At 42.6% G+C, this 144179-nt stretch overlaps 2 protein-coding genes, 1 long non-coding RNA gene and 2 pseudogenes across 4 annotated transcripts; 2 read left to right on the plus strand and 3 right to left on the minus strand.

Moving 5' to 3' along the window:
* Positions 1–17045: 17045 nt before the first annotated feature.
* On the minus strand, positions 17046–18812 carry LOC132234754 (vasculin-like). The gene has a single exon (XM_059696057.1). It carries the CDS (start codon positions 18779–18781, stop codon positions 17360–17362), a length of 1422 nt encoding a protein of 473 aa, XP_059552040.1. The 5' UTR covers positions 18782–18812; the 3' UTR covers positions 17046–17359.
* A 12749-nt stretch (positions 18813–31561) lies between these two features.
* LOC132234485 (keratin, type I cytoskeletal 18-like) lies at positions 31562–55087 on the minus strand (annotated as a pseudogene).
* A 21476-nt stretch (positions 55088–76563) lies between these two features.
* Positions 76564–77332, plus strand: LOC132234486 (keratin, type I cytoskeletal 18-like; annotated as a pseudogene).
* Positions 77333–83004: 5672 nt separating this feature from the next.
* Positions 83005–107729, minus strand: LPL (lipoprotein lipase). Its single transcript, XM_059696058.1, has 10 exons — positions 107433–107729; positions 100599–100759; positions 96378–96557; positions 94773–94884; positions 93828–94061; positions 92227–92469; positions 89984–90104; positions 89094–89276; positions 87542–87646; positions 83005–84920 (listed from the first exon to the last, which is right to left on the minus strand). Coding segments are annotated over exons 1-10 (1425 nt in total). The 5' UTR covers positions 107518–107729; the 3' UTR covers positions 83005–84919.
* Positions 101927–117658, plus strand: LOC132234756 (uncharacterized). Of its 2 annotated transcripts, XR_009452927.1 has the most exons (3): positions 102171–102711; positions 115207–115319; positions 117360–117658. It is a non-coding gene; the product is annotated as an uncharacterized LOC132234756 (long non-coding RNA). The 2 variants fall into 2 exon arrangements; XR_009452928.1 differs by lacking the exons at positions 115207–115319; positions 117360–117658 and adding an exon at positions 104179–106447 and having other exon boundaries at positions 101927–102711.
* The last annotated feature ends 26521 nt before the right edge of the window (positions 117659–144179 follow it).

Raw genomic sequence — 144179 nt, forward strand, 5'->3', positions numbered from 1 at the left:
GATCTTGCCATTCATATTTAAATTCTAAAACTCTTGATTTTTGAGCGTGACATGAGTGGAGGGGCTCAGTTGTATTTTTCTCTGATTAATGTAATCAATGTATTAAGTAGTAACCTGTCCTACTTGATCCATACTGTTGTTCTACCATATAACAAATGCCCTTAGTGTATGTGTCTGTTTTGGTGTTTGATATTCTATGACATGAACCTGTTTGCCTGTTTCCTGGGCTGATACCACATCACCTATAATTAATTTTTGATATGCCAAGTCATGTTACTTTATTCTTCTTTTTCAGAAGTATCTTGTCTCTTCCATAAAAAAATTAAAATCAGCTTCCCAGGAAACACTGTGTTGGGATTTTGATTGAAATTACATTTATTCTGTTTTTTAATGATATGTCTTCTGTTTCATAAATCTCTATGTATCTCCATGTATTTCAATTTTCTTTGGTGCTTTTCAGAAGTCTTATTACTTTCCACATGAAGAGCATTTTTTGTTGTTGTTAGATTGGCTTCTTCTGAACAGCTGCTTTCCTTTGGGTGCCTGGAATTTTGGCATGTGCCAGGCAGATGGTGCCGATACCACTGGCCCCCAATAAAACTTTGGACACTGAGGCTCTAATGAGCTTCCCTATTGGATAAAATTTTATGCATCTTCCCACAGCTTTCAGTTGCTGACAAAATTAAGCATGCCCGTGTGATTCCTTGTGTGATGCTTGGAAACTTGTACCTGATTTTCTGTTTTGTATCCATTCACTACAATAAATCATAGCTATAAATATGAAAAAATAAATAAAAATAAATAAATAAAATAAACGGTGGTTTCACATCTGTCAAAAACGGGTCCTGTTTTTACATGTGTGTGCAGGTTCTGATGTACAAGAAAGGGCCATGTGCTTAGTTCGTCCATGCAAAGCTCACAGGTACATCACTAAATACTTTAAAAATAGAATGATCTCCTTTTGAACCAATCTGTTTAGATTCAGGATTAGTAAAACAGTATGAAACTAATGAAATACACTGAGAGGAATTAGAAAGTGTGACACTGATGGTTCTGGGCATGTGAAGGGTGAGGGACAGAAGGGTACACACGGTCTTCCCTTCAGTTCTGCTGGAGAGATGAGCTCTGAGGGCCCAAGCTGCTCCATGCCCAGAGGAGGTGGGTGTGGTCAGTGGCACTGTTTCAGAACTTCTTGCCAAGCAGAGAGCTTACCCAACCCACAGGAACCTTTTTACTCCAGAAAACAGAAACAGCCAGTTCCCAACGGGCATGGGAAAGCCAGTGTCCCCTCCTGTGCATGGCGTCCTGATGAGGTGACGGGGGAGGTGGGCGAGGGGAGCAGTGCAGAGTTGTTACGCAGCTGGAGTGGGAGTGGAATGCCATGAAATGTCCACAGTCCTGGCTGTGCCCACAGCCTGGGCGACTCCTCCAGGCACTGGCTGAGGGATTAGGGCTGATTCTCTCAGGAAGGGAATATTCCATGGGTGGAAGATTTACAGGCTCAGGGTGGGCCGTGTGTTAGTTTGGGGCAAATCCCTCAGCATTCCTGCTGCCAAGCCCTCAAAGGAATGAGGCAGAGGCACCCCTCACCCCCAAGACCCCTTTGTGGCCATTTTAGCATCTACGTGATTTTTAATCCCTTCAGGGAGACTTTCTATCCTGCAGTCCCATCCCATCCCATCCCTCTGTTGCTGTGTGTCTGCCAGCTGGGTCGAGCATCAAGAGGAAGGGGAGTTTATACTTACTGAAAGACTACTATCCTACCGGGAAACTAACCTGTTTACTGTGCTGTTGTAAATATCATACCCTTTATATCCTGTATATTGGCTTCTTTTAAATAAAGTGAAATGTCTTAGAAAAAAAAAAGGCTAGACAGGGCAGGACCCAGAAGACCCATATGGGGAGTGCCACTGAGCCAGAAGCTGGCTCATGGCTGGCCAGCACAGTGGTGGTGGCAGCACTAAGAATGTCCAACTAATGGTTTAGACCTGATCCCTTGGGGGCCTAAGCCTTTAGTTGGACATCCCTTGAGGGTTCCCTGGCTGCCAGAAGGATGTCTGACTGCAAGGTTAGACCTGATCCCCAGGGGAGTGGGCCTAAGTCTACAGGTGGACATCCCCCAAGGGGTCCTGGACTGTGACTGTGCACAGGCCAGGCTGAGGGACACCCCCCCCCAGTGCACAAATTTTTGTGCACCGGGCCTCTAGTCTACACGAATAAAAAAGAAAGATGCAAATTGACCGTACCTTCACAACGCCCACCAGCCAATCAGGCGTGGATATGCAAATTAACCCAACAAAGATGGTGGGCTGATTTGCATATGCAGGTGCCGAGTGGCCGGGGGCAGGGAGCTTGCATCATCACCATGGCGACAATGCAGGCCTTCCACACCACTCCTGGTCTCTGGGCTGTGTGGGAAGGCAGAAAGGCAGCTCTGGCCAGAGAGAAGGCAGTGCTGGCAGCCAGGGGAAGGCCCATTCTTGCACGAATCTTTGTGCATCGGGCCTCTAGTATAATATGATATATATATGACTTAACTCCCTGGAACACTGACAGATAGCTTTATGGGAAAACAATACTAGTGGAAGTCATCTCTGAAGATAGATTCCAGGCATACTAAAGCTTCAAATCTTCCTAAAGTGCAACCCTGGAAAACACATTAATACCTCCACAGGACATTTTCCCCTGCCTTTAGAACCCTTTGAGGTCTGGCAAATGGACTTTACTCATTTGCCCCTTTCTCAAGTATAAGTCTATCTTAATGACAATTTGTATGTTTTCTTCACTGTATGGAAGCATTTTCATGCCACAGGGTCAGCCTCAACATTAAGTAAAATTCTCCTAGAAAAGCCACTGGGGAACTCATTTCATAGAGCAAACAATACAACCTGTTTGTAAGATCTGGCCAATTTTGCAACATTTCCTTTGTGCTTGTTATCCCCAGTCCTCCTGTGCTGTAGAACTGACCAACAGGGTAATCAAAACTCAATTGACAAAACTCACGTCTTTTAACCTGCCTTGGCCTAAGGATCTTCCCTTGGTATTGCCCAACCTAAGATCTACTCTCTTTGGCAAACATCAACTGTCTCCATGAGGTTAGATCAAGGAATGTATAAATCTAACTGAAAGGCGACTCTGGATTTACTGTCAAGAACTTATAAGGGCCCCTAAGGCTAATTCACAGTTACCAGAGCAATCTCCCCAGAAGATAAAGATCTAAATCTTCATAAAGATGTCCTTCAACCCTGAAGGAAAGAGCCATATCAGGTATTAATAACTAACCCTCGTGCTACTAAACTTAAGAATATATATTTTTAAATTTTTATTGTTGACATTATTACAGATGTCCCCCATTTTATACCTTTTGCCCACCTCCACACAGACTCACTCCTCCCCTTCCTCTGGCCCTCATCACACTGTTGTCTGTGTCCATGGGCTATGCATTCATACTCTTTGGCTATTCTCTTCATCTTCTTTCATCCCGTCCACCCCAACCACCTCTTCTCTAACATCTGTCTAACATCTGTGCCATGTATCCATGCTTTTGGTTCTATTTTGTTCATCAGTTTACTTTGTTCATTAGATTCCAAATGAAAGTGAGATTCCATGGTATTTGTCTATCTCTGACTGGCTTATTTCACTTAGCATAATAATCTCCAGGTCTATCCATACTGTTGCAAAAGGTAAGAATTTCTTCCTTTTTACAGCCACATAGTATTCCATTGCGTAAATGTACCACAGCTTTTTATCCACTCACCTGCCAATGGGCACATGGATTGTTTCCAGATCTTGGATATTGTAAACAATGCTGCTATAAACATAGGGGTGCTAATCGGTGTTCCAGGATCCTGAGGATATATTCCTAGAAGTGGGATCACTGGGCCAAAAGGCAGTTCCATTTTTAATTTTTTGAGAAAACTCCATACTGTTTTCCACAGTGGCTGTACCCGTCTGCATTCCCACAAACAATGCACTAGGATTCCCTTTTCTCCACATCCTCTCTAGCACTTGTTTTTTAATTTATTGATGGTAACCATTTTGGCAGGTGTGAAGTGATATCTCATTGTACAGTGGGGCCTTGACTTACCAGTGTCCCGACTAACGAGTTTTTTGAGATACGAGCCATCTCTCAGCCAATTTTTTGCTTTGAGTTGTGAGCTAAAATTCGGGTTACGAGCCAGCTTCAGATACCCCACTGCTAGTTGGCGCAGCGAACGTCACAGTGAAAGCCACAACATCAGCCCAGCATCACGTGTCTCACTCGTTCACTTTTGATTTGACATACGAGTAATTTGAGTTACGAACTCTGTCATGGAACGAATTAAACTCGTAAGTCAAGGCCCCACTGTAGTTTTAATTTGATGATTAGTGATGTTGAACATTGCCCCAGCCAGGTGACTCCATTGGTTGGAACATCATCTGGTACATCAAAAGGTTGCAGGTTCAATTCCCGGTCTGGGCACATACCTAGGTTGCAGGTTTGATTCCCGGTCTCCAGTCAGGGCAGGTACGATTTCTCTCTTCTCTCTCTCTCTCTCTCTCTCTCTCTCTCTCTCTCTCTCTCTCCCCCCCACCTCCCTTCCTCTCTCTCTAAAATCCATAAACATATCCTTGAGTGAGAATATTTTAAAGATTATTTTTAAATTAAATTTATTTGGATAACCTTGGTTAATAACATTATATAAATTTCAGGTGTACAACTTTATTATATGACATCTATGTACTCTATTGTGTGCTCACCACCCTAAATCTAGTCTCCTTCCACCTCCATATATTTTACCTACTTTGCCTTCTTTTGCTTCCCCTTTGCCCCCTTCCTCTCTGGTAATACCATTCTGGTATCTACAAGGTTGGTTGCTTGCTGGCTTGCTTTTTGTTTTATACCCTATATATGAGTGCAACCTTGCTCTCAAGTCCTTCTCCTTTTCTGTCGAACTTATTTCACTTAACAAAATACTTTCAAGATTCATTTATGTTTCACAAATGGCAATATTTCATCTTTTTCATGGCTAATATTTCATTAATATATGTACCACATCTTATCCAATTATCCATCGAAGGTCACTTAAGTTGTTTCCATGTCTTGGCTATTGTAAATAATGCTGCAATGAACATAGAGGTACATATGTCTCTATGAATAAGTATTTTCAAATTTTGTAGGTAGATAACCCAAATTAAGACCATTGGGTCATATGATAGTTTTATACTTAAATTTTTTAGGAACCTCCATACTATTTTCCATAGTGCTGTACCAGTTTACATTCCCACTAGCAGTGTATGAGGGTTCCTTTTTCTCTATAAACTTTCCAACACTTACTTGTTTTATTGATAATAGCCATTCTAACAGATGTGAGGTTGTACCTCACTGTGGTTTTGATTTGCATTTTTCCTCATAACTATTGAAGCTGGGCATCTTTTCATATATCTGTTGGCCATTTGTATGTCTTCTTGGGAAAAGTGTCTGTTCAGATCCTCTGTCCATTTTTTAAATTAAATTATTTGTTGTTGTTTTTGTTGAGTTGTAGGAGTTTTTTTTAATATTTTGGATACTGGTCCCTTATTGGGGGTATAATTTGCAAATATATTTCTTCCATTTGGTTGGTTACCTTTTTGCTTCGTTGATGGTTTCTTTTGCTGTGCAGAAGCTGCAAACTACAAGACATCGATGAAAGAAATTGAAGAAGAGATAAAGAAGTGGAAAGATAGTCCTAGTTCATGGACTGGAAGAATTAGCATTGTTAAAATGGCCTAAAGCAATATATAGATCTAATCTAATACCTATGAAAATCCCAATAGTATTTTTCACAGAAATAGAATGAAAGTCCTCAAAATTGTATGAAACCACAAAAGACCCTGAATTGACAAAGGAATCTTGAGGGGGCGTAAAAACAAGCTATAGGGATCATGGTCTCTGACATTAAAATATACTACAAAGCTACAGTAATTGAAACAGTATGATATTGACAAAAAACAACACAAATAAAACAAAACAAAACAGACACATAAACCAATGGAACAAAATTGAGAACCTGGAAATAATTCCACATATTTTTGACTAATTTTTGACAAAGGAGCAGAAAACATACAATGCAGAAAGGAAAGTTTATTCAATAAGTACTGTTGGGAAAACTGAAAAGCCACTGAAACTAGACTGCTGACACTATACACAAAAGTGAACTGAAAATAAAGACTTAAATATAAGAACTGAAACAATAAAATACATGGAAGAAACTAGGCACTACACTTATGGACTTTGGTCTCAGAGGGATTTTTGTGAACTTGACCCCAGTGGCAAGGGGGAAAAAGCAAAAATAAATGAACGGGACTACATCCAACTTAAGGGTATCGACTCACAGATTCATGTTTCTCATTTAAAAGGGTCACCCATACCTGAGTGGTCAACTCAGTCTGTTGGAGATTTTAAGTTGAAAATGATTAGTGATGTTGAACATTGCCCCAGCTAGGTGGCTCAATTGGTTGGAGCATCATTCCATACACCAAAAGGTTGCAGGTTTGATTCCCAGTCAGGGCACAACCCAAGACCACTAGTAGAATTCTCATTCCAGGATTAAAGTAGATGGCATCTGATGTAAGTGGCTCTCCCAAGACCCCAGACCAGGCCAGTCATACATCATTCTACCTAGTAACCCCTTTACTTAGTCATCCAGTTCACACCCTTTGTTTCATTTACTAATTATATTGCTATTATAATGTCTTTTTTTTTTCCTAAACAAAACTCTTGACAGGATAATCTTTCAATTCTAACCCAAACATATAGAAACATTAGATGCTCTTTTAATCATACTCATGATAAATCACATGATGACCTTAATATCTTCTGTGTTGATGATTATTATGATCATACAGAGAATATGAAGTACCTGCCTTGTAGAAGAGTCAGCTGGCTGTGGTGAGCTTGGGTCCTTGTGTTTGTTCCATTGGTCTATGTGTCTATGTTTTGGCCAATATCATACTGTTTTAATTACTGTAGCTTTGTAGTATAATTTAATCTCAGAAATTATGATACCTCCAGCTTGGTTTATTCCCCCCTCAAGATTGCTTTGCCTATTCAGGGTTCAGACTCTCTTGAAGGCTCTTAGGGGGAGGTCTGAGCACACTCAGGGAGAGACTGAGTTGTGTGGCTCTAGGGCAGCAGTTCTCACCTGTGGGTCAAAACCCCTTTGGGGGTCGAACGACCCTTTCACAGGAGTCGCCTAAGACCATCGGAAAACACATATATAATACATATTGTTTTTGTGATTAATCACTATGCTTTAATTATGTTCAATTTGTAACAATGAAATTGGGGGTCACCACAACATGAGGAACTGTATTAAAGGGTTGCAGCATTAGGAAGGTTGAGAACCACTGCTCTAGGGCAAGGGCAGTTCCCCCCCACACACACACACCCAACTGATGCTATTGTTCCTGTGCAGAACCCTCCCTTCACACAGCCAAATCTTGGTCTGTTTGGGCCTGATGAATTCTTCTGGCCTCACCCTGACAACTCCCTGAGACCTCTTCCCACCACAAAGGTCTGTGGGCATCTGGCAGGTAGCAACTGGCACTGGTACCCTGAAACTTCAGCTGAGTGGCTCAGACCCAGCACAGTCACCAAGTTTGAATCTGTATCAATTTGGTAAACACCACTCACTTCTACCTGGTGGTGACTCACTGTGAACATACCTCATGCAACTCCAGTACCACCAGAGGCTCTTTCAGTGACTGAGCCTAGTAGGCAGCCAGCAGGCAGAGGCAGATCTCAGGGTACCTTGAGCCTTTTGTTGACCTGCTCCTGGGTTCAGTGCTGGTAAAAATCAGATTTGCTACTTGGGCCCTTCCATGTACATCCACGCCCAGCAGAGGCAGCTATAAAATGAGGATCTCTTTGTAGCTCCAAACAGTATCCCAAAGCTAGTCACAGGCAGCACCTGACATTAAGTCCCTCTCAAGAAGCCCAGAACCAACACACCTGGTGGCGAGTTGCAGACCATATTTGCCGGGAGCCGGTCCATCCTTGCTGTTTCAAGGGACCTGGCATATATGGCATACTGTTCTTAATATGTTTGCTCACCTTCTTGGCACTATGTGTTTTAACCAAGGTCACCTCTCTGAGAAAGGTTGTTTCCCCAGGTAGGGATTTTCCCCTGAAGTTAGGGAGGGAATAAAACCCCTTAACTAAGTGCCAGGCGGGTAATTAATCACTTTAACTACAAACAATCATGCTTAAGCTACATAATCTTTACTCCCTGGAATGGAGATAAGAAACGCCCTAACCTTTGGAATAGAGATTGATAGGATTGGAATCAACTGGTATAAATACAGATGCAACAAGACAACGAGAGACAGAACTTAGAAGACAGAACCTAGACACAGAACCTAGAGACAGAAGAACTTCGCTGGAGAGAACATGGCAAAAGATCCTGGACAGAAACTGGAGACAGAACCTAGCGAGAGAACATGGCAAAAGATCCTGGACAGAAACTGGACACAGAACCTAGAGACAGAACCTGGCTACAGAACCTGGATAGAACATGGCAAGAGAACCTGACTAGAACCTAGACAGAACCTGGACAGAACCTGGCTGGAGAACCTAGTGAGGGAACATGGCTACAGAACCTGGCTGGGGATCCTAACCAGAATTTCGCTGGAGATCCTGAACAGAACTTGGCTGGAGATCCTGCCTAGAGATCCTGGCTAGGCTGCTGATCAACTGAACGCTGTCTCCGTGTCATTCCTTCTTCGCCGACTCTGTCCACACCTTTGGGGACCCCTGGACCTGCTGGGGCTGGACCCCGGCATAGAGCAAGATCCAATCAGCTCCACAAGTGGTACACCCAAAGGGAGATCTCAGCAGGCACCCTCCTGGGGAGAATTCCACTCATGGTGTCAGCTCCTGCATAGCAGTTCATACACAGTGGTCGGGGTCAATTCTCATAGTCAGCCAGCCTAAAGATCAATGCCACTCAAAGATGGGCCAAAGGAATTAAGACTCAACTATCAGAGGAGGGCTCACATAATCCATAGAAGGGACATTTCTGGACAACCTAACTCAGGTAAACAGGGAGCCTGAGCACCACCAGACACCTACTACATAAGGCCAACTTACCAAGACTGGAAGGCATAGCAGATCTACCTGATACAGAGTAACAAATACAGAGAGGCAGCTAAAATGGAGAGACAAAGGAACATGCCCAATGAAAGAGCAGGAGAAATCTCAAAAAAAAAGAACTAAATGAAAGGGAGGCAAGCAATCTACCAGATATAGAGTTCAAAACCAAATATTATAACCAAATATTTCATTGGTTATAAGGATGGATGCTTAAGAAACTTAGGGCAAGAATGGATTAACTCAGTGAGAACTAAAGAGATAGTAAGCATAAAAACAGAATATACAAACCATAAAAAAATAACCAGTCAGAAATGAAGAATATAATATCTGAAATGAAGAATACACTACAAAAATCAAAAGCAATTAGGTGAAGCAGAGGATCGAATCACCAATTTAGAAGGTAAGTTAGCGAAAAACACCCAATCAGAGTAGTAAAAAGATAAAAGAAGTTTAAAAATTGAGGGGAGGTGAAGGGACCTCTGGGGCAGCATAGAGGTACCAGAAGAAGAAGAAAGAGAGCAAGGAATTAAGAACCTATTTGAAAAAATAATGACTAAAAACTTCCCTAACCTGGTAAAGGAAAAAGACATACAAGCCCAGGTTACCTACCAGGTAGCTCCCATAAGACTGCCACATGATTTCTTAACAAAACATCTCAGGCCAAAAGGTTGGATCTTGCTTTGTTTGTTTGTTTGCTTGCTTGCTTGCTTGCTTTCTCTCCTTTATTCTGGATTAAAACGTTCAAAGAAATTAAATGGCATCTGACTGGATTCTCCATCTCTTTCTTCATCAGGCTCTAAAGCCACTGTATCAAAGTCAGGCTAATGAAAAGCCAGAAGTTCAGGACACATACTTCCATGAGGTAATTGGCATTTGCCTCGACTCCTAGCCCTTGCTGCTGGGAGACCAGGCCACTGGAGGGCTGCTTTGCTCAAAAGGCACCAGAGCTACAGCGCTTGGAGACTAAGGCTTGAGACCTACACAATATATTATTGGCTTCAAAATATGCTGAGAAAGCTACAAAATCAAAATGGGAAAATATCTAATTAAATGTTCACAAATACATGTTACCTTCATTAAGTGCTGAAGTTAGTACTTATATAAAAATTCCATTACATTGAAACACAATTTCAAGTTAGATTTTTTCAATTTACAAGAATTCCTTAGAATGCATGAGTGCCAAAACATCAGCTCATCATAATTTAAATTACTCACACAAAAACTCAAAAGTAAAAATATACTTTAAGTTTTAAATAAAAGATTATATTTAATATGGATTAGGGTACTACGTACATGATAATATTTTCATGATGTAGGGTAGGAGTTCCACAAATAGGAGTTCAAAGTCTCTACTAGGTCCTAACATGGTCTTGGGAACTCGCCAGTTTGCTTTAAAAACAGCCTGGGTTCATTTTTAAATTTTATTTTTAATTACAATGAACATGCAATGTTATGTCCATTTCAGGTGTGCAACATAGTGAATAGACATCTATATACCTTACTAAGTCATCACCACAATAAGTCTAGTACCCACCTGGCACCATAGGTAGTTATTCTAATATTATTGACTTTTTTCCCTATGTTGTACTTTATGTCCCCATGACTTGTTCTATAACCGGCAGTTTGTACTACTTAATCCCCTTCACCTTTTCAGTCCGTCCCTCTAACCCCCTCTCATCTGGCTACTATCAGTTTGTTCTTGTATCTATGAGTTTGTTTTGTTTTGTTTGTTCCTTTGTTTTTTAGGTTCCACATAAGTGGAATCATACAGTATTAGTTTTTCTCTATGACATTCCACTTAGCATAATACCCTCTAGGTCAGTGGTTCTCAACCTTCCTAATGCCGTGACCCTTTAATACAGTTCCTCATGTTGTGGTGACCCCCAATTTCACTGTTACAAATTGAGCATAATTAAAGCATAGTGATTAATCACAAAAACAATATGTATTATATATGTGTTTTCCGTTGGTCTTAGGTGACCCCTGTGAAAGGGTCGTTCGACCCTCAAAGGGGTCGTGACCCACAGGTTGAGAAACCGCTGCTCTAGGTGAATCCATGTTGCTGCAAATGGCAAGATTTCGTTATTTTCTATGGCTGAGTAATATCCTATTGAATATATGTGCATTTTCTTTATTCTATTGCTGCCATATCTTGTCTAGTGTGTATAATGTTGTAGTGAACATAGGGGTGCACATATGTATTCAAATGAGTGTGTGTATGGTTTTTTTCAGATAAATGCCCAGAATTGTGGTTGCTGGATTATATGGTAGTTCTATTTTTGAATTTTTGGAGGGAATCTTCATATGTTGGTGTAGTGGCTGCACCAATTTACAATCAGGTCCATTTTCTATATACGGTCATTCCCCTTCCAGCCTGCTTAATTTGTCCTTAGCTGTAATTCCCCTTTTCACTACTCTTGCAGAATTAAATCCTAAATGATCCTACAGAGATTTGCCCCTACCCTGAGGCAGTTAGTATATTATTGCCAGTTTAGAAATAAGTCACAGACAAATGAAACGAATTACCCAAAGGTTCACAGCTAGTAAATAGAAGAGAGGCCAAGACTGGAACCCATGTTTCCTGACGCCAACATTCTTACATGTTTTTATTGGCAGCAAGTCTAATACCTACCCCAGAACACTCCCCCTAGCATCTGAAATTGGGTACAAACCTTAATCAGTTTCCTCCCAGAAGACTTTTGGGCTCCATTAGTGCCAGTGTCTAACCAGTTGCTCAAGCCAAAAACAATATCTGGGAGTCATTCTTAATTCCTCTTTATCCTTTATTCACTACCATGCATCTAACCCATCAGCAAGTCCTAATAACTCTACCTCTAAAATATTATCTTAAAGTTTTTATTCACTCTTCCCCATCACCACCATCACCAAGACACTACCCAGCCCTTGCCTGTACAACTGCAATGGCCTATAAGTTTCCTACTTTAACTCTTGCTTATATAAAATTCATTTTCCATGTAGCAGCCAAAATTATATATTTTTAAAGCTCCTTGTAACATTCATTTCACTCATGTGCTAAAAACCGTTGTTGGTGGCAGGACAAGTACATCATGTAATTGTCCCATTCTGTTGGAACATGGTTCTACACCAGTTGGCCAAGGAATCATTCTGAGAACTGGGCTTTTGGGGCAGGGGGTTGGGGAGATGGAGAATAAGAAAGGCTGCTCAGGGAAGGGAAGAAAAAAATATTTTTGAGTGAAGAAACACAAATGACAACAAAACCCCAAAACCAAAACTACTTCCTAATGTTGTCTTGGGCCAGCTCTCCTGCTAACAGCGTCCTCCATGGAGTTCGGGTCAGAGGCTGGAGCGTAGGAGCCAGAGCCATTTTCCATGATTGATCCTGGGAGTCAAGCAGGACAGAAGATGAGAGACAGGCTTGATTGTCTTTGGGAAAGTTGTGTTTTTTCTCAAATCCAGTTCCCAGAAAAGGATCTGCTCTTGGTCACTTACACAATCCAAGTCAGTAAATGACCTCCCAGAGGGGACGGTTGCATTTCAGCTGTCTTCTGTTTGCTACAAGACACAGAACGGAATATTGGCTCACTTTTACTAATCATTAGGACTCCATGTTGTGTCTTTCTGTTTACTCCCACTCTCCTGCTTTCATATTGAGGTTTGGCCTTAATGTTTCATTCCACTGGATTATTTATTGTAAAAACATTTACATTTTAAGGTATGTCAGAACCTTTTTGTTGCTAGACAGCGTAAAACTTAATCAAGTTGAGAAATAACTATGTCCCCAGCAACGGAGAAATGCTTATTTTCCTAAAGCACCTCCACCTCTTCAATCACACCAGTTAGGTATATAGTCCTGGCCCGTTCCACTGACGAAGGGCACTGTCTTGCGCTCACCACTGCCCCACAGAGGCAGCAGAAGCCCCTCGCTCGTGGGAAGTCTTTTCTGGAGCTCTCAGCAAGGGACAAAACACGCAGTGCTTGGAACCTTAGAGAAAATCAAGCCAACAAGCAGGGGAGTAAGAAACAAGCCCCTCAAAGAATTTAAAGGTAAACAAAAAAGTTCTCTCCTTTTCAGTATCTTGACAGGGAAAACTGAACCAATCCCAAAAGTCAAGAAGTTGATTTACTTTGCCTTCATGTTAATTCCCTGATGGTTCTGCCAACGGTCCCTTCCCTGGGTCCCCTGGTGAGGGGCTCCCCTAGCCCATCCGGTTCCAGTGCTGGGTCCATCTCTCCAACATCCTGCAGGAGAGACTCTCTATCCACCGCAAGCGTAGCAAGAGCAGCTTCCCAAGCTCAACCGTGTGACTCTGCCTTGAGCCCTTCATTCGGAGGCCACTGTGGCTGGATCTGAAGTGCTGAGTCCCACCCAGCCAGGAGAGCAGGCCTGCGATTCCTGCGGTCCTGCAGCAGTGGGCGAGTCTCCCCCTCTTCCACTGCCCACCCAGCTCTCCTGTGTCGGGCAGTAATCAGAGCTGTCAGGGGAACAATCGCTTGTGTGTTTGGTGAAGATGATACTCAGATAGGATCATGGAGACCATTAAGCAACTTTCCTAGAAGAGCACGGTCCAGTGACCTAGTTTAGGAGCTCAGACTCAGAGCCTGGAGCTCTTCAAAGGTCTTATTTTTTGTAACTCCAGTCCCTTTGGCATTATTTCCTCCTTGCAGCAGGCTCAGCAGAGATTAAACACAGCTGGTTGTCATTATTTCCTCCACCAGCACTCTTTCCGTAATTGAAAACAACCACTTCGGACTTCCCTGCCTCAGATGAAATAATGCCAAATCCATAAATATTTCCTCCATGCGCTATGTTCCAACTCTCATCGTTTTCAATGGGGACTTGACTTAAAAAGCAATGTCTTTCTTCAGGGACAAATATTCAAATTAGGTAATGTTATTATTTTTATCAAATAATATATGCATATGTACAAACTATAAAAGGTGTACAAGGGAACACAGTGCAAAGACTACCTCTGTCCCTCAGCAACCCAGCTCCCTGACCTGGAACCAGTTGCTGTTACTGGTTTTTGAGGGTCCTTGCAGAAATGGCCAATGCATTTAAAAACATATATGATTCTATATATTTCACACACATGGGTGATAGCCAACACATACTGTTCTGTAACTATTTCACTTAACTAATTTTTGGGAGATTTTCCCAAGTTGTACCTATGAAACTATTTTTTTGAAATGACAGCACACAGCAATATGGTGATACAAAATAATGTATTTAACTCTTCACTATATTTAATTATCTTAAATACTTTGTTATTACAAACAATGCTATAATTAATATCTGTGCATTTATCATTTCACACATGTAAGAATTTACATATAGGATAAAAACTTAGTATTCTGGGCCAAAGTGTATATTAATTTTTAATTGTGAAAGATACACCATATTGCCCAATATATCCCCCACCTGCAGTCTAAGGCATCACTCTCCTTGGCACTGCTTTTAGTAAATTTTTTAAATCACCTCAAAGTTTTAGTTTGTCTTTCTATTATTATGACTGGGTCTGAGGATAAATACCTTTTCACAAATTTTGAAACCATTTACATTTCTTAACTGTGACTATCTAGTCATATCTTTGCCCACTTTTCTAATAATTCACTGGACTCTCCCATATTGATTTGTGGTGCTAAGGAAATTAATTTGGTGGTTTTTGTCCTGGTGTTTTCTTACCACAAAGAAATGTTTAAATCCAATGTGGTTGCATTTCTTAAACTTTTTTATTATTATTATTGGCTTCTGAATTCTGTAGGCATTACTCAGAAATGCCTTACCAACTCCAAGAATATTTAAAGAAAAACTCTCTCATATTTTACCATTTTTATGGTTTAATTTTTTATGTTTAAACTAGAGGCCCGATGCACGAAATTCATGCAAGGATAGGCCTTTGCAGAACCAGCTGCCTCAGCCCTCGCAGCCCCGGCTTCGTCCAGTCATCCCGCTGTTTGGCCATTTGGTCGATTTGCATATTATGCTTTTATTATTACAGATTTTCAAACCATATGGAATTTATTTTGGTATAAGATGTAAAATAGTAATCAATTTATTTTCTTAGATGGTTACTCAGTTGTTTCAATACCATTGGTTAAATAATCTAATTCTTTTCCAAGAATTGGAAATTTTGAAATGTTAACTTGCCATATATGTACATATACATATTAAGTGTATATATATCCTATCTAATAAAAGACAAAAAGGGTAATTAACCGTACCTCCGCTACACTTCCCATTAGCTAATCAGCAAGATATGCAAATTAATTGCCAACAAAGATGGCGGCCAGCAGCCACGAAGCTGAAGCAAGCAGGAGGTTTGCTTGCTCCAGTGATGGAGGAAGCCAAGGTTCCCCGCCTGCCACGGCCTGGCTCTGAGCCCGAAAGCAACAGCTCCAAAAGCAACAAAGTTTCAATTATAGAAGCGAAACAAACCTCAGATACCTGCTTTCAGCCAGCCGCGGCCTCAGAGCTGGAGTGAGCAGGACGGCAACAAAGTTTCAATTATAGAAGGTAAATAAATCCCAGAATAAAAAAAAGAAAAAAGGAGAGGCTTGGAGCTTCAGTCACAGGCCACCCTAAAAACGGCCCTCAGCCCCTCACCCAGACTGGCCAGGCACCCTGAAGGGGGTGTGACCAGCTGCAAACAGCCATCAGCCCCTCACCCAGGCTGTCCAGGCACTCAAGTGGGACCCCCACCCTGATCCGGGACACCCTTCAGGGCAAACCAGCTGGCCCCCACCCATGCACCAGGCCTCTATCCTATATAGTAAAAGGGTAATATGCAAACCGACCCTAACAACAGAAAGACTGGGAATGACTGGTCACTATGACACACACTGACCACCAGGGGGCAGATGCTCAATGCAGGAGCTGCCCCCTGGTGGTCAGTGTGCTCCCACTGGGGGAGCTCTGCTCAGCCACAAGCCAGGCTGATGGCTGCCAGTACAGCGGTGGTGGTGGGAACCTCTCCTGCCTCCTCAGCAGCGCTAAGGATGTCCGACTGCAGCTTAGGTCTGCTCCCCGCTGGCAAGTGGACATCCCCCGAGGGCTGCCAGGCTGCCAGAGGGATGTCTGATTGCCAGCTTAGGTTCAACCCCCTGGGGAGCAGGCCTAAGCCAGCAGGTGGTCATCCCCCGAGGGGTCCCAGACTGCGAGGGGGCACAGGCCGGGCTGAGGAACCTGCCCCCCCCCAAGTCTTTTTGTTCCCATTGATCTGACTTCTCATGTATCAGACAACACTATTTTAATTACTCTTAGCTCTATCATATATTTTAATATCTGGCACAGTTTTTTCTTAGACAGAGACATCGACTTGCTGCTCTATCCACCTATGCATTCACTGGTCAATTCTTGTAAGTACCCTGACTGGGGATCGAACCCACAACCTTGGCATATCGGGACAACTCTCTAACCAAACATGATTTCTATTATTTTTCAGAATCTTTCTTCTTATTCTTACTTGTTTGTTTTCCATGTGATTTTTAGAAATGTGATTTTTTTTTCCTGAAAATCAGGTTTATTTCCATGTTGGGGACAGATCCAGTCAGTGATCAGTTTTTCTGCTCATGTAATAATTTATCAAAATAAGTTTTCCCACAACAACTCTTTCCATCAACTCTGAAAATCCTGGTCTGACAACATCCCCAACTAAAGCTCTTGAAAACCACGTCTTAAAATTTGGAAGAAAGTGTGGCGAGTCTTTCCTGTAAGTTAGGGAATGACACATGGCTAAAGAGCAGCGTATGCTTTAGAAGGTGATAGTACGACAGCGGAGCTCGGGGGTGAATGTCTGAGTGCACTTTGCTCCAGTTTAGCCGACATGCTACGTTGTCTTTTGGGGTGGGGCGCACAAAGTGGGTTGAGGATTTCCATTGTACGAAGAGAGAGGCTCTGCAAGCAGTGTAAGCTGCCTTTTTTCTTAAGACCCAGACATTTTAAGATAGAAGCTTTGAAAAACATTACACAATTTTTATTATTAAATGAGAACATCTCATCTGTTACATCGTCACATTACTAGTCAGAGAAATGCTGTGGTGATGCAGAGTCCACGCTGGTCCACCACAGGCCTCATTTCTCCAACATCCATGTACAAAGAAAGTATGTTCAACACAGCTCAACACAGCATTCTTGGTTTTCTTCATACTGAAGTCCCCCCAAAACTCCTCTAATGGGGCGTTTACTACATAAATTATAGTTCTTCACTTGACACTCCCCCGGCTGCACAAGGACGGGCCGCACGAGACCTCGGAGGTGCTGGGACCTCACAGGTCATCGTCATCGGACGTGTCGCTGCTGCTCGTCTCCGTGTCGTCGTTCTCAATCGTGGGGTGGAAAATGCTGCTTTTCCAGGGTCCAAACTTGAAGTCACAGATCAGGCCATTTTTCAAAATACCATTTTTCCTCAGACCATTCTTCTGCAACTGTTCACTAATAACTTGGAATTCTCTCATTTCATCCTCAGTTAAGGGAGCACACGTTTCATCGTTTTCACTGTCTTCTTGCCAGCCCATCTCCTTCAACAATCTGTGTTCTGCCTCAAGGGAACTTGAAAGAACATCCGTCGGTGGGAAGGTTGAGGACCGAATGATCTGCTGGGAAATAACCGAGGCATTGCCATTCTCTTGTGGAATTTCATTTTCATCAAAGTTCCGGTTTATATCTCTGTCTTGGTGAGTATTATTGCTGTTACGCAAATTAAATGAGTCTTCATCCTTCTCGGAGCCAGCATGGCTTTCATCCTCATGCTCCTCCTCCACTCTGTCCCGTTTTAACGCCTTCAGAAACTCGCTCTTCTTATCAGTGCGCATTCGTGTCAGCTTGGTTAGACGAGGCTGCTGATTAAGTTTGTCAACAGGTGAAGAGGAATTTGAGCGATTACACTCTTTCACTGTCGTTGTTGATGGACTAAAATTCTTGGCTGTTGATTTACAAGAATTGAAGTTGCCAACACCATATGTAGACTCATGAGAGAAAGAAGTCCCAACTTTATTTTCTTTAGTTTGGCTTTTCCATTGTGTAGGTTTTATGGGCAGAGCAGCAGGCTTAGGGACCAGGCCTTTATAAACACTGGGGCCAGTCCCGTTCTTCACTGGCTGGGACAGGGGAGCCCCTCCGGCGGGGCACCCGGACAGCTGCAAGCCCTTGGCCGTGCCTTTCTTAATGACCAGCATCTTGGGAGCTCCAGATGTGGGGTTCCAAGGGTACTCCCATACGCCAGCAGCTAAAGACCTATTTTGATTTGGTTCTCTCTCATGTTCAGGATTTAAAGACGGAAAATCCTCAGCCTCAAACTGTCTGCGTTCTCTCCTGTCTTCCTTCCTCCCTGGCTCACTGTCAGGGGTGTTGTTGTCGTGCAGTCCTTGGCCTTTTCCAGAATGGAAAATGCTGCTCCGAGAACGGGCACTCCCGCCATGGTATGCCCCGCAATGACTTATGTTTTCAGTGCCATTTCTCCCATGCGTACGCCATCCATTTTTTTCTTTCCTTCCAAAGTTACCTCCACTGGGACATCCAATACCAGAGTCAAAGCTGTCTGAAGAGTTGTGTCGTCGACAACTCACATTATAACGATTTTTTGTCCATGGAAAGTGTTCAGAATGCTTCTTAAAATTCAATGAGGACTTTGTTGATGATGGCGGAGTGGGAAAATTAAGCCAGGCTGGAGCAAAGTCATACTGTGCCATTTAGGTCCAGTCTCTCCAACTCAATGAAACTGTTGGGGTCCAACCCCAGCAGGTCCAGGGGTTCCCAAAGGTGTGGACGGAGTCAGAATGACACGGAGACAGTGTTCAGTTGATCAGCAGCCTAGCCAGGTTCTCTAGCCAGGATCTCCAGCCAAGTTCTGTGTCTATTGTCCTGTTACATCTGTATTTATACCAGTTGATTTTAATCCTATCCATTCTATTCCAAAGGTTAAGGCGTTTCTTATCTCCATTCCAAGGTTACTCTATTGTTCTATTAAGCTATAAGGAAGTAATTGAAGGAGATTATCCTAAGTAAAGATTATGTAGCTTAAGCTCGATTGTTCGTAGTTAAAGTGATCAATTACCCGCCTGGCACTTAGTTAAGGGGTTTTATTCCCTCCCTAACTCCAGGGAAAAATCCCCACCTGGGAAACAACCTTTCTCGGAGAGGTGACCTTGGTTAAAACACATAGCGCTAAGAAGGGGAACAAATATATTAAGAACAGTATGCCCTATATGCCAGGTCCCTTGAAACATATGCTGTGCAAATGTTTCTTCCCTGCAGCAACTGTGTCAAGCAGCAAGGATGGACCAGCTTCCAGCATGAAACAAGGCTTCAACACCTCATGGCAAGTCCAAATTCCAACAGGACCACACAAGGCGTTGGGCTTTTCTCTGTGCAAAAACACACAAGAAAACAAACCAGCAGCTGAAACCCCGGAACGGGTTTTATAATCCGCTGGAGCCACAGAGTGAGGAAGCTGGGTGCGTCTCAGCAGCGCGTGGAGCTGTTCGCTTCAGAGACGATTCTCGCCCATTCAGTAAACTTCTGGGGCAGAATTACCTGAAAGCACTGGAATTCCAAAATGACCACTTGGAATACCGGGGCCCCACACACCCCTAGGAGAGGCTCTTCATACCTGAGCAACTGCAATCACCTTTGGCCACCACAGGTGACCGGCCTGGGGTGCGGGCGCTGGATCTGGGACGAGGCTCTCGGTACTTTTCTGTGATTTTTTTTTTCTTGTTAAAAAATCTTATTGGTATGTTTATTGGCTTCACATAAAATCCATTGATTAATTTGGGGATAAAATATATTTTTATGATCTCAAATCAACATTCCTAATCAAGAGCGTGGTATGTCGTTCCATTTGTTCATCTGCATTTGTGTCCAAAATAATAACTTTAAAATCTATTCTTATTCCTTGTTGAACTAATACCTAGATATTTGAACATTTTTCTTGCTTGTTGTAAACAGAGTGGTTTATTTTAAAATCCAACTTGTGTTTGTACATATGAAAGCTATAGACTTTTGGTTTTATTAAATTTACCCCCAGCCACCATACTGAATTTTTTATTGAATAAAATAAAATATCAGTTGATTACATTAGGGTTTTCAGATACATAATTTATCTTCATGTAATCATAATTTTGTCTTCCTTTTTATTTATTTATTTTTTTAATTAAATCTTTATTGTTCAGATTATTACATTTGTTCCTCTTTTTCCCCCCCATAACTCCCCTCCTCCCAGTTCCCACCCCACCCTCCGCCCTCACTCCCCACCCACTGTCCTCATCCATAGGTGCACGATTTTTGTCCAGTCTCTTCCCGCATCTCCCACACCCCTTTCCCCCCCCAAGAATAGTCAGTCCATTCCCTTTCTATGTCCCTGATTCTATTATAATCACCAGTTCATTCTGTTCATCAGATTATTTATTCACTTGATTCTTAGATTCACTTGTTGATAGATGCATATTTGTTGTTCATAATTTGTATCTTTACCTTCTTCTTCCTCTTCCTCTTCTTAAAGGATACCTTTCAGCATTTCATATAATCCTGGTTTGGTGGTGATGAACTCCTTTAGCTTTTCCTTATCTGTGAAGCTCTTTATCTGACCTTCAATTCTGAATGATAGCTTTGCTGGATAAAGTAATCTTGGTTGTAGGTTCTTGGTATTCATCACTTTGAATATTTCTTGCCACTCCCTTCTGGCCTGCAAAGTTTCTGTTGAGAAGTCAGCTGACAGTCGTATGGGTATTCCCTTGTAGGTAACTGAGTTTCTTTCTCTTGCTGCTTTTAAGATTCTCTCTTTATCTTTTGCTCTTGGCATTTTAATTATGATGTGTCTTGGTGTGGTCCTCTTTGGATTCCTTTTGTTTGGGGTTCTCCGCGCTTCTTGGACCTGTAAGTCCATTTCTTTCACCAGGTGGGGGAAGTTTTTTGTCATTATTTCTTCAAATAGGTTTTCAATATCTTGCTCTCTCTCATCTTCTGGCACCCCTATAATTCGGATGTTGGTACGCTTGAAGCTGTCCCAGAGGCTCCTTACACTATCCTCGCATTTTTGGATTCTTTTTTCATTTTGCTTTTCCGATTGGGTGTTTTTTGCTTCCTCGCATTTCAAATCATTAACTTGATTCTTGCGCTCCTCTGGTCTGCTGTCGGGAGTCTCTATAATATTCGTTATTTCAGTCCATGTATGCTTAATTTCTAGTTGGTTCCCCAATATAACATCGAGGGTCTCATTAGTTTTCTTGTAGATCTCATTAAGTTTATCGGCGGCTTCTAAACAGTTCTTGAGAGACCTTAAAAGTGTGGTTCTGAACTCTATATCTTCCATTGACAATTTTGTCCTGTTTCTTTGTCTCCGCATTTTGTTATGCTTCCTTGGTGCACCCCCTAGTGGTCTTTGTTCGCAGTCTTATAGTTAAACCTTGATTGTTGTAGCTAATACCAGGGAGGGTTTGACCTCCAGGCCAAGTGGCTATGAGAATCAGCTGTGTCAGTAGTGAGAGAACTTCTGTCCTCTAGGGAGGTGCTAATCTAGCCTTTGCCTGAGGCTATCCGGCAAATGCCTCTGTGCAGGGCTTGGGCGGGGCGGGTCGCACAGGATCAACAGGGTGGGCCAGAGAGAGCAGTTATGGCGGCTCTCAGTCCTGTCCCAAGGGGCTCTGCCTCTCTGAGTCCCAGCACTCGCTGCAAAGCTCGGAGAGAAAGCTGCACTCGCTCTGACCGAAGCCAAACAGTCCAGCTTCTCCCGTTTGAGTCTGGGTCCCTAAAGACTCGCCCGGATCTGGAGCTCAGAGTCTGCGACTCCCTCCCGATTGAAAACGCCAACCACGCCCTTCACCGCCAGCCCGCTCCGCGCACTCCGCACCTCAGAATTTGACTTCAGCACTGCGCCTCCTCTGAGTGTCCGTATGCGTTTCTCTTTCCTCCTAGTTGTAGGACTTCCACTCAGCCAGTGTTCCTGTGGTTCTGGGTGATGTCCGTTCCGTCTTTTAGTTTCACTTTTGAAGTAGTTGTTCAAAGCAGCAAACTCCGGCGTTAACCTATGCCGCCATCTTGGTTCCTTGTCTTCCTTTTTAATCTGAGAGGAGCACCCTGAGGTTATAGTAAAGGGGCAGAAGAAATATGAATGATATGATGAAAGTGGCATTAATGGAACTTACTTAGATGTGGATGAAGGGTTGGGCTTTGCTACCATTCACTGAAATAGCAAACACAGGAGGAATTGCAGAAAAATATTTCAAGAGAAGATAAAGTGTGCTGAGGTTTTTTTCATGTTTAGTTTTATATACCTGTGGGACATCCAGTGTACAATTGTATGGGCTTATGTACACATGCACATACAAATACACACACACACACACACACGTGTACGTGCACTTACACATATATCCCTACAGCTCAGGAAAGGTCACTGGACTCTATAGATAGGGACATCTGTTGAAATTAGCATGTATGCATTAGGCAAAGATGTGAGAGCTGCCCTAGCCAGTTTGGCTCAGTGGATAGAATGTCAGCCTGTGGACTGAAGGGTCCCTAGCTCAATCCCAGTCAAATGCACATACCTCAGTTGCAGGCTCCTCCCCTGCCCAGGCCTGGTCAGGTCCCACACAGGAGGCAACCAATTAATGTGTCACATCAATATTTCTCTCTTTCCGTCTCTCTCCCACTAAAAATCAATGGAAAAATATCCTCAGGTGAGGATTAAAAAAAAAAAAAAAGATGTGAGAGTTGACAAGATTACCTGGGGACTGCATAAAAATAAGAAAAGTAAAGGACCAAGAACAGATTCCTGAAATCACTAGCACATAGTAGGTACCTGATCCATTTATTTTCATTAATGAATTTTAATCTTTATGATTTACTTGACCAATTTGGAGTATAAACACAATCATTTTTTTCTCCAATTCATTCTTGAGTTTTAAATGCCCTTATTAGCAGCAAGTCTAATACCTACCCCAGAACACTCCCCCTAGCATCTAAAATTGGGTACAAATCTTTTTTAAAAATATATATATTTTATTGATTTTTTACAGAGAGGAAGGGAGAGAGATAGAGAGTTAGAAACATTGATGAGAGAGAAACATCGATCAGCTGCCTCCTGCACATCTCCCACTGGGGATGTGCCCACAACCCAGGTACATGCCTTTGACCAGAATCGAACCTGGGACCTTTCAGTCCGCAGGCCGACGCTCTATCCACCGAGCCAAACCGGTTTCGGCATAAAATTGGGTACAAATCTTAATCAGTTTCCTCCCAGAAGACTTTTGGGTTCCACTAGTACCAGTATCTAACCAGTTGCTCAAGCCAAAAACAATATCTAGAAGTCATTCTTCATTCCTCTTTATCCTTTATTCACTACCATGCATCTAACCCATCAGCAAGTCCTAGTAACTCTACCTCTAAAATATATCTTAAAAGTTTTTATTCACTCTTCCCCGTCACCACCATTACCAAGACACTATCAGCCCCTGTACAATTGCAATGGCCTATAAGTTTCCTACTTTTACTCTTGCTTATATAAAATTCATTTTCCATGTAGCAGCCAAAGTTATATATTTTTAAAGGTAAATCAGATCATGTCATTCCCCTGCTTAAATGCCTCCAGTGCTTCTCATTGTACTTGGAATAAAATATGATGTTCTTACCACGTCTACAAGGCCTTCATGATCATTCTTCAGTTTACTTCTCTTTCCCAACCTCCTGCCTCCTATGACCGTTGAACTGTGTGCTAACCCCACTCTACTCCCCAGCTCCAGACTTCTGGAAAACATCATTCTTACTCCTACGTTAGGATATTTGCACTGGCTGCCCCCACGCCCTGCCTAGACCGCTCTTCTTCTCACTCTGTCCATGGCTTGCTCTCTGCTGTTATTTACATCTTAGTTTATTTTTTTTTATTGCTTAAAGTATTACAAAGAGTATTACATATGTTTCTTCCCCCACCCCTCCTTGACATTCCCCCGGCTCCCCCTACCCCCCAGTGTCTTGTGTCCATTGGTTATGCTTATATGCATGCATACAAGTCCTTTGGTTGATCTCTTACCACCCCCTCCTGCCCCCCAACCCTCCCCGGCCTTCCCGCTGTAGTTTGACAGTCTGTTCGATGCTGCTCTGCCTCTGTATCTATTTTTGTTCATCAGTTTATAATGGTCTTTATTATCCAGAAATGAGTGAGATCATGTGGTATTTTTCTTTCATTGACTGGCTTATTTCACTTAGCATAATGCTCTCCAGTTCCATCCATGCTGTTGCAAATGGTAAGAATTCCTTCTTTTTTACTGCAGCATAGTATTCCGCTGTGTAGATGTACCACAGTTTTCTAACCCATTCATCTGCTGATGGGCACTTAGGCTGTTTCCAGATCTTCACTATGGTAAATTGTGCTGCTATGAACATAGGGGTGCATATATCCTTACTGATTGGTGTTTCTTGTTTCTTGGGATATATTCCTAGAAGTGGGATCACTGGGTCAAATGGGAGTTCCATTTTTAGCTTTTTGAAGAAACTCCATACTGTCTTCCATAGTGGCTGTGCCAGTCTGCATTCCCACCAGCAGTGCACGAGTGTTCCCTTTTCTCCACATCCCCTCCAGCACTTGTCGTTTGTTGATTTGTTGATGATAGCCATTCTGACAGGTGTGAGATGATACCTCATTGTTGTTTTAATTTGCATCTCTCGAATGATTAGCGACTTGGAGCATGTTTTCATATGTCTCTGGGCTTTCTGAATGTCCTCTTTTGAAAACTGTCTATTTAGGTCCTTTGTACATCTTAGTTTAAATGTCACCTCCTCACAGAGGCCTTCCTTGACTACCTAAACTAAAATAGTACCATGTACCATTTCATCAGAGCACTTAGCACTCCATGCTATTATCTATCTATGGTTGAAGACAAACTACACCAGAGATATGAGATTATTTTATTCAGTCTATTAGAATAGAAAAAAAATGTTCATTAATGAGGACTGTCCCAAGGGAAAAGAAGGGGTCTGGAGTTTTAAAGGGATAGGTAAACAAGGAGTCCACAGCAAGTTTTGAGGGAGTCAAGAAAAAGAATAGAGAGAATATGAGAGAACAAGGTGGGCCTTTATGACTGGCCTTAAGTAAAGTTCAGTTCTCTCTCTCTCTCTCTCTCTCTCTTTTTAATAAAACAATTTATAGATATTTGAAATAAAACATTTAATAGTTTCAGTAGGATTAGATTAGATGCTCAAGAGGTCACTTTTCTGGCTTAAAAGTCAATTTTTAAAATACCATATTGAGCATCTTCTTATCTACTTGCAGTTATGTCTTACCTACATATTATAGGTCTTTGGGTTAATATGTAAACCTGAAAAGAATCAAAGATATATCCAAAGTTTAATTGAACTCTGAATTTTGAAGGAAATAGTGGAGACTAAAGTCGAAAAGACAAGCCTTCAAAGATTGCAGATATGATAGGAAGTCAGATTTCTGACACAACACAGAGTATTAGAACTGCTGGAGACCTCAACTATTCCAAACCTCTCATTTTACAAATGAGGAAACTGAGGCCCAGAGGAAATGAAGTAACTTGTCTGAGAACACAGGATTGAGGGAGTGTTGAGGGGAGTCTCCTGATTTCCAGCCCAGTGTTTGTTTTTACAATATATTATCTTTCCATTTAATTAAACATAGAAAAATAAAGTCAAAAAAATTGTTATGAGTTGTTTATTTCTTCTCAAAAAAATGAAATCAAATTATAGTCATTTCAAGGCAAAACAAGTAAGAGGGGTGAATTCTGACTCTTCTTACCTACTTTTTTTTAAATGCATACAGATGTAGACAAGGTTGTTCAAATAAAGTTCCTTTAAACTTTATTAATGGAACGGGGAAGTTCCATTACTAATTTGTAGACTCTTCATGCCCATTGCAAGTTCCTGCTTGGACAAATCAGTCTGAGAACCCATGACCCTGATCAAGTTTTTGCCTTGATGACACCTTTATTTTAATACGTTTGGGGTTTTTTTTTTATTGATTTCAGAGTAAGGAAGGGAGAGGGAGAGAGGGATAGAAACATCAATGATGAGAGAATCATTGATCAGCTGCCTCCTGCACACCTCGTGCTGAGGTTCAGGCCAGCAACCCGGGCATGTGTCCTGACCAGGGAATCTGGGAACCGAACCATGACCTCCTGGTTCATGGGTCGATGCTCAACCACTGAGCCACACTGTCCGGGCTGACATCTCTATTTTAAATAGGCAAGAGTCCTGCTTTCCAAAAATCCTTAAAGACTTAAGTTAGTGAATAAAGAAGAATGCTTTAAATTAGTGCATCAGTTCAGTTTTGGAAAATCAACCTGAAGAAGTTATAAGTATCGTACTTCAAAATAGTTTAAACAACTTCCTTGGGATGTTAAAGTTCTTTTAAAAAGTCTTTATATATTTAAATCATGGACTTCAATCCATGCCACACCAGCCTGTTGAGTCACAAAATCTTAAAAGTAGGGGGTTTTTAAATCAATGAGCTTTTATAGTCTTTTCAATATGTGGTCTATAACATCCCTGGTCTTGTTAAAGAAACAAAATCTAATATGCCAAGTATTACATGTACTGTTGGCATTTAATAAATATCAAAGAGAATAAGATCCTTTGTCACTAAAAGAATAATTTGGATTTTATAGGATTGCTCTCTTCCCAAAATGAACTCTTAAAAGTCCAAGATCCTGTAGGAGAACTCATTCTTAAAACTCTTTAACAAAACAAGAAATTCAAATTTTAGTTTATACAGTTGTATACTTTAAACTCTGTATCATAATATATATCTTTTTAAAAACATAGTCCAAACAGTTAGTGTCTCTTGAGCATTGACTATCTACAAAGCACTGTCTTAGGCTAGGCAGAGAGGGAAGCTTGAAGTCCACTAGAAGAGCTAAGACACATAAAGAAATATCTTTAGTGCATAGCAATGGTGATGTGTCAAAGGCCAGGCAAAAACACAAGAATACGACGTTTCAGAAATAGATAACGGGAATGCAGAAGCAAACAAGATCAAATTCCTATCTTTAAGGAGATTGCGTTGTTGCAGCAGACCAAAGAAAACCAAGGGACGCTTTAAAGAAGTGGAGGGACGCTATTTTAATTACACCAGCGGACTCCGAGAATCATTTCCAAATCAGAGGGAAGATACTGCAGAGAGCCTGTCTATATATATCCCGATGGAGTCTTTGTCTTGCAGATACGCCCCCGCCCCCTTCGTGGCCCTGCAGGAAGGCCCCCAGGTGTTGATGATCCGTTCTGGGGCCAGAGATAACGACCTTCCCCCTCCCCACTCCCCGCACCCCAGGGCACTTCATTGTTCAGTTTCTATGGCCTGACACGCCTTGCAAGACCAGGTTCTGGGAAGGAGGCAATGATCTAATTATAGGCCATCAAGAATGCACACCGAGCTTGCTGGCATGAATTCCAACTGCTAGCCCCCAAAATATCAGGGTTACATTTGAATTAGCCCTTTTTAGCCTCCTCAGTGTTTTATTGGGAGAGATGAGTTTTATATAAATAAACAATCTACTCCGCATCTACGTTCATATGTATCTATGTGTCATTCCTGGAAGTCCCTCCTAGGACGATGATGTCAGGTGCAGAGTGAGAAGAGAGAGAGAGTGACACTATTCTATTTTATTTTTTAAAATATATTTTTATTGATTTCAGAGAGGAAGGGAGAGGGAGAGAGAGAGAGAGACAGAAACATCAATGATGAGAGAGAATCATTGATCGGCTGCCTGGCAGCCCCATACTGGGGGTCGAGCCTGCAACCTGGGCATGTGCCATTGACCGGACTTGAACCAAACCTCTAGGGCAGAGTGACACTACTTTAGATAGGGTGTTCTGAGATGGCCTCTTCCGATACTGTGATGTTTGAAACTTGATAGAGGTAAGGAAATGAGCCAAGAGGCATATATCTAGGAGAAGACCATTCAGGCAGGCGGGAAACAAGTTCCAGGAACAGTTCAGTGTGGCTAGAACTCCGTGTTCGTGTTGGGGAGGGGGATAGACGTGGGGGGGGGGGCATTGGCAGGGGTCACAAGAAGGTTGGTTAAAAGATGTGGCTGGAGCCCTAACTGGTTTGGCTCGGTGGATAGAGCGTCGGCCTGCGGACTGAAGGGTCCCAGGTTCGATTCTGGTCAGACATGTATCTTGGTTGTGGGCACATCTCCGGTGGAGTGTGTGCAGGAGGCAGCTGATCGATGTTTCTCTCTCATCGATGTTTCTCTCTATCCCTCTCCCTTCCTCTCTATAAAAAATCAATAAAAATGTATTAAAAAAAAAAAGATGTGGCTAGAAAGGTAAAGGGTCCGATCATCACTCTCCAATGCCAAGGATTTTGAAGGTCCTTGAAAGTGAGGCAAGATAGGAAAGTAGCTAGGAAAATTCCTGGCAAGTGGAATGGAGAAACTGAGACAAGATAATCAAACAAGGCCAAACAATTTGACCAATTTACAGATAATCAGGGTTATATGAGGCCTTCCATCCCTTCTCTAACCTCACACAACCCTGATTATCTATTCTCAAGTGAACGTTTATGTAATTAGTTACATTCTCTGCAGAAAGTCCTTAGCCCAAGCCTCTGACCAATTTATCAACTCCCTGCAGAGAGCACGCTGCATTTCCTGCCTTTGCATTCAGCAAAAATAAAAACCGTTCACATCCTGTGGCTATAATCCCTCCACAATTGGATTGAGCAAGTGTTGATTGGTTGTCTGAATCACTCAAACCAGCCTAGAAAACTAGGGATCTTGGGCTTGTAGCCAGGAGGGGGGGCCTGTCTGCCGCTCATAAATACGTAGCTGTGTCTGATAATATGATTCCAGTTGCAATCTGTGCTGCAGGACCTGTCCCTCACTGTGGCTGCTTTGAGTGGGGGAAGAAGCCCATTCCATCAGGAGCCTATGATTGTGATTCAGTGTCACCATTCCTGGAAGTCCCTCTTAGGACGATGGTTCTCAGACTTGGTTGCACAGAGGAATCACCTGGGAGATTCTAACAAATACGGATGCCGGGGTCCCGTCCTTAGAGACTTTCATTTAGTTTATATGGGGTGTGGCGGGGCACTTGCAGCTGTCAAATATCCCCAGATGATTCTCATATGCAGAGAAGTTCGAGAAGCATTGTCTTTGTAGCGGCTTCAGCTGATATCAATTACTGATTTCGGTGGGGCCTTCTGTCTCTTTGCACTTGTGTGTGTGAAAACAACAGCCAGTAAATGAGATAATTCTACAGGGAAGTTCCCAAAGCCAAACCCACATGTTGCTTCAGAGCTGGCTGTTGTCACATGTAAATCACAGTCAGTCAGGGATTATGAGAAGGAATTTGCCCTAAAGTAACCTTCCCTGCTCACCCCACCCCCCAACTTGGGATTTTACTGTTTTAACACTATTCCTCATGCTTAGTCTACAACAAGGGACTGTTTTCAAGAGAGACAGCCAATGCAGGCACAGCAATATTTTCCCTTCACAAACCTTAGAGCAGTGGTTCTCAACCTTCCTAATGCCGCGACCCTTGAATACAGTTCCTCATGGTGTGGTGACCCCCAATTTCATTGTTACAAATTGAATATAAATTAATCACAAAAACAATATGTAATTATATATGTGTTTTCCGATGGTCTTAGGCGACCCCTGTGAAAGGGTTGTTCGACCCCCAAAGGGGTCGCGACCCACAGGTTGAGAACCTCTGCAGAGTTCTTTTTTATTAATGTGTTTGTTAGATCAGGGAATAGCTGGCTCTTCTGACCATGGTCATTTCTATTTCTCTTCAAACACTTAATTGTAGTGGTTTCCCATGGTGCACTAGGAAGTTGGTGCTTTAGCACAACTTCAGACCTTGTTGGGGGGAATGAAAGGAGGGAGGGGAGAGTCTGGCCTGAGTCTACCTGGGGAATCTTGAGATCCAGAAGCAGTGTGTGGGGGCTAACATTGGGGCTTCAAGGCTTCAAGATTCCCGGGGATGAAAAACAATCCTATCAGCTGCTGCTTTCTGTTCATAATTCTATTTAGATACAAATACATACAAATTAACTAAGTGAGATATACTTTAGTGATTTTAAATTGCTCTGTACAATTTTAATTACTCAAGAAATCATTCAGCACCCATTTCCAGTCTCTCCCTCCTTCTCTCTCTCTCTCTCCATCTCCCCCTGTCTCCTCTCTCTTTCTCCTCTCCCCACATCCTCTCCCCTTCCATCCCCTACTTTCTTCTCCTCCTGTTATTGCTAGGGAGCTCTCCATGTCCCAACCTGTTGCTGATAGAAGTGGGGTTCTTGTGATGTCACAGGAAAAGGAAGTTTCTTGTTTGTGTGAAATTACATTCCTAAGTTTCCAAGGTCCCATTTCCCTTCATTCCTCCAAGAAAGAGGTGCATCTGTGTCTTCAGCAGGGCTAAGAGTCCAGCTGTTGCCCAGAGTTTCCATTCCATATTTGTATAGACTAACCCAGCATCAGGCTAGCTTAGCTTGTGTTCCCAGCTGTAGTCCATCAGTCCATTGTGGGTGGGGTCTGCATGGCCCTGGGCCATGCAGCTTCTAGGAAAAGGCGAATGCAAGGAAACAGGAGCAAAACCAGAGGAACAAGAGAGCCAAAGAGAGAATTCCTTTGTCTGGGACTCTGTATTCCCAAATCTTCATAGGCTTGCACTGACTCCATCCCCTCTAGCCAGTGATCTCTGTTCTTGGTTAGACTGATAGGCACCTTCTCTATGTCACCCTGACTTTACCGCACATGTGCCCATCTCCCCTTTCTTGGACCCCTTTCCCCAGTGATCTGTGTGGGGAATGGGCCAGTGGTTCCCTGGGTAGTGTAAAATTGCAGCTTTTCTGGTGAAGCTGCCCAGAGGGCCATGCTTATAGTGTCTGGCCTTTCCTTTGCTCCTTTCCTATCCTATATAATAAAAGCCTAATATGCTAAGTGTCCGGTCGTCTGGTCAGCTATTCAAACAATCAAAGCATAATATGCTAATGATAAGCTAAGGCCCCTCATCCGCTCACTATAACATGCACTGACCACCAGGAGGCAGGCAGTCAACCAGTTGCTATGATGTGCACTGACCACCAGAGGGCAAATGCTCCAACTAGTAGGTTAGCTTGCTGCTGGAGTCCAACCCAGAAGGGCCAGACATGCCTTGGAGCCCTCCTGCAGTCCCTCTCCAGCTGGCCAACCTCCTGTGTCCCTCCCTGGCCCCAATTGTGCACAGGTGGGGTCCCTCGGCCTGGCCTGCACCCTCTTGCAATCCGGGCTGAGGGAAACCGCCCCCCCCCAGTGCACGAATTTTGTGCACCAAGCCTCTAGTTATTAATAATAGCTAATTACAACGATATCAATCCCCCTTAAGAGAAATACAAGCTTCTTTTATTCTTACAAAGGGTAAATGGATAAAGGTCTCCATCTTCTTATAACTGCTTCATGCTATCAGAGGGGCATAGTCCTGCCTATCCCAAGGCTCAGAAGAGGGAGAAGGAGCAAAAGGGAAGGGGGTCTTCATGCAGGGAAGAGGGATTTTTCAACATCCAGGTCAATCTGATGTCCTTGGGAGGGGGCATAGGCATTGTCCAGAGGATGCAAGCTGGCATCCTGCTTGTTTTCTAGAAATGACAAACTTGATAAGAAGGTAAAAAAGACATAATTCAAAAGTGAGGAGACTTATAGCAACCAAAGGTCTACTGAGAGGTTAAAAACCCATGTGATAAAGGGAAGGACTAACTTTATCATGTTACTAGAGGCCCGGTGCACGGATTTGTGCACTGCTGGTGACCCTCAGCCTGGCCTGCGGGATCAGGCCGAAACCGGCTCTCCAACATCCCCTGAGGGGTCCTGGATTGTGAGAGGGCTCAGGCCAGGCCAAGGGACTCCACCGGTGCATGATCAGGGCTGGGGAGGGACCACAGGAGGGCTCCAAGGTATGTTCGGCCCATCTCACCCAGTCCTGATTGGCCAGACCCCAGCAGCAAGCTAACCTACCGGTGGGAGCATCTTCCCCCTGGTGGTCAGTGTGCATCATAGCGACTGGTCGAATGGTTGAATGAACGGCAGGACACTTAGCATATTAGGCTTTTATTATATAAGATAGATTAGGGTAGGGAATGGCTACCCTGGAGGCAAGTGTTTCACACCTGTATGAAGCCCTCCTGTCACCATGCTTAACTCAAAAATGAGGTCTATACTGTGTGAACACGCAATCTGGTAAATAAGGACATAGGCATATAAAAACAGAAGGAAGAACATAAAACACAAAGGTTAATGCACACAGCAAATCATAAACCAGCTGAGAAGACTTCCAGGCTTTTGCTGGAATGAAAGCAAGCAGTGACAATCTGATGGGTCTGCTGAACTGATAGTCTTACAGACCCTTTGTGTCTGCAGTCAGAACATCTCTGGTGATGTCCTCTGGTGCAGAAGTCTGTAGGGCATGCACAGACATAATCTTAAAAACAAAATTCTTTGAAGACAGTTAACTGTACTAGAATCCAATATGCACAATTGGGCATTGTGATTTTCATTGAAACACAATTTTTCTCCCTAAGATTTCCCTTATTTTCAAAGAGATTGCAATAAGTCCAGTTTGAATTTGCCTGATTATTTGCATAAATATAACAAGAATAAAATTTAATCAAATAGATCACACAGGCTTTTTCAAATTTGCTTTGCTGGAATTTTCACAAGGAATCTTCAGACTGAGCTACGGTAAGCCCTCAGGGCAAAGAAGCCAAGCCACAGTTCCCATCAGGCATTGCCTGTAATACCTGTAGGTATTGGTCAATTTCTCAAGTCTTTGAGGTCCCCAGGATGTCTTGAGGTTCCTTCTTTGCCATCTTTCAGGAAAGCAACCTTGTTCTTTGCCTGGAAAGACTGCTATGAATCATGTGACCAAGCAAAATATTAGAGCATATCTGCAGTGGACTTGGATTGGTTTGGGAAGTCAACCTTAGTTCCTCAAGGCTTTCTGGTGAATACACAATCCAGGCATGTCTTTCTTAGACACGGCAATCCAGTCAAAGTCTTAATTAATAAGACCGCAAGTGAAGACTAGTCTTATTAAATTTATGCAAAGAAACATATGGCCATTGACTTGCTTATTAAGAACTGACAAATTCTGGAGGGATCCTGTAGGGAGAAAAAGCTAAAAGTAAGCAATTAGCACTTCCCAAAATTGGCAAAACACATTCCATAACTTTTAGAAACATGGGCTCTTACTGGCAAATACACTTATACTTTAAGAGACATACTTCCATGAGACAACTATACGGCAAAACCCATTGATAATTCAGTCATAAGTGAACTAAGTTGAACTCATTGGCTCAGGTAGCTTAGGCTCAGATAAGATCTATTTTTCAGACTATGCATTCCAACAGATGGCTCAGATAACAGTTCTTGGAGACCAGGAATTGGCACTTTAGAAACAGTTCTTTCCCAGAGTTAAATTCCTTGCCAGAGTATGTACTTTTTTTTTTAAAATATGTTTTTATTGATATTAGAGAGAGAGGAGGGGAGAGGGATAGAGAGAAACATCAGTTGCCTGCCTCCTGCACGCCCCCTACTGGGGATCGAGCCCACAACCCGGGCATGTGCCCTGACCAGGTATGGAACCAGTGACCTTCTTAGTTCATGGGTCGACATTCAACCACTGCTCAGTGGCTGGGCCAGAGCATGTACTTCAAAAGAGTCCCTTGCGGCACTGTGAATTGAGACTTACTTGCCTATTGACTTCAGGGAGAAAAACGTCCATCCTCATAAGAGAGGGGGGAACCTTTCATCCTCTTGAGAGGGAGATTTGGTAGCTGAGCGAGGCATGAATGTCTTCTATGCTCCCAGCTCCGCTGTCACAGACCAAAATCCGGAATGGCCTGTGACCTCTTGTCGGTCATGGCGTCCCATGGCCCATCCTGCCTAAGCCGGCTGGGGGATTGCCCCTCCTCCCGAAGTCTCCTCCCACCCCGGAGCCAAAGATTCTTCCCAAAGTGGCTAAAAGCAGCAACACAATTGTCCAGGTGTGGAGCCTTGAACTCCACATGAGAGATTCTGATGGCCTCTGATCTTACTGGAGGTTTCCACCCTTTGCTGTCCTGGGTAAAAAAAAAAAAAAAAATCTGGCTTTTACTGGCCTCTAACAGCTGGGCTAGCAATCTGTTGCCGTCTCTTACATTCCTAACATCTCAGGCTTGGCTGAGTGAGACAGCCTCCACTAAGAAGGGAGGGAGAACTCCCTATTAATCTGGCTGGACAGACGCTTAACACCAGACCATGGGGGCAAATTCTGTTAGTAGTCAGTCTCCAAGGTTAGTTAACAAAAGCCTTTCATTTCTCTGAGGCTTTTTTTTCTATCAGCTCTACATGTGGACTCAGCCTCACCCCAGCTCTCCCAGCTGTGGCCTGTCCTCTGGGTCTCAGCTTTGTCTAATACTGGCCTTTTCTGTGATCAAGAGACCACACCACTATGTCTATTAGAGATCAGAATATGCCACCCCAAAATGTGCTGAAAGCCATAGATGCTGGAAAAATTCTCCGCTCTCCCCTTACCCACCTAAAAAGTATGTAACCACAGGACCAACCCCAAATGGTCCTATCTAGTTTCTAACAAGATATTGAATTGCCTTTCAGAGTCAACAGACCAAAACTGCAAGTCATGCAGCCAAAGCACACACAGAGGAGAGAACTTTGACTTCCAGCTGCTTGAGGAACCAAAGTTTTACCCACTCATGGAACTGAAAGACCAGGACATGACCGGGACATGAACTCCAGCACTCTTTCAGGAGTGACGGGTCCACTGTGCAGGAAGATCCGGTGCTGAAGTCCCTTGTCACCTCTTACCATAAACGGCCAAGTTCCAAAGCTCTCCAATCAAAACCAACCCTGCCAGCACTTCCACATGCCAGCTTTTCTCCCTAACTCCCAATCCCCAATCTTTGCCCTAACAACCCTTGATTAAAAGCCATGGGGGAATCCAGGTTTTAAGTGATAGTTTTTCATTCTCTTAAAGATGTTTATTGATTTCAGAGATGAAGGGAGAGAGAGAGAGAGAGAGAGAGAGAGAGAGAGAGAGAGAGAGAGAGAGAGAGACATCGATGATGAGAGAGAATCATTCTCCTTGCTTGGCACCCTGAAAAATAGATGGCTTTCATTTCTCCATTGCAAATCTTGATGTTCAGTGCCTGGCTCAGCTGCTCATCACGGAGGAACATGCCCAACTTCCCCACGCCAGGGAAAGAGGAGCAACTTGTCATCAAAGATGGAGAATTGATACCGAGATAAGTTTGCATGAACAGATCCTGCTAAAATAGCCCTTATCTTCCATTAGTTACTCTTTATATTTTCTAGTCATTTGCCCACATGTATCATCCCTTGAAGCCCAGACTCTCTTTACCTTGTCAAAAGGGTATTAGACCCCCAGTCTAATGCTTCTTTGGGTTTGACTTCCTTTTGTGAACTCCCATACACATCAATATCAATTTAAAAAAATTGTGTAGCATTTGTCCTATTAATCACCTTTTGTTAATTTCATTCATCAGCCCCCTGCTACGAAATCTAAGAGTACAGTGGAAAAGTTTTCCTCACCAACACTGTTCTGTATTAGACATCCTTTTTTTAAAATATATTTTATTGATTTTTTACAGAGAGGAAGGGAGAGAGATAGAGAGTTAGAAACATCAATGAGAGAGAAACATTGATCAGCTGCCTCCTGCACATCCCTACTGGGGATGTGCCCGCAACCAAGGTACATGCCCCTGACCGGAATCGAACCTGGGACCTTTCAGTCCACAGGCCGACGCTCTATCCACTGAGCCAAACCGGTTTTGGCTGTATTAGACATCTTATGTTGATACAAGGGCCGCCTACATGGTCATCTCCCAGGATTCCTAACAGGAATTGGGGCACAAGTTTCCTTGTTTTTGACTTCAGTCTCAACCAATCTGGACATAATTCTGAAGTTCTTGTGTCCCAACCACCATCCCAGATCAAAGCCCAGGCCAAAGGGGCTGGGTCACTTTCAATTACCTATCTTTTCTCTTTAAAAGGGATTTCAATTCTCCTTTCTAACCTGCTTCTTTTTCACCCGCAGTGAAGGGAAGCAGAGTTTGCCACCCCAAAATGTGCCTTTTGGGACATTGATTATTTTAAGCTGGTTATTTTTTTAAATATATTTTTATTGATTTTAGAGAGGAAGGGAGAGGGAAAGACAGAAACATCAATGATGAGAGAGAATCATCGATTGGCTGCCTCCTGCATGCCCCCTCCTGGGGATCAAGCCCACAACCCGGGCATGTGCCCTCGACTGGGAATGGGACTCTGACCTCCTGGTTCATAGGTTGACTCTCAACCACAGAGCCACACCCCCCGGGCTCAACCTGCTTATTTTTAAGAAACAAGACTCTGGAAAACTCTTTGACCTTCCTCCTAACTGCCTAAAAGGTATTTCGATAGAGGACTTGCTCCAGGAAGGGAGATAGCATCGCAGATAACTATCATTTAATATAAACTACTGACAGAGAGGAACCTAGCAAGGCCCATTGTTCAAAGTCCTCTCGGTGTCGCATTGTTAAAGGTGGCCCAGCAAACATTTGCTTTTCTATCTCCATGTGAATTGCCCTTTGAAGTCCCACACCACACACCCCTTCTCCTTAGCTCCAGAATTGCATCTAAGCCTCAACTGCCCAGTGTGTGTTTGGTTCTCTCATGGCACCACGGAATGTACACTGGTAATAAATTTTGGACATTTTCTCCTGTTAACCTGTCTCACGTTAATGTGATTATTGGCCCACATCACTTGTTGTGCCGCCCAACCCTCCAGTAGTATTCACCTTCCTCCCTGAGAGCAATTCCCCTTACAATGTAAACCTAATGGCAGAAAGGCAGCTCTGCATTAGAAAATATAGGAAATATGTTGAATATTCCTTGTACATGTATGTTCTTTATTTTAATATATTTTATTGATTTTTTTATAGAGAGGAAGGGAGAGGGGTAGAGAGTTAGAAACATCGATAAGAGAGAAACATCGATCAGCTGCCTCCTGCACACCCCCTACTGGGGATGTGCCCGCAACCAAGGTACATGCCTTTGACCAGAATCGAACCTGGGACCCTTCAGTCTGCAGGCCGATGTCCTATCCACTGAGCCAAACCGGTTAGGGTATACGTGTATGTTCTTTAGCACTAGGATATGAATGAAGTCATTCAGTGGTGTGGGATTTCATCAAGGAGGATAGTATATCCACACACTTGAAAATAAGAAGCAGAAGTGTCTTTGGGAATTCTAGGACAATGGCAGCAGTGATGAAAGCATATGTTCCGGATATTTCAGAATACCAACAAAAAATAGAGCAAATAGATAGCAAAACCAAAAATCCATGGGCAATATTTGCAACAAAAGTATGTGAAGAGTGTTCTACCTAAACCCCTCAAAAGCAAGTGAATAGGGGCACACTACCAAAACTTATACAACATGGCATTGGTACCTGTGTAAAAAAAAAAAAAAAAAAAATCAGAGAAAGCAATGGGAAACTCAAGAGCTTTGGAATAGGAAGATCCTCCAATAACCAACACTATTCACTGGCAAGTGATGCTGGTGGATTTGAGAAGAGCAGCTAAACCAGGCAGAGACGTTGCCCTCTTCAATAGAAGTAAGGGTAAGAAGTCCATGGTAAGGTCTTCAAGGCTGGAGCAGCGTAGTCCCATGAATTTTTGAAACAGATAAGCAAGGCTATCTTCCAAAATAGGAACACAATGAGGAAAAACTGCTGAATTAAATATAATAGGAAATATACACTGAGTGGCCAGATTATTATGACCACCTGACGTTTGTAGGCAAATTAGCCGTACACTGCATCGTATGGGATATGGAATCCAAAGGCCTGTTCGAACACCTTTGCTGTCTGCAGTTACCAAGATAAAACGTCTCCAATTCGTACAGGAACACAAGGATTGAACAGTCAAGTATTGGAAAAAAGTCATGTGGTCTGATGAATCACGTTTCCAGTTGCATCATGTAGATGGCAGCGTGAGAATTTGGCGGAAACAGCATGAAAGCATGCACCTCACATGCATGAGTACAACCCTTCAAGCTGGTGGGGGCAGTGTTATGGTTTGGGGATGTTTTCCTGCCATGATTTGGGCCCTTTAATTCGTGTGGAACAACATCTGAATAGCACAACATACCTAAGTATCGTTGCTGATCAGGTTCATCCTATCATGTTGTGGCATATCCCAATGGAGATGGCTTCTTCCAATAAGAGCCCAGCTGCCATGCCACGGTGCTTGTATTGTGCAGGAGTGGTTTCAAGAACATGAGGGAGATTTTACCTTGCTTAGGTGGCCCCCACAATCACCAGATCTCAATCCAGTTGAGCATTTGTGGAACGAAGTTAAAAGAGCCATCAGGCAGCTGGTTCCACAGCCATCAAATCTCACAGAACTGGACAGTGCTATTCATCAGGCATGGTGCCAGATTCCTTGCATCACCTTTCAACGTCTCTGTGGAGTCAATGCCAAGAAGAATCGCTGCAGTACTGAAGGCAAAAGGTGGCCCAGCGAAGTACTGATGGGGTGGTCATAATAATCTGGCCTCTCTCTCTCTCTCTCTCTCTCTCTCTCTCTCTCTCTCTCTATATATATATATATATATATATATATATATATATATATATATATATCCCACTTTCAAAGGCTGTTAAATCATGTTGTTTACACATATCTTCAGAAAAAATCACTTCTACTGTCGTGGTATACAACCTATTTCCCTATTTATAATGGTCTGGCTCTCTAGCAACTTCAGCGCGAAATTATAGCTAATTTGCCTACAAACCTCAGGTGGTCATAATAATCTGGCCACTCAGTGTATACGGAAATGAGAACATCCAAGAAAAATGGGGAAGAAAAACAGACCCAAAAAATCTTGGAAATAAACAGCCCAATTTTGTGTGATTTTTAAATTAAAAATGTTATTGAGATCATTGTAGATTCACATGCAATTTTAAAACATAACTCAGAGGAATCCTTTGTATACTTTACACAGTTTCCTCCAATGGCAACATGTTGCAAAAATATAATATCGGTAACGTGTTGCAAAATATAATATCAGAACCAAGATGTTTTAGGCCAGTGGTTCTCAACCTGTGGGTCGCGACCCCTTTGGCGGTCAAACAACCCTTTCACAGGGGTCGCCTAAGACCATCCTGCATATCAGATATTTACATTATGATTCATAACAGTAGCAACATTACAGTTATGAAGTAGCAACGAAAATAATTTTATGGTTGGGTCACAACATGAGGAACTGTATTTAAAGGTCCAGAAGGTTGAGAACCACTGTTTTAGGCGATGCAATCTACCAATCTAATTTAGATTTTCCCAGTTTCACTTATATGCATTTGTGTGCATATTTAGTTCTTCATAATTTTATCACATGTGTAGGTTAATGTACCCACCACCCCACTCAATGATACTGAGCAGTTTCTAAACCGCAAGGATCTTTCAAGTTGCCTTTTCATAACCAATCTGCCTACCTCCCCTCTCTCTACACCTCCAACCCTCCTTGCAACCACAGATCTGCTTTTCATCTCTCTGATGTGACCATGTTCAGATCATTATATAAACGAAATCTTTATATAAACGGAATCATACAGTCACTTTTTATGATTGGATTTTTTTCACTCGGCATAATTTCTTGTACATTCAGCTAGGTTGTTATGTGTGTTAAAGATCCTTCCCTTTTATTACTGAGTAGTATTTCATGGTATGGATACCACATTTTGTGTAACCGCTTACCTGTTTAAGGATATCTGGGCTGTTTACAGTTATTACAAATAAAGACGCTATAAACATTCATGTGCAAGTTTTTGTCTTTAGTTCTCTGGGATAAAATCCCCAGAGTGTAATTCCTGGATTGTATTATAGTTGCATGTTTAGTTAGTTAAGGAACTGCCACGCTATTATCCAGATGGGCTGTACCATTTTATATTCCCACCACCAGTGTATCAGTGGTATAGTTTCTCTACATCCTTGCCAGCATTTGGTGTTGTCCCAAATGCTTTTAAACTAGGCAAACAACAGAAAAAGAAGCTCTGTGAATTTAGCCTCCTTTTAAGTATTTTTTCTCTAAAAGAAAACTAATCTCATGTAAACCACAAAAACTAATTTCACATGAAAAATGGCAAAAGAACAACTTCAAAGTTAAATTTTGTACAACACTATTATAAGACTAAAAGAGAATGGGAAACTGCATAGCTTTCTTACAAACAGCAAAAGCACCCCAGGCAGTGCCAATAAAACAGATCAAAACTAATCTATTTTTAAACTAAGTAAAAGTCTTCAAGAAGATGATAAAAGACATGAGAAAACAAAAATAAATAGAACTGGAAAACTCAGAAATAACGTGACTAGAATTCAAAGAAAAAATAGAAAAACAAGAAACATCTTTTAAAATAAATAACTAAAAGGAACGCAAGTTCTGTTTACTGGAAAAGCTTTATGGTTATACCACTGCTGTGGTGGCCCCCAATAAACACCTCCCTGCTTTTGTTCCCTCCCACACCGCCTCTGGGCTAGGCACTGTGACCAGTCAATACAACATGAGCGAATGACATACAAGCAGAGGCCTAATAAATACTTGTACAGTGAGACTTGCACTCTGGGAATGCTAACTCTTAGAATACTTCCTGTTAGAACCCAGCTGCGACTCTGTGAGCAGCTCTATCTTACCATGTGGAGAAGCCATGCAGGGAGCAAGCCAAGGCCTTGGCTGAAACCCCAGCTGAGCTACCAGATGACAGCCCTGGTGGAGATGGTCCAGCTGACACCATGTGGAACAGACATTCATAGTCCACACAAGCCTGGTCCAAATTACAGAAGTGTAAGAAAATAAAAGATTATTCTTGCTTTATGCCATTAGATTTTGGGATAATTTGCAATGCAGCAACCAATGTAACTAATCTAGAAATAGTGACAACTCAGTAACCATTAGCACCCATATTGTTGTCTTGAAATATTGTTTCCCACCAAAAGAAACCAAGGCTTCTTGGAGAAATTCCAAGTGTGGGCATGAAATGTCAAGATGCATGTGGGGCATCTTATATACCAGAGAGCAGTGGGCTGGAAACTTGCACTAGGCCAGTGTTGACTCAGAAAACATGAGTAAATCTACAGTATTAGCCAGGCCTTTTCTTTCTTACGTTGTGTCCTCCGCAGAACACAGAAGAGAGCAGGAAAATATGACCCACAAAAAGAACAGATAACCAGTCAGAACAGAACCAGCTAGAGGAAGTATTTAACATGTTAAGTAGAGATATACCATATTTAGAAAAAACTCAAATTGAAATTAAAGAAATAAAAACTCTACTATATGGAATTTGAAAACACTGGATGAGTTTAACTACAATCAGACATTGCAGAAGATGAAGGCATTAGAAACTACCCAAAATAACAGAGGAAAAATACTGGGGGGGGGGGGGGCGGGGGGGCGGGGAGTGAACAGCATATTAGGGATTTGTAGGACAAATCCAAGCTGTGTAATTAGAATTCCAAAAAAAGAGAGAGCGAAAGGGGGACAGAAAATAATGACTAATGTTTGACCAAATTTGATGAATATAGTAAACCCACAAATCCCAAGCACAAGAAACATGAAGAAGACTCCATCAAGGTCCATCACAATCCAATTGCTCAAAACCAATGCTGAAACATACATTGCATATGGAGGAACAAATATAATGATGGCAATAAATTTATTGTTAGAAACAATGCAAAATAAAACAATCAAGCAATATCTTTAAAATAATGAAAGGAAATATCTGTCAAACTAGAATTACTTACACTATGAAAACAAACTTTCAAAAACAAAGGTGAAATAAGGACATTTTCTGACTTACATATGCAAGAAGAATTTATCAGCACATCAAGAAATGTTAAAGGAGCCCTGGCCAGTTTGGCTTAGTGAATAGAGCGCTGGCCTGCAGACTGAAGGGTCTGGGGTCCAATTCTGGTCAAGGGCACATGTCCGGGTTTCAGGTTCAATCCCCAGTAGGGGGCATGCAGGAGGCAGCCAATCAATGATTCTCTCTCTCTCTCTCCCTCTCTCTTCCTCTCTGAAATCAATAACAATAAAAAATTTAAAAAAGAAAAAAGAAATGTTAAAGGAAACCCTTCAGGCAAAAGGAAAATGACACTAAATAGAAACCTGGATCTCCACAAACAAATGAAAAAACACCAGAAATGATAACTACTTAGCTAAATAGAAATATCCTATCTAATAAAAGAGAAACATGGTAATTAGCCGTACATCTGCTACCCTTCCCATTGGCTAATCAGGGCAATATGCAAATTAACTGCCAGTCAAGATGGCAGCCAGCAACCAGGCAGCTTGAAGCAAACATGAGGCTTGCTTGCTTCAGTGATGGAGGACTCCAACATTCCCCGCCTGCCGCTGCTGGCCTCTGAGCTTGCAGTTTGAAACATTGTTACAAATATAGAAGCTAAAGAAAACCCCAGAAACCTGCTTTCAGCCAGCCGGGATCTCAGAGCTGGAGTTGATACAGTGTTTCGATTATAGAACCCAAACAAACCAGATACCTGCTTTCAGCAGCCTCAGAGCTAAAGCTGGCTCAGAATAAAAAAGAAAAAAGAAAAAAAGGAGCAGTTGGGAGCTTCAGTCACCCGCCAGCCTGAAAACAGACCTCAGCCCCTCACCCAGACTGACCAGGCACCCCAGTGGGGACCCCCACCTTAAAGGGTATGTGACCAGCTGCAAACAGCCATCATCCGCTCATCCAGGCTGGCCAGGCACCCCAGTGGGGACCCTCACCCTGATCCAGGACACCCTTCAGGGCAAACCAGCCGGCCCCCACCCGTGTACCAGGCCTCTATCCTATATAGTAAAAGGGTAATATGCCTCCCAGCACCAGGATCAGCGGAGCCGCGAAGCCTCCCGGCACCGGGATCAGCGTGACAGGGGGCAGCGCCCAAACCCCCTGATGGCCCTGCGGCTCTGTGTGTGACAGGGGGCGGGGCCACAACCTCCCTATCTGCCCTGCTCTGTTCATGACAGGGGACGGCGCCCCAACCCCCTGATCAGCCCTGCTCTGTGCCTGATAGGGGGGAGCTCCCCAACCCCCTGATCGCCCTGCAGCTCTGTGTGTGACAGGCTGCGGTGCCCCAACCCCTCCCCCCCACCACGGGCCCTGCTCTGTGTGTGATGGGGTAGAGCCATAGCCTCTCCATCGGCCCTGCCCTGAGTGTGACAGTGGCGGCGCCCCAAACCCCTGTTCCACCCTGCTCTGTGCGTGACAGGGGGGAGCTCCCCAACCCCCTGATGGGCCCTGCTCTGTGCGTGACAGCGGGGAGCTCCCCAACCCCCTGATTGACCCTGCTCTGTGCGTGACGGGGGCAGCGCCCCAACCCCTTCATTGGCCCTGCTCTGTGCGTGACAGGGGGTGGTGCCGTAACCTCCCCATCGACCCTGCCTTGAGTGTGACAGGGGGCGGTGCCCCAAACCCCCAATTGGCCCTACCCTGAGCATGACTGAGGGTGGCATCTCAACCTCCCGATCCGCCCTGCTCTGTGCATGACAGGGGGTGGCGCCCCAACTCCCCAATCGGCCCTGCTCTGAGCCCGACCAGGGGCTGCACCTAGGGATTGGGCCTGCCCTCTGCCACCCGGGAGCAGGCCTAAGCCAGCAGGGCATTATATCCTGAGCGGTCCCAGACTGCGAGAGGGCACAGGCCGGGCTGAGGGACCCCCTCTCCCCCCTGAGTGAACAAATTTTTGTGCACCGGGCCTCTACAAAATATATATACATAATATGTATGATAGAAATATATAATATTTTGACACATTTTATGTTAAATATCTTTAAATCATTCTGATTTCAAAGAGTACAACCAGCACCCATATCTTGGTTTCTAAATACCTCCAAAAACAGAAATGAGGGTTCCCAGGAAAATGGCTTATTCTAGAGTTGGGGCAGAAAGTATATAAAGTGAGCCATGCCATGACCAGGTGGCTCAGTTGGTTAGAGCATCATTCTGTACAACAAAACATTGTGCCTTCGATTCCTGGTCAGGGCACATACCTAGGTTGTGGGTTTAATCTCCAGTTGGGATGCATATGGGAGGGAACTGATCAATGTTTCTTTCCTTTTACTTTTTAATTTTATTTTTTCATTACAGTTTACATTAAATATTGTTTTATCCTAGTTTCAGGTGTACAGCGTAGTGGCCAGACAATCATACACTTCACAAAGTGCTTCCCCCTATATTTCCAGCTTATCGCCATTTTTTAAAAACATACCTTTTGGGTATATCAGTCCATTTGAAGGAGTAGATGTGATCAAGAAAAGAGATTTCAACAGTCTGTCAGCCAACATTATTGTGTAACAGTTTAGATAATAATGCACTTGGATAATTTGGTCTTAGGTGGCTATAGCACTTTTTAATTTTCCTTCTAACTATTCAAATAATACTTTGAAAAAGAGAACTTGAAACAAATATATTTGCTATTGATTAAAAACCTTTATAGAAAAGGCAAGAAAGGAAAAAAAGGCACTTTTTACTATAAGAACTCTTTTCTTTCTTTTTTGGAAAACACTTCTGTGTTTGTGCCTAGCTGTGTTTCCTGTTTGCAAACCCTAAGATCCTTGAATAAAACTTTATCACTTTTTTATAGCCAAAGCCTCCAGAATCTTTATTTTTAAACACATTTTTATTGATTTTCAGAGAGGAAGGGAGAGGGAGAGAGAGAGATAGAAACATCGATGATGACAGAGCATGATTGATCGGCTGCCTCCTGCACACCCCATACTGGGGATCGAGCCCACAACCCATGCACATGCCCTTGACCGGAATCGAACCTGGGACCCTTCAATCCACAGGCTGACGCTCTATCCATTAAGCCAAACCAGCTAGGGCCAGGATCTTTTTTAGTTTGTGTGACATTACTTAAGAAAATGAGCATACTTTTTTTTATCTGAAGAGAAATAGCTGAATAAACCTGAAGCAACTTCACTTACATTTGCATCAATTAAGCAACTTGTATTTTTTTTCTTTTTGAACACCTGTAATTCAATATGAGGGGGACTCCCAAGAAGTGTCAGACCTCTCTCTCCCTTAGCGTTGGTGTCTGAGCAAACAAGATGCCCAAGCAAATCTTATGAAACAAGACAAAACAGTTATGCAAGGGCCAAATGAGAGGAGGAACATCTATCTGAGTTTAGGAAAAGCAAGAATTTGGCCTCGGTCAGCCTGAGAAAGGAAATGTGCCTAAGCGAGGTCTTACATGCTGGATGGAATTTGTTTGGCTGGAGAAGCTGAGAAAGACACATTCATACTGAGGGGAGGTTTGGAATCTGGAATTGACTAGCCGGCCAAACAGAATTTTGTGTTTGGGAATAATGTTTTGGGTATTCAAGTTACTGGAAAAATACTTTCTTTTTTTTTTTAATAGCATTGTTAACAAATACAGAAAGAGAGAGAGGGGTGCCATTTCAAGATATTTAGCCTGTTTCTTAGCCATATTCTCACTGAACATATACGTTTTTGTCCAGAAGTAAAAGGAAGTCATGGCATTTATTTGTTCATCTACAAACTCCTTCCAGTACATTCTGGAGACCTAATAATAAGAACACAAACACTTAGGTCAATTTTACCTCAATTCAATGCAGCCTCACCTTCAAAAAGGAGCAGATATCATCTTTGCTACTGTACGTTCCTCCTCTGTGCACTACTTGGCAGACTCCAATTTTAAGAGAAAATAACTGTTTTTAACCTCTTTCACTTCTCTTTCCACTTGTGGCAGCTAGCATAGCCTTTGCCAGGCCTCGCCGCTGTTTTCCAAAAGTGAAGACAGTTAACAGGGGCTCGGTGCTGTCAGTTCAGAAGAAAATCAAGCTCAGATTTAAGCAAGCAGGGGCCACTTTGCCCACAAGAAAAGTCAGATATGGAGCAAGCAAATACCTTTTGACTAAGTGTTTGTTTTCAGTGATCTTGAGACTATTAAGTGCTTTGTACTAATTATGGATAAGGTGTAGATTTCTGAGAAGAAAGAACAAAATCCAAAGTTGATTTTTTGTTCAGCTCTTTCCACTTACCTCCTCTATCTCTTTCCATTCCCCACACGTTTCCAAGACTGTAGATTTGGTGGAAAATCCCTTACTGTTGGACATTTGCAAAACTATTTAGTGGCTTCCCTTGATCTTTGGATAAAGTCTAAATGGTACCCAAGTTCTTGCATGGCTTTGCCCCTGCCATGTGCACCACTCTCTTCTGTGCTTCTTGGGTTCCCGAAACAATGGCTTTCTCTTTGTTCTTCATTCTCCCAACTCCTTTTTGTCTTAGACCTTTGAGCATGCTGTGCCCACCACATAGATGCTCTCTTGCCTTTTCTTAGTCTACTTTTCGCCTGAATTACTTCTATTTATCTTTCAAGACTCAATTTAAACCAGCTTTCCTCTGGGAAGTCTTCCCTAATCCCCACACAAGGCTGGCACCCTTGTTAAACACTGTAATCCTCTCATCCTTGGCACTATTGTCATTACGCCAACCCCAGCACCCAGCATAGACCTTGGCTCATAGTAGGCATTGAAATACCTGTTAACTAATGACTCAATAAACAATTGAGAGACTAAAGCTTGATGTGCATGTCAGACAGAAATACAAATAGCTATTTCTTTTTATAATTTATTTTTAAATTATAGTCAATGTGTAATATCATATTAATTTCAGGTGTATAACATAGTGATTAGACATTTACATAATTTATGAAGTGATCATCCAATCAGTCTAGTATCCGATGCCATACAGTTATTACAATATTATTGACTATACTAGAGGCCCGGTGCACAAAAATTTGTGCACTCGTGGGGGGGGTGTTCCTCAGCCCGGCCTGTGCCCTCTCACAGTCTGGGACCCCTCGGGAGATAACGACCTGCTGGCTTAGGCCTGCTCCCGGGTGGCAGAGGGCAGACCTAATCCCTAGGTGCAGCCCCTGGTCGGGCTCAGAGCAGGGCCGATTGGGGAGTTGGGGCGCCGCCCCCTGTCATGCACAGAGCAGGGCAGATTGGGAGGTTGCAATGCCACCCTCAGTCATGATCAGGGTAGGGCCGATTGGGGGGTTGGGGCATCGCCCCCTGTCACACTCAAGGCAGGGTTGATGGGGAGGTTGCGGCGCCACCCCCTGTCACGCACAGAGCAGGGCCCATCAGGGGGGGTTGGGGAGCTCCCCCCTGTCACGCACAGAGCAGGGTCCATCAGGGGGTTGGGGAGCTCCCCCCTGTCATGCACAGAGCAGTGTTGATCAGGGGGTTGGGGAGCTCCCCCCTGTCATGCACAGAGCAGGGCCCATCAGGGGGTTGAGGAGCTCCCCCCTGTCACTCACAGGGTAGGGCCGATAGGGGAGTTGGGGCACCGCCCCCTGTCACACACAGAGCAGGGCGGATCAGGGGGTTGGGGCGCCACCACTGTCACACTCAGGGCAGGGCCGATGGGGAGGTTATGGCTCTACCCCATCACACACAGAGCAGGGCCCGTGGGGGTTGGGGGGGGGGGTTGGGGCGCCGCACCCTGTCACACACAGAGCCGCAGGGTGATCAGGGGGTTCGGGAGCTCCCCCCTATCAGGCACAGAGCAGGGCTGATCAGAAGGTTGGGGCGCCTTCCGCTGTCAGGAACAGAGCAGGGCGGATAGGGAGGTTGTGGCCCCACCCCCTGTCACACACAGAGCTGCAGGGCGATCAGGGGGTTTGGGCGCTGCCCCCTGTCACGCTGATCCTGGTGCTGGGAGGCATATTACCCTTTTACTATATAGGATAGAGGCCTGGTGCATGGGTGGGGCTGGCTGGTTTGCCCTGAAGGGTGTTCTGGACCAGGGTGGGGGTCCCCACTGGGGTGCCTGGCCAGCCTGGATGAGGGGATGATGGCTGTTTGCAGCTGGTCACACACCCTTCAGGGTGGGGGTCCCCACTGCGGTGCCTGGCCAGTCTGGGTGAGGGGCTGAGGGCTGTTTTCAGGCTCGCGGGTGACTGAAGCTCCCAACTGCTCCTTTTTTTCTTTTTTTTTTTTTTTATTCTGGGTCAGCTTTAGCTCTGGTTCCAGCTCTGAGGCCTCTGCTGGGTTCTATAATTGAGACACTGGATCAACTCCAGCTCTGAGATCCCGGCTCACTGAAAGCTGGTTTCTGGGGTTTTGTTTATCTTCTATATTTGTTACAATGTTTCAGACTGCAGGCTCAGAGGCCAGCAAGGCATGCGGGGAACGTGGGAGTCCTCCATCACTGAAGTAAGCAAGCCTCATGTTAGTTTCAAGCTGCCTGGCTGCTGGCCGCCATCTTGGCTGACACTTAATTTGCATATCTCGCTGATTAGCCAATGGGAAGGGTAGCAGTCATACGCCAATTACCATGTTTCTCTTTTATTAGTGTAGATTCCCTGTGCTGTACTCTATATCCCCATGACAAATAGCTATTTCTTTTAACTAAAGGCTGAGAAGGTGCAATAAAACAGTTGCTTTCCTAGCCACACTTTCAATTCTTTACCACTTAATAGTGTCTTTCAGATTTTAAAAGAAGTTTTAGTGGTTGGTGTTCAGAAATGGCATGTAGTACTGCTAAGTCAAATAATAAACTAAGTCCTGGATTTGGGGATTCTAGACTTTTCTAAGGTGAGTTACCTCGTGAATTAACTGGCCTCATATTTCACAAGACTTTCTTGATAAAGTCTTGATAAGCAGATTTTTGTTTGGTAGTCTGTTTGCTCATGTGAACAGACTCTTATCTTCAATAAATTTATCTGTAGGCATTTCCCAAAACAATTGGAATTATTTTTTGTTTTACAGTTTTATTTCTCTCTGGAAGTTCTTCAGGAGCAAAGAACTATGTCATGCTGACATAGGTGGTCTACTGACTTATCTAAGTCATGTGGACACAGATGGTTTCAGTTCTCACCCACTAAGTCAAGTCCTTCTAAGATGTTTCCTGCCTGAGTCACTGGTAACACCCACCACCCTGCTACTCCCCCAGGGGAAAGAACTTGGTGTAATTTTTACTTCCCTGTTCTCTAAGGCAATCTCTCACCCTCAACTCTCATACTTTGCGATTGCTTCCCAAATGCTTTTTCAGCATCTCTTCTGCCTCCACACTTTCTTTCTTGTGGTCTTATTTCTGAAAGAAAGAAATAAATCACTTCTCCCCTAAATTAGTTTCACAATGATTACACACAGCGTGGGGCAAAAGTAGGCTTACAGTTGTGAGTATGCAAAACACGGCTTATTCTTGTATTATTACTTATTACTTATTGTACTATTTTCCATCTGAACAATTATAAACCTACTTTTGCCCCACCTTGTATATTAAACTCTTATATGCACACCCTAAATATATACATTTTTTATTTGTCAACTATTCCTCAATTAACCTTTTGGAAAAAAAGTTTTCCAATGCTAAAAAATAAAACCTGAACTTAATAGCAGTGACTCCAAGACCCTCCCTGAGTTGGTCCCAACCTCTTAATTTACTTCACACTACATATATTTTATTATTTATTTAAACTAAAAAATTAAAAAAAAAACAGTTTACCCATTTCTCTTCATTACTTAATATAGACATTCACAGCTAAAAATGTTCATCTAACCACTGCTTAGCTGCATCTCATGAGTTTTGGTATGTTGTTTCTTCATTTTCATTCATCTCACAGTATTTTCTAAAATCCCTTTTGATGTCTTCATTGATCCTTTGGTTATTTATGAATATGTTGTTTAATCTCCACATATTTGTGAGTGTCCCAATTTTTTCCTGCTATTGATTTTCTTTAAATATATTTTTATTAATTTCAGAGAAGAAGGGAGGAGAGAAAGATAGGACCATCAAGGATGAGAGAAAATCATGATTTTTAATTTCATTCCACTGTAGTTGGAGAACGTGCTTTGCATCATTTATAAGCTTGTAATCTTATTGAAGTGTTTTATGACCTAGCATATTTTCTATCCTGGACAATGTTCCATGCGCACTTGAGAAGAATGTATATCCTCTTGCTGTTGATTGCAATATACTCTAGATATCTGTTAGGTCTAGTCTACTTTTTGATCTTCTGTCTCATTTTTGTATTCATTATTGAAAGTGGGGTATAGACATCTCCAACTATTGTTGTTTAATTGTTTAGTTTTTGTGTCGGACAGTTTTTCTTCATGTATTTTGGTGTTCTGTAATTAGTTGTATATATGTTTATAATTGTAATATTTTCCTGATAGATTGGCAATTTCATTATTAGAAAATGTACCTCTCTGACTTTAGTAACATTTTGTGTTTTAAAGTCTATTTTGCCTGGGGTAGCCACATCAACTTTCTTATGATTATTGTTTGCATAATATATATTTTTTCTTTACTTTCAATCTATTCATAGTTTTAATTGCCCATTTAAAAACTTTAATTACATGTAAGTTTAAAAATATTTTACATGTTGGGTTGTTTATTTTATTGATATTGAGTTGTGATGGTTCTTCATACATTTTGAATACAAGTTCTTAATCAGATATTTGTTTTGCAAATATTTTTCCTAGTCTGGCTTATCTTTTTATTTTCTTTCTTTTTTTGCCTTTTCTGTAACTGAGAATTATTTCTATTTTATGCCCCCACTTTGCTGCAGTAACAGTAATCTTATCAATGGAGGCTCACCCCCTCCCTCAGTGCTGTGTCCAGATTCAGGAATTTCTGAAGTGCCAACATGAAGAGAAGTGGACACTAGATCTTTGCATCACTGGTCCCCACCAGGATTCTAGGATGCTCTTTGTCCACTCTGGTGTTGGTTTTCAGTCTGGCCCTTCAATTATGGTGACTGCCTGGCTTGAGGGTCGGGGACATCTGTGGCTTCCTTGCCCTGTGATGTGGCAGAAATCTCTGTGAGATGGCCCTGCTGCCTGCCACAAAACATTTTTGCTGATGAAGAGCTTGAGGTTTCAGGTTAGGTGCTTGGTCCAGAAAAACCACAGGGAGGAAGAACATAGCAAGGACCTGGCACATAATAAATGCTTAATAAACATTTAGCAGTTGTCACCAATGTTCTGTCGATCATTTTCTTACGTGAGCAGGTTAGTTTGGGAGTATTTTCTCAGCGAACAAATACTTCAGTGCCTGCTTCATTCAAGGCACTTGGAATTAATATCCTGGTCTTACACCACATTAAAGGAAACATTTTTTTTTAACAGGGCTTCTTTTAAACCGGTTAAAAGAAGAAAACCTACAGTTTCACACATGAAAAGAGCGATTTTGGGGGTAACATCTTGTCTTTTATTTTCTTTCTCATTGAATTTAATAAAATTATATAGGTTTCAGGTGTATGACTCTATAATACATCCTCTGTATACTGTATTCTGTGTCCACCACCCAAGTCAAGTCTCTTTCCATCCCCACTTATCCTCCCTTAACTTTCTCCTACCTCTCCCCACCCCCTTTCCCTCTGGTAATCACCATTCTTTTATCTGTGTATGAGTTTTATTTTTGTTTATTTTGCTTAATCCCTTTACATTTTTCACCCAGCCCTTAAATCCCTTCCACTTTGACAACTGGTAGTCTGTTCTCTGTATCTATGATTGTTTCTATTTTGTTTGTTAGTTTATTTTGTGTGTTAGATTCCACATATAAGTGAAATCATATGGTATTTTTCTTTCTCTGACTGGCTTATTTCACTTAGCACAATACTCTCCAGGTCCACCATGATGTCACAAAAGGTAAGATTTTCTTCTTCTTTACAATTGAGTAGTTTTTCATTCTGCATATGTACCACAGCTATTTTATCCAAGCATCCACTGATGGGCACTTGAGCTGCTTCCAAATCTTGGCTATCTATATATATAAAGGCCTAAGCAACCTAACGACCGAACAACCAGTTGCTATGATGCACACTGACCACCAGGGGGCAGATGCTCAACACAGGTCAGTGCACTCCCACAACCAATTTCCCACAGCAGGCCAACCCCCCACAGTCCCTCCCCCAAGCTGGCTGGGTGGTCAGTGCACTCCCACAGCCAACCTCCTGTGGTCGACTAACCTCCACAGCCCCTCCCCCCGGCCAGCCAACCTCCTACAGCCCACCCCCTCTGTCAGCCCACCTCCATGGCCCTGATCGGGGTGGGCCAGCTGGCCAACCTCACGTGGTCCCTCCCTGCGGCCAGCTGGATGATCAGTGCACTCCCACAGCCAACCTCCCATGACCAGCTAACCTCCCGTGGTCCCTCCCTGCAGCCAGCCAACCTCCCGCGGTCCCTTCCCCTGGCCGGCCCGCTCCAATTGGCCCCGGGCCCCGATCAGGGTGGGAGACAGCCCCAATCGGCCCCAATCACTGGCTAGGCTGAGGGACCCCACCCAGGCACGAATTCATACATCAGGCCTCTAGTTGTAAATAACACTGCCAGGAACTTAGGGGTACATATATTCTTTCAAATTCGTGTTTCTGGCTTCTTTGAATATATTCCCAGAAGTGGAATCATTGGGTCATAAGGCAGTTCCATTTTTAATTTTTTGAAGTAACTCCATACTGCTTCCCACAGTGGCTGCACCAGTCTGCATTCCCACTAACAGGGCATAGGGTGCCCTTTTCTCCACATCCTGGCCAACACTTGTTGTTTGTTGATAGCTATTCTGACAGGTGTGAGGTGATATCTCATTGTGGTTTTAATTTGCATTTGTCTCATGATTAATAACACTGAGAATCTTTTCATATGTCTATTGGTCATCTGTATGTCCTCTTAGGAGAAGTGTCTATTCATGTCCTTAGCCCATTTTTTAATTGGGTTGTTTGTTTTTTTTGGTGTTGAGTTGTATAAGTTCTTTATAAATTTTGAATATTAACCTTTTATCAGATGTATCATTGGCAAATATGTTCTCCCATTCAGTGGGTTGTCTTTTCATTTTGTTGATGTTTTCCTTTGCTGTGTAAAACCTTTTTAATTTGATGTAGTCACATTTGTTTATTTTTTCTTATGTTTCCTTTGCCCAAGGAGATATATCAGAAAAAATATTGCTATGAAAAATATCCGAGATTTTACTGCCTATGTTTTCTTCTAGGGCAGTGGTTCTCAACCTTCCTAATGCCGTGACCCTTTAATACAGTTCCTCATGTTGTGGTGACCCCCAACCATAAAATTATTTTCGTTGTTATGAAGTTGTCATACAGTTATTTTGCTACTGTTATGAATCGTAATGTAAATATCTGATATGCAGGATGTATTTTCATTGTTACAAATTGAACATAATTAAAGCAAAGTGATTAATCACAAAAACAATATGTAATTATATATGTGTTTTCCGATGGTCTTAGGCGACCCCTGTGAAAGGGTCGTTCGACCCCCAAAGGGTCGCTACCCACAGGTTGAGAACCGCTGTTTTAGGGCATCACCAAGGTTGAAGTCCTTGCCTTCCTCCACCAGGGGGCGGTAGGTGGTGGTCTCAGCCTCCAGCTTGACCTTGATGTTCAGCAGAGCCTCATACCTTTGGGCCTGGCGCTGCCCCTCTGCAGGTCTAGGCCAGCACTGACGCCAGGTGCAGCAGGATCCCGTTGAGCTGTTCCATCTGCATGGCAAGGTGTTCCTCCACCTTCCTCAGGCTGTTCTCCAAACTGACCTTCAGATTTCTCCTCAAATCCAGGTGTCCCCACGAACTGGACCCTGCATCTCAGCTCTGTTAGGGCCATCTCAGCAGCTTTTATCTGCATTCTATGAGGTAACCACTGAGGTGCTCTCCTCCATGTGCTGGAACCATTACTTGTCCAGCTCCTCTTGGTTCTTCTTGGCCAATTCATACTAAATCACATCTACCATGATCTTGCTGAGGTCCTGAGATTTGGGGGCATTCATTTTCACAGTCAACCCAGAATTGGCAATCTGGTTTTGTAGATCATTTACTTTCTCCCTGTGGTTCTTCTTCCTGAGAGCCTCAATCTCTGTCTCCAGATACAGTCGAGTGACATTGGGGTCATCAATGACCTTTCAGAGCCTATTGAAGTCACTCTCCAAACACTGGCATATGGCCAACTCTATCTCATACTTGACTCTGAATTCTTTAGCAGCAAGACAGGCAATGGCAATCTGCAGAGTGATATGGGCATTGTCCACAGAACTTGCAAAGATTTGAGCCCTCGGGGTCTCAACAATCTTGAAATAATGCCCCCAGACTTTGACCTGTGGTCTCTTCTTCAGGTGTCCCAAGATTCTGTTCTCCAGTCTCTGATTATCAGTCTCAAGGCTCCTGACTCTCTCCAGGTAGGAGGCCAGGGAGACATTCAGGCATTGCATAGTCTTCTTGCTCTGGCTGTTCCTTATACCCACCAGATACTTTGACATCTCCACAGCCAGACCCCCAGTTGCCCTGCACACTGGTAGAGTAACTCAGAGGAATACAGGAGCCTGAGACCCCAGCATCTGCATAGACAGTGGCTGTGCTGCTGGCAGGCGGGCCAGGTGGCCGGGCAATTGCACGGAGCCCAGATTCCATAGTTTGTGAAGAAGTTGGAGCAGGTGCTGAAGCGCCTGTTGTTGAAGGAGGAAGGAGAGAAACTGAAAGTGGGGTTCAAGCAGCAGATGAAAAGTATTTTTTGAGCTACCTTGTCACCAGTGTTTCAATGATCAGTTTCATTTATTTTCTTTCGTTTTTACTTTTTTTAAAAGAAAATGGAGCTTTGGCTGGCAGAACCACTTCACGACTTTCCTGACTGATTGAAGGGCTTTAATGTCAATCAACTGTCAGATGATGAACCTGATAAGTCCAGTAAAAGTACATGGTAGGAGGGACAAAAAAAAAGAGAGAATTAGAGGAAGGGAGGAAGGAAAGAAGTTAGTTTGCCGAAGTCAAGTCTATTCTCAATTGAGACTCTCCTTGCCACTTGACCTCGGGATTTCACAATATTGCTATTTTTGTTGGACTCTAGTCACTTAGTCTCTGATATCAAAAATGGCCTCCATAACTTACTTGCAGGTGTAAGAAGCATAATGGGGTAAAGAATGTGGGCTTTGGCAAAAGACTCACCTGGATTTGATTCTAGTGCCTGTCATTTATGTCCCATAATCTTAGGCAATTTATGTAGTCTCTCTATTTCAGGTTCCTCATTCAAAATATCAGGCTTCAGACAGAGAGTGACCCTGAATGACCATTGTGAGTCATGAACATCTCCCTCAGGGGGACTGAAATTGGTTTACTAGAGATTCATTTACGAGTTTTAAAGTGTGGACTTTGCTACAAAGAAGATGTCTTCAGACTTCCACTAAAGCAATAGATAGAGAAGCCAAGGACAAAACCAGACAAATATATGAAACAATGGTTTTCAAGTCAATGGACATTAGATAACAAAGACAATCATCCCTGAGAGAAGGGAACAAATGATCTGAGCCGGGCAATGACCCAGGTTAATGTCTAGGGAGAGCATTAAGGCTGCACTGCAGGAGAAGGGGCTCAGTCTGAGTTTGGAAAACAAGGCTGAGTATCTAGGGAGCAGCTAGAACTTGCCAGGAAGAGTACTTACTAGATATGAGGGAGAGACACTGCAAGGGAGCTCTAGAGTCTGATGAGGGATCCCCTGAGTCTTTGCTTTCTTATGGGTCAGTGTGTGGGGGGGAGGGAGGGCGGGGGGGGGGGGAATGAATTACCAAATGTTCACAAAAGAACCCTCTAAAAGGAACAGAGAAAATAGTAACTACATAGCTCACACAGAAATAAAATATCGCCTGTCCCCAACTCACAAACTAGAAAATTTACTTCATAATTAATAGCTTATCAAGTAGAAAAAACAAAAGGATTTTGCCTCCATAGTAGACAATATTAGCTCTAAATTAAACACTTCACTGGTCCTGCCAACACAGCTTAAAAGCAAGACCCAAAAGACTCAAACTGTTTCCAAGAAACTGCTTGCCAGACAAAGCTAAGGAATATTTATAAGAATTTTGAGCACCCAACAAGGTAAAATTCACAATGTGTCCAATTAAAAATGATCAGGAATGTAAAAAGCAGAAAAATGTGATCCATGAGTTAAAAAAAAAACAAAACCCAATCAGTCATAACCAACCTAGAAATGCCACAGATGATAGAGTGAGTACACTAGGACATTAAAACAGTTATAGTCCATCTATTCTAAGAGCTAGAGATAGGACTATGTTCCATAGAAATATGGAAGTTATCTTAAAAAATAATCAAACATCTAGGGATGAAAACTGTAATGTTTGAGATAAACTGAATCAAATTAATTGCATTGCAGACCAGGCATTGCAGAATAAAAGATTAATAGACTGAAAGACATACTATACAACATTAAAAAGAAAGTAAAAAGTGTCCAAATTAAACACAGCATCAGTGAGCTGTGGGGTAATTTGAAGTGTCCTGTGAGATGTGTAATTAGAGACTTTAAATGAGAGGAAGGCTTTGAGGAACAGAAAATATGTGCAATGAAAAAATGGTGGAAATATTTTCAAATCTGATGAAAACTGTACCTTCATAGATCTAAGAAACTCAATAAAACCCAGGCAAAAAGAAAACTACACCAAGGCACATCGTGATCAAATTGCTCAAAGCAAGTGAGGAAGAAATTTTAAAGCAGCTAGCGAAAGAAGATATTTGCATGCAGAGGAAGAAAGATAAGGGTGGCAGAATATTTCTTGCTGAAAAAATGCATGAAATACTAATGAGCAGCATCTTTGAAACACTCAAAGAATATGACTGTGTCATAGAATTCGTCCCCAGTAAAAATATCTTTCAAAAATATTTTTTAAAAACTTTTTAAGACATACAAAAGGTGAAAGAACTCAGCACCAGCATACGCAGACTACAAGAAAAGTTAAATGTTTCTAAGGTAGAAAGAAAATAGTACCAGCTGGATATATGGACCTACAAAACATACTGAAGACCACTGGAAATGGTAACTATTTGGGTAAATATTTAAGTTTTTTCCTTATCACTTAAATGTGTCTAAACAATCACCTGGTTAATGCAAAAGTAACAACAATATAGAAGAGAATGGATGGCAACATGAAGCAGAAGTTGGGAGGGGAGAAATGAAAGTATTTTATGGTAAGACCCTATGCTACAAGCGAAGTTGTATCATGTAACAGCATTAGAATGAAGACTGTGATAAGTTAACACTTCACACCATAATTGGTAAAGAAAATAGAAGAACTAAACTGCTTGAGCTAATAAACAAGAAAAGGGAGAACAATGACTTAATAAAAAGAGAAAAATCTAAAAAAAAAAAAGACAGAAAAAGAGAAAAAGAGAACCAATACAAGATGGGACAAATAAAAAACAATTAGCAAAGTGATAGTCTTAAATCTATCTATATCAGTAACAACATTAACTGTAAATATTATAAACACCCCCAAATAAAAAGCAGAAATTGAGAGAGTAATAACATTAAGCAACTAGAACCATTAGATACTATTAGTGAAAATGTAAATGGACCCTCACTTTGGAAAACTCAGTTTGAAAGATTCTTTTAAAAGTTAAAACATCCACCTACCATATGATTCAGCCTATTTACTCCTAGGTATTTGCCAAAGGGAAACGAGATCACATGTCCATACATACTTGCATATGCAGGTTCATAGCAGATCTACTTGTAATCTCTGTGCGAGGGAAATGGCCTGCATAACTGAATGTGTAAATGTCAAATTGTGGATTGTTTGTATCAATATACTCAACACATGGGTGAATCGTTGCATAATTGTGCTGTGTGAAAGAAGCCAGACAAAGTAAGAGTATACACTGTACTATCCCATTTGTGTAGCCTTCTAGTAATTTCAAATTAATCTATAATGGCAAGGAAATGAATTAGTGATTGCCTAAAGGCTGAAGGGAGGGGGACAGAAGAGAGGGTTTATAAAGGGACATGAGTGAACATTCAGGGGTTGTAGATATATATGTTCATTATCTTGATTGTGATGATGGTTTCACTATCACACTAAATTGTGCACTTTAGAAATTGTGCACTTTATGTCAATGAGCTTTCAAAAACAAAACAAAAGAGAAAAGAAACTATGTAATTTTTACTCATGGATATATTAGAGATCAATTCATTTGTTATAGAGATCCCTACACTCCTGGGGCCAATGGGGTCTATAATTGAAGAGGAGTTTCACAAAATTCCATTTGCTCCAGCAAGAATACCTTGAAAACACCCTCCCCAGTACTTGCAGCTTTAATGTAATAACCTGTCTTAGACCCCATCATGCCTCAGTTCCATCATGCTCAATAACTGTTTTCATTGTTTCAAGATTCCTAGGTTATCATCTCCTGACTCTCATCCCCTTAAGACTCTACACATACCCTAATCTTACTGTCCCCTACCGATCCCCTACCCCACACACCCTTCCAGTTTCTTCTGAAATTCTTGATTTGCTACTAGCAACGCCCATTGTATACTCAACCTCTTGTCTGAACGTAGTCTTTTCCTTCTTTCTCTGAGACTGGACTATCCCTTGAGAATACCTCTTTCCCGTAGCTTTCTCCATTGGTAGATATTCTCTTTTCTTTTTCATCACTTGGTCTGCGGGTGGGGTAGATGTCCTTCTTGCTTCTCCTTGCCAATTTTGAGACCATTGTTTCTTTGTCTTCTTTCAACCCCAAAGCTTGCTAAAGCTCATGTCAAGAAGCTCATTATTGTCTAACTCTCCTTGTTGACATGTGCATACATCTTTTCTGCTGACAACTTCATTTTAGTCAACAACTCATTTAAATGGTCCCTTATAGCTGCCCAGAAATCCTTCTACATTTCCACTCTTTTGTTCTCCCAATTGATTATTTCATCTCAACCTCCAATAACTCCTCACCTCTCCTTACTTTCAGCTGATGGTTTTGCCTCTTATTTTACTGAGAATGTAGAGGCAGCCATAAAGAGAACTCCTATGTGTTCCAGTCCTAAATCTACCAGTTTCCCAGCTACAATCTCCATATGTTTTCCTCCTGATAGATGTTTTCCGTTACCATCTAAGCCAAAATTCATACACATATCCATTGTGCAGAAGGAATTCCTTCTTTCCTACTTTGACATTGCTATAAAGTTGTTCCTGTTCTCTCCTGCCCCTCAATTTTTACTTCCCTTCTGAGTCACTTTATCAGCCTACAAGCATACTATAATAGTTCCTACTTAAAAACAAAACTCCCCACATTCATCACCAATTATCATTCTATTTCTGTTCTTCCTTACAGCAAAATTGCCTGACTCATCTTTACTCATTGTTCCTACTTCCTCTGCCCATTCTCAAAGTCCAATCAACCTGTCACTTTCACTCCCCCAATCTTACTTTTATTTAGGTATTGATAACTACCATGATGGTAAAACCAATGGTCAATTCTCCTTTTTCTTCTTACTTTACTTTCCAGCATAATTTGACCCAGCTCTTTCCTTGAAACACCTTTAAAACTGATCTCCAGAAACTCCGGTATTTGCTATCCTCTCTGATTGCCTACTCCTTTTCAATGTCATTTGCTGGTTCCTGCTCTGCTTCTTGAACTTTAAAAGTTTGACTGCATGCCCAGCCGGTGGGGCTCTGTGGTTGAGCGGTGACCTATGAACCAGGAGGTCATGGTTTGATTCCCCTTCAGGGCACATGCTAGGGTTGCAGGCTCCATCCTCAGTGGGGGATGTGCAGGAGGGAGCTGATCAATGATTTTCTCTCATCAGTGATGTTTCTATCTCTCTCTTCTTCTCCCTTCCTCTCTGAAATCAATTAAAATATTTTTTTTTAAAGTTTGACTGCTCCAGTGCTCACTCCCCGGCCATCTCTTCAAGGTTATCCTACTTAGTTCCACGGCTTTAAGCACCAGGTATCTGATGATGAACCAAAATGTACAACTTCAACTTGTACGTCTCTTATAAATTCCAGGCTTGTCTACATCCAATTGCCTATTAAATATATTCACTTGGAAATTTTTAGTTGTAAGAAGTCCTAGGGATATAATGTATAGCATGGTGACTACAGTTAATAATACAGTATTGTATACTTGGAAGTTGCTGAGAGTGATCTTAAGCATTCTCAACACACACACACACACACACACACACACACAGAGTTAACCATGTTTACTATATGAGGTGATGGATGTGTAAATATCTTGATCTTGGTAATCATCCTGTAATGTATATCAAATCATCACATTGCACACTTTAAGTATATATAATTATTTTTGTAAATTGTTTCTCAGTAAAGTAAATAAATAAATAAATAAATAAATAAATAAATAAATAAATATCTCCACTGGGCTTTAATAGGCATTTCCAATCTAACATATTAAAAGCATAGCTATTAATCATAAAAACTGCAAATACCCCAGATTTCTTCACCCAGTTCATGGCAACTTCTTCTGGTTGCTCAGGAAGAAAAACTTGGAATCTATCCTTGAATCCTTTCTTTTTTTTTTTAATAGGCTTAGTCAATCAGTTGAGAAATCCTATCATCTCTGCTTCAAAATATATCAAGTGTCTGACCACTTTTTATCCTTAAAAAATATGTCTTATTGATTTTGTGAGAGAGAGAAACATTGATTTGAGAAACACCAATCAGCCACACCCCGACCAGGATGGAACCCGCAACCCAGGCATATGCCCTGATGCCCTGACTGGGAATCAAACCAGTGACCCCTCAATTCCCAGGACAAGGCCCAACCAACTGAACCACACTGGCCAGGGTTACTTTTTACCCTTTTTAATGCTACTACCATCAGCTCTTTCCTGGATTATTGCAATCATCTTCCCCTGGTCTCCCTGTTTGCCCTTGTAACCCATTCGTCTATTAAGAATATAACAGCCAGGTGAACTTTCTAGAATAGAACATAACATTCCCTTCTACTCAAAACTTAATTTTCCTGGCTAACAACAGAACTGTAAATTATCATTTGCATATGTGAACATGTGTTTGCAGGTATGTGTGTGCATGTGCATGTGTGTGCATACATTGTTGTTCACTGTTTTACATTTAGCCCATTTCTGGTTAATTACTTTAAACGGTGCAATCTATGGATAGATTTATTGTTGTTGTTGTTGCTAAGGCGGTGATGGTAGTGACTATTTGCTTTTTTAACATAGTTAAATTGTTCCAGCATTATTTGTTAAAAACTGTCCTTTCTCCATTGAATAATATTGGCAACTCTTATTCTCACAAGTCAGTTACTCATAATGATTGATTTTGTCAGTCGATTTTGGCTCTAAAAAGACTTAATTCAGGAAACCTGCACGAAAGCTCCAGTATGGGGCTCCCTGTGGGAAGCATGGGACTTGGTTGGAAGGTCTGTAAGGAGGAATCCCTGAAAGGTCAGAGGCCTCTGGGGGACCTGGCCAAAGGCGGCAGCCCCTGCCTTGACTTTTCCAAACAAGTCTGACCACCCCCACACACACACACCCCAGGTGTTTTACTAGAATCTTTATGTTTAGACTTCAAAACGTCCTTGTTTGAAAGACACTACAGATACGGGTGTTTTCTCAAGGATGCTTACCCTGCTGATTGTATCTAGAGGTTAATTTTACTTCAAGCTGTTGCGACAATAAAAGCCTATGGAAGCAGGTGAACAGGGCTATTTGCTCCTAAAGCAAACTAGCCCCTTAGCTTCTCTTTCACAGAAACGTGTGTCAGAGTAATCATTCACCCGTCACTCAGGGTCTGACGGTCAGTCCCAATACCTCCCTGTTTCATCATGGCTCAAGTTCTTTACCTTCTCATCCCACCCAGGCTTCCAGGCCTAAAAAGGAACTTTGCCTAAGAAGTGAGATTAAGGGATGTACTCAGACCTAAATTACTTCCCTGACTTCTCCCATTCCTCTGACAGAACTCCAACAGCTCTAGTCTTTTTCAGGTTTGGAAATCTCTTAATTGCTGAGCTGAGACAATTCTTCTTTAGCCAAAGGTGAATGACAAAGATTTCACAATCTAAATGGAACTCATTGTTATGACACAACTGGAGGAATTTCTAAAGGGGATAAGATCACTAATAAAATTTGCAAAATTTGGCCGCATTAACCAACAATGGTGAAATTTTTTTTACAACCTTTGTATTCCAAGAAGAGACTAGTGTGGCAGCAGAACTCATGTCATGGATGAGACACTGAGCGTTTGCACATGATCTGCCTCTGAGACCCTGAGGCTGTAGTTCCAGGCCCTCATATGCATCTTCCTTTCTAATTCTTGTGGTAATCCCATGAAGTTGTCAACATTGTCCCACTGTTGATGAGGAAAGCTTATGTGCAAAGTCCAGGCTCACACCACCAGAACACGGCTGCCGGGAGATGCAGTCCCAAAGACCAGCTCCTGAGTTAGCTTGAGCTAAATAAAATTTGGGAATTCTTTAAACCCTTTAATGGTGATCTAATGGTCCAAATTGCAAGTCAAGAAAAATGGCTATGTAGACAGACAATAGTTTACTGGACTCCCCGTACCTCTCCAGTTCAACCAAGTTGTTCTTCATTCATCTAACATGGAAGCTCTGCCCCAGACAGCATGGTCTTTTATTCTTTCCCCAGACAAAGTTTCTCAGTCTGACCTCAGTATTTTCCCCACGTGGCCCTCCTGCCTGTAAAAACCACCCTATCTTCTCTACATCTTTAATGACTATATTCACTCTTCTGAACTTCCTCTCTCAATCTTGTCTTCTATCACTACATGACCACTAGGACCTGTCAGCACAAGTGTAGCTCAGATGTTGCTTTAATAAAAATAGTAGCTATTATTTTCTCTGTAGCAACCAAGTGCCAGCGCTGTACTAAGCACTTTGTTTACATTTGTTTTGTTCACACGATAGCCTCTCAAAAAAGGTATTTTTATCTTCCTTTTATTGATGAATAAATTAAGATGCAGAGAAATTAAGTTACTTAGAAATAGCTGGAGAGTTGATGTTCAAACCCAGGTCTGACTTCAAAGTATGATGTTTTTTCTCTCTAAGTTTTAAGCCTGTTTGAACATATCAGAGCACTTGGGGATGGTCCACCAGAAATCTATTGGCAGGAAAAACATTTCCTAAGGGAAAAGCAAACTAGAGTACACAAGAGAAAATCATGAACAAGAGGCCAGGATAGAGAAGAGAGACAACTTTGAGTTCTGCCACGAGTCTGTTTCTCCTATTGTCTTGCAGCCCACCCCCTGGGGAGGTATACCTGCTACTTCCGGAGAGGAGATTAATCTGTGGATGGCTAGATTTGGAGCTTTGACCCAATATTTTCCCAGCAAGGTTTGATTTTGTTTTTATTTTTGTTTTTTGTTAATCCTCACCCAAAGATACTTTTTCATTGATTTTTAGAGAAAGTGGAAGGGATGGGGAGAGACACGGAGAGAGAAATATTGCTGTGAGAGACACACATCTATTGGTTGCCTCCCCCACGTGCCCCGACCAGGGCCGAGGATGGAGCCTGCAACTGAAGTACAAGCCCTTGACCAGAATCAAACCCGGGAACCTTCAATCCAACGGCCCATGCTCTATCCACTTAGCAAAATCAGTTAGGGCCCCAGCAAAGTTTTGTTTTGTTTTGGGTTATTTTTGTGTGTGTTTTATTTATTTATTTATTTATTTATTTATTTATTTATTTATTTATTTTACATCTTTATTGTTGAACTATCCCAGCAGAGTTTTTTTTTGTTGTTGTTTTTTTTGTTGTTTTTTTTTTACTTTAGTAACTTTTTTTTTTTATTAGTTAAGGTATTACAAATGTGTCCTCATCCCCCCCATTAACCCCCAACCTCCCCCCCACACACACAAACTCATGTTCCCATCCCCCTGTTGTCCATGTCCATTGGTTTGGCTTATATACATGTATACAAGTCCTTCGGTTGATCTCTTCCCCTTACCCCGCCCCCCCCCCTACTTTCCTTCTGGGGAATGATAGCCTGATCGCTGTTTCTCAGTCTTTGGGTCTGTCCCTTTTCATCAGTCTATGTTGTTCTCTATAATCCACAAATGAGTGAGATCGTGTGGTATTTATCTTTCTCTGACTGGCTTATTTCACTTAGCATAATGCTCTCCAGATCCATCCATGCTGTTGCAAAAGGCAAGAGTTCCTTCTTTTTTACCGCAGCATAGTATTCCATTGTGTAGATGTACCACAGTTTTCTAATCCACTCATCTGCTGATGGGCACCTAGGCTGTTTCCAAATCTTAGCTATGGTGAATTGTGCTGCTATGAACATAGGGGCCCAGCAGAGTTTTAATACATTGGAGTCTCTGGTGGTTTTTATAAGCTGTACGGGCTTCTGGGGGACTCAGTCAGGAAACCTTAACATCTCTGGCATTTAATGCTTTGGCGATGGGTTGTAACAAATGATACTATTAACAGCTGGAGGGACAGAAGATGAAACGTGTAGGGTTAATCCAAATTGGCAAATGTCATTTGGCATCTACTACATGCAGGCATTTTGTAAGGTGCTAGGGTCATGGCGCCATTGGCAAGTTTGAGCAGGCAGACGGGAGTAGATGGGAAAGCTATGCATCACATGGATCTTCACATGCTTCTTGTGCTCAGAAGTGAGAGCCTTCTTATTACTCGTCTGCCCAGTGTGGGCATCTTTTAGTAATTCATGCAAAGGCATTGTACATGGTAACACTGCCTTTACTCACTGCCCTGTCCCTCACCAAAATCAACTAAAGATTAACAGATGTTAGAGGTACCTGAATATGAAGTCGCGGGCTAGGAAAACACTGCTATGCTAGATTGTGCTTTGGCCCTACATTGCCTCCACCATTTTATTTCCCCAGAAATTGATTTACATCATTGTTTGTTTTGCCTTCTCATATGAACAGTAGAAATCTCTATAGGTTTGCACATGGTGAGTATAACTGAAATTGATCCGTACATTCATTCTTCCTAGGAACAGTACAGTTAGGATGCTCTAAAAATACACTTTGATTCATTAAAATAAACTTCTTAAGAATGTAACAAACATGAACATAATTATCTCTAGGAAGAAATTTTCCTATATGTCCTAAGAAGAAGCAAACAAGAAGGAACTGAGAGACTGGGCCAAAAAAGCTAAGGAAAGAGGAGGTGAGTTGAGTTGGAGTTTTTAAAAAAAGCAATAGAAAACAGAAGTTAGAAAGAAGGAAGGAAGATATTTATGTCATAACACTGTATCATTCATATTAATTTTAAAAGAAAAATAACTTTCTTTTACCACCGTATGTGCCAACATCATGTGAGATAGTGTCATATACTGAGGGCAATGACAGTACAAGTTAAATAAAGAATTGGCTGAGTTCATGACTGTGAACTTAGCACTTTGATATCCAAGGAAGAGCTAGAAAATTAGGCTCTCAGAAGTCCCCATGTTGGAGAATCTGGATGATAAAATAAGGCTCTAGGAATTCTCTATTTCCACATGTGATAGGGCTAAGATGACAGATGAGTATATTCTCAGAGATATGGAGCATTCTATCTGAAATTAGGCCATTGATCATTTCAAGATGAACATGAATCCAAGGGTACATTTTAACTCCATATGCACCAAACAGTGTCATTCTGTTCCTTGACTTTTACTGCTCTTCTGATCCTAAAGGCATGATGTAATGAGTGAAGATAGTACCTTTTATCCACACCAGTGAAAGAAGGAACAATCAAGTTATACTGACTACTTACTGTGAAAGAAATTAGCAGGAATCAGCACACTATTATAATAAGGTTCACCACTTTTCATAAGATGATTAGTGAGAGGAACTGATAAAATCACAGTGCCACCAGAGGCTCTTTCAGTGATTGAGCCTAATAAGCAGCAGGCAGGTGGAGACAGGCAGAGGTGCATCTCAAGGTTCCTTGGGATTTGGGCTCACTGCCCCCTGGGCCTGGTGCTGTTAAATCCCAGCCTTGCCGGCTGATGTGGCTCAGTGGTTGAGCATTGACCCATGAACCAGGAGGTCACTGGTTCAATTCCCAGTCAGGGCACAAGCTCAGGTTGCAGGCTCGATCCCAAGTGGGGAGCATGCAGGAAGCAGCCAATCGATGTTTCTCTCTCATTGATATTTCTATCTATCCCTCTCCCTTCCTCTCTCTAAAAAGAATAAAAACCTATAAAAAATATTTTCAAGAAAAACAGCCTTGATGCATAGCTTGATCCTTCCTGCACGCACCCAGGGCCAGTAGAGGCAGCCACAAGCTGTGCATCGGTTTGTAGCTTCAAACAGGTTGCTTAGGGCTAGTCACAGGCAGCGTCTGACGTTGGCCCACAGCACAGTTTCTCCCAAAAGGCCCAAATATCAATGACGACATCAGTGCAGGACTCATTTATCCCCACAAATGGCACATCCAAGGGGAGATCTCAGCAGGTGCCAGACTCTGCTGAGTCAAATTCCGGTCTGTGTGCACAGCAGTGCCTTCACTGTGGTTAGGGTTGATCCTCACAGTTAGCCAGCCTGAGTGTTGACTCCAGGTACTAATGGGCCAATAGCAATTAGACTCAATTACAACAGGAAGGCCTACATACGCCATACAAGGGACACTCCTAGAACTCCCAGCGCAGGTGATGAAGGAAATTGCACCACGAGTCCCACAGGACACCTATGACATAAGGCCACCCTACCTAGACTGGGAGTCATAGCAGATCGACCTAAAACAGTAAAACCTTGATATAATGGGCTAATTCAGGCTGGGGGGTGTCCATTAAAGCTGAAAGTCTGTTACATAATAAAGTAGGTTTTCCAAATGTGTATGGTAAAAAATTGGCAAATTAGTTAGTTTACCTGTTTTTACTTATGTAGACACAGGTGTGTAATTAAAATTAAGTATGTATGAAAAGTTTAATTCCACAGAAAAGCTTTCTATCTATATTCCTGTAATTTTAAATTTATGTTGAATAGTCTAGTAAATGGGTGCATTTCACCAGTCAGCATTTCACAAATAAACAAATGCACACAGGTAGGGCGTGGCTTAGCACACATCGGAACATCTGCCAGCACATAATAAAACTGCTGCAGAAAGTCAAAACACACGACAACAGAACCAATTACTACCTGTGATGCAGTGTGACCATGCGCTAATCATTCATTGAACATTGTTTACAAGCAGTGACTCTTGGATTTAAATATGTATACTAGCCCTGGCCAGTTTGCTCAGTGGTTAGAGTGTCAGCCCACAAACTAAAGGGTCATGGATTTGATTCCCAGTCAAGGGCACATACCTTGATTGCAGATTCAATCCCTGGCCCTGTTGGGATGGACCAGGAAGCCCCAATCAATGTGTCTCTTTCACATCAATGTTTCTCTCTCTTCCCATCTTCCCTCTATTCCACTCTCTTTAAAAATCAAAGGAAAATATCCTCACTCTTCAGGTGAGGATTAAAAATATAAATAAATAAATATGTAGACTAGCCCTGGCTGGTGTTTCTCAGTGGTTACAGCATTGGCCCATACACTGAAGGGTCGCAGGTTAAATTCCCGGTCAAGGGCATATACTTGGGTTGCAGGTTTGATACCCAGACTCAATTGGGGCATGTGTGGGAGGCAACCAATTGATGTGTCTCTCTTGCATCAATGTTTCTCTCTCTCTCTCTCTCTCTCTCTCTCTCTCTCTCTCTAAAACATCAATCAAAAAAATATCTTCAGGTAAGATTAACAAAAATAAATAAATAAATGGACTATAGTTATAGATATGTAATATTTATTTATGTCAGCAAAATTACTACAGTATTTTTCCAACATATGGCCTATTAGCTAAAATTTGTTTGAAATAACAGTGAATTAATAACAAAAAATAACCTATTAATTTAATTATAAGCAAATCTTGATTAAAAGCATTTTTAAATTAATAGGATGTTAATTTTCATATATGACATACAGACCAGAAACTTTGTTTATTAAATCTACAGTCTGTTAAATCAATGTCCACAAAATCAACTGTACACAGAAATGAACACAAAGAGTCTGCCAAAATGGGGAGACAAAAAACATGCCCCAAATCAAAGAATAGGATAAATCTCTAATATAAGAGCTAAATGAAATAGGGGCAAGCAATTTACCAGATATAAATTTCAAAAGAATGGTTATAAGGATGCTCATGGAACTTAGTGAGAACTACAAAGAATTTAGTGGAACTATAGCAGCATGAAAATGACCTCAATACCATAAAAAGGAACCAGTCAGAAATGAAGAATACAATATCTAAAATGAAGAATACACTAGAAGAAATAATAAGTTGGATGAAGCAGAGTATCAAATCAGTGATTTGAAAGACAAGGTAGCATATCATACCCAATCCAAGCAGCAAAAAGAAAAAAGTATTTTAAAAAATTAGGATAGTTTAAGAAAACTTTGGACAACATGAAGCATACCAACATCTGTATCATAGGGGTACCAGAAGGAGAAGAGACAAGCAGGGAACTGAGAACCTATTTGAAGAAATAAAGACTGAAAACTTCCCTGACCTGGTGAATGAAAATGACACACAATTTCAGGAAGTACAGAGAGTCCCAAATAAGATGAACCAAAGAGGTCCACACCAAGACACATCATAATTAAAATGGCAAAGGTTAAAGACAAAGAGAGAATCATAAAAGCAGCAAGAGAAAGACAGTTAGTTGCCTACAAGGGAGCTCCCATAAAACTATCAGCTGATTTCTCAACAAAAACATTTCAGGCCAGCGGTGATTGGCATGAAACATTTAAAGTGATGAGAAGCAAGGACCTATAACCAAGACTACTTTACCCAGCAAGGCTATCATTTAAAATTGAAGGAGAAATCAAGAGCTTCCCAGACAATAAAAACTAAAGGAGTTCATTACCACCAAATCAATATTACAAGAAATGTTAAAGGTTCTTCTTTATGAAGAGGAAAAAGATAGAGAAGGAGGAGGAAGAGGAGGAGGAGGAGGAGGAGGAGGAGGAGGAGGAGGAGGAGGAGAAAAAGGAACATAGTTAAAAGAATCAAATGGCAATAAATACATGCCTATCAATAATCACTTTAAATGTAAATGGTTAAATGCTCCAATCAAAAGACATAGGATAGATGAGTAGATAATAAAATGAGACCCATATATATGCTGTCTACAAGAGACCCACTTCAGAAGGAAAGATACACACAGAATAAAAGTAAAGAAATAAGAAAAGATATTTCAGACAAAAGGAAATTTTTTAAAAAGCTGACAACCTAGACTTATATCTGACAAAATAGACTTTAAAACAAAAGCTATACTGAAGGACAAAGAAGGACACTACATAATGATAAAGGGAGCAATCCAACAAGAAGATGTAATCATTGTAAACATTTATGAATACAACATAGGACCAACTAAATATGTAAATCAAATCCTGCCCTGGCTGATGTGGCTCAGTTGGTTGAGCATTGTCCCATGCACCAAAAGGTTGCCAATTTGATCCCCATTCAGGGCACATGCCTGGGTTGCAGGCTTGATCCCCAGTAGAGGGTATGAGGAGGCTGCTAATTGATGTTTCTCTCTCACATCTTGCCGGGAGCCAGTCCATCCTTGCTGTTTCAAGGGACCTGGCATATATGGCATACTGTTCTTAATATGTTTGCTCACCTTCTTGGCACTATGTGTTTTAACCAAGGTCACCTCTCTGAGAAAGGTTGTTCACCCAGGTAGGGATTTTCCCCTGAAGTTAGGGAGGGAATAAAACCCCTTAACTAAGTGCCAGGCGGGTAATTAATCACTTAATCATGCTTAAGCTACATAATCTTTACTCCCTGGAATGGAGATAAGAAATGCCCTAACCTTTGGAATAGAGATTGATAGGATTGGAATCAACTGGTATAAATACAGATGTAACAAGACAACAGGACACAGAACCTGGACACAGAACCTAGACACAGAACCTAGAGACAGAACCTAGAGACAGAGCATGGCAAAAGATCCTGGACAGAAACTGGAGATAGAACCTAGAGACAGAACCTAGAGAGAACATGGCAAAAGATCCTGGACAGAACCTGACTACAGAACTTGGCTGGAGAAACTAGGCAGAACCTGGCTGAAGAACCTGGCCACAGAACCTGGCTACAGAACCTGGATAGAACATGGCAAGAGAACCTGACTAGAACATGGCGACCAAACCTGAATGGAGAACCTAGAGAACCTAGCAAGAGAACATGGACACAGAACTTGGCTGGAGATTGTGGCTAGAGATCCTGGCAAGGCTGCTGATCAACTGAACACTGTCTCCGTGTCATTCCTTCTTCGCCAACTCCGTCCATACCTTTGGGGACCCCTGGACCTGCTGGGGTTGGACCCTGGCAACATCTATGTTTCTCTCTCTCTCTCTCCCTTCCTCTCTCTCTAAAATCAATAAAAACATTTTTTAAAATATGTAAAACAAATCTTAATGGGTATAAAGGGAGAGGTAGTAGGGGATTTTAACACCCCATTGACATCAATGCATAGATCTTCCAGACAGAAAATCAACAAGGAGACAGCAGCCTTAAATGACACAGTAGATCAGATATATTTAATTGATGTCTTCAGAGCATTTCACTCCAAAGAAGCAGAATATAATTCTTTACAAGTGTGCACAGAGCATTTTCTAGGATACATCATATGCTGGACACAAAACAGTCTCAATAAATTTAAGAAGATTGAAATCATATCAAGCATCTTCTCTGACCATAATGGTATGAAACTAGAAATCAACCACAAGAGAAAAAAAGAAAACACCTGAAAAACATGCAAAGACATGGAGGTTAAATAGTATGTTACCAAACAATGAATGGATTAACGAGATCAAGAAAGAAAAGTGAGTGTCCATTTATATTTTCACTAATAGTATCTAAGGGTTCTAGTTGCTCAATATTATTACTCTCTCGATTTCTGCTTTTTACTTGGGGGTGTTTATAATATTTACAGTTAATGTTGTTACTGATATGGATAGGTTTAAATATATCACTTTGCTAATTGTTTTTTATTTGTCCCATCTCGTATTGGTTCCCTTTTTCTCTTTTTCTGTCTTCTTTTAGATTTTTTCTTTTTATTAAGTCACTAGAGGTCCGGTGCACAAAATCCATGCACAGGTAGGGTCTCTAGGCCTGTCTGGCAATCACGGCTGATCTGTGGGGTGACCAACAGGGTGATGGGGGCCTCCACTCGCACCCGCCTTGGCTGTCCTGGCGCCGCCCACTCAGTCAGGGTCTGTGGGCTGGGGGAAGCTCCTGCATTGAGCGTCTGCCCCCTGGTCGTCAGTGCACGTCATAGCAACCAGTCATTACACCGTTCAGCTGATTTGCATATTAGGGTTTTATATAGATAGACTAGAGGCCCGGTGCACAAAAATTTGTGCACTTGGGGGGGGGGGCAGGGGTGGTCTCTCAGCCCAGCCTATGCCCTCTTGCAGTCTGGGACCCCTCGGAGGATGTCCACCTGCCGGCTTAGGCCCACTCCCTGGGGGATCAGGCCCAAGCTGGCAGTCAGACATCCCTCTGGCAGCCCGGCAGCCCTCAGGGGATGTCCACTTACCAGCAGGGAGAAGACCTAAGCTGCAGTCGGACATCCTTAGTGCTGCTGAAGAGGCAGGAGAGGCTCCCGCCACCACCACTGTGCTGGCAGCCATCAGTCTGGCTTGTGGCTGAGCAGAGCTTCCCCTATGGGAGCGCACTGACTACTAGGGGACAGCTCCTGCATTGAGCATCTGCTCTTTGGTGGTCAGTGTGTGTCATAGTGACCAGTCATTCCCAGTTGTTCTGTTGTTAGGGTCAATTTGCATATTACCCTTTTATTATATAGGATAGAGGCCTGGTGCACGGGTGGGGGCCAGCTGGTTTTCCCTGAAGGGTGTCCCAGATCAGGGTAGGGGTCCCGTTGAGGTGCCTGGCCAGCCTGGGTGAGGGGCTGAGGGCTGTTTGCAGTCTGGTCAAGCCCCCCCCCCAGTGGGGACCCTCACCCCATGGAGGTTTGGCCAGCCTGGGTGAGGGGCTGAGGGCCGTTTTCAGGCTGGCCAAGCCCCCTGGCAACGGAAGCTCCCAGCCTCTCCTTTTTTCTTTTTTTTTTATTCTGGGATTTATTTACCTTCTATCATTGAAACTTGTAGCCTTGAATGGAGGTATGAATTCTATGAAACAGTTTTTGTGTCTGTGTATTTAAAAGTTGCTGCTCATTAGTATTTCATGCATTTTTTTTTTCAGCAAGAAATATTCCACCAGTGGTACATCTACACAATGGAATACTCACTGCAGTAAAAAAGAAGGAATTCTTACCATTTGCAACAGCATGGATGGAACTGGAGAGCATTATGCTAAGTGAAATAAGCCAGTCAGAGAAAGATAAATATCACATGATCTCCAATGGAATAGAATAGAGACCCCAGAAATCGGCCCGAACCAATATGCTCAATTAATATTTGACAAAGGAGGCAAGAACATACAATGGAGCCAAGATAGTCTCTTCAATAAATGGTGCTGGGAAAATTGGACAGATATATGCAAGAAAATGAAACTAGACCACCAACTTACACCATACACAAAAATAAACTCAAAATGGATACAGGACTTAAATGTACGACGGGAAACCATAAAAATTCTAGAAGAATCCAAAGGCAACAAAATCTCAGACATATGCCGAAGCAATTTCTTCACTGATACAGCTCCTAGGGCACTTGAAACTAAAGAAAAAATGAACAAATGGGACTACATCAAAATAAAAAGCTTCTGCACAGCAAAAGAAACCATCAACAAAACAACGAGAAAACCCACTGTGTGGGAAAACATATTTGCCAATGACATATCTGATAAGGGCCTAATCTCCAAAATTTATAGGGAACTCATACAACTTAACAAAAGAAAGATAAACAATCCAATCAAAAAATGGGCAAAGGACCTAAATAGACACCTTTCAAAAGAGGACATCCAGAAAGCCAAGAGACATATGAAAACATGCTCAAAGTCACTAATCATCCGAGAGATGCAAATCAAAACAGCAATGAGGTACCATCTCACACCTGTCAGACTGGCTATCATCAACAAATCAACAAACGACAAGTGCTGGAGAGGATGTGGAGAAAAAGGAACACTTGTGCACTGCTGGTGGGAATGCAGACTGGTGCAGCCACTATGGAAGACAGTATGGAGTTTCCTTAAAAAACTGAAAATGGAACTCCCATTTGACCCTGTGATCCCACTTCTAGGAATATATCCCAAGAAACCAGAAACACCAATCAGAAAGGATATATGCACCCCTATGTTCATAGCAGCACAATTCACCATAGCTAAGATCTGGAAACAGCCTAAGTGCCCATCAGTAGATGAATGGATTAGAAAACTGTGGTACATCTACACGATGGAATACTATGCTGCTCTAAAAAGGAAGGAACTCTTACCATTTGCAACGTCATGGATGGAACTGGAGAGCATTATGCTAAGTGAAATAAGCCAGTCAATAAAGGAAAAATACCACATGATCTCACTCATTCATGGACAATAGAGACCATTATAAACTTTTGAACAATAATAGATACAGAGGCAGAGCTGCCTCAAACACATTGTCAAACTGCAGCGGGAAGGCCGGGGAGGGTTGGGGGGCAGGAGGTAGGGGGGTAAGAGATCAACTAAAGGACTTGTATGCATGCATATAAGCATAACCAATGGACATAAGACACTGGGTGATAGGGGAGGCTAGGGGACTGTCTAGGGCGGGGGGATAAAATGGATACATATGTAATACCCTTTGTAATACTTTAAGCAATAAAAAAAAAGAAAAGAAAAGAAAAAAAAATATCACATGATCTCACTCATTTATGGAATATAATGAACAACCTAAAGTGATGAACAAAAACCGATCCAGAGACAGAAAAGCATCGATCAGATGGTCAAACCTCAGAGGGAAGGTAGGGGAGGGGGGTGTAAGGAGGAGAGATCAACCAAAAGTCTTATATGCATGCATATAAGCCTAACCAATGGACACAGACAACAGGGGGCTGAGGGCATCAGTGTGTGTGGGGGGGGGGGCGCAATGGGAGGATAAGAACACATATGTAATACCTTAATCAATAAAGAAAAAAATATTTAAAAAATAAATAAAAATAAATAAATAAATAATAGAAGCAAAAATAAAATAAAATAAAAGGAAAAAGAAATATTCCACCATCCTTCTTTTTCTTCCTCTTCATGCATATATCTTCTTTCTACAGCTAGTTTAAAATTTCTCACTTGCTTTGAGCAACTTAATTATGATGTGCCTTAGTATAGTTTTCTTTTTGCCTGGGTTTTATTGAGTTTCTTAGATCTATGGAGTTATAGTTTTCTTCAGATTTAAAAGTATTTACACCATTTTTTCATTGCACATTGTTTCTGTTCCTCAAAAGCCCTCCTCTCATTCAAAGTCACTAATTGCACATATCAGACACTTCAAGTTATCCACAGCTCACTGATGCTGTGTTTAATTTTGACACTTTTTACTTCCGTATAGTATGTCTTCTGGTCTATTAATCTCTTCTTCTGCAATGCCTGGTCTGCAATGCAATTAATTTGATTCAGTTTGTTTTTTATCTCAAACATTAGTTTTCATCCCTTGACATTTGATTATTTTTTAAGATAACTTCCATGTTACTATGGAACATAGCCCTATCTCTAGCTCTTAGAATAGATGGACTATAACTGTTTTAATGTCCTAGTGTACTGACTCTATCATTTGTGACATTTCTAGGTTGGTTATGACTGATTGGGTTGTTTTTCTATTTTTTAGTTATGGGTCACATTTTTCTGATAATTTTACATTCCTGATAATTTTTAATTGGACACATTGTGAATGGGGCCAGCCTGGGTGAAGGGCTGAGGGCCGTTTTCAGGCCTGCCAAGCCCCCCAGCAACGGAAGCTCCCAGCCTCTCCTTTTTTTTCTTCTTCTTCTTTTTCTTTCAGGCAAGTAGTGAAACATACCTTTATACTTAGTTCTTTTCTCACGGCAAAATGTCCAAACTCCATTTCTGAGCCCCTTCAGGAGGTTATACCTGTTAAGTCATTTAGAAAATGCTAGGAACCCAGCAAAGACTCGGGGAATGTTAGCTATAAAAATCATCGTCATTTAGTAATTTGTGCTTTGACAAGCTTGGTTTTCTCAGCTGGGGGTGATGGAAGGAGAGGCTGCCAAAGGCTGTAATTGCTGGTAACTTACAATGGAGGAATTACACAAACAAAACCAAAATCAAACAGAACCTATAAGAAGCAGACCCAGGCCCTCCATCAGTACCCTTTCATCTGTTGTGGGGTACATAAATAGTGCTAAATATCCGCATAGCTACTGGGGACCATAATATCAGTGAGGTCAAGTGCTGGGGTCCAACCCCAGCAGGTCCAGGGGTCCCCAAAGGTGTGGACGGAGTCGGCGAAGAAGGAATGACACAGAGACAGCGTTCAGTTGATCAGCAGCCTAGGCAGGATCTCTAGCCAGGATCTCCAGCCAAGTTCTGGTCTGGATCTCCAGCCAAGTTCTGTTCAGGATCTCCAGCAAAGTTCTGGTTAGGATCTCCAGCCAGGTTCTGTGTCCATGTTCTCTTGCTAGGTTCTCCAGCCAGGTTCTCCAGTTCTCCAGCCAGGTTCTGTAGCCATGTTCCCTCGCTAGGTTCTCCAGCCAGGTTCTGTCCAGGTTCTCCAGCCAGGTTCTATGTCCATGTTCTCTTGCTAGGTTCTCCAGCCAGGTTCTCCAGGTTCTCCAGCCAGGTTCTGTAGCCATGTTCCCTCGCTAGGTTCTGTCCAGGGTCTCCAGCCAGGTTCAGTCACCAGGTTCTAGTCAGGTTCTCTTGCCATGTTCTATCCAGGTTCTGTAGCCAGGTTCTGTCTCTAGGTTCTTCAGCCAGGTTCTCTCGCTAGGTTCTGTCTCTAGGTTCTGTGGCCAGTTTCTGTCCAGGATCTTTTGCCATGTTCTCTCGCTAGGTTCTGTCTCTAGGTTCTGTCTCCAGTTTCTGTCCAGGATCTTTTGCCATGTTCTCTCCAGCGAAGTTCTTCTGTCTCTAGGTTCTGTGTAGGTTCTGTGTCTAGGTTCTGTCCTTTTTTCTTTTCGGGTGCTCAAAATTCTTATTTTTATAAATATTCTTTAGCTTTGTCTGGCATGCAGTTTCTTGGAAACAGTTTGAGCCTTTTGAGTCTTGCTTTTAAGCTGTGTTGGCAGGACCAGTGATGTGTTTAATTTAGAGCTAATGTTGTCTACTATGGAGTCAAGACCCTTTTGTGTTTTCTACTTGATAAGCTATTAAATATGAAGTTTTCTAGTCTGTGAGTTGGAGACAGACAATATTTTATTTCTGTGTGAGCTATGTAGTTACTATTTTCTCTATTTCTTTTAAATCGATCTTTCATGACTGGTAGTTCATTCTCTCTCTCTCCCTCCTTCTCTCTCTCTCTCTCTCTCTCTCTCTCTCTCTCTCTCTCCTCTCTCTCATCCATAGGAAACTGAAGACTCAGGGGACCCCTCTGCAGACTCTAGAGCTCCCTTTCTGTCTCCCCCTCATATCTAGTAAGTACTCTTCCTTCAAGTTCTAGCTGCTCCCTAGATACTCAGCCTTGTTTTCCCTGGTGACAGGGTAGCTCAAAGATTACTCTTCATCTGCTGCTTGGACCTCACTTTCAGCTTCTCGCCTTCCTCCCTGAACAGCATGAGCCTCAGCACCCCCTCCAACTTCTCCACAAACTTCGGAGCCCAGGGCTTTGTGCAATAGCCCAGCCACCCAGCCATCCAGCCAGCATCTATGCAGGTGCTGAGGTTTTGGGCTTCTGGTTCTCTGTGTCTTACTCTACCAGTGTGCAGGGCAACTGGGAGTCCCAGGGCCTGGCTACGGAGATGACACGGCTCTGGTGGGCAATAGGGAGCATCCAGAGAAAAAAGGAGACTATGCAATGCCTGAATGACTGCCTGGCCTCCTACCTAGAAAGAGTCAGGAGCCTTGAGGCTGATAATCAGAGATTGGAGAGCAAAATCCAAGAACACCTGGAGAAGAGAACCCGGGTCAAAGACGGGGGCATTATTATTTCAAAACCATCAAGTCCCTGAGGGCTCAGATCTTTGCAAGTTCTGTGGACAATGCCCATATTGCTCTGCAGATTGCCAGTGCCCGTCTTGCTGCTGAAGACTTCAGAGTCAAGTATGAGACAGATCCGGCCATGCACCAGTGTTTGGAGAGTGACGTCAATAGGCTCTGAAAGGTCACTGATGACCCCAATGTCACTTGACTGCAGCTGGAGACAGGGATTGAGGCTCTCAATAAGGAGCTGCTCTTCTTGAAGAAGAACCACAGGGAGAAAGTAAATTGTCTACAAAACCAGATTGCCAACTCTGGGTTGACTGTGCAAATAAATGCACCCAAATCTCAGGACCTCAGCAAGATCATGGTGGACACTGTGGCTCAGAAGAGAGTCTGTTTCTAGAGCATTAATAACTAACTGTCTCTACACGTCTTAAGAGATCATTACACATCTTATAAAACCTTACTTGTTTTAGTTTAAGGTACTAGGAAAACAAAATACATGGCTCATAACACTTTACATGAAGAAAGTGTGGGTTGGGAAATCAAACCAATAAGAAGCTAATCTGAGTCCCAGGAGGGAAATCCCTGGTCTAGAAATTGGTGCAGGAGTCAGCAACCTCTCCCAGGCGTGACAACAGGAAACATGCTGTGATTTGTTTAGTGACATGGTGGCCAAAGCTATGGAGAGTCGTGTGCAAGCATGTGCATGGACACGGGGAAGACCCACCCAGCCAATGCACCAATTTTTAAGTTAATCTCTTCTCACTCCTTCCCATTACATCCCAAGTCTTCAGGTTTCTGCAGAGCTGAGAGCCTGAGGCCTGCTCAGCTTTCTTCTAGCGTGTCCCCTATCGCTGGAGCAAGCAGGTTCTCAGTGAGACACTATTTACCACATAGAGCATAGTGTCTGGAACACGAGAAGATATTTCAATAAACATGGTTAGCACCTGTGAGGCAACTGTTGACTGGTTATTTTGTCCTTTCACCTTGACATGCTTGGAAAGATCTCAACAAGGACTTGGCATGTCTCTTCAGAAAGCTCCCAGTCCCTGAACTGAAGGGTGTAATAACAGAAGGGAGACCACATACTGACTTGCAGTCATGCTACTGGATGAAAACTGGCCAGGGAGGATAGCTAACTCAAACACAAAGAATTTCTAAGCCACAGGAATCTCCTAAGATTTCGTGTGTGAAACCAGTTTTCTAGATGGCCATTCTGTGGGAAAGAAGGAAAGAATGTAGTTGGTAAGTTTGTTGGTTATTCTTAACCCCAAATCTCACTGGGGCTATGACTCTATAAATAATCCTATTAATGTGGAAGAAGTGTATCATTTTGTAAAAACAAAACTGAAACACAACAGAAATAGAAATCACAGAGCTGATTTGTGTGTTCTGTTGCCCGACCAAAGAAAGGCAAGAGAGAGGGAAAGAGGGTTCTTTCACAATGTAACCTTCTCTGATTCTTTTGAAACATGGTTTTCTAACTGTTTAGATTTATGAATAACTATTGAAGGGTCACCTATTGAGTAAACTATGCAAATTCGTGTTCTATTGCTCCATAACAAAACATCCCCAAATTTACCAGCTTCAATCAATAAACATTATTTCACAATTTTTGTGGGTCAAGGATTTGGGAGTGTTTTGCTGGGTCTCTCATGAGGTTGCATTCAAGCTCTTGGTGGGGGGGGCTGCTGTCTCTGGTGCCCGCCTGGCTCTTGTGGAGCCACTTCTGAGCTGACCTTGCGGTTGTTGATTGGAGGGGTTAGTCCTTCACTATGTGGGCCTGTCTATAGAATCGCTCACATAATGGCTTCCCCAGAGCAAGTGACGAGAGAGAGAGAGAGAGAGAGAGAGAGAGAGAGAGAGAGAGAGAGAGATTATTTTGGGAGTGACATACAATCGCTTCTGCTGAGTGCTATTGGTCACAGTGGTCAGTGTGGGAGGAAACTGCCCAAGCATGCAAATACCAGGAAGTGAGAGTTTTGGGGACCAACCTGACAGCTGGTTGCTACACTATTCCAATTGTTCTACACACATTTGGTCTACAGCCTCGTGGTTCCTCTGTCTAGGACACTGTGATGACAAATAAAAATTTGAGGTGTGATGAACTAGTTGGTATCCATGGTACGGAGTGCCCTCAGTGGGTAGGCTCACCACCACACACACACTGTGTCACTAGTCATTCTTTTATCCTATTAGAAGTCCAAGGCATGCATCTTCAAATGGTGAATGTACTGTGCTAGGTTTGTATATGAAGCAAACTTATAATTAGCCACGTAGTTTAGAATGTATTTAGGAAATAGAATGATATAAACAAATGTGGATACACTGAGTATTATACAGGAAGAACCAGTTCCAGGTCCATGTGTGTTACTAACTAGAACTATGTCAGGCAAGTCACCTAACCTCTTTGAGCTTATGATATCAACTATAAAATGAGTGTGTGGTATTAGGTGGTTTCTAATAATACTGCTATTTCTAAAAATTGGTTATTTAATGATATTCTAATTATGGAAAATTCCCAATAAGATGCATTTCAGAGTATAATTTTCTAGACAATAGCATTTCTAAAGTAAGAGAAATCCATCACAAATGGGCCCGTAATCTATCTGAATCAGATCAAGATTATTGACTGCATTCGCTTATGACAAACTGCCACATGCTGGGTCCCTGGGATATTCAGGACTGGCATTAGAGGATGGTGTGTAAGCACTGCAGAGGTTCCTCCTATAGGGGCCAGAGAGGTGTAACCCCAAAGCACAGTTTTCATAGGTCACATATGCAGCATGTGGTCACGTCTATCCCCACAGGTCTAGGCGTATACCTTTTTTCATTTACATGCCATAAAGTTGACTTATGTTAAGTGTACAATTCAATGACTTTTAGCAAGTTACAGAGTTATGCGATCATAACCACAATCTAATTTTCATCATTCCCAAAAGGCCTATATCCATTTGTAGTCAATTGCTTTTCCAGCTCCAATCCCCAGGCAACCACTAAGTCTACTGTCTCTATAAATTGCCTTTTCTGGAATTTTCATACAAATGGAATCATACACTATGTAGTCTCTTGCACCTAGCCCCTTCATATAGCAAGAGGTGTTCAAGGTGCATCCATGTTGTAGTATGTATCAGCAGTTTGTTCTTCTAATTTCAGAATAATATTCATTTGTATGGGCATTTTGTTTATCTCTTCACCAATGTATGGACATTTGGGCTACTTCCACTTTGGAGCTGTTAGAAATAATTCTGCTATGAACATTTCTGTCAAATCTTTGTGAACATGTGTTTTCATTTCTCTCAGATATATACCCAAGTAATGGAATTTCTGGGTCACATGGGTTAAATTCTATCAAGTTTTTAAAAAACTGCCCAATGCCGAAACCGGTTTGGCTCAGTGGATAGAGCGTCGGCCTGCGGACTGAAAGGTCCCAGATTCGATTCCGGTCAAGGGCATGTACCTGGGTTGCGGGCACATCCCCAGTGGGGAATGTGCAGGAGGCGGCTGGTCAATGTTTCTCTCTCATCGATGTTTCTGACTCTCTATCTCTCTTCCTTCCTCTCTGTAAAAAATCAATAAAATATATTTTTAAAAAAAAAACTGCCCAACTATTCTCGAGAGTGGCTGCACCATTTCACATTGCCACTTTTTATTATATCAACAGGCATTGATGGGCAGTGCGGAAAGTGTAAACTGGGGAGTCTCTTCTCTTCAGGGTGACCCCAGCTCCCGAAGACCATATGCCTAACTGACAATGAAGTTTTGGGTCAGTAACCACTGAAACAATTGTTTTCTGGACTAAATTCTTCCTGATTGTACTAAGAAGCAATCCCTATTGCCCTACCTGGTTTGGCTCAGTGGATAGAGCGTTCCATAGACTGAAGGGTCCCTGGTTCAATTCCAGTCAAGGGCACATACCTTGGTTGCAGGTTCCCCAACCCAGGTAGGGGTGTGTGTCTCTCTCACATCAATGTCTCTCTCTGTCTCTCCCTCTCCCTTCCACTCTCTCTAAAAATCAATAGAAAAATATCCTTGGATGAGGATTAACAAAACAAAAAGAGAAGAAGCAATCCCTGCTTAGTTGTGTGGGTGCTGTTGTATGTCCTTTTTCACTGTAGAGACAGCCCAAAGCAAAGTTCTAAAAAATGTACCTCCCGTCCCAAGTAGTTCATTTTATTGCATAAATGCCAATCTCTTTGTAGCCAATATTTAGACCTCAGAAAGAGACAATGTATTCCAGAAAAATGGTCAAAGATATCTTTATATTAGTCTAATATTTTGCTTGTGAAAAAGTATCCTGCAGGTGAGGAAAGTTCTCTGTATTTTATTTAGGAAAATGCCTGCATCGTTTTCCTCTGTAGTTAGTTGAAAGGATCTTTACGACATGGATGGACCTAAAGAGTAATATGCTAAGTAAGTCCAACAGAGAAAGACAAATACCATGATTTCATTTATATGTGGAACTAAACAAGAATATAAATCAACAAACAAAACAGAAACAAGGTCACAGATACAGAGAACATTTTGATGGTTCCCAGATGGGAGTGGGTCAGCGGGTGGGTGGAAAAAGTGAAGGGATTAAAAAGTACAAATTGACAGTTATTAAAAGAGTCACAGGGATGTGAAGTACAGCACAGAAAATCTATAATAATAAAAGTGTAATATGCTAATTAGGCTGGACAGCCAAACAACCGTCCAGACATCCTTCCAGACAACCTTCGGGATGAAGCCGGGGCTGCAAGGGCCGAGACAAGCCACCGCAGCTGCAAGGACCGAGCCCCTTTCACGAATTTCGTGCATCAGGCCTCTAGTATAGTCAATAATATTGTGACAATAAAGAGGTAATATGCAAATTGACCCTCACTTCATCGCATCGTCACAAGATGGCTGTGCCCACAGTGGAGGCAGGGTTCCCGTAACACAAGATGGCTGCACTCACAGTGGAGGAGGGGTTCTCATAACGAGCCATAGCAAGCAATCAGCAGGGACCTGAGGTTGTGTGGTGCTGGGCTGGTGCGGGAGACCTGAGGCTGCGCTCCCTCGCCTGGCAGGGCTTGACCGGGGACCACAGGCCGCACCCCCGGCCCAGTGGGGCTTGACAGGGGACCTAAGGCCATGCCCCCCCACTCAGCAGGGCTTGACAGGGGACCTCAGGCCAGGCCCCCCACCCCAGGCCATGGCACCTGACACCATGCCCCTTGCCTGACACTGGGCTGGGGGACCTCAGGCCACACACACCCAGCCCTGGCACCAGGCCAGGGGACCTGAGGGTGCACCAGGGGGCCTGAGGCTGCATCCCCCTCCCACCAAGCAGGGCTTGATGGGGGCCCTGAGGCTGTGCCCCTCACCCGGCAGGGCTTGACGGGGGTAAAACCAGCCGGGTCTGGATCTTGCCTAATGGGGGTGGGGCTGGCCAGGTCTGGGTCTCGCACAATTTCAAGGTGCACATGGGTAGGCAGGGACTTGACTCTGGGTCCCACGGGGTCCCTCTGACAGGAGGAAGATTTTCATATACATTTTACTGATTTTCTTTCATCTCTGACACTTCTATTATAGAGAAAGGGCAAATAGCAATATTAACATATTTCCTCTAATTAATTCCCTCTTAATCTGCACAAATTTCATGCACCGGGCCACTAGTATTATAATAACTAGGTATGGTGTCAGATGGGTACTAGAATTATCAAGGTGATCACTTCATAAGTTATATAAATGTCTAATATCTACGTTATACACCTGAAACTAATATAATATTGTATGTCAACTATGATTGAAAAATAAAAATAAAATTTTTTTTTTAAATTCTTAGCTTGTGGGCCATGGAAAAATAGGTCACAGTGGATTTGTTTGGCCCATGGGCTGTAATTTAGTGACAAATAAATAAATAAAGGGTCTCTAAGTATGGCCCTGTACAAATGTCAATATAAAAAAATGTACATAATGTGCACTCTTATTTTAGAAGCCACATTTTTTACTAAGTATAGTGGTTACTCAGTAAAAAATTAATGAATCTGCCCTAAGAATAAATTTCTACTTTAGGGGACTAAAATTATACAAAATAATGACTTAGTGTTGTAATAAAATGTCAATTTTATTAAAACTTCACATGGTTAAGTAAATTTGTTTTTCTTAAAGCCCATTTTATTGTATTTCTTCATCAGAGTCAGTTGGCTCAGTGAGACTGTCACTGATAAAGACATGTACAAAGTTAGCACCGCACACCTATAAACGCAGATAGCCATGACGACCTTTCCCATATGTACAACCCTTTTACACATACACACATATATTTACAGCTAATAAATAACACTTAACGCCAAAGCATTGTTAATATATAATATATAGTGAAGTCCACAGAAGCCAGAGTTCCCAGGGCCATGCACTGATTTGATTCAGATGTTCTTAAGTTTATGCACTCAAATCCAGAAAATTAATGAATTACAATAAAGGGGGATGCCAACCACAAATCACACAACATTTATTTTTAGAGCGAATTCATGCCAAACTGGCTGATACCAATCACAACATTCGTCCTACTCTGTACAACCATATTTCTCAGATGAATGGCAGACGTTATGGAACTCCGGAACAATTTCTAAGCCAACAAATCCCAATACATCTTTTGATCATTCACCTTCCAAGCCGCACTGCATAAGTAACATACGCAGTGCTTCATACGTGAGTATGCATGTGTTCAGGTGCCCGCACGTGTTCACAGTTTGGATTCCCAGCAGTAGCCTCTGAGATATTTGACTTCATTTATATTAATAGATAGAAAAGCATTCTGAACGCAGGAGATCTATTTTATAAATAATTGCTCACTCACTCCTGACTAGTTGTTAAAAACAATTCTCATGACATTTCATGTGGCTGTGGCCATTGAGGATTCTTTTCATCATGCATGATGGTTTTAAGCACTGTTTATGAATATGTCCCCGTGACTTTTCCGTCTCTCTACCTGGTAAAAGTGGTCCTGGTCTAAAATGTGTAGATGTTTGAGTGCTTCAGAATTTGACTTGGAACGCATGTTCTTGTCAAAACCAGGGAAGAAAGAGTCCGACTCAAAGTATGGCTGAAGCAGGGCTGAAATAAGCCTAAAGCCGAATAGAAACCATTGGATACTAAACAACTTCACCTCGATGAATATAGTTGGGAAATCTGATGCTAAAATTATAGGATCATTTTCTTTCTCCATAGTGAAAATTATGTGTCAGCTAAGTGCAACAGGCTCATTTTAACACCTACCCAGGGAACACTGTTAAAATATAACTTTGAGACAAAGCAAGAAAAGGAGGGGAGAGATTAAGCAATAAACTGTAAAGCCTTTTAAGACTTAATTGTTCTAAATTTTATATCTCCTTTAATTTGTAACAGTTATGATGCAACCAACCACAGGAAGTGTTAAAGGTTCAGTCAACTCCATTCTCCACTCCTCCCTCCGGTCACTGGTTCCTGGTTAACTCCTGGGCTGCATCCAATGGCAAGAGGGCAGCCATTCCAAAAAAGGCAGGTGTGTGACCGGTAAGGAATAAGTCCCACTCAGGCCATAAAAAATTATTTTCTACTCAGGCTTGGAGTAAACTTTGAGAATGTATGGCTCCCGAAAATGCAGAATTCCAGCTAAAATATGAGGTTCTAATTATTTGTAGGCTATGACTAAAGTCACTACATAAAGAAGCTTTATTATTTTACCACAAGCCCAAAAAATTCTTATTTCTTTCTCAAAGGGTAAAATGCAGTGCTATTCATATCAGCTGTGTTTTTGTTTTGGTTTTTAACTTTGCAAGATGTGCTATTTGGCCACTGTACTCCTCAAATTAAGTTAGCCACTTTTTAGTATTTGAGACTGTCTCTTAAGGTAACTAACAAGGATAGCTGGGATTAATACTCAGGAAATTTCACTTTTAACCACCCAACGCTCTGGGCGTCTCTTGTAAAAGTTATTCATTCTTCACAGAACTCATGTGCTGTTCTTCCTTCTGCAGATTCTGAGAGAGAAAAAAAGAGAGAGAGGAAGAGAAAGGTGATTTGTTACCTGCTTCGTGTTTTACAACCCTCTCCCCTCCCCCACCACCTTCAGATTTCAACTGGAAAGTCAAAACGAAAGTGAGAATAAACCAGGGAAGATGTGGAAAATGGGTCAGGGCAAGGTTGCATTTCCTAGAGAGGGAAGGCACTATGTCATCTCCTTCGCCGTGTTCCAACAGACTGTCATCCTCAGAACACTGAACCCAGTGGTTTCAAGAAATGCCTGGATTGTGTGGGTGTTTTGTTTTTTTCTTGTGATATGAGACTTCTAAAGAGTTATATCAGAAAGAGAAACTTTGTCTGCTTGATTAACTTAATCACAGAAGGAAACTGCAAAAGGTTGCTAGTCTGGTTCATAATTACCTCCTACACAAGTGCAGATGCATTAAAAAATGCTGCCTAACCATTTGTTGTCTCAGTAACCCTATAATCGGATAAGGACTAGATCATGAGACTTTCTCAGGTAAATTCTTATAACTTATAAATAATATGACCAGAAATACCTTATAAACAGATGGAGCTATTTCCTAATTTGGGGTTTATTTGTTTTTACATTGACATATAGATTTAAAGTTGTGAATATTTGGGGGAGAATGTATGTGTACATGTATGTTTGTGTGTGTTTATATGTGACATAAATTCATGTATTAAACTTCACATAGGAGTCCCTTCCTGAGAGTTAAAGCAAATGTGAAATTGCCTCAAATTTGTGATGAGGAAAAACAAAGCAACGAACCTGTTATTAGAACAGTCTCTATGCCAGTAACTATTCTCCGTTTCAAATTTATCTTGAGTGTCTTACATTAATGTTTGTAATCCAGATGACTCCACCTTGCCAATCAAAGTATATATGCCATCATTCCATTTTTGTAAAACAATTTAAAATATAGAAGTACTATATGTGCATAGAGAAAGCCTGAAAATATAGCAGGCATATCTCAGAGACATTGCGGGTTTGGTTCCAGACCTCTGCAATAAAGTGAGTGTCACATTAAAGGGAGTCACACGAGGTTTTTGGTTTCCCAGTGCATAGAAAATTTAACAAGCATGTCAAACCCGCTGGCGGGCCACAGGGCCCACTGGCCGCAAGTTTGACATGCTGGCTTAGTCTATTCAGTGTGCAATAGCATTACATCTAAAAACAATGCACATGCCTTATTTAAAAATGCTTTATTGCTAAAAAATGCTAACCATCATCTGAGCCTGTTGGAAAATAGAATCGATAGACTTGCTTGGTGCAGGGTTGCCACAAACCTCCAATTTGTTAAAAACGCATTATCTGGGAAGCGCAATAAAGCGAGATCTGCCTGTCTATTAAAATGTTAATCGGGGTTGTCCCTGGGTGATAGAGTCACGGTGATGTTCTTTTTGCCTCTTTTTCCTAATCTACCTATAATCCACAATTATCCATGGATGCATTACATTAAAAATAGAAATTAAAAATAATACAGATATTCCATGTAGGTCTTTAATATGTTTTTTCTGCTTAGGCAATTCTTATTCTGTACTTTTGTCTAGAAATGTAACTGGGAGAAGATAACCCAAAAGCAATTGTTTTTTCTCTTTCCAGATAACATTGTGGCCAGCCTCTCCCGTTGCTTCTTATGTCACTGGCTTGCAGGGCATGATCTAAGCTTTCTCCCTGCCTCTCTCTCATTAGCACTTGGCGCCTGGCAGGGGAATGCGTGGAGGAGTGGAAGTGGCACAGTGCAGGAATGCAGGAAGGGATGGGGAAGGTCACATGCTTAGTCTCCACTTAGTACTGACGCTCTGGAAAGATTCAGCTGACAGCTGCCACGTGGATTAGCCTCCAAGGTCAGGTAGGAAAGAGCCAGGGAGCTGTTCTGAGGGGGGAGAGGAGACGGGTCTCCTACGCTCCCACTCCATTAACTCCCCATCTTTCGAGTTTTGAGATGGATGCTTGGTGGCTGCCCCTTTGGCTCTCTGTCCCTGAGCCGGCTGGCACTTAAAGCATCATTGAAGGACTATATTTCGCTGCAGCTTATATTTCGCTCTCCTGGGAGGGGCTGCATCCACAGCCACATGACCACTAACGTGTGCTGTATGCTCTGCACACGGGGTCATAAAGGCAGCAGGGACACAACACAGGGAAAAGCACAAGTGAAGATTTTGTGGCTGTTCAAGAAGTAAAATAAAATCTCAAAAAGTGTGCCGGGGTGAAGGTCACAGCTGGCAGAAAGAACAGGAAGAGACAGAAAAGCCCAGCCAGTGTGGCTCAGTGGTTGAGCACCGACCTATGAACCAGAAGGTCACGGTTCGACTCCCAGGACATATACTGGGTTGCGGGCTCAATCCCCAGTGTGGAGTGTGCAGGAGGCAGCCAGCCGACCGATGTTTCTCTCTCATCATTGATGTTGCTACTTCTCTCTCCCTACCTCTCTGAAATCAATTTTTTTAAAAAAAAATGTTTTTAAAGAGACAGATAAAAAAACAGATGGACCAGTCTGATGTGTGTACGGAAGGGCTAAAGAAGACCGCCGGACGGTCCTGAGCACAAGAATCAGTGCAGGCCTGTGTTCCACGTGCGGGTCCCCGGAGAGCGTTAGCCCATGATGCTCACCAGTTAGACTTTTTATTCAGAGACTTGTCGTGGCATTTCACAAACACCACAGCTGACTTTCCTTTCTGCAGACGAGACACTTTCTCCCTGGAACAGAAGATCACCCTGTGGGGGGAAAAGGGATGTGAACGTGCCGTATGGAACAATGAAAAAGACCGTTCAGAAATCAGGGCTGTTTACATCCCACGTGACAGGCCTGATTAATTCTTTTATATTTCCAATAATTAACTGTTTACATACGGGCCATTCTGGTCAACAAGACAGCTGAATCAGAGGGTTCGTTGACCTAACCCACTGTTCAGCACTGAAGTCAGCTCATCAGTGCAGCTGGCATACGACACCCTGGAGCAGCCTTAAAACCACAAGGCTTTCGCCAAGGGGTGATACGAGATCAGTTTCACCGCCTCTGAGTGTCTGCCTTCGGGAATTCGCAAACCAGCTTCCAACTGGCCCTGCGACAGAACGGAATACACTGCTCCTCCAGCCACGCCCTCCTCTATTATTATTATTATTATTATTATTTATTATTATTATTATTAGTTATAAAAGGAAATGGCCAAAGAGAAATAACTTATCAATCCTAAGTTTTAAAGTCACATTTTTACTAACAATGTTATATTCGCACTGTAGATTGCAACACCCCTGTACATTTCTTATAAAAGTTTTCAACCCCCCGGGGCTCTCTACGCCATTCCTTGTATCGATATGTGTAGGGTGGGACTGGGGAGTCAGGGTGAGATTATCTTGGCATCTCATCCTTATTGAAGAGGCTGGTTCTAATCTTTGAACGTCAAAGGAACATCTCCGAGGTTCTCTCCGTGACGGCTCTGTGCTTGCAAGAAGCAGTGAGAAATGAGAAACGGAGAGTCCCGACTTCTCACCTCAGCTCTCACACATGACTGTGACCAATGTGGGCTTATGTTGTCTTTTCATGAAATTCAGAAGTACTGTTACTTCCCTGGTATGATCATTGAGGAACACTCCCCCCAAAATTATAGATGTAATTATCTAGCTGATATAGTTGGTTGTTGTTGTTTTTTTCAATTATAGCTGACATTCAATATTGTATTAGTTTCAGGTGTACAGCATAGTGGATAGACATTTATGCAATTTACGAAATGATTCCCCCTGAGAAGTCTAGTGCCCATCTGGCACCATACACAGTTATTACAATATTATCTACTATACTCCCTATGCTCTACTTTACTTCCCCATGACTATTTGGTAACTGCCAATTGGTACTTCGCAATCCTGTCCCCTTTTTCACCTAGCCCCCCAACCCCCTCCCATCTATCAACCATCAGTTTGTTCTCTGTATCCATGAGTCTGTTTCTGTTTTGTTGTTTACTTTGTTTTTTAGATTCCACATATAAGTGAAATCATATGGCATTCATTGTTCCCTATCTGACTTGTTTCACTTACTAGCTGGTATCGTTTTAAAGACAAAGCTCAGTAAAGTTTCATCTGAGTGTTGAAGACTCCAGAAACACTACCTCTAGATAATGGCATTAGAGTGAGTCTAAAGGGAGTGGAGGAAAATAAAGGTAGTTACTTCTTTTGAGTCTCTCCTGCTTTCACTCTGATCTTCTCAATGGCAAAGCCAGGGCTGCTCCACCAGTCGGACCAGCTGAAGTAGGAGTCGCTATTCCATTTGAGCTTCAGCATCAGCAGTTCTCCGATGTCCACCTCCGTGTAAATGAGGAAAGAGTACGTCTTATTTGTGGAAATTTCAGGCCTGGACATAAAAATCAACATATTTGGTTAGTTCTGGGAAACAAGTGGTTTTTTTCCCTTTTCTTCCTCCCAAGATGTAAATAGCTTTATTGTTTGGGGGGGAAGGTATTTTAAAAATGCAAAAAATGTCCAAGAAAATATTCAAGATGAATGTCAATGGCATTTAGTGTATTTCAAAAGATATCTCCATCCCTTTCATCAGTTCCAACATAATATGAACCATTTGACACAGTTTTAAAAGAAAAAATCCATTAGCCAATTATTCAGAGTCATTATTTTCATTGTTATATATTCTCTTCCAATTTGTATTGATATGTGAACATGTGTTGATTTTATAACAATCACAATGTACATAAAATTCTCTATTCTTTCTTTGTTCGCTACATATTTTACCTTCTACTTTTGCCACATTTTATCTAGTTTTATCTAATTATAATTTTTAGAGGCTAGATTGATTTTGTTGATTCGTTAAATCACAATTCACTTAACCATGGCCTCAGTGTTGGGCACTTACTTTGTTTCTAATCTATGCTATTATATGCACCCCTGTAATGACCATCTTTTGCCATATAGATTTTTTTAAAATTCTCTTTAATATTTCTTTTTCTAGGTGTCTTACTCCTCTTCTGTTCCTCAGACCAATGGCTCTGGCAAGTAGCAGGGCCATGGCAAACCCACATGCTGGAGGCCATGCGTGCGGCTACTCACAGGGTGAAGGGGATGTTCTCACTCTCGGCCACAGTGCCATACAGAGAGATTTCGAAGGCCTGGTTGGTCTGTGTGTCACTCTCAGTTCCAGAAAAATGTATCTTTACTTGGTAATGGAAGACTATAGGGAGAAAAGAGAAACAAGTGCTGATCAGTCTTTATGGAAACATCACAGCCCCCCAAAAGCAGGCAATTCAGAGCCACAGACGGGATTTCACTAGTGATCAAGTAGGAAGTGCTCACACATGCTATCAGTGTGGCTTAAAAAGATTTCTTCATGTCTGTATGGTGTTCGTGACTAGAAAAGTCAAACCTTGAATTCTACTCTCTTTCAGAAAAGTGGGGTTGCGGTGGAGAGGGAAAATCCAGGTATATCTGAATTGCCAAGCAGTCCTAGAAAGTAGTCATCTTTGATGGGGTACTTGAGAAATTAAATCAAGTCGCCAAATTACCCATGATGCTTTCTCCATGGATTCCACCTCTTTCTTGGCCAGATGTCCCTAAGTTTCTATACCAGGCATATTTGGCATTTGTTACTGTGTCACCATATGTGACTATGTTTCTTCATGCTTCGTGGGTATGGCTGACCTCCCTACCCTGTGTTTAAGCTCTTCCAGGTCAGAGGATCATATTCACCCTCTGTTCCCCCATCATCTAGCACAGTAGGTATATAGCAGTCTCACAATAAGACTTGTTTCGTTGAATCACCCACCAGTGAGGCCATAAAGACTATCAGTCCCTAAAGCGTCCTAGGTTAGAGACAGCCTCTGAACTTGAACATCTCCTCCCTGCTCTACTCATCTCTACGAAAAACCCTGAGAAGATGGAATGGAGGAGACGATAAGGGATAGGAGAGGCAGCAGACTAAGCTACTACAGGGTGAAAAGAAACAGAATTTGATGTTAAATGGAGCCCTTGCAGGCATCACCATAAATGGAGCCCTTGCAGGCATCACCATAAATGGAGCCCTTGCAGGCATCACCACAGACTGGAGCAGGAAAAGTCGGGGCTGCCAGGGTGCCCCAGAGACACTGGTGGAGCACTGAGTGGCACCACGCAGAATGCCTGGTCTCCTCTACACCTCACACACGCTTCCTCATTCTGAAGAGCCAGGGAAACGAAGGGTTCGCGCATGACTTAAAAGGCTTCCTTGAATTACAGGTGCTCCAAACCTCCGGGCCACCAATGCACCTCTGCAGCTTGTCACAAACCACCTCACAAACAGAGGCCTCTGTCACATCTATTTTCTTTAATAGCATTCCTTCCCTTGGACTTCCACTGACACCACCGAAGCCAGCATTTCTGATGTTAGTCCTTCTGGCCAGGTACCTGACTATCCCTTCTCCTCTCTCCTCAGTTCCTGTAGGTCTTGCTCTAAGTTCAGCTGTGAACAAATTCATAATGAAATGCAAATGCCTTAGGAGGTTTGGTATATTCTCCCCTCCCAGGAATAGTTATATTTTAAAGTACAGGTGATTTCTGCCTTCACTTAAAGCAAACTTTAGGAGCTGGCCAACTTTTTCTGTAAAGGGCCAGGTGATAAATATTTTAGGCTCTGTAGGCCATACAGTCTCTGTCCCAACTACTCAACTCCACTATGGTGGCAGGAAGCAGCCTTAGTCAATATAGAAACAAATGCGTGTGACTTGGTTCTAATAAAACTTTATGTACACCCTCGCCCTTCACGCAACACACATTCATGGGAAACCTGGTGCTAAACCATTCCTAGACGACCTGCCTCTGGGTCTGGGTTTTATACATAACAGAGCAGCTCCCTCACTGTGATCTATTGAAAGTCAGCCCTCGACGCAAGGTTTTATAAGAAAAGAAAACAAAAAAAGGAAACTTTATGTACAAAAGCAGGTGGTGACTGGATGTGGCCCATGGGCCATAGTTTGCTGACTCTGGATGGATGGTTTCAAATTAGCTCTGAGTCTTGTACTAATGGGCTGGCCCATGCTAACGGTCATGATTACAGAGGAGGGAGGCCAGCAGGGCTGCTGCACAGGGCAGGCAGGTTGTGCACCGGACCTTCCTGGCAGCGGGAATTCAGAGCTTCAGAAAAGTGGATCCATGCAACTCCCTCTCTACCAACAAACACAAGTTGGGCTCATTGTGTAGTAATATCATTTTATCATCTCTGTTGCAATGAACAGCATCAGTACGTGTGATGCAATGAGCATGAGCATGACAAAAAAATGGGATCCAATTGATTTTCCTGTTTACAGCGGTCTCGAGCTTACCTTTGTAAGGCATCTGAGAACGAGTCTTCAGGTACATTTTGCTGCTTCTCTTGGCTCTGACCTTGTTGATCTCATAGCCCACGTTGTTGCAACGGTTCTTTCTGCAGCTCAGGCAGAGCCCTTTCTCAAAGGCTTCCTTTGAATTGCACCGGTAGGCCTTACTGGGGTTTTCCTCATTCAGCAGAGAGTCAATGAAGAGATGAATGGAGCGTTCGTGGGAACACTTCACCAGCTGGTCCACATCTGGCGAAAAAGGGAAGCAAAGGACATTTCAGCTCTGTAGAAGTCCTCAGTGAGTGCCTCATCTAGAATGTTCAGGTGCAGTGTTAAGAATAAAATGACCTCAGGCCCTGGCTGGGTAGCTCAGTTGGTTGGAGCATCGTCCGGTACCCCCAAAGGCTTCGGGTTCAATTGTGGCCAGGGCACATACCTAGGCTGCCGGTTCCATCCCCAGTCAGGGTGCATACAGAAGGCAACCGATCAATGTTTCTCTCACCTCTCTCTCTTTCTCTCTCCCTTCCTCTCTCTCTAAAAAAAAAAATATATATATATCCTTAGGTGAGGATTTTTTTTAAAGAATAAAATGGCCTCAGGATCTAGTCCTATGACTTTTTGATTATATATCCTATTTAAGGAGCTATTCTTGGTGGCAGCTTCTCACCTACCTCCAATAATGTCAAAGTTGCAAATTTATAGGAAGCTTTAGGCTTTACTGTCCTCTTATATTTGTACATCTAAGACACTATAAGAGATATCCAAAGTACAAGTTTATTTCAGCCAGTTTATCATATCCTTCTCTTCTATGTAAAGAATATAATAATCCCAAATGCTTCTAGAAACATACTTCTAGAAATCTCATCATAAAGGCATAATTATTAAATAAATAGTATTTTGTCATAGATGCTATGTAACATTCAAGGGTTTTGTCACTACTAATGATTTTTACATTAAATGAATTCTAGAAATAATCACTGATATCATAAGAGTACCTATTACCATAAACTTTCATAATTATTGAAAATAGTAACATTATGCTGTAAGTTTTATAATGTGCACAAAAGCCTTGAACATATTCTCTACAGGTATATCCCATTGTCCACAAAGTATACAAAGTTCCCTTAAGACAAATAATAAATTTAACACAAGCTAACACAATTATTAAACTAAGCATTAAGCCAATATTATATTTTCTTCTTAGAATTTTGGAATATCTGTTGTTAGAGAACGGTGATTTGTTTCTGATCTCTTCATCTCTTTAAAACCTGACAAAAGAAATGTGGACTAATTAACATGTCCCTTACTTTCCATAAAATTCAAAATAACTCTGCTGGTTCTGCAACTACATTCAAAGTATGATAACGTGTGGCAGACAACATGTTATGCTGCTATTATCAAAGGCAGTGGAGCTTCCTTGTCTAAACCTCACCTCGCTTGTCTTTTGTCCCTGCAAATGCATTACTCTGTGTAGTCCGCACTTCATCAGGAACATAACTCGGCTAAAGTGTATATTAAAATGACATACTTTGGGGGATGGTAGAACACTGGGTTGGTAAGAGTTAAGAACACAACTTATGCGAAATTAACTTCTAAATCGTATTTACCTCCAAGGCCTCTCTCTGCAATCACACGGATAGCTTCCCCAATGTTACAGCCTGGTTGAAACGTGCCTCCATTCGGGTAAATGTCAACATGCCCTACTGGTTTCTGGATTCCAATACTTCGTCCAGGTGACCCTCTGGTGAATGTGTGTAAGACGTCTACAAAATCCGCATCATCGGGAGAAAGGCGACTTGGAGCTTCTGCGTATTCAAAGTTAGGTCCGGCTGGATCTAGGCCTTGATGGGGGAGGGGGGTGAAAAGGCCTCAAGATTTAAAAATCCCTATTGTTTTTAGTCTCCATCAGTACCACCCTAGCATTCTATTGCTCACCATTTGAATATAATTGGCAGCCCCATGAATTCTTTTTTTATTATTACTGTTTAAAGTATTACATATGTCTCCTGTTTCCTCCATTGACCCCTCCCCGGCCACTCCCACCCCCCAGGAGAAGCGCCCACCGCCCCAGTGTCCATGCCATTGGTTACGCTAATACGCACGCGTACAAGCCCTTTGGTTGATTCCCGTAGATTCTTATTAGGATCTTTCAATTACTGAGAATCAGAAAAGTAGACTTAGCTCCTTCAAAAATGAAATTTCTGGGCAATGTTAAGCTTTACTGCTCTCTTATATTTGTGAGTATGAATTAGTAATTTTCACTCAGGATAACTTGATTTCCTTCATTTTCCCAGTACTTTTATGAGAGGTGGTGTATAGGCAACACACTCCCAAAGCCCAGGGCAAAGGGAGGAGGGACCCCGTGGGCTCTCTGTGCCTAACTCTCCTCTATTTCCCTTCTGCCAGTGGATGGTCTGCCCATGAGAGCAAGGGCCTATATTCTATCTCACCAGAAAAAAGGAGCGCTCCAGTGAGATAATGGCTGGGGATACCCAGAAAAACACAGGCATCTCAACTCTTTTGTTATAAGATGAAAGGCACTGCTTTCTTACCCGTAATTCTGTTGACCTTCTTATTGGTCAGACTTCCTGCAACACCAGCAGCGTGGGCCCCCAGGCTGTATCCCAAGAGATGAACATTATCCAGAGGGTAGTTAAATTCCTCCTTTGGAAAAGAGAAAGAAAAATGGGTTCTTACAGTTCTTTGCAAAAGATCAAAGCTAAAAGAAAAATGAATATAAATATTGATTTCAAAATATAGGCAATACTGAAAACTAATTCTACTTATTTTAATTTTGTGTTACAGATAAGAAAGACATATACTCTAGTGTTGAGTTTTTCTCTTTCCTTAACAACATATTTGAATTAGAAAGTTTTCCAATACATCTGAAATTAAAATGTATGGAAATTCCCATATATCTGAAAATATATGTATGCATGTATATGCATGTTTAGACTTATATATAGATACGTATATCTGAATGATACACATATGTATACATATAAATACACAAATACACAAATTTAACTATAACCCAATATTCCCTACTCTAAATATCCTGCATCACTTTATTCTTTAAGGTCAGACAAGCAATGACTAAAAATCAGAAAATATTAAAGAGGAAAGAACCACAGACATATATGGTCCAGCCTCCTCATTCAACAGATGAGAAGTCTGAGGGCCATCAGATTTGCCCAAGTTCACTCTCCTGGTTAGCAAAAGAGTCAATGTCAACTTTCCAATGGTCAGTCCAATAAACACAGTTTATTGTTAACCTCTAAGCAGCTGAGTTAAGTAATTTGGCCCTGTTCTTTCAATCCCAAGAAACTTTCCAAGGTAGTTTTTAGAGGATGGCCTCACAGAGTTGTGCGGCTAAAACTGGAAGCTAAGTTGAACTCCTGGCCCTGATCACCTCACATCCTACAGATTGTCCCTGCCACGTTCTTCCTAGCTCACTTCCATCACTCCCCTAACCCTCAACAAAAGTCTGGACCCCTAATCCATGCTAAGGAATAAGTCCTATTAATGTTTTCATCAAGTAGATCAGCATCCCAACAGGCCAAAGCCAGAATAAAATGTCATATGTCAGCCAACTGATAGGGAAGGAAGGGCCCGAACATGACACCTTCCCTAGGCCCAGAAGTTATAAGCTTTTCTCTGTTCTACCCACTTAGTTCTTGGTCTCAGCAAATCTATTCACTATGAAAATATCAAAGGGCAGAGCAGGGCAGGACTATGTCTTGGCTTTATAGTTTTATCATTCTAATCATAATGCTGCTTTTGGATTTAAAAAAAAAATAGCCCTAACTGGTTTGGCTCAGTGGATAGAGCATCAGCCTGTAGACTCAAGGGTCCCAGGTTTGATTCCGGTCAAGGGCATGTACCTTGGTTGCAGGCATATACCCAGTAAGGTGTGTGCAGGAGGCAGCTGATTGATGTTTCTCTCTCATCGATGTTTCTAACCCTTCCTCTCTGTAAAAAATCAATAAAATATATTTTAAAAAATAAATAAATAATGCCAATGCCCATCTAGTGCTGAGATTTGAATTGCCCCAGAAAATATCTATAACTGAGTGAAAAGGAACAAAGACCAGCCATTTGTCCAGCTCTAGCCAAGAGATCTGTGTTGGGCACACGGCTTCTTCCCCGAGTCTTACCGCCATCCAGTTGATAAACGTGGCCACATCCTTCCCCACCAGCTTGGTGTAGCCCGCAGACACTGGGTAGTGCTGCTGGGCCCGCCACAGCCAGTCCACCACGATGACGTTGGAGTCCGGCTCCCTCTTGTACAGGGCAGCCACGAGTTTGGGCACCCAGCTCTCATACATTCCCGTCACCTGAAGAGGATGATACAAGCTTCTTAGAACACCCACCTACAACCTGTCACAGAGGTCAGCCGATTACAGCTACATTAAGTGGGAAAAACAAACCCACAAGGAAGCCCATAGGTTCAGACAGAAGAATCAAACCACACAAATGCTCAGGGGTGGCAGACTGCGGCTCAGCAGGCCTTCAATTTTAAAAGCACGTTTCATGGCCCTAGCTGGTTTGGCTCAGTGGTCAGCCTGTGGAGTGAAGGGTCCTGGGTTCGATTCCAGTCAAGGGCACATGCCTGGGTTGCGAGCTTCATCCCCAGTGTGGGGCGTGCAGGAGGCAGCCCATCAATGATTCTCTCTCATCATTGATGTTTCTATCTCTCTCTCCCTCTCCCTTCCTCTCTGAAGTCAATAAAAAATATATTTATAAAAAAAAGATGCCCTGGATGAGGACACATTTGTAATACCTTAACTAATAATAAAAAAATAAAATATATAAATAAATAAATTTAAAAAAAGATGCCCTGACTGGTTTGGCTCAGTGGATAGAGCGTCGGCCTGCAGACTGAAGGGTCCCAGGTTCAATTCCAGTCAAGGGCATGTACCTTGGTTGCAGGCACATCCCCAGTAGAGGGTGTGCAGGAGGCAGCTGATCGGTGTTTCTCTCTCATCGATGTTTCTAACTTTCTATCCCTCTCCCTTCCTCTCTGTAAAAAAAAATCAATAAAATATATTTTAAAAAATAAAGAAAAGAAAAGCACATTTTATGAATTCAGTAAAATATCAATAATTTAAAGTATTAAAAGAAAAGTCAATCTGAACAAGTTTAAATTCTGCAGCATTACAAACTATATTTGAAAAATCAGTTTTAATACTATCAATCAGGCTAATAAATGTTTCTGAACAGAATTATTTTGGTGGATAAAGGGGCACTTTTTTTCTTATAAAGAGTCACATACACATTTGATTTGCTAATGAAAAAAATAGTTTTAAGCATGCTAATGTCTCCTAATAGAAGGCAAGTTTGCTTAGCGATCTCTTTCTTAATACAGAAAAAAATGATCAACTTCAGCTCACACATTTTCACAAGTCTCTCAAATTCTTCCTTATTAGCATAGAAATCAATGAGGTTTAATGGTCACATTTCCCTACTTATTAGATTGGTCCTGTTGTGACCAATCTGTAATTCTTTACTTCTTGTTAATAAGGGCCTCAAAATTCCAAGTCAAAAGAATTACGGGGTCCTCAAATTAACTATATTTATGTAAATTTTTAATTTATGTTTTCAGAAAGAAGATGTTGGACACCTGTGGAAAGATGCACACTTTGAAACACTTAAAAACTGCAGGTTAGAAAACTGCACACCATCCTGCCATAAACTTGTACACAGCAACAACCTGATTTAAATCCCCAAATCTACCCACCCTTAAAAGATCTGAGAGCAGATCAGATCTTCACGGTTAGCCCCCATGTCCTCAACAAAGGAGATTCTGAAATCTATGGGCAAGGCAGCTTTTCGGGGCAGACCTGTAACACCTTTAACCTTCTAATTTTCTATTGATTCTAATAGAAAAAAATTTCCAAACCAAGAGACTTCATTTGGAATTTTGATTTACAGCGAGGGTTCTTTCAGATTTACACTTCCATTTTGTCTCGTCGATTTTCTAGACTAAGCTCTCTAAACGTGGTCGCTTGCCTCACTCCTGACACTAACAAGCTGCACCATTTTTTACCCCATTGCTGTGCTCTGTGGTGCTAAAAAGCAGGCCGGAGAATGAGATCTTGGCTCCAACCCCAGCCCTGCCACTCACTAACCACAGCTATGAACAATGTGGGCACTGTTCACTGGGCCACCCACAGAACAAGGGCGTCAGACTCAGGTGATCTCCAGGTTACCCTCCACTCATCAGGCTCTCCTGGGGACCATTCTGGTTCCCAATCTGCTTGCAGGGATAAACCCCAACTCGATGGCTATTTTAAGCATGAAGAGAAAACAAAGAAGAAAAAGTACAAAAGTGACGTTCGCCCATTAGAAACTTCATTAAATCTCCTTTGAACATGTCTCAGAGCCTGTGCTTCAAGTCCTGGTGCAGCCTGGGTGTTCGAGGGAACCAGCCAGAACACCCACTTTGCCCAAAACTCTGAGAAACCGGTCCTGCCCCCTTTTTCCTCTATTGGGGATTAGGGGCCACCCTGTGCAGCTGTCTCTCAAGAGAGGAGGATGTCGTTTCTTCAGAAAACAATGTTAACCACTCCTCCTTTCAGCCAGGGGTAAGGACCTCCTAGATCACAGTGAGAACCCTGTGCTTAAAGCACGGGTCTGTGAAACCCAAGCAGGTGGCAAAACTCCAGCACAGCTGTACCTAAACCGCCTTCTGAGCTGTGCCCTGCGCACACAGCACGCTAAGCATTCCTCTGGGTTCCTCATGACAAAGCCGCAGAACCTCCGCGCTGCCCTCAGTCCTCAGCCCTTGGTCGCTGAGCCGTCTACTTCAGGCAAGGTAGGGAAATCTTGTTTGAACAAGGGCCCTATTATAAGTTTTTCTCTGCTATTGATGTTTCCAAATGAGGCAGCCTGTCAAAGAGCAAGGAACCCAACTTACTCCTACTGTGACTGGTACTTGTCTTAACTGCCTATTAACTAACCTAGTCCTTCCTTTTTTAATTCAACATAAATACTGTCACTAACCTAAAGGGGTGGGAAATCCAAGTGAGAACCCACCTTCTGCAGTCTGGAAAGGTTTTTCTAGGTTCTTCTTCTGAGGTTCCTTACACCAGTACCAATTTTTTAAATTTTTTTATTATCAGACACACAACTGAACCGAAGCCCTCCTGGCCACCTGCATCAGGGAGCCCACCTGAACCAGCCAGGGAGTTCACTGAGGTAAGCCGAGGTCAAACCCAGCGTGGCTGGATTGTGCAGACCAGCCAGCTCTGCGCAGTGAAACTCAGACCCCGGCCAGCGGCCAAGCCCCTGAGCCCACGCTCTCAAAATGTCGTGGACAGTAGGACCAGTGATAGAAACTGGCACCATCCACTGATGCTGGGTTAGTTGTGTCATCTTAACATGAGAAAAATACATGTTTTTAAAAAATTCCTAACTTTTAGCAATTGTCCTTTACTGTCGATAACAGTTGGGACTAGAAGTATGTCAATCATTATAATTTAGTACCTATTACCATATTTGCCAGCTCTGACATAATGGAAAGATGCTCTCTCTTTAACCATCCACTTTATTTAAGTCCTTTTTAAGTAATAAACAATGAACTCAGCTCACTAGGGATTTAAAATATTAAAAAACCAACTCAAGTACTTAAGTAAGAACTGCACCACATAGAGTGGCTATCTGGCCTATTTAGAGAGAACTAGTTTATTCATACTTTTGAAAGTAAATATAATAGTAATCTTGTATGACAGTTCCCTGCTAGCCTACTTTCATCTCTAGAAAAGCTCCCTAAAGTTTATAATTGGAGAATGTTGGAAGTGGAAGGATGACTAGTCCAGCCTCTTTGTTTTACGGATTTATAATCTGAGGCCCAGAGATGAGAAGTGGCTTGATTCACATCACAGAGCTGGAGAACAGCAAAACCAGGACTGGAACAAACACCCCCTCACTCCACTCCAGCCCTCTCCTCACTCTCACAGGCTGTCTTCCTTAGGAAAGAACCTTTGGGGATGCGTTGGACAAATCAGGATCATGCCAGGTTTCCACCGACTCCCAAAAACGATAACCTACATTCTGCTCTGTAGTTGAGCAAAGCCTCATTTTCCACATCATAGGAAGGCTGGTTCCAGGGCACCAACTAGGTACCAAGGGAAAATGCAGGTCAGCACTGTCTGGGGGAAGTACTCAGGAACCTGTCACTTTAGAGTCCATAATCCCCAGCCTGGCCCAGAACTGCCTTTAGGAGATAGCATCTCTCCAGGTTTAAAGCAACGCCATCGGGAAGCAAGTAGAGGTATGGGGCGTGGAGACCCATCACTGGGTTCCCAACAACTAGGGCAGGATGGGCAGGACACAAGGCCACCCCAAGCCCCTCCTTCCTGCAGAGCCTCTCTTACCGTCCAGCCATGGATCACCACGAAGGTTTTGCTGCTGTGGTTGAAGTGGCAGTTAGCCACAGACTCTGTCACTCCGGGAATGATGTGGCAAGTGTCCTCAGCTGTGTCTTCAGGGGTCCTTAGAGCAAATTTACTTTCAATGTCTGTAAAATCTCTTTCTCCTATAATATGTGAAAAGAAAAAATTGGATATGAAGCTCATTGGAGGACTGTGTTTTTTTATTTGATGAAATGGTCAGTATGTTTAAGGTTCACAAGCAGCCAGCACCAATACTATTTGTGTTTCTAAAGTTTTTTAAAAAATGAATGCGGTTGGCAAGAGAATGACTGATTCTCTAGTGGTGATCCAAGTTGACAGAGACAGTCTTCAAGTAACTGTGAATTAAACAATATGGATCTCTCCTATATCTTCCATCCTCTCCTTCAGTCAGGGAGTGTGTGTGTGTGTGTGTGTGTGTGTGTGTGTGTGTGTGTGTCACTACTATTAGAAATTCCTTAGTTAATTCAATCTTCTCTCAAAATATAGATTGGCCAAGGTCATGCTGCTTATAATAGTGGGAGAGAGAATGGGGACCAGAACGCAGGTCTCTGGGTTCCAGTTCAAAGTTCATTCTCTTAGAGAACATTAGTTCGTGGCTCTCTCGTTGTCTAGTTCCACACATATCATATATCTCTGACCCATAATAGTATACAATAAAGCTTGTTTGCGGGAAGATTGTTTCCTTTTCAACAGCATGGTTTTTTAAATATTAGCAAAAAGAAAAGTTGGCGACTCGAGGAAGCTTTGGTGTGGAATGGGTTCCACCCCTGTGGCAGGACACATCAGTTCAAGATATTTTTAAAAGTAATTTAGTGGGTTGTTCATAAATACCTGAGCCATTGTTAACTCTTTCCCCAAATATTTATTTTCCCACTTATGCCTTTAATCTTCCATAAAGTCAAAGCTTAAAAAACTACTGCAAAGCTGGTTTGGGAGAGAATCCACTTTGGTTCTTCATAATTAATCCCAAAATGAGTAAGGAAAGAAAGAGAACTTTAGCCTATTTCTCTCTGGACAATAAATCTAAATGTTGATAAATCTTCACAGGGTATTTGTAAACAGTACATATCACGTCACAGTGAACACTTGAAGTAAACACTGTGGCAGATAAAATCAGACTGATTTACAAAGCAAACACAGAGGGAAGTTATATTAGGGGAAAATATATTTTTAAATATAAAAATATAACTATTATTACTATTTTGTTGCTAAAATAGTAATTTCTTATCAAGGGAAAAATAATCTGCCTATTCACTTCAAGAAGGTAATAACTTATAGATTTCAGATTTCACTATTTAAAACTTTCAGGAGATACATAACAGATTTAGAAATACTTCTAATTTCTTAATTCACATTTATTCTTTTCACAACTCAAAAGCTGAAAATCTGTCATTTTAAATAACATTGCAAAAGTGAGGCCAAAAATAAGAATGATATTGTACACGGAAAGACAAACATTCAAACCAAAATTATCATCGATTTGTCTGAGGACTGGCCAATATTTTCCTTTTTATTTTTCATAATAATTTTCATAGTTATTTTTCAAAATTCCTAAAACAATATTGTGGTTACTTCTTACTAAGTGTTCATTATTGTAGGGAGCGGTTATAGGGTTAAGCCTCAGACTGACCTGTGGCAGGGCCACAAACAAGTCCCAGCTTGGAGGGCAGAGCCTTCCGAGCATAATTAAGCTTGACCTTATAGCCCTCCCTAGTTCCTTCCTAGGTAGCTAATGGGCTGTGGGAGGTGCAGCAAGTGCTGCCAAAATAAGGTGAAACTCGCAAGAACGTTGTAAACATGTTGACCACTTCCCTTGTTTTGCTTTGTGTGCTCTGACTATAAAATAGAGCTTCGGCTTGCAGGCTGTGTCTCTCTGTGTCCTCATCCAGGCACAAGAGATCCATATAGCCCCAGCTGTATTCTCTTGTCTGTCTTCTTTAATCCTTCACCGCTGGCCATGCTGGACGCAGTTCATGTGGCGCCCACCAGGGGCCCTGAGGCCTGGGTACGGGAAACTACAATTGCAAGGTGAAAGGACGCTCCAGTAAAGCGCGCACACAAAGCAAAAAGTAAGGTAAGGAGCGAAGTTTAGTAGTAGCTGGGTGTAAAACGTGGGAAATTCAGGATCTCAGGAAAGGGATCTCTAAAACAATGCTCGAAGAAGCATAGTCAAATTCTTAAATTTAAGTTGTGTCTAAGGACTGTACCAGTAAAGCAAAAAATAGAAGTCCTAATAGCAATGCTTAAAGGTAAACCAGGACATTTCGCTAAAGACTGTAATGCTAGAATTGGAAGTCAAAAGGCTACGGGGAGTGGAAACAAGCAGCCTGGACTATATCCAAGATGCAGGAGAGGAAAGCATTGGGCAAATGAATGCCACTCCAAGACTGATGTCACTGATAATCCAATGCCCTCTAGGCAGGGAAACTTCAAACGGGGCCAGCTGTCTTCTTTAATCTTTCACTGCCCCTCCTCAGGTTCACCCCTGGCCGTGTTGGACGCAGTTCAATTATATGTAACAAGGTGGTCACACACACACACACACCAATCTCTAGAATCTAAACACTCTAAGATAATTTCTTCAAATAAGAGACTGATATTTAAAGCTCTTTTTTTCATTTCATATAGTAACATTGCACTTGGAATGCACTCATCCATCAAGAGTGCACTCTGCTTTTCATCTTATTTGAAGCTATAGGTCTTCCTTTTGCTTCCTAACCAAGGAAGCACTCTGGTGGCCTTATTATTTATCTGGCAGTGGGAAAAACATATTGCAGATTTTTAATCTGCTTCTGTATTCAATGTGCAAGAAATTTTTATTGTTAGAAAATACTTTAGAAAATTTAAAACTAAACTAGTGTCCCTCTCCCACATCTCTCCACATCAAATAACTCTTGCCTCCTCTCTGCCAGTCTTATTGTAACATGTTCAATTAGCAGTCTTTTTAAAGCAGGAATAATCTGAACAACCTGGCAGATAGATCTCACCCACTACCTATTTGACAAATTGATATTTAAGACTGTGCCTTGCACAACTCCAGAGGACAACACTAGCTTTTAGTCCATTTTCCCCTAGATTATGCAACATGGTGGTCCTGGTCTTGCTGGTGATTTTGAAATGATTAAGAATATTCTTTGTAATTACTAAGGCTGGCTTTGTACATTTACACACACACACACACACACACACACACACACACACACACACAATCTATTCAATCCATAGATCCTGTATCAGATTATCTGTATAGTTCATGGGGAGCTCCAATTCCCCACAACCAAGATCTCCTGTTGGGTACATAGCTTGCAAAGAAAAATAATAGTAAATTCATACATTCTCAAGCAAATTTGTATTTGGAGACTTTTATTTCACTTTGCAAGGAAAGTATTTTTCATTTTAAGTTACAGAAAGCATATGAAGCCTTTGACAGGAAAATACTACCACTCTATAGGCTATGTGATGTTTCTAATGCAATGGATGAAATCATAGATGTCAGTCTTACCTTCTCTCTGATGGTCTGATAGGAATTTTCATACTATAGGTGTTTGTGGACCCCTCACGGATGTCTCGGCCTCCTAAAGACAAGTGTGTTTTACAAACCCCTATCAGCCCTCACAGAACTGACTTGGGCCGCGTAGAGATGGGGAGAAAGATGGATCCTGATTGTGAGCTTTCAGTATGTGCTTTACACATTGGGAGTGTGCCTGGCTGGCAGATGAACTGATACGGCTTCCTTTTATTAAGGAAATTACTGTTTCCATACATGGAAATATTAGTCACTCTGCACTTATTCTTTGAAGGGGATAAGGATCTTTTACCGGGTCCCCTTGGAAATTAAAGCCATCTAGAATAATAAAAGCGGGGGGAGGGAGGCACCTAAGGTGTATTTCTTTATAAGAACCTCTATCCTGAATTTAGCTTATCATACCAGCACCACCATGCCAGCCTGGCCCCATCAGACATGTCCTTATTAACACTAAGGGGAAATTTGGGGGTGCCAAACAAATTGCATGCTAAGGCACTTCATGACTATGTAATCTTTATTCCTAAACTCCTAAATAGATAGCTAAAAACCTGAGTGTGTGCATAAAGACAAGGAAGTTATCTTAATGCGGATAATAACTCAGAGATAAAATTAGGTTGAGAAGTCAAAGCACTTTAAGGATAAATTTAGAGAAGATACATTTTTGTTGCTAGAAAAGGAAAAGCATGAAGCATCCCAGTGAAGATATTCCAGAGGCAGCTCACAGTTATCAGATGAATTTGATTGACATTTATAAGAAGACTTGAGGTATAAGAGCTCAATTATAATGCAACTCTCTTTGAAGTTTCTACTTTCTCTCCCTTCCCCTCCCCTCCCTCCCTCCTAAAAGCCCTCATTAGTCATTCCTCTGCTCTCTAAGACTGATGGGCACAATTACTGACTCAGGCAGCTTCTGCAGAGTGCCGAGAAACAAGTTAAATTAATGAAAATAAAATAAAATAAAAAACAAGTTTTATGAAGGGGAGAAAATCAATATTGTTATCTAAAATGGATAGTGAACTGTATAGCCCAACTTCTCCTTGGAAATAAAGCAAGAAAGGAGGACTGAGCTAAAAATACACTGCCTGAAAGTGACAGTGTTCCTTTGTACCTCCTCCCCTAACTCAGTACAGCTATCCCCCGATCAATCCCGCTCCGAGCTCAGCTCCATTGCAGGTGGTATCTGCTATTTTGCTGTCATCGCCCAGCATGTTTAATTCAGATGTTAGCCTGGAAATTCACTGTGACCAGTCAAATGGAACTTCGGCTGCTGAGCACTGACCCATATGCTCGTCTTCTAGTTCTTACTGTTTCCTGATGAGGCCACGCAGAGCTCGGGTGGCTCCAAGTACAAGGAAACTGAGGGCCGTGCCTCCTATCCTCGTGTTCTTCTTAGAATAAACTCGAGATGAGGAGTAACTCAGAGGTACTACTTACCTTTCCCTCACACCTGCATCTTTCTTCTCTGAAACCCTTACTGTCTCAGATGAACTCCTTTGGAGGAGAAAAGGGGGTGGGGGAAGTTGCTGGCTAAGAGAAGCCTGATATAAAGGGGGGTGGGGAGGGGTGAGAGTGAGAGGGATTAATTTCAAGTCTACTAAAAAATGACTCCTCCCTGCATTTACAGCCAGTACAAGCATGCTGGTTAAAATCCAATTTAATTCATTCATCACCTAAATGTCCATTGAAATCAAAGAGTAAGAATTACAGGGGCCTAAGAAAGATTTGAGTCTGGCCCAAACTCCTCTTTTGGAGTTGAGGAAGATAAACCCCAAGAGGGGACACTGACCAGCCCAGGAATTTAGGGTCCGGGACCTCTCAGGGGGCCTAGCAGGAACGTACACTCCGGAGGACACGTCTCTGTGTGCGTTTTGCGGTAGAAGTAACACTACTCTATGGTGGGCTTTCTAAAATAAGAATGCGGAGTGTGTTCCTACCTCCTTCGTGGATGGTGTCAACCCCTCAAGGGGAAACTGCCGCCACAGGAGATGTCCAGCTTTAAGGGAATCTGCATTGTTCTTAACCTAACAAGCATGTCCTTCCACACCATTCCGCACCGAAATAAACTCACACACAAGTCAGGGACGAACTCTCCTATAACTTGAACCACTGCGCACGGGCCACCCGAGAGGGCGTCCACGCGACACCACCAGAGCTTCAATTCCGCCGGCGAAGAGAACAGAACACGCTGCCTCCTTTTATGATTTGCTGCAGTTGCTTTTTTTTTCCTTTCTGTATTTTATCATTTAAGAAAAAACACAGCAGCAAGTTCTGTGTTGACTTCAGACCAACTAGTCCATCCTTTAAGCAGGCAGGCTGCCTCTATTGCGGGCAGGTCTCTGGTGGAGCGCGGGTTCCTCCCACCCCCATCCCCACCCCACCCCACCCCACCCCACCCCACCCCCTCCGCAAGAAAGAAATTAGCATCTGGCCTGCAGCGCCTTAAGCTCCCGGGCAGTGACTAGGGGTCAACCGCGGCCGCCTCCCGGCGGCGCCAAAAGTGGGGCTCAGCTAAGAAGACAGTGAGGAGAACCACTGAAAACCTGGCAGGCCCCAAACCCCCGTTTTTAGGGGAATCACCCCTTTTCTGGATGTGTTGGGCGCTAGGAAAGCCGAGCATACAAGAGCCGCCGCTGGAGTTCCCTGCGCCCGAGGGAAAGCAAGATGCGGCGTCCCCAGGCCTCCGCGCCTCGCATCTCCGGTCCCCCACGCCCACCTCGGCGCAGAGTGAGTGTCCTGCGCTTCTGGGGTGCGGAGCACCATTCCCCCGCCTCGGGCCGGCTTCTCCAAAGGGGCCGCGCTCTGCCCGCGCTCCCACGGGCGGGGGCTGAGCCGCAGCCGAGGCCACGCCAGGGTCACCTTGGCCCGCGCGCCTTTCATTCCAGGGCCCCCGCCTCCCGAGCGGGGATGTGACTGCTGGTCACTGCCACCCGAGCCCTTCCTCCCGCCTCCCTCGTCCCGCCTCTCACACTCTCCTGTCCTTTCCGGCTGCGCCGGGAGCCCGGGAACCGGCCCCAACGGGAGCGGAGGGGACAGCGCGGGAACCGGCAGGGCGGGAACTGCGAGCCGCCTCGGCAAGATCGGAGGGAGAACTCCCTTCCAGCCGCTCCCGGATCCCGCCCCGAGGACTTCTCCGAGCAGCGCTCGGGCTAAGAGAGTCCTGGGTGCGCATCCGCATCCCCATCCTCCCTCCTCCTTCCCATCCTCCCGAGCGTGGAGGTGGCCCCGGAGCCGAATCTGCAGGTGGAGGGGCGTCTGTGCGCAAAACTTACTGTCGGCGGCCACCCCTCCGCGGGAGGCGGTCAGACTCTGGAGCCAGACGCCCAGAGCCACCAGGAGCAGCGCTTTGCTCTCCATCTGAGTTCGTTCCTCCGCAGGAACTACTGGGCACGGTCGGGGGAGGACAGACTGATGGGCCCGGAGCCGGAGGCGGGAGGCGGCTGGAGGAGCTTCGGTTCTGAGCGGGTCAAGTCGCCTTTCGAAGGGCAGAGCCAGGCAGCTAGAAGTGGCAGGTTTCCTCGGAGGAAGAGGAATCGAGTCTGACACTGTTTCCACTCCACGGCTGCTTAAGTGACAGGAAATATGCAAATAAACCTCATCACCTATTGGCTATAAAATCATAAGTTGGGGGGAGGGCCCAAAATTCACTTCCAAATGTTTGAGCAAACTGTGATGAAGATCAACCCTGCCAGCGAGAAGAGGGTGAAAGAGCAGAAGGGATTTGTGAATTCCCGATTGGCTTTTCCTAAGGGATCTGGCTCTCCGGGGCCCCCTGCGCAAGCCCCACGCACAGGTTTCTGTGGATTTATGTTAAATGCTCCCCCATCACCGGTTTTCCAAGGAGGGGAAGTTAAGCTGTTAAGCTACATTTGGTCCAAACTTAACCCCACTCCTCTTTTGATGGATCCTGTTTGTAACTCGCAGGGTTTATTTCCCAAAAAATTCTCCTGGACGATGTCAATTTAAGGAACCATAAACACACACTGTTCTGTGGCTTGTGCTCGAACAATCTGGTATTTTGATATTGGCAAAACGTATTAGCTGATGTGGTGAAGGACAGCCCTCTTACTGTAACTACTTTCTCACTTTTCCCTCGTGCAAATTATACCCAAACTCATCAAAGAATGCAAGCATAACATTTTATCCTCAGAGGCAGAATATCAAAGTCAAAAACTCTAAAGCTACTATTGTTATGCAAAGTGAAGAAGCCAGTCACAAAAGACAGATGTTGTAAAATACCCACAAATAAGCAACTCTTCTAGACAGAAAGTAGATCAGTGGTTGCCTGGAGCTGGGGAATAGGGAAGGGGAGTTTGGAGAAGTTTTGGGGGGATAGTGATGAAAATGTTTTAAGTTACATTACGGTGATGGTTGTACAACTTGGTAAATACACTAAAAAAATTGACTTGCACACTTTAAATCATTGAACTTTATGGTATGTAAATTATATCTTAATAAGGCTATTAGCAAAGATGTATTGAGATATGCAGTTAAAATAATAATAATGAAAAATAAATAAAAGCAAAAAAATTATAAGAATAATGAAATCACATTGGAAATTATATTTTTTGTCAAAGTGCCCAGAATGTTATCAAATATCTTTTGAAGTATAAAGGACTTGCATTAGCCAGAAAGGAAAATTACCTCCACTCTCCACTTTATATCTGAGAAATAGTCTCAAAAATCAAAACCTCTAATTCACTATCTTATATTGGATTCTCTCTCTCTCTCTCTCTCTCTCTCTCTCTCTCACACACACACACACACACACACACACACACACACACAAACACACAATCTACCTTTGTATGTTAAGAGGATAAAAGGCCATATTATTTAAACTAGGCTCAGATTTAAAGTTTATCTCAAAAATGAAATACACCTGATACTACCCAAATTATTCAAAGTGTGCTATCCTGAAGACTAGGCTTCTATTTTTAAGTTGATACATTAAGTGGCACAACACAATATATTGTCTTGTATTGAGATTATTAAACAATATATTGTACGCATTCATTCTATCCTGCAAAGTATGTGGAGGATTTTGAAACCTGCCAAAAATTAAATCCTTTAGAAGAATTTTAGACGTAAAGAACAACCATGCAAAGGGATAAATAACTGTGATGTGGCCGTCCTCCAAAACTTATATAGTAAATTGGAATTTTAAAAGATGACATGAGATTAGTACAACTGTATTGCATGTACTCAGGCATAAATGACATATAAACCTAAGTGAAAATGCCTACTATCTTATATAGAATATTCATGCAGCCTATTTTCACGCACAATTTTTTAATCATTTGCTAATACAACCAAACCAATCCGTTCAATCTTCTGTGCCTTTCAGAGAACTACAAGAAGATTGCTAAAGGGAAGCCTGATGCTTATGATAGTGTTTAAAGTGATTTTCCAGGTTAACAGATAACAAAATTAAAGATCTTGAGAAATTCTTTTTTTGAATATGAAACTGGTTTTGGAGTGGCCTGTAGTGTTACACTCTATGTCCATTAAGGTTGCAGAGATTTCCAAGAAAAATTAACTCAGTAGCTCAGCTTGCTAGGAAAGCGACAAGTTGGCTCTAATCCCGAGACCTGTGGTGGGCAGGTGGGTGTGGCGGCAACGCGCTCTCCCGATTGGCTGCTCTCTGAGTGACCAGGTGCCAGAGCTCTAGTACTGAGGCTCATATGACCTCCACGCTCCCGCTGCCAGGGCGGTAGCCAGGCGCCTCCACCAAACCTCAGCCAGGTTATTTGATCCCCTATAGCGTGCGGCTCCACGTTTTCCGGAATTGACTTTTCCCTTGTAACAGACTTAAAAAGCTTCAGATTAAAAGAAGCTAAGCTTTTCATACACGTTTAATAAACCAGTACACATGGCAGGACACTTGCTCCTGGTATAAGTAGAAAGTTAAATGGGCATACCTAAAGAAACGACCAAAAAATCCAGAACTCCACACGAGGGGAATTGTATCAATCAATCTATCAATCGATCTATCTATTATTTAGATAGTGGGCCTGCTATTTGCACACACTGGGCACTTTTCCTACCTTTCTGCATTTAGTCATTACAAAAACATCCCAAATTTAGTAATATTAAGGTTGTACAGATGAAGGAAGATAAAGTGCAAGGAATATTAAATAGCAGTAACCACAAATCATAAAGTGTTTTCTTGTATGGTGATCCCGAGAAGGAAGGAACGTGTATTTGATGTGTTCTAAATTCAAAGCAGAAACGTCTGGAAAGATGGTTTCCATACATGCATGGTTCAGTACAGATTCTATTTTGTGGCTCTTTTGCTAAATTATGATGAAATGTCTGGGCTCTAAAAGAGCATCAGGCCCTAGCTGGTTTGGCTCAGTGGATAGAGCATCGGCCTGGGGACTGAAGGGTCCCGGGTCAATTCCAGTCAAGGGCACACGCCTGAGGTTGCAGGCTCATGCCTGGGGGACATGCAGGAGGCAGCCAATCAATGATTCTCTCTCAACATTGATGTTTCTATCTCTCTCTTCTTCTCCCTTCCTCCCTGAAATTAATAAAAATATATTTTTAAAAAATAAAATAAAAATAAAAGAGCATCAGTGCTTCTGAAGTGGATCTGGTGTCTATCATAAAAATTATATGTAATGAAATAAAAAGCATGGCTGGTACAGATAAAATTTGCCAATACAAAATCATAAATATAAAACATATGTTCAGGTCTACTGACTTTTAATTTTAAAAAACCAAGATGTTTACTAAACTCTGTCATGAAAGACTTTTCCACTGCTGCCCACCCATACCCAGCCTGGAACTGTAGACAGGGAGGAGCGACGGCTACATCTGGACAGAGATGGGACGTGACCCTGAGGGGAGGATGAGGGCGCGGTCATAGCTCCGGGACCTGGTGCCTGAGGCTGCAGCTGTTCCTACGGGCAGTTCAGTGGAGATGCTGGTGTTGCAGACCTCTTCTTTGATTCCTTACCCCACAAAGCTACTTTGAAGAAACACCAAGCAGCAGTTCAAGGAAAAATTAACCCAAACAGAATATCGTTCTCCATCGGTAACGTTGGCTGTCATACTCTGGAAAAGTTAAAATACAAATAAATGTTATATTTAGCCACTCTGTTACTGTCTCCTTCTTTCACCAAGTTTGAGTAAAGGGACCAGGGTTACTATCTTTGATTTGGAGGTGAAGGAAATGTGGGGCATAAAGAGAATTTTTAAGGATTTTCGCTTTCTTGGTTTGGGAATATTCACCCCTTTCTTTCTTCCAAAAACAAAAGAAAATAAACAAAAAAGAGAAAGCAAGAGAAAGAAATACTTTAATATCAGCATTAAAAAATTGACTAAGTAAAGTTAAGAGAAATAAAAGATTTAAATAAAAACGAGTGAATTTTTTTTTAAATGTCAGTGTATTGCAATGGCCTGTACTGGAGCAAGGTGTAATGGTGAGGGGGACACGTCAGAACATACCAGAGAGACAGATGCTGGCAGGGGAGCTGCACAGGCCGAGGGTGGGAGGAAGCAGGCCTTCCCTAGAAGACAGACAGCTCAGACAAGATGAAAAATGTCCCACAAATAACCCACTGGATTTATCAGCTATGTTTACTTATAAGTAGTTTCTTTCCCCTTTTCTCACACACACACACACACACACACACACACACACACACACACATACACACACTATGAGACCTAGGTGATGACTTGAATAGGCAATACCACGCATGGATGTTGCTGAGGGCTTCACATTTGGAGATAACTTCAGACAAATCATCGAAGCCAGAGAATGACCATGAGCTGAGCCTGACTCCAGCACAAATATGTTTGAAGTGCCCCCTGCTGACTTCTTGGTGACACTGTAACATCTCAAAAAAGCCATTTGAAGAGGCCGGAAACAATTGACTCGGGTAATCATTAAGCTCTTTTGTATTTTTATTGGAGTTTTTCCTGTTTGTTTTGTCAAATTATATGTAACCATGAAGGAAGAAGTTATTGCTCTTCTCACCTCTGTGCTTACTTCCCACGGCATCCAAAAGTTAGTAGGTTCTTAGTTAATAATTGTTGGGTGAATGAATTACACTGGGTGAAAGATGGTCCAGTGCTAAGTGGGGAAGAAATAAGGGTATTTTTTTATTTTAAATTTTCACTAGCTTTAGTCATTATGAAGCTTGAATGTGTGTGTGTACACACACTCACACACACACACACACACATCCTCCTTGCCATAATCTAGTCTACTTAGACCAGTGATGGCGAACTTATGACACGCATGTCAGAGGTGACACGCAAACTCATTTTTTGGTTGATTTTTCTTTGTTAAATGGCATTTAAATATATAAAATAAATATCAAAAATATAAGTCTTTGTTTTACTATGGTTGCAAATATCAAAAAATGTCTATATGTGACACAGCAACAGAGTTAAGTTAGGGTTTTTCAAAATGCTGACACGCCGAGCTCAAAAGGTTCACCATCACTGACTTAGACCAAATCTAACTGGTTAGGGAAATGGAGAACAATTTCATTTAACTTGGGCTTTTTGCTGGCCTCATATATTTCTCCTCTTCCTTTTAATTAACTCTTTTATTAAAAAATATACTCTTGCCCAAAATAAAACCATAAAAGACAAAATTTCAAGCAGTACAAAAGCAGTGCTACCAAACATCCTCCTCTAGTATCTCTCCAGAGCAACAGGTTTCCTTTCTGTGTATTTCCTATAAAAGGCTATCATTTACAAGCATAAGTGTGTATGCATCCACCATTTACAGTCATGTCGGCAGACCATTCGCACTGTTCTGTGATTTATCTCTTTCACCTAATAAAGCGCCTTAGAGCTCATGCAGAGGGCCCCTTTTTTCTTTCTTTTAAGCCATCTAAGAGTCTCCTCTGGGTTTGCCATCATTTTTTAAGCCAGATATCGATGAATAGTTATTTGGGTCTTTCGGTAATATAAACCACGTTGTAATGAACAAAGACAAAATTCTTTGAAATTATTAATTCAAAGACTATAAATATTTACCATTTTCATAAGCAAATCACTAGGTTCACTAATGAACATGCATAAATTTACATTTCCACCTACAGTGTAGAAGAGTTGAGTGTGGACATTCTGGCCATTAATGGTGTATTACTGAACTATTTAATCTCTACAAACCCGGAAAGTGAAAAAAGCTCTCTTGTTTTAATTTTCATTGTAAATAATAATAATAGCCAACTCATATAGTACTTGCTACATGCCAAGCATTATTCCAAGACCTTGACGTATGTGACTAATGTAATATAAAATAGTTTTATTTAGATATAACTTACATATCACTGAAAATATCCATTTAATGTGTACAAATAAATTGGTTTGGGTATATTCACAGGGCTGTGTAAACATGATAGATTTTAGAACATTTTAATTGCACCCAAAGGAGCTCCGTAGCTATCACTCTGCTCATCTCCTTCGTCCAGCCCCAGCCCTAGGCTACTTTCTGTTTCTATAGATTTACCTGTTCTACACATTTCATATACATTTCATATAATATGTGTTTCTTCTGACTGGCTTTTTCCACTTAGCATAATGTCTTCAAGGTTCATCCATGTTGAAGCATGAGTTGGTACATTCCTTTTTATTGCCAAATAATATTGCATTGTATGGATATAACACATTTTATTTACCCATCTATCAGTTGATATATATCTGAGTTGTTCCCAATTTTGGGCTACTATAAATAATGCTGCTATGAACATTTGTGTACAAGTTTTTGTGTAGACAAATATTTTTAACTCTCTTGGGTATACACGGAGAAATAGAATTGCTGGGTCATATAGTTACTACGTTTTGGACTTTGAGGGACTGCCAGGCTGTTAAGTATCTCCTTCTCTATAGTTTCCCAGATTTCCCTGACAGTTTGTCATCACTTCCTTGTGTTGCAAATTAGTGTTCATGTCTTGATTATCATACTCATGAAGTTGGGGACAAAATTCACTCATAGCCTCTCATGGAACAGGCTGACATATCTCAAAGGGGGCTTGGGGGAGACGGGAGGAGATTAACCAAAGAACTTATATACATAATAGAGGTCCGGTGCACGAAATTCATGCACTTGCAGGGGCGGGGGGGCTCCCCCAGCCCGGCCTGTGCCCTCTCGCAGTCCGGGAGCCCTCGGGGGATGTTGCTGATGGCTTAGGCCTAAGCTGGCAGTCAGACATCCTTAGCACTGCTATGGAGGTGGGAGAGGCTCCTGCCACCGCTGCTGCGTTCACCAGCCATGAGCTCAGCTTCTGGCTGAGCAGGAGTGCACTGACCACCAGGGGGCAACTCCTGCATTGAGTGTTTGCCCCCTGGTGGTCAGTGCACATCATAGCGACTGGTCATTCCGCTGTTCAGTAGATTTGCATATTAGTCTTTTATTACATAGGATATGGGTAATCAATGGACACAGACAATGGTGTGGTAAAGGCCTAGGGTGGGGCAGGAGCTGGGAGGAGCAGAGTAAGGGGGGAATTGTGGGCATCTGTAATACTGTCAAAATAAAATAAAATAAATCCACTCATAGTCTCTCTCAGAGGGGTCCGCGGGTCACATGCAAATACAAATACTGTATTTGTTCCCGTTTTGTTTTTTTACTTCAAAATAAGATATGTGCAGTGTGCATAGGAATTTGTTCATAGTTTTTTTTAAAACTATAGTCCGGCCCTCCAACGGTCTGGGGTACAGTGAACTGGCCCCCTGTTTAAAAAGTTTGAGGACCCCTGCTCTATCACCTTAACATCAAATATAGAGCTGGGTATCAGTGTACTCAAACATCTGTGTGAACAAATGGGAGAAAAGAGGGAGGAAGGGAGAGGAGGGAGGGAGGGAGGAAAGAAGGGAGGGAGGGAGGGAGGAAAGAAGGGAGGGAGGGAGGGAGGGAGGGAGGGAGGGAGGGAGGGAGGGAGGGAGGGAGGAAAGAAGGGAGGGAGGGAGGGAATGAGGGAGGCAGGGAGGGAGGAAAAGTTGGAAATGTAAACATCGGTATATGCTGCAAAGTATTTACATTTACCTCAAAAGTATTTTCTACTTTTCTTGTCAATATAGTTAAATAAAGGAGCCATAATTAAAAGGATAAATGGAAACTTTTGAAGTCTTAAAGAAGTTTCTATATGAATGAACATGACACTGTGGTGCTGCTATTCACAAAGCAAGTGAAGGTAAATGCCAGAAGTCAGAACCAAATCAGAAGAATCCAGGTCTGAGTTGCATTGTCCTAGACATCTGTGATTATATGGTAGTTCTTTTACTTTTATTATGTGAGTTCAGTAGGTTATAGCAACTGATATAATTTTATAGGTGATTTTTCTCCTATTTGATATTTTAGTGTAAAACTAATTGCCACTTTTATGTTTTCTCATCATCACTGCTAAAGCAATGGTACTATTTTATCAGAAACTTATTTATGTGTTGTTTAGTATCAATTCCAATACCTTCCATTCAAGATATGAAAACAATCTAATAATAACACAACGTGTCATATATTAACAGACTTCGAATTTACTGGACCCAACATGATTCTCAAAGAACCTTTGGGAAAATCAGTACACAGATTGATCTTCAGAATTACTTCTAAAACGTCTACTCCCTGACTTCGTGCGTCAATCGCCATTTTCCCCTCACTGCACAGAGATTTGAGTGACCCTTGCCCAAAATTCTACACAGCTATCTCAACTGTACTGCAAGTACCCTACCCTAGATGCACTCTTTGGGCCATCTTAAACTACAGAAGCTCAACCCAGTTGACTTATTACCTAATAACAATGTAAGAGGAGCACAAATCTGCCAGGACCTTGAGTCTACATTATTAGAGGCTTTCTCTAGAGGCCTTGAACCCAGTTTGTCTGCTTGACTGGCCAGGAGAAAAGAGACAGTCTCCTGGGCTCAGCCGTGCCTGAATGAGAGAGGCGTTTCCATCTCAGACTTCGGCTCCAGCAGCTTTATTGAGGAGTTTGAAGGAAAGCAAATCTCCTTAGAACTTGCTAGAGAAAAAGATTGGGAATAGATGGTAAGGTCCACAGTGAAAGCTGGAGCTCTGGGCATACTCCTCGTTGCTAGGACCCGGCCCCAGGGGCACTTGGATCACAGCACCCTCAGATAACCTGAGCTGTAACTCTGTGCACTCAGCACTGTAAATACCGCTCTGTAATGTGCTGAAGCTGCCTTATATCAGCTTGCTAAAGCTGATTGTTAAATCTTTAGGAGTTTTGCAAGCAGGTTAATGACATTTGTAGCTTGAAATAAGCCACCAAGGGAGCGTTTACACCACACAAATTGGCAAACGGTACAAACTAAGACTTTTCCCCAAGACAGTCAGCTGTCAAATATTTACCAGTAAACCACTTCTTCCTACCCTACAAAACCTGCATATAAAGCAGTGGTTCTCAACCAGGAGTGATTTTGGCCTAAAGGCAATGTTTGGAGATATTTTGGGTTGACAGAAGTTGTTATTGCCATCTAGTGGGTAGAAGCCAGAGATACTGCTAAACATCTTGCTACAACCCCACATAACAAATAATTCTCCAGCCCCAAATGTCAATAGTGCTGAGGTTGAGAAACCTTGGTGTGTACCTTGAGAAAGTAGAGCTTCCTGATAAGCCATCCTCATTAAAACCAAAAGAAATTCCCCATGAAGGAACTGACTATCCCTGTAATTACTCTCTCCTTCCCCATTTAAAGGCTCATATGGCCATCTAACAACCATTGCTAATGCTCATGTATTAAAAATTAGCTTTGCAGGCACTTCACAAATAAGCTCTCGCTGCTTCTCTACATCTACTCATATTGTTTTTGTGTCTCATTACCTTTTTCAACCTATTTTGGTGACATTCTGCTACCTGCACCCAACCAATCTCTACCCACCTCTCGAACTATGTTTTAAAAAATACCTTGGCTAGCCAGCATGGCTCAGTGATTGAGCGTCAGCCTATGAACCAGGAGGTCACAATTTGATTCCCGGTCAGGGCACATGCCCAGGTTGAGGACTTGAAAGATATTTTACCCAGAGTAGAGTCATATATTTTCTTAACACAGATATCAATGAATTGTCCCATTGTGGAGTGTTCCCAAGGATATATACCCAGGGGCAAAGTACTCTATAAATGGTATCTATTATTAGTACTATCGATGGGTCCCAGGTAACCTTCAAGGCACTGTCTAAATCCTTAGTGTGACCATTTTTTTTTAATTATTATTTTCAGCACATCAAACATCAATTCACAGTTTCTGCTGGAATACAGACCTACTTAGATCATCTTTACTTTCTTCATGAAACCTTCCTTCACCATTCCAGCCCTCAGCAGAACTCTTCAAGCATGAAAAACTTTTATATGATATCAAGATTAGCTACATGCTGTTTTATATTGTTTCAATTATGTGTATTAATCATGTGGCCCAAATCAGATTGTACCCTTTCTGAGGACAACAATTCTGATTTATAATTCTATATATTACACATCTCCTCACAGGTGAACATTTAATAAAGTTTTTAATAACATAGTGTAACCAGACAATCAATGGGTTCCGTGCTGCCTGTCACTACTTGAGCCAATTAAGCAGAGACAGGGTTGAATTATATATGCGCATTTATTCCAATACTGCCAGCAGTAAGGGAAAGCAGCAGGTCATCCACAAAAATCTGCTCTGCACCCCACTATAAGCCAGCTGCTTATATTGGGTAAAAGGACAAAGATTACATGGGAAGTAGGCAAAAGGGTATGCCAAATGGGCAGTTTACAGGTAATGCAGTCTGGAGATTTGCAAAGGCCTGCAGGTATGCAAAGAGCTAGGGGTCTTCAAAGGATTTCTACAACAAGGTTGTTAATCTTTCCATCGTAATCGACAGCTCCCTGATGGAGAGGATGGCCGCATTTCCAGGTGAGCTCCCAGGTCCCATATGCAACTCCCAGCCAGGTTAGAATGTGCCTTCTTTAATCAGAACAAAACAATCACAGTTAATGAATGATTAATATTTCTTACAATTATAGCTGGTCTCCAATATTCTACTTCTGTCTCTATTAACATAACATATATGTTATGTTGCTCTTTCGGATTGTATTTCTTGGTTTCTGATCAGCATAAACTGGATTTCTTGTTTAACAAGAATTTGCTCATTGTCACTTGATTATTATTTGCACTAAATTTACAAGAAACTCAGCCTCAGGAATTACACAATGCCTCAGTTTCAATCGCAAAACTGGCAAGAGAGAAGGGAAAGAACATTTACTCCTACATGGAAATAATCCTATATAATAAAAGCCTAATATGCAAATCAACTGAACAGCAGAACTACTAGTCACTATGACAAGCACTGACCACCAGGGGGCAGATGCTCAGCGCAGGAGCTGCCCCCAACCAGCAAGCCCCAGGCCAGCCAAAGTGGGGGCCAGTGGGGGGGCCCCCGATTGCCCTGCCACTTGCCCCACAGATCAGCCATGATTGCCTGCCAGGCCTAGGGACCCTACCCATGCATGAATTTCGTGCACTGGGCCTCTAGTACTATATAACTAAAATTGCAATCAACTACATTCTTGGCCTTTAGTATATCTGAGTGTAGTAAATACACTTGTAAATAAATAGGAGAGCGGAGTGGGTAATAATAGATACAGAAATTATGTAAATATAGAGGAGTTAATTTTAAAAATCTATAGAAATGATCAGCCAGCATGCCACACCAACTTTTCCATAATAATTTCATTTTAACTATTTGAATTGGTGTCAATTCTGACAAACCCTACTGAGGAAATACATGCATATTCCTTCATTAATCACTTTATTATTTCTTTTTCATTCATTTCTTTATTTGCTATACATTTATTTAAACTGTGTGAATCATGCAAAGATGAATATAATTCATTGACCCCTGTCCTGAGACTCTTCTTTGTTTCTGGATAGTGATACATCAACTGGAAAATCACCTGCCTTATACTGGTGTCTCTTTTCTCTCCCCCTCACCCCAAACAAGCCAATATGCTGAACTCTCACTTAGTGTATGGTATTCTCAAAGTCACCTAGGAGTTTAGGAATGTGCTGTCAAGAAGCTTTTTTCAATCTTTCTTCATTATCATTTTTTGAGGATTCCTTACAGACTTTTTCCCTAAAGCTCCCTACCCACGACATTTCAATGGCACAAATGTACTGCTTTTCTGTTTATGTACGTTGGCCCTTTAGAGGACCACATCCCATTCTAATATCTGAGATTGTTTCCATCCCCTGAAAGCCAACGTTTGCCCCCTTGGAAGTGATATTATTCCTCCTGAGAACGCATGGTCTTGAATCTAAATGACCACACAGTGTGATGGGTGTCTCGCTGGTTCTCACACGTTGTTCCTGGATTGAAAATGTAACTGTGCAGAAATTTCATTTCTTTAATCTAAACTTTTCTCCTTTTTTCCTTTTTGATTCAAACTAGCCTTGTCCAGCCCAGGAGCACCCTCATTCACTCATCTCCCTCTCCCTTGCACGTCCACTCATTTAATCATTAAGCCCCCAGGACAATTCAGTTCTGGCCAGCATCAAGCAATCTTAGGAACAAAGCTTTAGGTCTGTTGACCACAGAGACAGTGTTAGTCAAACTAAAGATCACATCAAGGCCTCCATTGTGTTTCAGCTGCAGACCTAGAAAAGTAGAACAACCCCACTGACCACACACTTGTGGAACCAGACAAAATGATGCCATGGCTGACATGGACCAGATGCAATGACCAACAACCCCCAACCCTAGCACTGACTAACCAATAGAAACCATGACCCTAACCACAACCCTAAGTCCCTTAGTCATTGAGTTTAATGATTTTCACCCCAATATAACCCATTCCCTAGACGCCGTCGGGGAGCCAGGTCTTAGAGCATTAGCTCACCTGTGACTCTGGATTTGGCACCATATTCTTAAATAAACTTTTACTTTCTTTGCTGCAAACTCCTGTTTGCATTTGATTGGGCTTTATAGTTCAGTAACAGAAGTAAGAGTTCCTTGAAAGTCTTCAGAAACTGCTAAGTGCTAGAGATGGATCTTTGCTCAAGAGAATTACTGTCCTTGTCCTCATGAAGTTTTACGATTTATAAATTATAAAAGTAATTTTAAACTGTAATTATGGGTCTGCTCTGGGTAAGATGTACTAAGTAGCAGGAGGTCATCTCTCTTACTAGAAAAAAAGAAGTTAAATTAAAAAATCATAGTTTCAGCCCGGCCGGCATGGCTCACTGGTTGAGCATTGACCTATGAACCAGGAGGTTAGGGTTTGATTCCCGGTTATGGTACATGCCCGGACTGCTGGCTCGATCCCCAGTGTGGGGCATGCAGGAGGCAGCCAATCAATGATTCTCTCTCATTGATGTTTCTATCTCTCACTCCTGCTCCTTTCCTCTCTGAAATCAATAAAAATATTTTTTAAAAATCAATGGGAAAAATATCTTCAGGCAAGGATTAACAAAATAAAAAGTACTAACAGGAAACATAAACTGACCTAGCAAGATCCTTGCTGAAGGTAGGTGTGGACAAAAAAGGGCCATACGCTGACCTAACTCAGGGAAGGCCTGCATGGTGGCCTTGCAAACCCATAGACCCTCAGTAACCACAAAGGATCGTCTGAAATTAAAACTTTTTAATTAAAAATCAGTTTATGGTGGGTAGTCATGTCCTAGGCCAGTATCTTCCCTGACAAAGAACAACTTTGATCTTTACTGAGCCTTTTGTCTTTCTGCATCTAAGATAACATACTTGGAGTATCAGGGTAACTTGCAACTTCCCTTTTTCCCGGACTCCTCAGGGTACAATAAATGGCACCAGGGTGCAGATCATAAATTCCTTCATTGTTAGTTATCTTGTTAATTGTTGACTGTTAACTATCCTGTACCTACCTATGTAAAAGAAGTATGGTCTATCATTTTACTTTTTATCCAATTCCGGAGGTTTTTCCCCCCTCCTTTGCTTTCTTCTGTCTCCCTAACCCAGTGGTTGGCAAACTGTGGCTCGCGAGCCACATGCGGCTCTTTGGCCCCTTGAGTGTGGCTCTTCCACAAAATACCGACTTCTGCACATAGGCCATGAAGTTTCAATCGCACTGTCCATGCGCGCCCGCACGAGGTATTTTGTGATAGAGCCACACTCAAGGAGCCACAGAGCCGCATGTGGCTTGCCAGCTGCAGTTTTCCAACCACTGCTTACCATTAGATTTCGTGTAACCCACTTATGTCTCCTCCTTTGATCCGTAATGTATAAAACAAGGTGAAAAAACACCATTCTCCAGAGCACTATCTTAATACATTGAGATTCTGCTTCCAGGCAATTGTCAACAGTTTGGCTCAAATAAACTCACAAAAATTCTTTACAGGTTTGAATTATTTTTATGTTAACACTAGAGGCCCGATGCATGAAATCCTTGCAAGAGTAGGCCTTCCTTCCCCCAACTGCCGGCACCGGCTTCCCTCCGGCACCAGGGACCCAGGCTTCCCTCAGCCATGGCTTCCTCCTGTCTAATTAGCATATTAGGCTTTTATTATTATAGTGAGGCCAGAGTGATCAGACATTACCTGGCGGATGGTGGAAGATGCGGGAACCTGATCTTATATCTCGGGTAATTAGACATCAAGGATAGGGATTACGGCTGAACTGATTTAGCAGGATTCTTGCTAAAACTGTGCTCTACAGAACATGCCCAAGGATGGTGCCTAGTTGAAAAAGAGCTCAGAGGAACCTGATGAGATTAGTGGAGAGAATCTTTGTCAGGGCCTTTACTGGGGGAATCGAAGCCAACAGAACTTTTGGTCGCTGAGCAGGTTGGTGTGATAAACTAGCATCTCAAACTCATGGCCATTTCTCCAAATGGGACATTTAGTAAGTACTGGAGTGACATGGGAGACTGGGGAACCTGGGAAGCAAACACTATCTTCCGGAGTCTCACAGTGTTAACAAGAAAAGTATTCTAAGATGTTTTAAATTAAATTACAGTGAGCTGGAGAGTGAAAGAGGCTGGGCCACCTGACAAAAGACTGCTGATATTTCTGAATGTATGTGGGAACTTTGAATCAACATCCAGACATCTACTAGCTGACCACTAAATAGGCCACTGCACCCTGCATGTGCATGAACTTTCAGGACCGCTGCCTCTATCCAATCAAAAGTGGTAAATATTTCTTCTTTGCAGACTGGGCTCCTATACTAGAATCCCCCCCCGCCCCCCCGCCCCACTGCCCTCCACCCCAACCTCACCCCTTTTCACATTACTCCATTCCCATTATCTACAGCCAGTGTAAATTCTTTCAAAACAACTTACATCTTTTTCCCCAAAAACATAATGTATAAAAAGCGCTCCTCAACTTCAGGATAGCAGACAGCAACTCCACTTAAAGTTGCTGCTGGTGGTTTAGACTTCACGCCCCAGGACCGGTCCTTTCTGGTCCAATAAACTTTTTCTTTTAAAAAGCTTTTAGTCTTGGAGAAAACCAAGATGGTGGCATAGGTAAACACCGGAGTTTGCTGCCTCGAACAACCACTTCAAAAATACAACTAAAAGACAGAACGGACATCATCCAGAACCGCAGGAAGGCTGGCTGAGTGGAAATTCTACAACTAGAAGGAAAGAGAAAAGCATACCGAGACTCAGAGGAGGCACAGTGTGGAAGTAAAATACCAAGGTACAGAGGTGTACACAGAGCGGGCTGGCAGCTGAGGGCATGGTTGTCGTTTTCAATCAGGAGGGAGCCTCAGGCTCTGAGCTCCAGTTCTGGGCAAGTCTCTGGGGACCCAGACTCATACAGGAGAAGCAGGACTGTCTGGCATCGGTCAGAACTCAAGGGCAGCTTTCTCTCAGAGGGGCTTGCAGCAATTGCCCAGACACTGAGAAGTGGGGCCTCTGAGAGCAGCCACAACTGCTAGCCCTGCCCTGTTGATCCCCTGGGACCTGCCCCGCCCAAGCCCTGCAGGGAGGCTTTTGCTAGATAGCCTAAGGCAGAGGCTAGATTAGCACCTCCCTAGAGATCCAGGAGCCAGGAAACCCAGAGGTCAGAGTGGGACCATCCCAGTTTGCAGCTCAGTGGAAACATAAAGGACACACTCAGGGGGCAGACTCAGTGAGCACCAAAGCCCCATTGAAGCAAGTCTTGCCCCAGAGGGGTGTCTCCAGCACAGAAGTTCTCCCACTGCAGACACAGCTGATTCTCACTGCCAATTGCCCTGGAGGTCAATTCCTCCCAGTGATACCTACAACAATCAAGGCTTAACTACAACAAGACTGTGCACAAAGACCACAAGGGGGTGCACCAAAAGTGTCCTCCTCAAGTAATTGGGGAGACTGAACCACTGGGCCCTAGAGGACACTTAGCACAGAAAACCACTGTATCAACACAGCGAAGCATAAAAAATGCGTAGACAAATAAAAAGGACACAAATGACAGAAATGGAGGAAAGCAAACTACTGGATATAGAGTTCAAAACCACACTTTTAAGGTTTTTCAAGAATTTTCTAGAAACTGCCGATAAACTTAATGAGACCTACAAGAAATCTAATGAGACCCTCGAGGTTGTGATAAAGGACCAACTAGAAATTAAGCATACACTGACTGAAATAAAGAATATTATACAGACTCCCAACAGCAGACTAGAGGATCGCAAGAATCAAGTCAACGATTTGAAATATGAAGAAGCAAAAAACACCCAACCAGAAAAGCAAAATGAAGAAAGAATCCAAAAATACGAAGATAGTGTAAGGAGCCTCTGGGACAGCTTCAAGCGTACCAACATCCAAATTATAGGGGTGCCAGAAAAAGAGAGACAGCAAGGTATTGAAAACCTATTTGAAGAAATAATGACAGAAAACTTCCCCTACCTGGTGAAAGAAATAGACTTACAAGTCCAGGAAGCGCAGAGAACCCCAAACAAAAGGAATCCAAAGAGGACCACACCAAGACACATCATAATTAAAGTGCCAAGAGCAAAAGACAAAGAGAGGATCTTAAAAGCAGCAAGAGAAAGAAACTCAGTTACCTACAAGGAAATACCCATACGACTGTCAGCTGATTTCTCAACAGAAACTTTGCAGGCCAGAAGGGAGTGGCAAGAAATATTCAAAGTGATGAATACCAAGAACCTACAACCAAGATTACTTTATCCAGCAAAGCTATCATTCAGAAGTGAAGGTCAGATAAAGAGCTTCACAGATAAGGAAAAACTAAAGGAGTTCATCACCACCAAACCAGTATTATATGAAATGCTGAAAGGTATCCTTTAAGAAGAGGAAGAAGAAGAAGAAGAAGAAGAAGAAGAAGAAGAAGAAGAAGAAGAAGAAGAAGAAGAAGAAGAAGAAGAAGAAGAAGAAGAAGAAGAAGAAGAAGAAGAAGGAGAAGAAGAAGAAGAAGAAGAAGAAGGTAAAGATACAAATTATGAACAACAAATACACATCTATCAACAAGTGAATCTGAAAATCAAGTGAATAATCTGATGAACAGAATGAACTGGCGATTATAATAGAATCAGGGGCATAGAAAGGGAGTGGACTGACTATTCTTGGGGGGGAAAGGAGTGAGGGAGATGCGGGAAGAGACTGGACAAAAATCATGCACCTATGGATGAGGACAGTGGGTGGGGAGTGAGGGAGGAGGGTGGGGTGGGAACTAGGTGGAGGGGAGTTATGGGGGGAAAAAAGAGGAACAAATGTAATAATCTGAACAATAAAGATTTAATTAATCAAAAAAAAATCTTTTAGCCTTAAGTTATTTGTTTAAGAGTGCTTAGGAGACAAAGCCTCCCAGCAAACACAGCAGAGGTCTTCACCTCAAGATAGTTTCCACATTTTGCATCTTTTGAGCTGGAAGAGAAGAAAAGTAAGCCACTCCAGATTCATTTATCCTCACCTCTATCGTCCCCAGCTTCACTCATTTGCCTTTGTTTTCTGGCCTGAGCAGTCCTTGAAATGGCTCGTGCTGTTGTGATAATAAAACTAGCGACAAGGAGAGCTCACCCTACCTGTGCTCTGGTTGTAAGGACCTATGGGGTAGATGGAAATCCCAGTAGATCCTTGGAGGACCCAGGTAACACAACCCAGAACTGGGGAGGATGGCATGTGCTGTTGGGAAGTCTTTGACCAAGGGGAGAGGAAAACAGGAAGGAACAGCAGATAAATTGTTCACTTTTCCTCCCCCCACCAACGGGCTATTCCTGGATGTGGTGGTTTTATATCATTCTCAGGAGACATCCCACAAGGCCAAAGAACCAATTTGGCCATTCCTATCATGCATCCCTTGTATTTGCTTTTCCTCTTTCCCTGCCTCACTTTCTCTTTTGCCCCTTATTCATTTCTCCCTGACATTGTATTGCCATCTCCCAATAAAGGAATAGCACATAAGCCTTTGGCTCAAGCATTGTATTGTGGAGAGCCTAGCATACACCATCAGGGAATTTAACCATAAGTCTGCATTCATAGCCACAGAGGTTAGTAGTTTTATAATCATTTATTAAAAGATGAGGCAAGAAAATTTCATTTTCTAGATTTCCTACTTCTTAAATCTGAACTATTAGCAGAAATTGTACAAAATGTTTGAGACTTCAATCACCTTTCTAGCCTGTTTCTTTTAATAATGCAGATGATTATTAAAAGACATTGTTTGTGATAAATTATTAAATCTATTTAATGCCTCATGAGGAAAGTCCTCTTCATTTTTACATGAGATGAGAAATTATATAACTCCTAAATCGCTGTATTTAGAACAATATTTTTCACTGAATTTCCTGAATGCTTAAGAGGGCAACTTTCCCATTGGATGATAGCCAAGATCAATAGCTTTCTGCCAGTTTAAGTATAGATTTAACTGAAGTAAAGAATCTCTTCAAGAACTTTGTATCATTCTACAGAAGCAGGAGGAAGAGGAGTAATGAGGGTCAGAAATAGATATTTAAGTAAAGTCGTGGTCCATCCTGAATCTTTAGTGACCATGTAGTGGGATCATTCAATGAATAACATCTGAGCACATGATGGGCAAATTCACATAATTTTTTTCTCTTTCAGTCAAGCTTTTCACATATAAACTTAGTTAGTAGTACTTCAGTATAAAATTTCTTTCCAAAAGGATCTATTTTCTCCTATGTCAGTGAAACAGGTTGAGATCTTAAGTGAGAAGTGAGATTATCTGATACCTAGCAACAAGGCTAATTAGCATCCATCTCAGAGCAGTATAAGTAGCTAGGTCTGTACTTCCTTGAATGTATAATCAGAATGAATTGTTGTTATTATTATTATTATTATTACTGTTTTTGTTTATTTTGTTGTTGCTTATTTTTTTACTTATTTTTGCTTAATCTCTGCATTAAAGTTATTCATTCCTTCATCTATTTATTTTTGAACAACCAGGTTCTCTACTTCTGGTGAAAGAAACCCCAAATTTTGGCCACCACCCCAATATCAGCCCATGATTGAACAGTAGGGCTAATCCCCACTTCTAGATCTCGAAGTGGATATAGTACCCATGTCTAGCCAGTTAGTATGTTTCATCCCGTTGGCCAAAGTGCTATTTCCAGGACTGGACACATGACCCAAATCAAGCTAATGATTGTGAAGTTTGAGTGGCTGAGAAAGAGAAAAGCCCCTCCCTGAACAAACCCACCATATTGGACACCAAACCTATAGACAGCAAGAGTGCAAGTCCTGGTCTCAATTTTTAGCCCTTGAGTTTGGCTTTGGATATTTCAATTTTATGAGTCAATAGATTCCATTTCATTGTTGTAGCAGACACTTTCAGCCGGTTTCTGTCACTTGTATTCCAAAGAGTCCTGACAACATAGAAGTTGGTTTTGGCGGTGGAAAATTACATATAATAGAATCTAAAATGTAGACTATGCTGAGTTGATGTGCTGTGGAGGGAAATGACTATCCCTTTGTCCCTGAGATGGAACGTTGGAAACTCTTATCATGGTGATAGAAAAGCAATTGTGTAAACTATTGCCTGTGTATCTGTGTATTCCAAATCTGTTTCTACCAAATCTGAAATCTTAGGGAAATTGATAGAAAAAAAGAAAGTCAGGGTGTGTTTGCTACTCATTGCAACCCTCAGGAATTTTCTGCAATAAAAACAACTACAGTTGAAGCTAGGATATTTAAAAGGAGAGATGATAGATTAGATAGATAGATAGATAGATAGATAGATAGATAGATAGATAGATAGATAGATAGATGATAGATGATAGATGATAGATAGACAAATAGATGATAGATATATGATAGATAGATAGATAGATAGATAGATAGATAGATAGATAGGTAGGTAGATAGATAATTTGAATGTACATCTTTGCTAAGAAAGATGTTTTTGCACAGTCAGCAAACTAAAATAGATATTTCTTATTGCTACGTTGGAAAAGTCAAAATATTTGTTTGGAGACTGCGTTAAAAGTGACAGATAAGAATAGGACTGCCCTGGCCAGGTGACTCAGTTGGTGGGAGTGATGTGTATGGGATTCCCAGTCAGGGCACATATCCAGGTTTTGGGCTTCATCCCCAGTAGGAACTGAAGAACTGATCAAAATGGATAGGAAAGACTGAGAGTCACTCTGACTGCAAACCCCACCCCTGCCACGTCACATTGCAATCAGGAGGGAACCTGCAGCTCCCTAAGGAATGAAGAGCTTGGACAACACATTTATTGCCCCAACTTTTATGGTTGCCATCCAAGGGACTGGCTTCTGGCTCACCTATATCTGGGAGCTGACGGGCCTGGCATTCACTAGTCCCCAAGGACCACTGAAATCCAAGAAGTGGTTTGTTTGTTTTTTCAATTACAGTTGACATTCAATATTACATTAGTTTCAGGTGTACAGCATAGTGGTTAGATATTTATGTAACTTACAAAGTGTTCCCACTGTTCAGTGTAGGACCCACCTGCACATAGATAGTTATTACAATATTGTTGACTATATTCTCTGTGCTGTATTTTACATCCCTGTGACTGATTCTTAACTGCCAATTCGTACTTCTTAATCCCTTCTCCTTTTTCATCCAGCACCCCAACCCATCACTGACCACATAACAAGCCCTCAGTAAATATTGGTCGATAATAGTATTTCTGTGCAATATTTGAATGGGAATTGAAGAAAAAATGTTGCACTTTGCCTGTATGCAGATGTACTCTGAAATTACTTGTGGTTTATGAGAACTGAAAGTCACTAGCTATCAAGCATAAAGATTTATTATTTTTTATTACTTTTATTTTGTTAAGGAAAACGAGGTACAGTGAACCGTTACTATTTCATGAGAAGGTAAGGTTCAAGTCCTTGTTTTTCTCTTTATAATGTGGGGTGGGGTGGTCATTTACCTACTCAATCTAAGCCTTTCGGTTGCTTCATCTCTAAAAATGAAATAATAATATCTGCTCTGCCTCCCCTACAAGGGTGTTGTTCTGAAATGAAGAGTGTGATGCACATGCTGGGGTTTAGGGATTACTTATAGCTTCTCGATGTTGCTTCCTTCTAAGGTTTGACATAGTAGTATTTTGAAATGTTATATTGCTCCCCAGAAGCAAACTTGCAAAACTAATGATGAAAAATAATAACAAGAAATAAGTTGCACATCACGCTTACTTAAATTAATGGTGTTTCCGAAACCATACTGACGTCTAAGTGGAAAGTGAATTCCACTTATAATTGTTCTGGCTCAGTTTGTACTATGGCAACATAAGAGCTTGTCCGAATGCCCAGAATTTTACCTTTCAAAAGTCACAGTTCCAAGAAGTGCACCAGGAAATGGCTTTGGAATCCAGAGCCCAGGGCCAGTTCTCTGTGTGGGAATTTGCCAGGGAGACAAAGCATGTTGTTCAGCAGCACCTACCACAGGGTCCTTAAATGGGGTGATTTCTGTGCGCGAATTTCCTGGAGCCTGAAGGTTTATAGGAGCGCTGTCTCTCCTGCTCTGATCCTTTTGCGTCACCTTAGAAGACGCCTTGGCTTGTATTTTCTTTAAGATGCTCTGAAGGTATCTGCTTGGATGTTATCTGAGAATGTGAGGACTCCCCAAAGATTTGAAAACCATTTGATTAACCCGTAACGTTTGCCTTTGCTTTTTTTTTTTTTTTTCAGCTCAACTTCTCATGGCCAGTGGACTGGATCTAGGTGAGAAGTAGCATTGCCTGAATTGAACTCTGTACCAGGACACTGTAGGCATGAAGGCTGTGGTTGGACATGTCGCAACACTGGTCCTCCTCCCTCCTTTGCTTTCCCTTGCAGACTAACTAGTAAAGACAAATAATCCAAACACTAAATTCCTAGAACGAACTCAACCAGGAGAGCACAGCTGGGAGGTTTTTCCTAGATAGCAGGACTACACTCCAATCCCAAATCAAATCTTTTATTTGTCTATCTGATAGATTCTTGTTGAGTGCTTATATATCCTCTAAAACTAAATATCTCTTAAATCACCTTTAAAGAGAGAGAACATGTTTGGAGAAGAAGAAATTATTTTTTTTTCTATTCTAATGTCTTTCATTTTAAATATGGTGCCATTTTTAAAAACTGAAGAATAACTGTAGTAGATGGAAACAATGTATTTTCAAGTTTTCTTCTTTTGTTTATATAAAGCAGAGTTTGCATTCAATGGCGATATGTAGATCTGTTTGAGAGGCAGTAAAAAATTTTTTTAATATATTTTATTGATTTTTTACAGAGAGGAGAGGAGAGGGATAAAGAGTTAGAACCATCGATGAGAGAGAAACATCAATCAGCTGCCTCCTGCACACTCCCTACTGGGGATGTGCTTGCAACCAAGGTACATGCCCTTGACCAGAATCGAACCTGGGACCCTTCAGTCCACAGGCCGAGGCTCTATCCACTGAGTCAAACCGGCCAGGGCCAGTAAAAATTTTTGATTGTTGTTCTGTGTTTTGATTTTGATTTCCTGTTCTTTGATTTTTTTCAAAGAGCACTCAGATTTGGTCGTTGTTTTTGCTGTACCTATGGAATCATTCTGTGTTTTGAAATATTTCATTGTGAAATGTGTGCCTGCAGAGATTTAATGAGAATTCATTTTCCCAAATGCTACAAATTTGGGTTGATTTCTTTTACTGGTTGACATTTTTTTGTCTAAAAATCTGCTAACAACTGGCCATGTTTTGACTTAAGATAGGAGCTTGGATAAATGATCTTGTGAGGTCAATGGGGATCAACCCATGTTTTGGAAAGATATGCTATAGAAAGAAGAAAAGAGTACCTGCTCTTATATTTATACTAAAGGCCCGGTGCACAAAATTCATGCACTGAAGGGGGCGGTCCCTCAGCCTGGCCTGCGCCGTCTTGCAGTCCAGGAGCCCTCGGGGGATGTCTGACTGACAGCTTAGGGGAGCGGGCCTAAGCCTGCAGTCAGACATCCTTAGCGCTGCCGCAGAAGAGGGAGAGGCTCCTGCCACCACCACTGTCCTCACCAACCATGAACCCAGCTTCTGGCTGAGAAGTGCTCCCCCTGTGGGAGCACACTGACCACCAGGGAGCAGCTCCTGTGTTGAACATCTGCCACCTGGTGGTCAGTGCGTGTCATAGCAACTGGTCATTCTGCCATTGGGTCGACTTGCATATTAGCCTTTTATTATATAGGATTTGACTTCCCAGGTATCAGTTAGCAGATATATACTAGTTTATGTTAGAGAGAGAGAGTGGAAGGGTTGGGGAGAGACAGACAGAGAGAAACATATCAATGAGAGACACATCAATTGGATGCCTCCCACATGTGCCCCGACCAGGGCAGGGGTTGAACCTGGGACCCTTCATTCTGTGAGCTGACGCTCTATCCACTGAGCAAAACTAGCTAGGGCCAGATATATTGTTTTTGTGATATTGGTTTGGTTTTGCAGTTGGGAGTTAAAAGAATTCAGTAGCATAGTAGCTCAAGATTTTTAGTTTGTTTCATTATACCAAGAGTGTAAAGAACTTATTCAGATGAGTTGTGTACATAACACCAAATATCTGGATATTTGAAAACCTACCAATAGCTTGGTAATGTTTTCCAGTTTTTAATCTGGACATAGTACTGTGTATGAGCCCAAAATAGGAATCCTGCTGTATAAAGGTGATTCATTGCGAAACATGATATGTCATCACACATTTTATTTTGCATGACTGCAATCCTGGATACTATGCTTTCTTTATATACTTTGTCACTGTTTACAATTCAGCGGTTCTCAACCTGTGTGTTGCGACCCCTTTGGCGGTCGAATGACCCTTTCACAGGGGTCGCCTAAGACCATCCTGCATATCAGATATTTACATTACAATTCATAACAATGGCAACATTACAGTTATGAAGTAGCAACGAAAATAATTTTATGGTTGGGTCACAACATGAGGAACTGTGTTTAAAGGGCCAGAAGGTTGAGAACCACTGGTTTACATCATCATTACATAATTGCCAGAGAGAGAGAAAGAAAGATTTTTTAAAAGTCTGGAGGAAATCTATATAATAAAAGCCTAAGTGACTTTTACTGCAGAACGACCAGAATGACCAGCGGCCATGATGCGCACTGAGCAGGCAGGAAGGCGAGCGGTTAGGGGTGATCAGGCAGGCAGGCAGGCGAGAGGTTAGGGGTTATCATACAGACAGGCAGGTGAGCAGTTAGGGGTGATCAGGCAGGCAGGCGAGTGGTTAGGGGCAATCAGGCAGGGAGGCGAGCAGTTAGGGGCAATCAGGCAGGGAGGCGAGCAGTTAGGGGTGATCAGGCAGGCAGGCGAGTGCTTAGGAGTGAGCAGTCCCGGACTGTGAGAGGGCGCAGGCCAGGCTGAGGGCCTCCCACCCCCACCGTGCCAGTGCATGATTTCGTGCACCAGACTTCTAGTTTCAAAATAACAGTAAAGTAACTGAATCAATTCTGACTAAGCTATCGGTTCAGTTTTATACCTAGTCCTCTTTGTGCCATCCCAGAGTTCCAGGTACTTCCCCAGGTGCCTATTTCCTGCCTTCCCGTACTGAAAACAACTGTAAGAGAAAGCCACCCTTTTTGACGGCTCAAAAGCCTTTGACCATCTGTTTCTATTCCCACTGCCTAACCTTCTTTTTGGCACCTATTGAATTCTTCAGTTCAATTATTGCATATTTCAGCTCCAAACTTTCCATGTTGTTCTTTTTTATGTTTTCTATCTCTTTGTTAAATTTGACATCTTTTTCTTGTATTGCTTTCCTATCATTAATTGTTTATCTGTGTTCTCTTGTAGTTCTCTGATCATTTTGAGAACAATCATTTTGAATGATGTCTCAGTTAATTTTCTATCTCCATCTCTTTGGGGCCGGTTACTGGAGGTTACAGTATTCCTTTAATGGAGTCATGCTTCTGAGTCTCTCTAATTCCTGTAGCCTTGTGTAGGTGGCTGCACATTTGAAGAAGCAGTCATCTCTTCCAGACTTTATAAGAAAGATGTCCACCTACAGGCAGGGACACACTGGAGTGTGATGTGTCCCTGGGTCTAGTGGAATAGGGTGCCAAGTGAGAGATGTGTGGTGTCACGGGGCTGGGGTAGAGGGCATGATGTCTCTTCACCTCAGGCCACTGGGAGCACAGCATCGACAACTTGGCAAGGGCTACTGAATGTCGACAGTGGCGGCAACAGCTATCAGGTTCCTTAGCTGTGCCTCCATGTTCAGTGGTCAGGGACTGAAGTGGGTGGCCAGAGCTGGTGATATACATACAATTGGCTGTGGGGACCAGCTTCATGTGCCTGTGTAGAGGTGGCAGGCACACATATGTAGTTGTTGGGGCCAAGATAGACAACTGCTGGAGTACCGGTAGTTTGGAGGCCCTGGCTGTCGGCACATACTACATTGCTTGCTGGGTCTCGGTCCAGGTTCGAAGGTGACCTGCTTTACAGACACCTGCAGTTCAGCAAGGTGAGAGCGTTGGACTAATGGCATGCAGGTGATCGGCTGTAGGGACTAGAGCTCAGGGGACCACAGTGGGGCAGGCCAGTGACAGGAGACAGAGCCTTCTCTGGGCCCACAGGCTTTGGTAGGCATGGCTGCCAGGCGTGCCCTGGTGACTGCAGAATCTTCCCTGGGTGTGCACACACAGTGAAAGGCTCGTGAGGGGTGTCAGGCTGGCAGTGTGCAGTTGCACAGCTGGAGGGGCTAGAGACCCTAGCACACACACAGCTGTGGAGACAGCATTGGGGTTCTCAACTGGTATTTTGCAATCGCGAAGCCTCCAAGGCGTGGGGTGGCTTCTGATGCAATTCCTGGGTTCCAAAGGTGGAGGGAGGGTGCAGGGTGGGACTCAGATGGCTGGAGTCAGTGAATGTGAATGCCCATAGGGAAAGCTGCCAAAATCCGCAGGAAGTTTATGGCAACCATGCTGGCCATTTGTTTCTTCCTTATTGTTGAAAGCAGCTGGTTTGTCTGTAAAGCAGGTCACTGTGAACCTCAGTCACTTCCGTGCACGGCTGCTATGGTAACCACCACTTTTCTTTATTGTTCTAGCCATCTCTCCATGTCTCAGCGTTGCCGACCTGGGTAGGGTGAAATTGAAGTGGAACCCTCATGCAGTGCCCCGGAGGGCTAGGGATGCTAGTAGCTCACCCCACTCTTCCTTTCCTGGTGAGGGAAGCTTCTTCTAGCTGGGGAGTTCTCTCTTGGCAATAAACAATGCCAGTTTGGGGGATGAGCTGATGCAGGGAAAATAAAGCTGTATTCCTTCTCTTTTTGTGTGGTTATCCTCAGGGGTTTTTTAATCCACTGTGTGGCCGAAGTTTCTTAAACGGAATCCAGTGCTCTCCCAGAGCTGTTTTTGTTCATTGAGAGCTAATTGTTGATCTTCGTGGGGGGCAGAGGCTGGCGTCTCCTATCACCATCTTGATGATGTCATGTTCGCCTCAGTAAATGCTGATGAATGTACAGATGCAGTTCTTACCACAACCCATGGTTGTCGTGTTATCATTGACAATATTTCACAAAAGTGCCAACAGCCTCTAAATCAGTGGTTCTCAACCTCCCTAATGCCGCGACCCTTTCATACAGTTCCTCATGTTGTGGTGACCCCCAACCATAAAATTATTTTCGGTCCTACTTCATAACTGTACTTTTGCTACGGTTATGAATTGTCATGTAAATATCTGATATGCAGGATGTATTTTCATTGTTACAAATTGAACATAATTAAAGCATAGTGATTAATCACAAAAACAGTATGTAATTATATATGCGTTTTCCGATGGTCTTAGGCGACCCCTGTGAAAGGGTCGTTCAACCCCCAAAGGGGTCGCGACCCACAGGTTGAGAAGCGCTGCTCTAAATGGTCAGGATCTGCTATGTCCCATGCTTAGAAGTGTATATTTCTGATGATATAGACCTTTTTTTACCATGCCCTCTAGCTGACTATGAGTGACACAACTTTTTATTTGGGGACTGTGTGCCACTTCTTTCAGGTCCAGAAATATACACTTCTAAGTAGAAAGGGTGGCCACCAGCTGGCCTCACAGTGCACACAAAGGGTACGAAACCTCTAGGATTTGCTCAATGATTTATGTGGGCCATTTCCATTGGCACCTGGGATGGGGAGATACTCTATTTACTTCAGAGTTTTGTTGAGTCTCAAATAAGACAATGTGTGTGAACACTCTTTTAAAATTATAGAACACTATAGAAAATAGCATCCTATCTAATAAAAGAGAAACATGGTAATTGGCGTACGACCGCTACCCTTCCCATTGGCTAATCAGGGCAATATGCAAATTAACTGCCAGCCAAGATGGCGGCCGGCAGCCAGGCAGCTTAAACTGAACATGAGGCTTGCTTGCTTCAGTGACGGAGGACTCCAACGTTCCCCACAGGCCGCTGCAGGCCTCTGAGCCTGCAGTTTGAAACATAGTTACAAATACAGAAGCTAAACAAAACCCCAGAAACCTGCTTTCAGCGAGCCGGGATATCAGAGCTGGAGTTGATACAGAGTTTCAATTATAGAACCGAAACAAACCAGATACTTTCTTTCAGCAGCGGAGGCCTAAGAGCTGGAGCCTCAGAGCTAAAGCTGGCCCAGAATAAAAAAAGAAAAAGAAAAAAAGGAGCGGTTGGGAGCTTCTGTCACCCACGAGCCTGAATACAGCCCTCAGCCCCTCACCCAGACTGGCCAGGCACCCAGTGGGGACCCCCACCCTGAAAGGTGTGTGACCAGCTGCAAACAGCCATCATCCCCTCATCCAGGCTGGCCAGGCACCCCAGTGGGGACCCCCACCCTGATCCAGGACACCCTTCAGGGCAAACCAGCCGGCCCCAACCCATGCACCAGGCCTCTATTCTATATAGTAAAAGGGTAATATGCCTCCCAGCACCGGGATCAGCGTGACGGGGGCAGCGTCCAAACCCCCTGATCGCCCTGCAGCTCTGTGTGTGACAGGGGGCGAGGCCACAACCTCCCTATCAGCCCTGCTCTGTTCCTGACAGGGAAAGGCGCCCCAACCCCCTGATCGGCCCTGCTCTGTGCCTGATAGGGGGGAGCTCCCCAACCCCTGATTGCCCTGCGGCTCTGTGTGACAGGGTGTGGTGCCCCAACCCCCCCACCCCACGGGCCCTGTTCTGTGTGTAACAGGGTAGAGCCTTAACCTCCCCATCGACCCTGCCCTGAGTGTGAGAGTGGCGGCGCCCCAACCCCCTGATCAGCCCTGCTCTGTGGGTGATAGAGGGTGGTGTCCCAACTCCCCTATCGGCCCTACTCTGTGAGTGACAGGGGGGAGCTCCTCAACCCCCTGATGGGCCCTGCTCTGTGCGTAACAGCGGGGAGCTCCCCAACCCCCTGATAGACCCTGCTCTGTACATGACAGGCGGGAGGTCCCCAACCCCTTGATCAACCCAGCTCTGTGCGTGACAGGGGGCAGCGCCCCAACCCCCTGATTGGCCCTGCTCTGTGCATGACAGGGGGTGGTGCCGCAACCTCCCCATCGACCCTGCCTTGAGTGTGACAGGGGGCGGTGCCCCAACCCCCCAATCGGCCCTACCCTGAGCGTGACTGAGGGTGGCATTGCAACCTCCCAATCAGCCCTGCTCTGTGCATGACAGGGGGCGGCACCCCAACTCCCCAATCAGCCCTGCTCTGAGCCCAACCAGGGGCTGCACCTAGGGATTAGGCCTGCCCTCTGCCACCTGGGAGCAGGCCTAAGCCAGCAGGTCGTTATCTCCCGAGGGGTCCCAGACTGCAAGAGGGCACAGACCGGGCTGAGGGACCTCCCCCTCCCCCCCGAGTGCACAAATTTTTGTGCACCAGGCCTCTAGTCTATACTAATAAAAAAGTAATATGCTAATTAGACCAGACATCTTCCAGATGTCCTTCTGGATGTCCTTCCGGATAAAGCCATAGTGGCGGGGGCTGAGGCAGAGGCAGTTAGGGGAAATCAGTCTGGCAGGGGAGAGCAGTTAGGGATGATCAGGCCAGCAGGGGAGAGCAGTTAGGGGCAATCGGGCCAGCAGGGGAGAATAGTTAGGGGGGTCAGGCAAGCATGCAGAGTGGTTAGGGGCAATCAGGCCAGCAGTCAAGCAGTCAGGGGTGATCAGGCTGGCAGGGGAGAACAGTTAGGAATTATCAGACCAGTAGGGAGAGTGGTTAGGGGCAATCGGGCCAGCAGGGGAGAACAGTTAGGGGGGTCAGGCCTGCAGGCAGAGTGGTTAGGGGCGATCAGGCAAGCAGGCAGGTAAGCAGTTAGGAGCCAGCAGTCCCGGATAGTGAGAGGGATGTCCGACTGCCAGTTTAGGCCCAATCCCACAGGAAGCCGGCAGTCAGACAACCCCCGAGGGGTCCCAGATTGCGAGAGTGTGCAGGCGGGGCTGAGGGATTCCTCCCTGCTCCCCTGTGCATGAATTTCATGCACCAGGCCTCTAGTATTATTAATAATGCTAAATAAATTGTTAGGTAAATTTATCCTTATGAATCTATGCTGTCACTACTCACAGTGTGGATTGTGTGTTATCAAATCTTGCTACATACTGGGCTAGGCAATTCTCTGATTTCCTTGTCTCTTAAAGAATTGAACTTTGTACATTTCCATGTTTTATAGTATTTTACTCCAGTAAACATTTACCCCTTTACTTTTCTGTTTAAGGATTTCCTGGTTTTATGTAGTTGTTTCACGTGACTGTTAATTTTGTTTTACATTTTGGAAGAAGAGTACACATTGGGCAATTTGTCCCTTTTATTTAACCTTTTCTAACACTATTGAGAAACTATAAGAAATTGTTCTTTGATAGTTTTCACTTTTCATAGTGACTCAAGTTCTATGGGGCAAGATTTTTCTATTTTAAAATAAGTCTTTATCTTACTCAACTCACATGGGTTGCTGTTTGTCCTGATTGGCCAGACACTGGAAAACTGTAGAAGACATTTTCACAATGGCTCAGCATTTCAAAATTCATGCAGATATTAAAAACTATGAATTTTCCAGACACTCCAAATTTCAGATCAGAATTTGATTTAAAATGTTTAATGCATTAGCTATTGATATGATATTCGGTTTATTCTAAAATCTATTCGAACATTTGTGTACCTCTCATGCTGCAGGCGAGCAACAAAAGTCCAACACGGATTGACGCGTTTAAGGTCGTGCCCTCGGGTGGGAAGAGAACCTGGGGCTCCTGCCTGACTTTCCCTGCGTCATACTGCCTACCTTGCAGTAATCCGGAGCCTTTTGCGGCAGAAAGCTGCCAACCTCAATTCTTGCTGGACTCCGTCCTTGAGCATGTACCTAATCACGCTGTCTCTTAGGGGATTTGATGCTGCGGGGATTTCTGCATCTTGTATTCATGGCCACGTATGGTCTAGTGTCATGTTGGCTCCAGAAAGTTTCAAAGACTAGTGCAGTGTGTGTAGCTCTGACCTGGACATCTGAAATATACTTGAAAAAGATAGAAATTATTCTCTTTGTTTTTCAAAAAAGTTACAACTTCGGTGGATTTAACCTCTGACCCATTTTTTCTTATCATTACTAATAAAAGAACCCTCGTCACTTTTAGATTATTTTACAACAAGGCTCAGGTCTCAGATCACAAAATGACCTGAGAAATGTCTTTAGACATGGTAAATATAAAAATTGTCTTCCTTTGTAAAATTAATTACTCACAGTGACTTCACTCATTAATTGCCTCAAAATCTTGCCCTCAGTAGGAACCTCCATATTCACAAAAGAAAAGCAGGCATGCCCTAACTGGTTTGGCTCAGTGGATAGAGCGTCAGCCTGCGGACTCAAGGGTCCCAGGTTCGATTCCGGTCAAGGGCATGTACCTTGGTTGCAGGCACGTCCCCAATTGGGGTTATGCAGGAGGAAGCTGATCGATGTTTCTAACTCTCTGACCCTCTCCCTTCCTCTCTGTGAAAAATCAATAAAATATATTAAAAGAAAAAAAGGAAAAGCAGGCATGGAAAGGAAGCTGAGTGGGAGTAAAAGCAAAGCATGGCTCTCCCCTCTTATCCTTCATAATGTTCTGTATTTGTAAATCTTTAAGTCAAATTTTTCATACCTTTGGAGAAATCATTGAGCATTTTTTATGTGGGACCTTTGCTAAATTCAGTTAAAGGTAATTTTAGGAAGACTTTGTCCTCCGATATAAGCCACCCTTGTTCTAGTGGGCACCTGGTCCATCTCTGGGCGTCAGTGACGATCTGAAATGTTTCCTAACGCTGAGTCCAAATCTGTTTTCCTACTGTTATTTTCTTGAGGCTGCAATGAGGTAGAGTATGACTCAGTTTAAAAAGGAATGTTCTAAGAGAGTTACTTAAAGATAAAAGTGGTAAAAATAGAAGAAATTATTCTTACATCCCTTCGGATGTTTAAGTGGTTGAAAAATCACTTATCAGAGATGTTGTAGAGTATTATACGGTAGTTGGACCACGTCATTGCTCAGCTTCTAGCATGAAAACTGATTCTACAAACATCTGTTCTTTTTGCCACATCCGTAAAACATTTCATCTGTAATTTCAGAGAATCATAGACATCATTCTAACCTCCAAAGAAATGGTTTCTGCCTTGTGTTTAAAATCCGTTTATCTTGCTTCATTTGTTTACTCAAACTCATCTCAAGTTTTTGTTCATTGCATTTGGATAAGTGCAAATAATGTATATCAGAACCTCTTGAAAAACTTTGATTATGCAAAATCTAAGGTGCTGTACAGCTCTGTCAAGTCATAATCCTTGAATAGTACCACAAAATTTTATTTTAACAATTTTTAATGGACATTTGTCTAAATTCCATTTATGCAATGGTTACAGTTTTTACAGTTAAAGCATACTTTGTACTTAACTATCTTTTTATTTTTTCAGTTTAATGGAGATTTCATATTTTCTGCATGACTCAAGGTTTATTGTTAAAACTATTAATTGGAGTATTGAGCTGTAATACAATTATGCTTTCAGGGTTAGAAGACTACGTGTGTGTGTGCGTGTGTGTGTGTGTGTGTGTGTGTGTGTGTGTGTGTGGAGTTCCTGCTTTTCCCTGTACCCTCCATCCCCAATAGCTGTCACAGTGCACTTATCTATAGCAATATTTATATATTTTTCAATTTGTTGTGGCTTGGAAATCAGAGATATAAGCTTATTAGAACAAAGTGCCAAGCAAGGATGCATAAATTCTGAGACACTAAGATATAAAATACATCAACTTTCTTTTTTCTTTTTTTAAATATATTTTTATTGATTTTTTACAGAGAGGAAGGGAGAGAGATAGAGAGTTAGAAACATCGATGAGAGAGAAACATCGATCAGCTGCCTCCTGCACATCTCCTACTGGGGATGTGCCCGCAACCCAGGTACATGCCCTTGACCAGAATTGAACCTGGGACCTTTGAGTCCACAGGCCGACGCTCTATCCACTGAGCCAAACCGGTTTCAGCAAATACATCAACTTTCATGCATGGCTCTTATGTAATGTTTATTTTTGCAGCTCCAGGTGCTTAAAAATTAACTTCTTGTTCTCTCTTCTGTTGTGAAGAGGAGGGCTGAAGTTGTGAGCTACTTGAAATAATGTGAAATCTAGAAGGTATTGCTCTATTATTCACCACATTCCTCCCCTCACCTTCACAATGGCAGCGGCATCTCCAGCAGCACGTGCTGCCTCTGGAGGGGGCCCAACAGGTACCTGGAGAGCAGCACTCTTTTGGTATCAAAAGAGGAGCCAGGCCAGGGCATGATTCTAAACCAGATATCTTGGCTATTTTTATTAGTTCTTGATAATCATCTCATTTAGTGAATATTATTTCACGGAAAACTGTAAAAAACGCTAGATTCAAAGAAGCCAGAAAGGAAGCAGAGGAAAGAATCTCTCCCAGCAATGTCCACTCAGAGCAATGGCATTGAGAAATGGGAGTCCAGAAAAAGGACAGAAGGACATTTGTAAGAGGATAAAATCTCCTAGAGTCAGGAAGGACTAGGACAATTTTTCTTTGAGTACTTTGTCACAGTACTTTGTTACCGGTTTTCCAGGAGGCATATTTGGCTCTTTGTTGCTGGTAACAGACATGCTCCAGGATCTTGCACAGGGGCACCATCCCAGGTGTAGCACCAGGAGGACATCCTGAGGTCACTAATGTCAATGGTGAAAACTGTAACCATAAAAAGAAAGGGCTTTCTTGCCCTGGCCAGTGTGCTCAGTTGTTAGAGTGTTGGCCTGGGCACTGAGGGGTCACGTGTTCCATTTCAGGTCAAAGGTAGGTGCCTGGGTTGTGGGTTCGATCCTGGGCTGTGCTGGAGGCAACTAGTCAATGTGTCTCTCCCACATTGATGTTCTCTCTCTCTCTCTCTCTCTCTCTCTCTCTCTCTCTCTCTCTCCCTCTGTATGTGTCTCTCTCTCTTCCCTTCCTCCCTCCCTCCCTTCTAATCTCTCTAAAAAGCAATGGAAAAATATCTATCCTTGGGTGAGAATTAACAAAAAAAAAGGGGGAGGGGAGCTTCCTTGAATCTGTTGCTACCCTCTATCATGTGGCCCAGGCAAGACCTGTTCCCTCAGCCTGCCAGAAACTGTGCTCCAAGCTCTGAACTCAATGCCCAAATACAGTCTTAGGTAAGTGCTTGTAAACTTCAATGTGCATATAAATCACTTGAAGGTTCATATACACTTTGGCTCAGCAGGTCTGGAGTGGGCCTGAGCTCCTGAACTAGCTCCTTGGTGATGCCCATGCCAATTGCCCATGAGGCACTCTCTGAGTAGCAATGTTTGAGAATTTCTCAACTCTGATTAAATTAACTAGAAGTCTTGAAATGAAAGGGAATATCCTATATAATAATCCTATATAATAAAAGGCTAATATGCAAATTGACCAAATGGCAGAACGACCAGTCGCTATGATGCACACTGACCAAGGGGCAGATGCTCAATTCAGGAGCTTCCCCCCGGTGGTCAGTGAGCTCCCACAAGGGACGCGCCATTCAGCCAGAAACCAGGCACACAGCTGGCAAGCACAGCAGCAGCGACAGGAGCAGAAAGGTCCTGGACTGTGAGAGCCCCAGACTTCAAGAGGGATGTCCACCTGCCAGCTTAGGCTCAATCCATTGGAATCAGGCCCAAGTTGGCAGGCGGACATCCCCCGAGGGGTCCCAGACTATGAGAGGGCACAGGCCAAGCTGAGGGACCCCCTCCCCCGTGCACAAATGTCATGCACCAGGCCTCTAGTATAGTTATAAAATAAACCAACTTCTGAACTGCACAATGTTAGTGCTAAAGAGACATAAAGAACATCCAAATATGGAGGCCTAGATAAAAAATAGAATCTTAATAAACACTTATTTCTCACATTCTGGAGGCTGGGAAGTCTAAGATCAGGGTGTTAGCAGATTTGGTGTCTAGTGAGGGCCCACTTCCTGGCTCCCTAGTGAGTGATAGACCCTGACTTCCAATCCATGCCTTTTCAGGTCACCATGAAATGAGTTTAGAAAACACGGAAAGAGGGGGGCACTGGGACTGGCGAGGGAGTTAGGGCATGAAATGCTTACAAGTAGAATAAAATTATGCAGTAGAGTCAACAGAGGGGGGAAGCAATGAGGAAGAAAGAAAAAAAGTGATAGGAGCAAAAGAAATCTGTTGGTTGGAAGAATATAAAATATCAAGGGAGGCATATTGTAAAATTAGAAGATCAACAGGCAAGATGCTGTCAGTTCAAATTGCTCAGACATTCTCAAAGAAGCTTGAGAAATTGGTTTTTATACTTACTTCCATTATAAGTTTCCAGTCATGAAAATGACAGCTGAATTAGCGAACTTCTCTGAAATCCAGGTACATGCCCAGCCTAGCTGACAGCTTGATTTTAGCCTCATGAGATGGAAGCAGAAAACCCAGGTGATTTCACCAGATCTCTGACCTATGGAATCGTTGACACTTTCACTATCTGCAATAAATGTGGTCATGTGTTTGTGGGGACTTGGTATGCAGCAATAGGACTGTAATAATTTTAGGAAGGGTGAGTAAGGGAGTGGAGAGTGAGGAGGGAAAGGGGGAAGGGAGGAAAGTCAACTGTAAGGGAGTCTCAGAGGAGGCTGTAGTTGGGAGCAGTGGGGCTCAATTCTCCTGGGATCTCCTGAGAAGTGGGCAGAATGCCACCCAGAATTATCCATCAAAACTATAAGACCAGCCCTAGCCAGTTGCTCAGTGGTTAGAGCATTGGCCTGCATACTGAAAGGTCATGGGTTTGATTCTGGTCAAGGGCATGTACCTCAGTTGCAGGCCCGATCCCTGGCCCCAGTCAGGGCGCATGCAGAAGGCAATCAATCAATGTCTCTCTCACATCAATGTTTTTCTCTCAGTCTCTCCCTGTCCCTCAGTCCAGCTCATCCACTCCTAGGGTAAGGGGGCCTTAATTACCCTGCACTTCCAAGCAGAGCTTCAACATAGTCCCCGAGTGCCCCAGGAGGAAGAGAGAAAGGCACTACAGAAAGACATACCAGGTAAGCTTCTTTTTTCATTTTATTTATATATTAGTGGCCCGGTGCACAAAATTTGTGCACATTAAAAGGGAATTAATTAGAGGAAATATTTTAATATTGCCCTTTGTCCTTTCTCTATAATAGAAGTGTCAGAGATGAAAGAAAATTAGTAAAATGTATATGAAAATCTCCTGTAAGAGTCTGGGGTGCACCATGGGACCTAGAATCAAGTCCCTGCCCACCACCCATACAGGCTTCGAAAAATGCAAGAGACCCAGGCCCAGCCAGCCCCACCCCCATTGGGTGAGACCCAGACCCGGCCGACCCCACCCCCGTCAAGCCCCTCTGGGCAAGGGGCGCGGCCTGAGGTCCCTTGCCCCAGCCAGACGCCATGCAGCCTCAGGTCCCTGCTGTTTGGTCGTGATGTTACAGTGTCCGGGCTAATTTGCATATTCCTCTATTCTATAGATAGGTTCACTTTTTTAATTTTTCAATATTATTTTGTATTGGTTTCAGGTGTACAGCATAGTGTTAGATAATCATAACCTTCGTGCCGTGAAAGGCACTGTATAGAATGAATGTGAACTTGCACAGAATTTTCTGGCAAGTTGTGGCTAAAAATAGAGGTAGGCCAAGGTGATATGAGCGGGGTGCTTAAAATAATAAAGTAAAATAATAAAAATCCTGGAGTGTCAGATCTGAGACTCAGAGAAGAGAGGGCTCATGCTCAAAGGAACCAAGCCTGCAAAGCAAGGTCAGAGGAGAACTCAGTCCCCATGACCTCCAGCAGCCTCTCCACTGCTCCCAGCAAACTCAAACCCCGAACTCAAGATGAGCTGTTTATCGAATTCCTGTCTACCTTATGGGCCTCCTTCTATGTTCCACATGAGACTACAAGGTTACTTCTGGTTCATTTGACATTTAAATATGTAGTGCTTTGTACAAGCAATTATATTTTGGTGTTATAGGGTATTAACAAAACAAAACCATACCCAGCTTTGTGTTGCTTATAAAAAAAACAAATACCAGGGTAGCTCGGAAAAGTTGAAATTGAGCTCATTACTATATTTTCACTTTGTCAACTCTCTAAAATTCATTTTAGAACCTTCTTAGCTTCTCCTAACTATAGCATACTTTTCTTTCTCTACGGCTTCTGGACTAGGAGCGGAATTGGAAAGAA

The sequence above is a fragment of the Myotis daubentonii genome, chromosome 5, assembly GCF_963259705.1.
Source record: "Myotis daubentonii chromosome 5, mMyoDau2.1, whole genome shotgun sequence".
NCBI classification, from domain to species: Eukaryota; Metazoa; Chordata; class Mammalia; order Chiroptera; family Vespertilionidae; genus Myotis; species Myotis daubentonii.

Coding starts and splice junctions, on each gene's coding strand:
- LPL (XM_059696058.1), bottom strand. CDS start 107,517: ATGGAGAGCAAAGCGCTGCTCCTGGTGGCTCTGGGCGTCTGGCTCCAG. Junction 96,558..100,598: donor TGGTGATCCATGGCTGGACG/GTAAGAGAGGCT, acceptor CATCCTCTTCAG/GTGACGGGAATGTATGAGAG. Junction 87,647..89,093: donor GCAGGAGAGACTCAAAAGAA/GTAACTACCTTT, acceptor TTCCCCCCACAG/GGTGATCTTCTGTTCCAGGG.
- LOC132234754 (XM_059696057.1), bottom strand. CDS start 18,781: ATGGCACAGTATGACTTTGCTCCAGCCTGGCTTAATTTTCCCACTCCG.